General features: G+C 44.2%; 3 protein-coding genes across 5 annotated transcripts in view; all 3 read right to left on the reverse strand.

Annotated features, from left to right (window-relative positions):
• Positions 1 to 175, reverse strand: part of vwa3a (von Willebrand factor A domain containing 3A) — a gene marked incomplete at its 5' end in the record, with an annotated part of 59730 nt that extends 59555 nt beyond the window's left edge. Inside the window, one exon of the mRNA XM_084329135.1 lies at positions 150 to 175. Coding sequence (XP_084185261.1) covers positions 150 to 175 — 26 coding nt within the window. The remainder of the gene's footprint in view (positions 1 to 149) is intronic.
• A 19921-nt stretch (positions 176 to 20096) lies between these two features.
• mosmoa (modulator of smoothened a) lies at positions 20097 to 49888 on the reverse strand. Of its 3 annotated transcripts, none has more exons than XM_084328857.1 (4): positions 48950 to 49058; positions 45579 to 45664; positions 32406 to 32618; positions 20097 to 21149 (listed from the first exon to the last, which is right to left on the reverse strand). In XM_084328857.1, the coding sequence occupies exons 2-4, from the start codon at positions 45589 to 45591 to the stop codon at positions 20965 to 20967; spliced, it is 411 nt and encodes a 136-aa protein (XP_084184983.1). In that variant the 5' UTR covers positions 45592 to 45664; positions 48950 to 49058; the 3' UTR covers positions 20097 to 20964. The 3 variants fall into 3 exon arrangements, with proteins under 3 accessions (XP_084184983.1, XP_084184982.1, XP_084184981.1); XM_084328856.1 differs by having other exon boundaries at positions 45579 to 45723; positions 48950 to 49041; XM_084328855.1 differs by lacking the exon at positions 45579 to 45664 and having other exon boundaries at positions 48950 to 49888.
• Positions 49889 to 57622: 7734 nt separating this feature from the next.
• On the reverse strand, positions 57623 to 82027 carry uqcrc2a (ubiquinol-cytochrome c reductase core protein 2a). The gene is made up of 14 exons (XM_084328179.1): positions 81940 to 82027; positions 80380 to 80493; positions 78908 to 79057; positions 77202 to 77266; positions 76980 to 77036; positions 71053 to 71177; positions 68326 to 68423; positions 67994 to 68051; positions 67044 to 67139; positions 63561 to 63760; positions 62732 to 62812; positions 60463 to 60539; positions 58132 to 58285; positions 57623 to 57987 (listed from the first exon to the last, which is right to left on the reverse strand). Exons 1-14 carry the CDS (start codon positions 81970 to 81972, stop codon positions 57904 to 57906), a joined length of 1392 nt encoding a protein of 463 aa, XP_084184305.1. The 5' UTR covers positions 81973 to 82027; the 3' UTR covers positions 57623 to 57903.
• Positions 82028 to 107051: the final 25024 nt, after the last annotated feature.

Consider the following 107051-nt stretch of genomic DNA (forward strand, 5'->3'; position numbering starts at 1 on the left):
TCACTATGTGACAAATGGTCCCGACTGGAAGGATGAGACATTTCTTAAGTTGTGCTTCAGAAGGAAACTGTCCTCCTCTGGAAGATAATTGGGTGTTGTACAGAGGGCTAATATTTTCAACAAAGGCACATATTGATTAAATAGCTTACTTAGGGGTGGGAATCACCAGTTTCATTTCAAAACAATCTATTGTTTTTAATACAAATATACCTCCTGTTCACTTTCGTGCTGTCAGGCGATTAAAAAAATGTATCTAATTAATTACAGGATTTGTAATTAATTAATCTAATTAATCGCATTTTATCGCATAACCATTTTATGCCTGATATTCTATATTCTATAATCATATTTCAAATTGCATGTGTCCAGATGGCAGAATTCAGTACTGTATCTACAAAACCTTCTGTTTAATCATCTTCCATCTATTAATTTGCTTAGATTTTTCAGGTCTGGTCAATTTGAGCATGGTGTTATTCACAGTCAAAGATAAAAAAAAAATGTATTGATATTCTCATTTGGTTCATTACAATTGACTCAAAATAAGATTTTCATTCAATCAATCACAGCGCAGGATTGATTGATTGAATGAAAATGTTATTAACAGATTGCAGAATGGGTACAATACAGTACGGCTCAATACACACAATTGTTAAGGGCATGCAGACCAGAGAAAGACTTTCGTCTTGTTTACATCAGGGTCCCCCATTTTAAATTCATAATGAATTGTAAGTAAGGGTGCAACTTGCACCGTGCAATCCATTCTTTGTGGATCTAGCCCACAGTATTTCTGACACTGGGAATACATTCCTGAGATTCATAGATGTCCCTAGAATCAAGGGCGGTTACGTGGCATAGTGGGCAAGGCGCTCGCCACGAATGCGGAGACGCTGGGCTCGCCTGTTCGAGCCCAGCGCTCCACATTGCTTTCAGTTTAGCTGGTCGTTCATACTAATACACATTGGCCGTATTAGGGGGTGGGAAACTGATGGGTGGGGATCGGGCGTTGTGGACAGCGACTCCTACAGGTCGGTTGGTGCGCCTGCCCAGTAGAATCAGGAAGTGTCGGGGGCAGCGTGAGCCTCCCACGCGTTACTCCTCGCCACTGAGAGATCGAGCTGCGCAGGTGAAAAGATGCGACTGCTGTTACCTCAAGTACCGGAGGGGACTTGTGCTATGTATGACTTAGTCCACATTGCAGCCGGCTTGTGGGAGGCAAGAAACAGCGTTTGTGACAGGGGAGGGTTGAATTGGATGATACGAAATTGGGATGGGAGAAAATATAGAAAAATGGGAGAAAAGTGGATAAAAAAAAAGATGTCCCTAGAATCAGATACCAAGAACATGCAAATGTACCATATTAAAAAAAAGTCTGTAAATGTGTATTCTACATTCTCATGGAATGAATGATACAAAAAAAATTATTAAAAACAAATAAAAAATAAAGACATAAAAAATAAAATTTATAAATTTTGAGTTAATTTTCATAACACGATAATTTGCTGTGTAATTAATTAATATAATTAACGCGATAAACTGACAGCCCTTTATATATTGAGCTTTAAACTTTAAGTCAAATGTTTTGGAACTCACAACACGCAAGCTAAAACCCCTTCCTCTCCCAAACTTCCTACAATTGTTTTATGTTGCATGATGATCATGAATACATTTATTGTGTATTCATGTTTAAATATCAACATTATCTGTCCATCCTCAGTAACACACACACACACACACACACACACAGAATGCCCCTCCCCAGTCCCCCACAGAAAGGTAGACTGCCCCCGCCCCTCCTCCTTCCCCTCTCCTCTCTCCTGTTCTCTCACGGTTAGCTGCTTAGCTTAGTTAGCTTAAGCAGCCAACGTGACATTCATTTAGATATTTAACGCGACGTGGGCATAAAGGAATGGCGACGAACCGACGATGCAAAGCATGTTAGATGCATTTGACCCGTTGCGGGGAAAAACTGCACAGACTTATATCGGGTCGCAAAATAGACGCTCTGTAGCCCTGTTCTGCTGTAATGTCTACATGGAGTTTCACAAGACTGGGCGCCGGCGGATATGACTTGCAGGATTTTCAAAATAAGAGTATCGCAATATGAATCGATATTTTTACGTTGCATCGATCCTATTTGATTATTGATAATAGAGCTGTTCTGTGCACAGGCGAGGAAACTTTTCTGCGCATGCGCGCGTGCGGGAGTGCGCGTGCATGTGACGTCATTAAAACACAGTGCAACCTCTTATGAAATCACCACTGCACCACTGGTTACAAGCACTCTCTAATCTGTAACGTTACACCACTTTTAATATCATGGTTATCCGCAACTCAAAACCTGTTCCGTTTGAGTTAACATCGATTTCTAATGCCTCACCAGATCTTGTTTTGGATGAATGATGTCAGTGACCAGACCGCCATCTGTTTGTGAAGAAGCATCAAGGTCTTCCCTCCTCATTCTCTCATTCTGCTTGGAGCTGGCTGGCTCCATCTAGTCCAACCTGCTAACCAATCAGCACCAAAAGCACAGGTTTAGCAGTAATAATGTCTAAAGGGGCAGGTTTATTTTATAATAACAATATTGTGTACATTGGTTGACAGTGTTAGCACTCCTCTGTGTGAAACAAGCAATACTAGTCCAGTGAGACCAAGGGGAGCAAGAGGGTAAAGCATTCCCTTATTCACTGTGATTACAGGGTGGTTATAAATGATGATGGGGGTTAAACAAAGATTCCTGAAACTTTAACCGGATATTGGGTTTATTTTTTCCCATTTTCTTGGACAAAATGGACAAAAACAGCTGTCATAAACTGTAACATCTTTATCAAACTACGGCAGAAAATATAATACTACCAATACTGGATTTCATAACAAGGATGTTAGATATACTTTAAATATATCACAACAAATCAAGTGACGTTAACCCTTTCACTGCCTGCCAGACTACAGAAGGTTAACCCTTTACTATCACACTACCAACGGTTACGGTCCGTCGGTAAGGGTTAAGTTGAGGTTAACCTTCTGTAGTGTGGCAGTGGAAGGGTTAACCTTCTGTGTATTGTCGCAGTGAAGATGGTTAACCCTTAACCGTTTGGTAGTGTGGCAGTGAAAGGGTTAATGGGTTTAGAAATGAGTCAAATGACCTGCAAATTTACGCGAGGTCTCCTTAGATTGTCAGATGGTCGCGCAGTCGCGCTAATTATGCTAATCAGGATAACTATCTGGATAATTCCCCCCATTAATTAGTCACTTACCTTACCTGACTACTACTAGTTAGTACTACTAAGTACTAACAGAGACGTAGCCCAGAGTTTTGATACAGCTTCTTCTTCTGTAGAATGTGATCGGTCGGTGTACAAGCGAGGCTGAAATAAACTCAATAGTATGCAGCTGCAGAGCCGCAGAGCCAGCGGCGCTCTCAGGGCCGCGCTCTGACAGCCGCGCTGTGAATGAATGAATGAATGAATGAATGAATGAATGAATGAATGAATGAATGAATGAATGAATGAATGAATGAAGGAAAACTTTATTTAACAGATTGCAGAATGGGTACAATACAGTACGGCTCAATACACACAATTGTTAAGGGGATGCAGACCAGAGAAAGACGTTTGTCTTGTTTACATCGGGGTCCCCCATTTTCATTTCATATTGACATTTAAGACATACACAACATACATGACATTTATGGCATAGGGACATATAGGTATTTAGTACTGATACATTTGTACGGTATTCAAATATACAGTACTGTTACTCATAGATCCTGACAGAGTATATATGATGGGGGGGGGGGGGCTGTACATTAGGAGGGGGTGGGGGTGGGGGGTTTGGACATTTACGGTGGCCAGTTTCGAATTGCAGCCTCCCGTAGGTGCTCTTTAAGAGCGGTTTTGAATGTGGGTAGGGATTCACAATCACATTCCTTTACAGCTTTGGGTAGGGGCCGGGCGTTCCACATTGATGTGGCATAATTGCGAAATGTGTTTAGTCCCTTGTATGAGCCGAATCTGGGTTTAACATGATTTGTTGAGCTTCCTCTGGTGTTGTGGTCGTGGTATTCACTGACCTTTGGGAAGTATTTTGACATGTACATCTGTGAGGGCCGCTCAGCAGCGCCACCCACCCAATGGCTGAATTGCCAATGGCTGAATTGGAGTATTGCACTGTGCGGGCACAGCTGTGAGATCCGCGCGAGGCCAATATCTTGAATGAATGCGTTTATTTATTTCGAACATAAATTGAAAATAAATAATAATAAAAAACTAGACAATTCAGCGCGGGGAAAGTGTGGGTGATGCCTGTGCACCGCCGGCCAACGGGAGAGGGTCTGTATTGCAGGGGCACTCGCCATACCTTGGCAAATTAAAATAGTAAAAAAAAAATAAAAAAAATGGATAATTACAATTTTTTTATTTTTTTTCCAGATTTTTCTGATTTTCTCGTCGTTGTGCCAATTCCCCCCCCCCCCTCCCCTACCTGGCTGCTGTATGCATGTTCTCATACGAGTCGGTACAAGGGCGTCCCGAGTCAATCACACGCTTCCTCCGAGACGTGAGCCGACAGCCAGTGACGTCTTTTCACTTGGCAGCGAGGGCTCTCATTGGTGAAGTGTAAAGCGTGGGAGGGCACGCTATCTCCATCAAGTCCTGCCCCGCTGAGCATGCGCCGAGACCTGACCTGTAGGCGTCGCTGTCCACAACGCCAGATTCCCACCCCCTAATACTGCCAATTGTCTCCTGCATTGGTGACAAGCTCAATCTCCGCTACGCCACCTGACTGCCCTATAATAAAAAAAAATTTATGTTGATTTAGAATTCGAATGTCAACATTATGAACGAAGCTTCGAACTATTCGGTACAGCCCTAGCATGTTTTGATATTGTCAATTATCTCTTTACTAGGTGACTTTTACTGTGACTAACTGAAATATGCCCCAAAAAAAGGAAAATGGACATACAGAAGTTTTTTAATCAAAGGGCAGCAGAGACAAGTGATACAGGGACACAGGTAAGGTCTTACAATGGCTTAGTGATTATAACAGTGCAGTTCAGCATTCAGTAACCCATACATTTTGTGAACGTGTTTTTGTTACTGCATTCTGTTGAACACACACCTCAGAACCGTACCTAATGAAAATTGGCTCAATTGCAAGAAAAATAATAGACAGTTATGATATTACATTCTGCATAATTTGTATGCAAAATATTGTGGTTCCCTGCTTTAGTCTGTTGACACATTTCTATACTAAAAATGCTTGTGTAGTCCTGTGTCATACCTAAATGTCATATAAGTGAATTGTATAGAAACAACTCACCAAAAGTGACTATTGCACAACTGAGTTGACAAAAAAAATCCATGAGGGGGGGAAGCCCCCCCTATCCCCTCCCTCCTCGCCATATCATGGCTTTTACTGAAATGACACCACTGCTGTATTGTCTCTGTATTGTCTCTTTCCACAGCAAAACGGTAGGCAAGGCACCTTGGTTGAGAAATGCAGGCTTAAATCTATGTTGTTTAGTCTATCTGTTCAGTACTGTTCAGTACTGTTTCAAGATGCACAATGAGATCTTCTGAGAGAATTGTTGAATAAGATACATAAATGTTCTAGAATGTTTGATTATGACATCATACTGTGACATCACAAATGTTCTAGAATGTTCTATTATGACAAGTAAATAAGTCATAAGAACAGGCTGTTCATTCAACAATGTATGTATATTTCAGTTTGTGGAGTGAATATGAGTTGCATAAGATAATAGAGTGTGAAGGTATACTGAATACTGTCTATCTGTATGTCATGTATGTCATTATATGTTATGATGAATTTAAAATGGGGGACCTGATGTACAGTAAACAAGACAAAAGTCTTTCTCTGGTCTGCATCTGCATCCCCTTAACAATTGTGTGTATTGAGCCGTACTGTATATTGTACCCATTCTGCAATCTGTTAATAAAGTTTTCAATCAATCAATCAATCAATCAAGGGGGTAGAATACATACGTTTACACTTTATCTCAAAACAAACTAGTCAGACTACTGCTTGACCTGACTCCTAGAACCCACCTCACCCCTGCACACTTTGCCAACCTAGGATGGCTTAGAGTAGACAACAGAGTACAGCAACTTGCAATGGGCCTGGTCTACAAGATAAACTACACGACCAAGGTACCCATGTACATGTCAAAATACTTCCCAAAGGTCAGTGAATACCACGATCACAACACCAGAGGGAGCTCCACAAATCATGTAAAACCCAGATTCGGCTCAAACAAGGGACTAAACACGTTTCGCAATTATGCCACAACAATGTGGAACGCCCTACCCAAAGCTGTAAAGGAATGTAAATCACTACCCACCTTCAAAAACACTCTCAAAGAACACCTACGGGAGACTGCAATTCAAAACTGGCCCCTACAAATGTCCTAACCCAGTTGTACAATAAAGACCAAGCATGGCTTTGTCAGTATTCCAATGTACAGCCCCACCCAACCCCACCCCACCTACCCAACCTCCTCCAATGTACAGTTTCTATGTCAAATGTATGTCAGTATTCCAATGTACAGTGTCCCCCCCCCCCCACCCTACCCAACCCCCCCCACCTCCAATGTACAGCCCCACCCCACCTACCCAACCTCCCCCAATGCACAGTTTCTATGTCAAATGTATATACTCTTCTTCTGGATTTTTTTTAGTATCACAAACAGTACTGTATTTGAAAATCTGGTATGTCATAAATGTATAGATGTAGCAGTACTGTCTATCTGTATGTCATGTGTGTCATATGATGAATTGAAAATGGGGGACCCTGATGGAAACAAGACGAAAGTCTTTCTCAGGTCTGCATCCTCTTAACAATTGTATGTATTGAGCTGTACTGTACTGTACCCATTCTGCAATCTGTTAATAAACTTTTCAATCAATCAATCAATCAATCAATCCTCCTACTCCTGCAGCGCTTGTTTGTTTTTTAATCTGTTTATTACTTGTTTTTTATTATTATTTATTTTCAATTTATGTTCGAAATAAATAAAGCATTCATTCAAGATATTGTGTGAGCAAAAGTATAGTTAACTTAATTTACTCATACTTCATACAGTATGTAGGCCTATGTACATCCTCTGGCCTCGCGCGGATTTCACAGCTGTGTCCGCACAGTGCAATACTCTAATTCAGCCATTGGCAATTCAGCCATTGGGTGGGTGGCGCTGCTGAGCGGCCCTCACAGCGCGGCCGTCAGAGCGCGGCCCTGAGAGCGCCGCTGGCTCTGCGGCTCTGCAGCTGCATGCTTCTCAATAAACTCGCTGCCTCCCTTCTTCAATGTTGCTCTGCCATCTCCAGGGAGACGGAGCCATGCTGAAGACAGACGCACGAGGGCGCACGTTTTTGGCAGCCAGGTGAATGAATGAATGAATGAATGAAAACTTTATTTAACAGATTGCAGAATGGGTACAATACAGTACGGCTCAATACATACAATTGTTAAGGGGATGCAGACCTGAGAAAGACGTTTGTCTTGTTTCCATCAGGGTCCCCCATTTTCAATTCATATAGACATATATGACATACATGACATACAGATAGTCAGTACTGCTACATCTATACATTTATGACATACCAGATTTGCAAATACAGTACTGTTTGTGATACAGAAGGAGTCAAGAAAAGGGAGTATATACATTTGACGTAGAAACTGTACATTGGAGGTTGGGTGGGGGGGGTTGGGTACATTGGGATATTGACAACCATACTGGGTAATTTACATTGGAGGTGGTTGGGGGGGGGGGGGGGGGCGGGGGGCACACTGTATAAACAAGTAACACTGTACATTGAGGGGGGGGGGGGGGAGGAGACACTGTACAAACAAACACAATTGTACATTGAACTATTGACAAAACCATACTAGGTAAATGACTGTACATTGGAGGGGGTTGGGTTAGGATATTTACAAAAAAGCCCTGCCTTGCTCAGGTAAGTCCAGTGTGTGTGTGTGTGTGTGCGTGTGTGTGCGTGTGCGTATGTGTGTGTGTGTGTGTGTGTGTGTGTGTGTGTGTGTGCGTGTGTGTGTGTGTGTGTGTGCGTGCGTGTGTGTGCCAAAAACTGTGCCATACATTTATCACGAAAACGCATATTGATACATTGAAACGACATAGCAACATAAAACTAACAAGCAATACATACAAATAAACAAATAGATAAATATATATATGTTATATATGTTAGTTCTTATTTGTGTACATTTTATATTTTTAAGTCATGGCTCAAGAAATGTGTGCCAAATAGGGCTACCATATATTGTTGCCTGACATTGCTGTTTAGAGCACAGTATTGATCCTAAACCCTCTCAGTCCCCAGGCCTCTCCTCTCCAGGTGGACTTCGGAGAGAGTTGGAACAGCTTCAGATGGGCAGATGGCAGTCATATTTCAATGTAAGTGTATTTGGCAGTGCACTGACACAATAGTCTATCTTAGCAGTGGGCAGGACACCACATTCACTGTAACACATAAAAACAACATTTATGGAAGGAACACTGTGCACACATTTGAAAATGGTGCGTATAAAGATTAAATATATCCTGCAATATATCCGGTGAGAATGATCTCATGCTTTCTCCTCCCACTCAACTTCAGTCACATTCAGTCAGTCTCTGCAACCATCAACACCGGATTCTGCACAGTTTCACAAAGGCTGTCAAATAAGAATGATTATTCAAAGAATCACACTTGAAAAGTCTAGTATCATTAGAATGAAAATAATTAGACAAGTAAATGTTTGCATCCAGTTCTAATGCCAGTGTCTGTCCATCAGGTGCACCTTGTCCATCAGTCTTCTAGGTATTAATTCTATTGAAGGATCTCAGTAGAAGCAGATATGCAGACAGGCAGAAACCTATAGATATACAGACAGGTAGAAACCTATAGATATTCAGACAGGCAGAAACCTATAGATATACAGACAGGCAGAAACCTATAGATATACAGACAGGTAGAAACCTATAGATATACAGACAGGTAGAAACCTATAGATATGCAGACAGGTAGAAACCTATAGATATACAGACAGGCAGAAACCTATAGATATACAGACAGGTAGAAACCTATAGATATACAGACAGCTAAAAGCCTATAGATATTCAGACAGCTAAAAGCCTATAGATATTCAGACAGCTAAAAGCCTATAGATATTCAGACAGCTAAAAGCCTATAGATATTCAGACAGCTAAAAGCCTATAGATATACAGGTAAAAGCCTATAGATATTCAGACAGGCAGAAGCCTATAGATATTCAGACAGGCAGAAGCCTATAGATATACAGACAGGCAGAAACCTATAGATATTCAGACAGGCAGAAACCTATAGATATTCAGACAGGCAGAAGCCTATAGATATACAGACAGGCAGAAACCTATAGATATTCAGACAGGCAGAAGCCTATAGATATACAGACAGCTAAAAACCTATAGATATACAGACAGGCAGAAACCTATAGATATTCAGACAGGCAGAAGCCTATAGATATTCAGACAGGCAGAAGCCTATAGATATTCAGACAGGCAGAAGCCTATAGATATACAGACAGCTAAAAACCTATAGATATACAGACAGGCAGAAACCTATAGATATTCAGACAGGCAGAAACCTATAGATATTCAGACAGGCAGAAGCCTATAGATACAGCTAATTAAAACATGGGAGTTGATAGTGTCCTGTCCGACCTTCATTAGGTGATGTATCTCTAGGTAAAATTAGCTTACTAACATAAGTAGCTGTTTAATCACAACTCAAAAGACACATTCAAAATTCATAAATAGAGCCTGTGATACAATCCCCAGACTATCACAAAACTATACTAATAACTTAGACCTCCTGGACAGAAATGCCAAATAATGTGCAAAATTAACACTGTTCTGTGAAGCCAGTCCCCCTTAAGTAAGAATTTTGTCATAAAGGAAGGCTTTCTCATGAATGCATGTTGATCCTGTAAAACAAAATGATGCAAACAAGTTCAAGGAGTAATTTTCTAATACTGTACATGGAGATAGTTGTGCATGGGTTACAAAACCATGTGAACTGTGAAACATACGTTAAAACAGTCCAACTGTTAGCTGTCTAGCTTTTGTTCATTAGACATCTGTACAAGGACAGAGATCCATCACTTGATTATGAGTTCCTTTTAACTAACGCTGTGCTTTTGGAAGCATTTGTAGTATTATCAGAAGAATAATCAACCAATCACGGTACACCAATCCATCATAACACACTGGAACGCCACAGGCCTGTTCTGATTGCTGCCTTTCAGAGTGATTTTATTCAAACTCATCGCTCCATTAATTAAACCTAATTGAGCTCTGAATGACGCCTGAGTGATCAATCCAGCACTAGCTCTTTGTCCATTTTATCAGCACACAGTGATGCATTGCCACTCAGACTTCCAACCATTCATTTAAATTCCTAATTAACTCACACCAAAAACCTAATTGAGAGCAATGTGTGTCCCAAGAGTTACTCAACAATGAAATCGCTTTATGCTCTAGCCGGGGCTTAAAAAAAAAAAAAAATGGTAATAATAGCTTGTACATTGTGTGGACTGTTCTTTCTCCTTAGTGGGTCACATGTTGGCAGCATTGTGTAGAGAGGTGTTAAACGGGCCGGTTGGTTTAGTCATGGTCAAGCTGTTGGGACCAGAGACTATAGTTTCTCCTCCATCTGAGCTGAGCGAAGTGCTCTGGGACCTGTCAGTGTTGATCAGTCCTCCGCTAACTCTCTGTTAAGCCTCCACCTGCCCTCAAGGAGGCCTGAATTAAGTCTAGGACACTCATCTGTGAATCTTCCCAGCTGAAGGATGTCGAGGTTTTTTCAATGTATATAATGTATATATTGGGGGAGATGACAGCATCTAAAGGGGCCAGGTCAGAGAGGTAGATCTGCATGGTGGTGGAGGCGGTCGGAGAGAGAGGCAATGTATTTAGCAGCAGACTAAGATAGAGCTCAGGGCATGCCGAGGTCGCCATCAGCACATAACAACTGATAAGAACAGCAGCAGGCAGAATGGTCAGAGAGAAAGTTTGACATCAATGAAACAGAAGTTTTTAATGTGTGTGAAGAGGTGAACAGCAGTTGCCATGACAGCGCATCACATGGCCACAAGAAGAGGGGCGGGGCATGTCATTGCTATGCCGAGATGATAATGATGAATATTGTAAATGTGAGTTTCCTTCCGGGTGTAAGTTAGATCTAGACACGAAGCTGACGCGAGCGGATGTGGATCAGAGACTTTTCATCCCTCCTGTTGGAGCCAGATTCAGTCCTTAATATTTATTTATTTATTTATTTAGTTAAAAATATGAAGCAATATTGTTTGGAAAACGATTTGAAATGAACTTGATTGATAACATCTTTTATTTGTTATGACTTGGATGTGTGTTGCTTCAACAACGTGGAGGCGTGTCTGGTCCAGCCCATTTTGAACCGGTGATTACAGCACCTTAGTGTGTGAACTCACTTTATCAATGGACTGGTGCGCTAGTAAAAAACATGACACTGGAATGTAAGGCATGCAGCCCAGACGGTTTTTGACCGTAGCAAGCGCTATGGATTTGGAACTTTAGAAATTGGAAACAGGACACCATGCAACGGGAATAAGCCAGCACACCTCCACGTCATCCGGTAGGAACCCATTCACGCTAAACAAAGCTTCAAGTAAATGACAATAAATACTCTTTTCTATAAACCAAACAATTCATCTCATCTGTTTTCTTACGGAAAAGCGCATGCGCGCGTCAACCAAGGCTGTGGATCTCACACCTCCCTCACCCTCGCCGGTGGGGGAGGGGAGATGACACATCATCATTAGCTTCGGCCACTGCCACTAAGCCTCTTCAACTCATTCAGAACGCAGCGGCCCGCCTGATCTCAAACCTACCGAAGTCGGCCCATGTCACCCCACTTCTTAGGGACCTGCACTGGCTCCCCATTGCTGCACGAATCCGCTTCAAGGCCCTCGACCTAGCATACCGGCGTGCGGCAAAGGGAACCGCTCCCGCCTACCTCCGGTCAATGGTCTCTAACTACACACCCTCAAGACCCCTACGCTCTGCATCTTCTGGCCGCCTCAGACCTACTCCTATCCAAGCTCCGGGAGGGTCATCAAAGAGAAGTCGCCTATTCTCAGTCCTTGCCCCACAATGGTGGAATGAACTACCCACCCCAGTTAGGACAGCCGAATCACGTCCAATCTTTCGCCGTCGACTAAAGACGCACTTCTTCAACCATTATCTGAATAAAAAAATAAAAAAAATATCGAACCCTAACTAACCGTACTGTCATGCACTTGTCCTAATAAACTAACCTACACTGTAGCACTCAACACTTTGATGAACATTGTTGCTCAGCTGATAGAGTTGTGCCCTTCCTGATGGCTTGTCGTACAGAACTTGTAAGTCGATTTGGATAAAAGCGTCAGCTAAATGACAAAATGTAAATGTAAATGTAACAGGAGAAGGGTTTTGGCTAACGACAAGGCCTCAGCCACCATTGGACTAAACAGCAGAAGAGACGATAGAATAATGAATTTAGTGTTCCATCAAAGACTTTTCAAGGACAATACGAAATGGGTAACATCTGAGGCTCTATTTGAACGACCACATCAAACAAGAGGTGGACGCGGGCAAATACTGCGGCATGGTCATGCTGGACCTACAAAAGGCCTTCGACACTGTCAATCACTCCATTCTGATTGACAAGCTAAAAGCAATTGGTTTTGATAGTTTATCAGTGAGCTGGATGCAATCCTACCTTGAGGGGAGAGAACAGATGGTGGAGGTAAATGGTACTCTATCCCCCCCTCTCACAGTGAGCTGTGGTGTTCCACAAGGAAGCATACTAGGACCGCTACTGTTCCTAATTTATGCAAATGACATGTCGTCAGCTTGTGACTGCAACTTGTTCTTGTTTGCGGACGACTCAGCCCTGCTGGTCTCTGACAAGAACAAGTTACAGGTTGAAAAAACCCTCAGCTCTGAACTCGGCAGAATCTGCACCTGGCTCGCTGATAACAAACTATCATTACACAGGGCGGCTACGTGGCGTAGTGGGCAAGGCGCTCGCCACGAAATCTGGAGACGCTGGGCTTGCCTGTTCGAGCCCAGCGCTCCACATTTGCTTTCAGTTTAGCTGGTCGTCCGTACTAATACACATTGGCCGTATTAGGGGGTGGGAAACTGATGGGTGGGGATCGGGCGTTGTGGACAGCGACTCCTACAGGTCGGTTGGTGCGCCTGCGCAGTAGAATCAGGAAGTGTCAGGGGCAGCGTGAGCCTCCCACGCGTTACTCCTCGCCACTGAGAGATCGAGCTGCGCAGGTGAAAAGATGCGACTGCTGTTACCTCAAGTACCGGAGGGGACTTGTGCTATGTATGACTTAGTCCACATTGCAGCTGGCTTGTGGGAGGCAAGAAACAGCGTTCGTGACAGGGGAGGGTTGAATTGGATGATACGAAATTGGGATGGGAGAAAAATATAGAGAAATGGGAGAAAAAGTGGATAAAAAAAAAAATCTTTACACCTGGGTAAAACAGAGTCCATTCTCTTCGGATCAAATAACAAACTTAGCAAGACCGACGGCTTCTCAGTTACAGTGGGTGACAATATTGTCACAAGGAAAGATGAAATTACATACCTAGGTTCCATCCTAGAGGCAAATCTTTCCTGTGACAAAATGGCATCCAAGGTAATAAAAAAAAGTCAACCAACGAACTAGATTCTTGTACCGGATCTCCTCTCTGGTAAACAAGAATACCCTGAAGACTCTGGCAGGAGCACTCATTCAAGGGTACTACGACTATGCTTGCACCTCATGGTACCAAAGCACCTCAAAGGCGCTAAAAACAAGATTACAAACATCACAAAACAAACTGGTCAGACTACTACTTGACCTTACTCCTAGAACCCACCTCACCCCTGCCCACTTTGACTACCTAGGATGGCTTAGAGTAGATGACAGAGTACAGCAACTTGCAATGGGCCTGGTCTACAAGATACACTATACGACTAAGGTACCCATGTACATGTCAAAATACTTCCCAAAGGTCAGTGAATACCACGACCACAACACCAGAGGAAGCTCGCGGCACGGTGGTGTAGTGGTTAAACACTCGCCTCACAGGTCCAGGGTTCGATTCCCGCTTGGGGACCAGGTTTCCATGATGCCAGTTACCCAGGTGGGGTATCTCCCAGGCCTTTCTGTGTGGAGTTTGCATGTTCTCCCCGTGCTCGCAAGGGTTCCCCCCCCCCCCCCCCCCGATAAGATAAACCCAATGGAAAAACATGCACAACAACAAGATCGCTAACGCTGTGGCGTCCTTGACGAAGACGGACAGGAGCACTTGGATTGGTCCCCTGGCGCGGCTCACGTTGCGCCTGTCTGCTCCCGGCTGCCCTTGGGGGGGGGGGGACGAGATGGGTTAATCGCAGAGACGAATCGCATGCATGCCGATTAATGACCTCTGAGCAGGTCCTAAATTATTATTATTATTATTAGCTCAACAAATCATGTTAAACCCAGATTCGGCTCAAACAAGGGACTAAACACGTTTCGCAATTATGCCACATCAATGTGGAACGCCCTACCCAAAGCTGTAAAGGAATGTGAATCCCTACCCACATTAAAAACCGCTCTAAAAGAGCACCTACGGGAGGCTGCAATTCGAAACTGGCCACCGTAAATGTCCAAACCCCCCACCCCCTCCTAATAGACAGTCTCCTCCCCACCGTATGTATATATTCTCTCCCCACCGTATGTATATTTCTCTCCCACCCCCTCCTAATGTACAGTCTCCTCCCCACTGTATGTATATATTCTCTCCCCACCGTATGTATATTTCTCTCCCACCCACCCCCTCCTAATGTACAGTCTCCTCCCCATCATATGTATATACTCTGTCAGGATCTATGGGTAACAGTACTGTATATTTGCATATCATATATGTCACAAATGTAACAGTACTATATACCTGTATGTCATGTATGTCCCTATGCCATAAATGTCATGATGTCATGTATGTTGTGTATGTCATAAATGTCACTATGAATTGAAAATGGGGGACCCTGATGTAAACAAGACAAAAGTCTTTCTCTGGTCTGCATCCCCTTAACAATTGTGTATTGAGCCGTACTGTACTGTACCCATTCTGCAATCTGTTAAATTAAGTTTTCATTCATTCATTCATTTGGTCGTCATACTATCTCAATTGGCAGAAGTAGCGGGTGGAAGTCGATGGGTGGGGAAATTGGACGTTGTGGACAGCGACTCCTACAGGTCGGTTGGGTGACACCTGCACAGCAGAGACACGAAGTATCAGGGGCAGCGTGATAGTGTTACTCCTCGCCACTGAGAGTCCGCGCTGTCTGGTGAAAAGATGCGACAGGCTGCCTCCTCGTGTACGGGAGGGGACGCGTGTAGTCTTTTACCAACGGAGTTGCAGTTTTCCACGATCTGATTGGCCACTGACGTTTCTCTCAGCGCCAATCGCGTGACGCCTAGTTCTATCACTGGTTAAGCTTGGCGACTCTTTCGAAGTTGGTTAAGGTTAGAGTTTGTCTTAGAGCAGGGCGATAGACCACCAGCCCTGATTCCAAACTCTAACCTTAACCAACTTCGAAAGAGTCGCCAAGCTTAACCAGTGATAGAACTAGGCGTTAGCTAGCTAGCAGGCTGTTAGAGGCAGAAATAGGCGTAACGCGATTGGCGCAGAGAGAAACGTCAGTGGCCAATCAGATCGTGGAACCCGAACGCGGAACTGCAACTCCGTTGGTAAAAGACTACACGCGGAGGGGACGCATGTAGCCTTTTTACAACGCATCCGCGTTTCCGGCGCTCTGATTGGCCAGGTCATGTGACATGTGCGCCCAATAGCATGTTTGCCCATTTCCGCGTCGAACAGCCTGCAAACTACCTGGCGTTCTATCGCGATGCTCTAACAAACTCTAACCTTAACCAACTTCGAAAGAGTGCCTAAGCTTAACCGGCGAAAGAACTTGCCGTCACGCTCTAAGACAAACTCTAACCTTAACCAACTTCGAAAGAGTGCCTAAGCTTAACCGGCGAAAGAACTTGCCGTCACGCTCTAAGACAAACTCTAACCTTAACCAACTTCGAAGAGTGCCTAAGCTTAACCAGTGTAGAAACTTGCCGTCCCACGATTGCTGCTCATGTCACATGACCTGGCCAATCAGAGTGCAAAATGGGAACCCGGAAACGCGGATGCATTGTAAAAAGGCTTCAAGTGGAGGGGACACGTGATGCAAGGCTTCTATCCTCACTACAACCGACCAGTGGGGGGCATAGTCTAGCAACGTTCAAGACAGGGGAGGGGAGAATTGGCAATACGAAATTGGGATGGGAGAAAAATAGAAAAATAAGGAGAAAAAGTGGATAAAAAAAAATAAAAAGGGTATGTCCCAGGTAGATGTAACAGGTAACACTTTACACAGACTATTGGTTATATATAAAGAAACCTAATTTGAACTTGGAATAATCTCAATGGTATAGAAGAGTTCCCACTTGGGGCCTATTTCATATTGAATGTATTGTCTGAACAGAAGGATTCATTTGTTTTCTCAAGTTTATATAATACATCTTTCTTTTCTGGTTTGTTCCAACGGTTGTCATCTAGGCTCAAATAGTCCCGTCTATAAAACGACCGTTCCGGAATGCTTCATACATACCTTTATTGACCGCATTCATACGGCGGCCATTTTGTTCTTATGTCATACTCAGGTTGTGATTCCTTCCCAGAGGGTTGAAAGGAATCCCAACCTGAGCATGACATACTGTAAAAATGTCAGGTGTGTGAATATGGTCAACAGAAGCAGAACAATAAACCATACAGATTCATGGTCAAACTCACACACGTCCATCTTTTCCTCTTTTATTCAGTGATAAATAATTTGCTATGATCATAGGCTTTATGTGTAGACATCTGATCAAGGCAAGAGACAAATTAGAGGGCACACAATTGCCACCATTAGAAAATAATAGCAGAAACAAAACAAAACAATGAGGTAAGAAGTTTTTTTTTTTTTTTCTTTATACATTTGTGGTGGTGCCTCTGCTTCCGTCAGCTATATTGTTGAATGCACAGTGCTTCCTAATACAGAAATCCTGCCTTTTGTGTCTATACATTATCAAACAAAACAAAACAGATCATGGCACAATACTGAATCAAACCAAGACAGGGCACTGCAGATATTATTCATAGTTAGCAGTATACATCAGAGAGAGTAACTCAAAATACAAAGAATGCTCTAAGACTTTGCAACAGGGCCCGTGACCTGCCTCAGCACACATCTGTAAAGGGGAAGATCTGAATCCCATTAGGTTTTATGCTCTATAACTGTTTGTGTGTGTGTGTGTATGCAAGTATGTATGTATATGCATGTGTGTGTGTGTGTACGACTACAAAGTACAAGCTTATTAATGGATTATGTGTATGTTGAGCTATACAGTACAGGTCATGAATATATGTTTGTATGTGTATGAGTGTGTTCCATACATATTCATGAGCCTGTGAAGCAGCACACTGAGGCACAGCCCCATGCACAGATCTGACCTGCAGTCCTGGCGCCTTTACCGTTTTACAAAACAAGACAGAAATGCTCTTGGTTCCCTTATTTACCCTCCTGTAGGAACATCTTTAAAAACAGGGAAATACCACTGAATTTCAGCATTCAAACATGTTATTCCTATTACTCAGGACAATTCAGTCTGCATTTTAATACTTCACCACCGTCCCACAAAGCCAGAAATGAGAGAAGAGTTTATCCCACCCTGTAAAGTTAAACTGTGGATTCAAACTGACATACAGCCCTATAGAGAATTAATTTGAAAAAGATTGATAGACAAGACGGCGACAGGATTCTGAAAGATTTCCAGGGGCTATTTAAGTAAGTTGTACTTTATTATCCCGGTGGGGAAATGTCTCCTCTGCACTTGACCCATCCTAACTACAGCGCCCAGGGACCAACCCGTTGTAATGCCAGCACCTTGGTCAAGGCCAGTGGCAGGAGTGTACCTAGCATGCATGTCTTTCTTCTGTGTTATATTGTGGGATTTCTTTTATTATAGTTACATTTTCGTAAAATATTTTATATTGAGTTGTGATACACAAGTTTGTGTTATTGACTGAAAAGTAAAATATTAAGTCACATTTCTCAGTTATTTATGAAATATATGTTAATCATTTTTGATACTGTATCACACTTCTCATAACCATGTAGTCCAATATGATGAGCATCACTTGGCTTATGGTCTGGAACATGTGATTATCCATACCTAAGGAGATATTGTGATATGTATTGTTTTCATAAAAAAAAGTCCTTCTAAATATTGTGATTATTATATATTTTCATATCACCCAGCCCTAGTTATGGGTACATTTTCTGGCTCAAACCTAATAGTTCTATAATTTCAGATAAACATTCTATAAGTCTTCTAATTATGGGCAATGAAGCTGCTCAGCGCTTTACATGAGCATGAATCACAGATCGCAGGTGCTTTATTTTTTAACATTGCAAGACAGTTCATGTTCACAAATACTTCTTGGTAAAAATGGACAATGAAATCATGCTTTGTCAGCATTTTTCTTTTTGACAAGTGATTTTTTTCCAGAGTACAAGTATGCCTGTGTGCAGCCGGATCGCTATGATGCAACAAGTGCAATGAAGATTTGCTGCTCCACAAGCTGATACATACGACTATTGTGGCACAGGCTATAACCAGAGCATAGAGCCCAAGGAACTATGAAATGACACAGGCTATAACCAGAGCATAGAGCCCAAGGAACGATGAAATGACACAGGCTATAACCAGAGCATAGAGCCCAAGGAACGATGAAATGACACAGGCTATAACCAGAGCATAGAGCCCAAGGAACGATGAAATGACACAGGCTATAACCAGAGCATAGAGTAAAGAGGCAATTGACCATATTCACACGGTGGCCATTTTGCCCTTATGTCATGCTCCGGTTGGGATTCCTGGGAAAGGGTCCGCAGTGGGAACATGGTCAATGGCCAAAGCACTCCTGGACAGCACTGTGCACATTACAGGTTTTGTTGTGTCTATCACAGAGATGTATTAAACAGCGACTTGTGTGTGAGCCTTGTGCACCGGGAGGCATACGTGAATCATTACATTTAACGTTAAATCTGGATTATGGTCCGTTATTAGCAGATCCGGGAAGGCAAAAGCTTGAACATAATCAAAGCCTTAATGTTGTTAATATATATATAGCGAAAGCTAACTATGCAGCCCAATGCAGTGGCAGGTAGTTGTAATTTAAGTGCACAATGTTGAACCACAACGTTAATAATTCCTTTCATAGTCACTTCAGCAACAAGGTCATTTCCAAACAGACACAAAGCAGAATTGTAAAATAATTATTATTTTGACCTACACTGCCCATAATAATGAATGGGGGTGTACTTCAGTAGAAAATTGTTCCTACATGAAATTGCTCATAAGCTCTGTGGATTATTTTGAGTAACAGGGTCATGATTTTTTTCAAATGTACTGTATTTTTTTTGGTGCTTTGAGCGTCACAAGCCATTCAGTTCCATTGTACTGGAGTGACGGCAGACATCTCTACAGCAGATATATCCAAAACTAAGCGAATCGCACTGCAACAATCTAGATGGATATATATTACTCCAGGTAAGGGGGAAATGTGTGGTGTTTTTTTTTTTTTCATTTTTGTGGGGTGAAATGTTTGAAAATGCCCAACCCTAGTCCTAGGTCATAGGAAAAACATGTAAAATCTTAAACTAAGTGGTATAGTCCTTTAAGGTGGCTAACTCTCCGTTCTGCTTGGGGTCAAGAGTGCAACCACACTCCAGGGGCGGGTCCTTAGTCTCTGCCCTCCTTGCTTTCACCTCTGTTACCTGCTCCCGAGTCTGGCCTGGTTGGGAGACGAGAGAGGCGCACCTCTCTCTCTCTCTCTCTCCCTCCCTCCCTCCCTCCCTCCCTCCCACAGCAGCCTGCTTGCCGGCCCAGACAGCTGAGATCCCAGCTGCCCGCCCCGACCAGACATCTGGGGCTCCCTACGCGACGGCAGGACGACACCTTATTCCAAAGCCATTCCGGCAGAGACCCCGCCCCTCCGTGTCCTCCCCATAAAGGTTCCATGAACCTCAATTACACTCAAGACTCCCTTTAGTGACATAAGTTGTTAGGAGGAGGGGGGGGGGGGACACACACAATGTACAACAACATAAAGAAAAACACACACACACCACAACTGAAGAGAAGCCAGAAATAGAAACAGGAGCGGTGGTGACAGCATCATTTTCTCACTGGGGGGGGGGGGGCATGTGTGTTTGTTGAGGGCGAAGTGGGTGGGTTAGAGGTCAGGAGTGGGGGTGGGGAGCAGTTTGTGGTGTGTGTGTGCGCACGCATGCCCGTGCGGCTGTGGCTACGGTTGCCACGGCGACGGCACAATGAGCCGCAGTGGTCGCTCCGTGTCACCGTGATGCACCACCATCACCACCTCTTGCACCGTTCTTACTCCCCCCGTTTGCTCCTCCTGCGTGCCCCCCCCCCCTCCCTGACCCAAAATCACACTCCCAAAGTGCAACGACGACAGAAGACGAGTGTGTTTTAAATAAAGAGTGGCAGGGTGCTTCCTCAGCCGCCTCCCCTCACACCTCCCTGCCGACACGCGTCCAGAGTCAGACCTCCTCCTCCTCAGTGTTTTCTTCATTTGTTCATCGTTTTTAATAGTAAAGTTCGTTAACTCTACTGTGCCGTCCCTCGTCGCACACAAACAGACAGGTCAAGAGAGACTTCTCATCAGTCTGCCAGAGTCTTGTTTTATTTAGTCATTGTGTGTGTGTGGTCGTTGTTGTTTTGTTTTAGTTTTTTTATTCTGTAAAACTTTCCTCAAAGCCCCCTGGTCAAGGTCAGTGGTCTTCAGCCCGGTAGGCAGACCTTCCCTGCAAACAGTAGTCCTACTATAGTGAAGAAGATGGAGAGGACGAAGAGCACATAGGAGGAGCCCACCACCGTGTTGTTGGGGAGCTTGTAGGGCTGGCCCCCCACCTCATTGATATAGAAGCCTATGGGGAAGATGAGAGCCGCCATGCAGAACAGGATCACTGTGGAGAGAGAGAGAGAGAGAGAGAGAGTGTTCACCGTCTTATAGTACTGGTATATCAAACAATACAATTAGGACTCTATAATCATTATACATTTGCTTAAATCATACATACAAAACAATATCAATATTAGAAATATATATTAAAAAAAAGAATTTTGATCACACATTTTATTTTTGGGAAATATATTGATTGGTTGCCAGATCAAAATGTAATCCCCGATAAGTGCATGGTGGAGATCACAACACAAGCTCCAGAATGTCAGCGCTGGTCATTTGTCTCAATACTTGTGACGACTTGAAATTAGGGGACATGACACATAAAACGGCATTGTTTTCATATGGTTAAAAATATGTTAAAATAAATAAATAAATAAGCCTCATGACAGCAGACATTCTGAACGTTTACCTCATAGTCATAATAAAATGTATGTAGACTTGACGAGCAGTCATAAAAGGCATCTCAATTATCCTTGCTCTGGCCCCTCCTCGGCCTAGTAAGAAGAATCCCCAACAGTTTCAATGCTGACTAAAGCAAATACATTTCAACTGCAATACAGTGCAGCATTAAATTAACGGTGTGCCAGTGTTCCCCACATGCAGACGTAAGCAGTTAGCTAGTTGGTCTGTACAGTGGTATGGTGGCAAGCCATGTAAACCAACAAGTGGAAATTGATTGTTTGTATTTATCCCCGCTTAGTATAGGATATAAAAATAATATATTAAATCAGGTTCACCCATTTAAAGAGGGCTAACAAGAGACTGTAGGAGATAAAGAGCAATAAAGCCAGTTATCCAACAGCCAACAGTTATCTATTCTACATAGATAAGTCAATCCCCGTCCAGGAGGCAATTTCATAAACCACTCAACCGGGGAGCAACACTTCAGAGACCACACTTCAAAATGGAATACAATCTCCAGATTTTGATTAAACCACCTATGTACAAAGTGGGTATTGTAAGTTAGGGGTCGGCGGTATGGCCTAAAATCTATATCATGGTATATTTAGAAATGTGTAAAATAATCATGTTTTCTTCTTATAATAATAAAAAATGCTTTAGGAGCAGTACAAGACTGACTCTGAGATGGTAACAATTTATTCTGCACACACGCACACGATGTGGGAAGAACAGTGGGGTTTGTGGCTTGCTACCACCGTAGATCAAAGCCCATCAATAAAGGCCTTGTGAAAAGGCACTCAAGGTGTATAAATAACCAGTATAATTACTTAAAAAGCTAATCCAATTTAGCCCAAACTAAATCAATTCACATACATAAATTCAGAGAACTTCTCAAGACATGTGAATGGTGACCATTAAGCTAGTTAAAGTCTCTGAATTAATGCTGCTCTAGACAAAATATTATCGATTTGTAAATAGTCAGGAAAACGGAACTCTTTTCTCTCTCTCTCTCTCTCTCTTTGGAAGAGTCATCAGGCGACATTCTAAGCACCGCTTACATCAGGGGTTCTCAAACTTTTTTTATATCACAACCCCATTTTATTTAGAATTTTCTTTGGTGACCCCACACTTAATGTATCGCGTAATTTCAACGTGGAATTAAGGAATATCAAAATAAAAGCACACGTTGTTGAACTTGATCATGCATTTTCCAAGCACATGTAACAATCAAAATAGGCCTTGTTCTGGAGAAACTGGGCCGGTAAACTACAGTAGCTCCCTTCCTCCTCAATACTTACATACATATAGTCCGCCAACACGTCTCTTGAAAACTGAAAACGGAGGACTGGTCCATTGTGTACACTAATTTACCCGAAGAATTGGCCTATGTATGCCATGTTACACGCAACTATGTTACCTTTAGTTTGCCGATTGCTGTATCAAGCAAATTTGTGACACTGTCGGGTATGACCATCATAGCATGCAAAATTATAGCTTGCAAAATGTTGTGGAAATCAAAATCTTGGCTTTCATTCTCCGTCTTGTCAAGCTGCTCTTTGTCTGTAGCTGAATCTCAGTGGACTCCAGGCTTTGACCTTGCTGATTTGGTTGAACAGAAATTACTTTCATCAAAAGTAAGCCATGTCCGCCAAGGCACCAGATTCAGACACAGATTTAGTCTTTCAGTGCAAATAGGTCAACACTCCGCTCATCTATCCAATTGTGAAGTGGGAGAGAGAGGAAAATAGCCGTTCCTATCTCTCATAAATACAGTATGTATTTTATTTAATGTTGAAATGTAATCGAAGGGGCTGTAGACATCATTGCAGAGGGCAGCTGCTGAATGTGTGCTACAGAGATGCAGCTAAAGAAGCTCATAATTTTGATACTTGTTGTGCTGGCTCTTGACTAAAATGTCTCTAGTCTCCACTGCCAGTACCAGCCAGTGAAGTGAGTTCTGTCTGGCTAACCTGCCGCGCTGGGCAGACACAGCTAATATTGAAGTCTGTCCCCCTCCCTGCTCAACGCTCAGGCCATGTGTTTATCTACAGTGGGCCAGAACCACAGTGGCCGACAGCCATGACAGCAGAAGGATGCAGGAAAAATTCAGCTACAGAGGAGCCAGAAATACCTGGCTTAGTGTTTCCCTAGCTACCGTAGCAGTCAATGAGTTGCCTGAAGAACCTTGCTCAGTCACCTCAGCAAATAAGTATTTTATGAGCTTCAGCTGAATGGACTAATGTCTCTACATACTGTACATACTGCATAATATGATTGATTGATATTTTTTATTTTTGTGTCTTACATACAGATGTATGCCCAGCCCATATGGGCTTACAAGACACAAACAATAAGTATATATAGTATACTTGACAATAAGTATATAGACCAAGATGGTCACAAAAAAGAAAACAAAATAAAACATAATATAACAAGCTGTAAACAATGTATGTAAACAAAGAAACAAGATTAATTCATATACAATTATATAGGATATAATGTGTTTGGTCTCAAGTGCCATGCTTTCTCCAAAGATCCTGCAAAGCTGAAAATCTCCTCCACAAAAAACCAACTCAACATAACTCTCAGACTGCCTAAACAAATCCGGATTTACAAATAGAATTTTCTCAAATAAAGCCCTCCTCAAATCGGTGTACAAGGGGAGGCTGTATAACTGTCTTTTTACTATTATGTACCCTACAACTATGCTACTATACTAATACTACTACTTATCATGCTAATATGTATTACTATGCAATCAGAGTGTAACAGTCAAGCTCAATACTATTTGCTTACTATTTAACCCTTAGCTGCGAGAGCGGTACCTCTCTCGCTGAATTTGTAAGTCACGTTGGATAAAAGCTAAATGACTAAATGTAAATGTATAACAGGGGTGAGTAACCTTTTTGGCAATGAAACCTACTTTGCCCTTTTCCAAGGCTGGAGAGATCTACAATCACCACCCAAGGAGACAGTGAAAATCACCATACATTTTAAGTATTATCATTAGGCTGTCTAATTAGAATAATGCAAACAAAGAATAGGTCCATATTTCAATATTAATAATAAAAAGTTAATTCTGACTATCTAGGAAGAAAGGAATATGCACATTGATATTATGAAGCAATAAAGAAATGAGGCTTTCTCCAGCACTTGCTCCAGTTTGCTTATTAGGCCCCAGTGTATTAGCCCTATTACAAAGTATTCTACAAATGCAATTGTGGCTACTTAATTTCAAAATTCAAGTTTATTAAGCAATACAAATTAATTATGTGATCATCAAATAATCAAAGTTTATTTGACATTCAAGAAGTCATGCATGGTACAACACAAACTAATTGATATATTCTCGTATTCCAGAAGCAAATGAGTCCAAGCATTTTCATCTAGTCAAAAATGCCCCTCTGCTCTGCCAGTGGACGTCTGAACAATAATAGCTAAATAAAAGCCACAGCCAGAGGGCACACCTGACACACACACCTTCCAAACATCAAATAAAAACATTTGACAGACTACATCTGACTAGTCTCATGACATGTCAGACCCAGGCGATGTAAAATAGGAGAATGAGGGGTGGGGGGGTAACTGTACATTGGATTATTATTGACGAAACCTTACTTGGTCCCAAGAAGAGGGTCTCGTGTATTATTGGGTTAGGACATTTACTGTACATTGGAGGGGGTTGGGTTAGGACATTTACAGGGGCCAGTTTTGAATTGCAGTCTCCCGTAGGTGCTCCTTGAGTGGTTTTAAAAGTGGGTTGTGATTCACATTCCTTTGCAGCTGTGGGTAGGGCGTTCCACATTGATGTGGCATAATTGCGAAACGTGTTTAGTCCCTTGTTTGAGCCGAATCTGGGTTTAACATGAAGCTGAGAAGCTGAGCCCTTTCTCTCCTTCTCCTCCAAATCAACAAATAACCAAAAGCGAAACACTATTCAGAACTTCAGTTAAGTCAGTAACTTAAATACTTGCTAACTAGCTATAGTTTAAACACGGCTCAGAATGTCAGTAACTTAACACTATGATCGCCGTGGACGAGTTTACACGTCATTCCTAGCCATGCTCATTCTGCCGAAGATGCCGTAACTCGTCTTTGATGTCAATATTTCAAAAATCTGTCACCGAAATCATATTTCCTTTCCGGAGCCCTGAGACACACTGCAAAGCTCCACTCAACTCTCTAGCGGTTCAAGAGCGCCATCTGGTGGCCGATCGCCAGCCGGAAATTAACCTTTGAACCGGTAGTGCTCATCCATATGTGGTCCGGGCACTCGCTATCGTTAGAGAGACTCCACTCCGTATTGACACAGTGAACATCGATCGGTGCAAATAACTCGAAAAAACAACATGATTTGGACGTATATACTATTATACAACCTGGAAATGGATCGGGCATTTCTCCATCCCATAATAGAAAAAATTCTGTTCCACGCTCATCTGCCAGCGGCGCGAGGAAGCCACGGTAAGATTCAGCGTTATATTCTAACGTCTTCTATACTAACTGATCTGATGAACATATGACCCACACTAGATGAATCATCTAACGCTGCCCACGGAATTATAAACGATCCCCCGCCCATCCAGTCATCATCAGATGATGCGTAGAAACTTCTAGAACCACGTCCAGTTGAAATTTTTTATCTCGCACAGATTCCTACCAAACTGTATTTGATCATCAATATAATGCATTTAGGGCTATAAATCACGTTCTGAAGAAAGCTGCAGAAAACGATAAAAACATACTTATACTTTAGACCATATTTTAGTATGAATATGTGAATGAAAAAGTTTAACATTGCTACACCCTGAACAATACATATAGGACATTGAATGGGCCATAATAATGGCAATTTAGCAATAGAATTTAAAAAGTTATAGCCCTGCAAAGAAGGGGAACTTCTCCATAGACAAATAGAGCTGGCGAGGGATGGTAAATTATGAATTTAACCCATGGCGATTAAAGTGTTAAATACTTGCTAACTAGCTATATAGTATATAGTATAAACACAGCTCAGAATGTCAGTATCTTAACTTAAATACTTAGCTAACTAACTATAGTATAAACACGGCTCAGAATGTCAGTAACTTAAATACTTGCTAACTAGCTATAGTATAAACACGGCTCAGAATGTCAGTAACATAAATACTTAGTGGCATAAACCCTGGTTTTGGATACATGGGCAAGCATGCTGCCCTATAAACACCAAGAATGTCAGTAAAATGTTATGGTGTTCAACCTAATGTAATGTTTTCCTACCAGGAACGTTCATAACCTGGTACCGTGTCGACATTGTGTGGAAGTGTGATTGACGCTGATGTCAACCTAATGCTTGTGGGACACCACTAGGGGGCAGAGCGGCTAAATGTGAGTGACTGTAAGTAAGTTATTCGCTCTCAAGTAACACAGAACAAATTTGTGACGTTTGGTGTTGTTGACTCAACATTTAGCTTATTATACAGGACGGGTGGTAAACATTCTCTCTAATAGACCTGTTCGCTGTTTACAAACATACCGTGTTCGAACCAATCAGCAATACCAACTGAGTCACGTGACTAATAGGGATGGGTACCGAATTCGGTACTTTTGAGGTACCGAACCGAAACACGTCGGTACTACCGAGTATCGAATCAAGTGAGAAACCGAGAAAAAAAATAGAAAAAAAAAAGTATTAATTTTTTTTTTTTTTTACTTTTTTTTTTTCATGTCAACGTTCACACGCACAATATATGCTTACCTAGGATTTGACTTGATTCAACAACAAAGCAGTCGGAGCAATGACAAGCCGAAAACTGTCGAAATTGTAGTTATTTGAAGTTTGGATTTCTTTTTTTACGACTGAGGTAGGTAAATTAAATTTCTTGAGACTAAAGTACCGAAAAAAGGTACCGTTGGGTACCGGTATCGATTCACAGGTACCGGTACCGGTATCGGTTCAAATGTGAAAGGTACCCATCCCTAGTGACTAAGTTACCCGGGACCTGCGCGAGCTGCTGCGCCAAAAGAAGTACAACAAGGGCTCTATGGAGAAACCATGGCACTCCCCTGACTAAAGGTTTTTTCAAACGAAAACAGCTGGATGTCATTTTGCCAAATCAGCATGGCTGTGAGCGTGAGTCTTTCACCTTTTACATATCTAGCTTTGGCATGGATTGATTGTTTAGATCGCTAGCATGGCTAACGAATGCAAATATATTGTAGTCTGCCCCGTTCTTCTGACCAGGATTACGTTCCTTTCTGCCCCGGTGATGCGCACGCACACAGAGTCTGACGTATACAGCGAACAGGTCTATAGCACACGAACACCCTCCTCTCTAGGCTTTGTGGAATGTCAATCACCTTCATGTTTAATATGACAAAAAAGGATCCTCTTCTCATTCTGTGTAGAATGGTAGGTCACAGTCTCTTGGTGTCTCTTCCTATAGCCTACCCATCCTTAATTATGCTGGTTTAACCATGTGATCATTTGTGGCTGTAAAAGGGCAGCCTACACACCTGGATGTTACCTGTATGGTTGTAAGAGGGCAGCCTACACACCTGGATGTTACCTGTATGGTTGTAAGAGGGCAGCCTACACACCTGGATGTTACCTGTATGGTTGTAAGAGGGCAGCCTACACACCTGGATGTTACCTGTATGGTTGTAAGAGGGCAGCCTACACACCTGGATGTTACCTGTATGGTTGTAAGAGGGCAGCCTACATACCTGGATGTTACCTGTATGGTTGTAAGAGGGCAGCCTACACACCTGGATGTTACCTGTATGGTTGTAAGAGGGCAGCCTACACACCTGGATGTTACCTGTATGGTTGTAAGAGGGCAGCCTACACACCTGGATGTTACCTGTATGGTTGTAAGAGGGCAGCCTACACACCTGGATGTTACCTGTATGGTTGTAAGAGGGCAGCCTACACACCTGGATGTTACCTGTATGGTTGTAAGAGGGCAGCCTACACACCTGGATGTTACCTGTATGGTTGTAAGAGGGCAGCCTACACACCTGGATGTTACCTGTATGGTTGTAAGAGGGCAGCCTACACACCTGGATGTTACCTGTATGGTTGTAAGAGGGCAGCCTACACACCTGGATGTTACCTGTATGGTTGTAAGAGGGCAGCCTACACACCTGGATGTTACCTGTATGGTTGTAAGAGGGCAGCCTACACACCTGGATGTTACCTGTATGGTTGTAAGAGGGCAGCCTACACACCTGGATGTTACCTGTATGGTTGTAAGAGGGCAGCCTACACACCTGGATGTTACCTGTATGGTTGTAAGAGGGCAGCCTACACACCTGGATGTTACCTGTATGGTTGTAAGAGGGCAGCCTACACACCTGGATGTTACCTGTATGGTTGTTAAACGGGCAGCCTACACACCTGGATGTTACCTGTATGGTTGTAAGAGGGCAGCCTACACACCTGGCTGATACCTGCATACTAGTCCCAAAAGAAAAGGCTGGCCAAAGAGCCACCTGGGGCAGGGATTCACTGAGATTAAAATTTAAACCAGCAAGGCTTGGTGTGACTGGATGACTGACGAAATGATGGATGTCTTTATCACAGTTGTCCAAGTCGTCCAGCGATCGACTCAGACCTTGTGATCGACTCAGAGGCCCCTTGTGATCGACTCATAGATTTAAAAGACACAGGAGGTCGTCTTCCTGCTGAAACTACTGTAGCTCAGCTGCAGTCATAATCTGGCTCGGCTGTGTGCATGTCGATGATCACAAGTAGGCGGTGTAACGTGTAGGGGCCCGGGGAGTGTAGCGTCTTGTGTACAAGGGACTGACGAGGGACTGGGTTGGTGTGTAGTGTACAGGGGACAGAGCAGGGCCTGTGCTAGTGATACAAAGCTACCCATTCAGGTGGCAGTGGCTCTGGGCCAGTTACGCCTACTGGTGCAGCCTACACACCTTCCCCCCAGCCGTCATCACCTGTTAGCCCTGACTGAACACACCCACTCTCACTGCTACCATCATCCTTCTCTCTCATCATATCTCCACCCATCTCCCCTCATACAAACACACTTTCAGCTCTATATTCAGTCTATTTACCTCTACGTACATCATTATCCATTCACCTCTCCTTGCTCTACCCCCTCGCCCCCCCCTCTCTCTCTTTGTCCCACCCCCACTATCGTTTCCTCACTCAACCTCTTGCCCCTCCCCCATCCAGCCCACAGCTCCTATTATAAGCCGCAGCCCATCAGGATGTTCAGCATCGCAGCTAGAGTTCAGCAACGTCAGGGAAAAAGCCCTGCCCTCTCCCTCCCCCCCTCTCTCTACTCCCCCTCTCCTCTACCAGAGGCAGGCTCTCGGGTTACAAGTGATACTTTCCTCCCGCTTTCATACCTCTCCCACCTTTCTCTCTCAAAACTAACAAATACACCTTATACACTACAACTACAAGTAGAAATGTCTCCAGCCTCAATCCTTCTCTCTGCCATCATCTCAATGGTCTGAGAGAAAGAGAGGGAGAGAGAGAGAATCACTACGGAGATGCTGAAATGACCAATAGAATCACAACGATTACTCCCCGTTGTCATGGCAACCTCCTCACTTGCCTGTGTACCTGATTGTGAAAGAGTGACTCAACGCCCTCCAATTTAAGCTTGTGACAAATTTGTATTAAACACAATTTTTTTTAGAGACGTTTAGAATTCTGTAGTATTACATATAATTAGCGCTGCACCCCCGCCCCCCCCACACACAAACATACACACACACAATAGTTGTATGCCTCTCATAAACATACACACCTTTCAGCCCAGCCAGTCCCACACACCCACACTTTGTATACCTGAATCAGCGGCGCCACTGAAATGGTGGGCATAAGTGCTGGGCTAAAACCGATATTTTCACATCCCTCCCTCCCTCCCTCCCTCCCTCCCTCCCTCCCTCCCTCCCTCCCTCCCTCCCTCCCTCCCTCCCTCCCTTCCTTCCTTCCTTCCGCCCACCCACCCTCCCTCCCTCCCTCCCTCCCGATGTAGAGAGGACTGGATACAACTGCTCACAAAGGGATGCACTGCCGTGGTTGCCAGATGATAAAAAAAATTATCATAATATTTAAAAAAATATATATATATATATTTTTACACAGTCAGGCCAGGCCAGTGTTTCTAGTTGCAGCGGCGCAATAGTTAGATAACCTAGGTGGGTAACAACCAGGAGATCACTGCAACTTGGAGAACAAGTTGGAGAACTATCTCTCTATCTCTCTCTCTCTCTCTCTCTCTCTCACACACACACACACAAAGGGAGCCGCATGTGATTGGTGGAGGCGGGACCCTTACAAAAAACTAAAAATCCATAAAAATCAGTGTTGTTGCTAATCATTGACACATGCTAGCCTGTAATAATCCCCCCCAGAAAAATCTACTTTGCATTTGATATATTGCAAATATATGTCATCACACATTAGGGTTAGAATTATAAAATTAATATGTGGTGTTATGATCAGGGCTGAAGTTGAATAAAAGATTTATGAAAGAAAAAGTGGTAAATTATTTCAACATAGTAATATTTTTATGGCGTTTTTGAAGAGGACAATTTTGTCCTTATTTTCAATCTGACATTACAAAAAAACAGAAAATCCATCAAAATCAGTGTTGTTATCATACATATGCTAGCCTGTTTTTTAACAATAATTTGTGATGCCATCACAAACACTGGCATTTAAAGGGTAAACATTTAAAAATTCCTGCACCAGAATGCAGGAAATGAAGTCTTTGTAACAAAAAATTTCCTGGTGGGGGACCCCAGACCCCCCGCTTAAAAAGTGGCCTGACTGGGGCTATATTTTGCACTAAATTTCCTGGCCTGAATGATTTCCCCAGTCCGGCCCTGGTTAAAGGATAACTCCACTTTTTTTTTAAATTAGCTTATTTAACATCTTCCCTGGAGTTAGACAAGAAGATGCATACCTTTTTTGTCTCTGTGCGTGCATTTTAGCTTTGGGAATAGACGCTCCGTTAGCATAGCTTAGCTTCATCACTGGAAGTGGGGGAGGACAGTAGCCTTACAGTGCCTTACAGTGTATTGCAAGGTCTGACATTGACCAAACTTGATATGCATGACCTTGGTGGGCTCTAGGTCAACTCCTGAAAAGGGGGTCAATGTCAGACCTTGCAATCAAAAGTTAGGGGTGCACTGAAATTATGGCAAGGGTTATTAGCCCCCTAACTTTTGATTGCAAAGTCTGACATTGACCCCCTTTTCAGGAGTTGACCTAGAGCCCACCAAGGTCATGCATATCAAGTTTGGTCAATGTCAGACCTTGCAATACACTGTAAGGCACTGTAAGGCTACTGTCCTCCCCCACTTCCAGTGATGAAGCTAAGCTATGCTAACGGAGCGTCTATTCCCAAAGCTAAAATGCACGCACAGAGACAAAAAAGGTATGCATCTTCTTGTCTAACTCCAGGGAAGATGTTAAATAAGCTAATTTAAAAAAAAAGTGGAGTTATCCTTTAAAAGCCTCCAATGCTTATTAGTGTGTGTGCGTTTGAACGTTTGCATGTTTCACCATACATTTCCATTTATAATAAAAAATAAAAATAAAAAAAGATTTATACTTTTTTTTCTTTTTCGTTATTTTTTTTACCTCCTATAATAGTAGTCGCGGCTCTCTGACACCGTTATTCTGGGGGTCGCGGCCTGAAAACTTTGGGAACCCCTGATCTAGACCAATGATCTGTTGACCCCATATGCCTTCCTGGGAAATGCCTCTCAATTTAGCAATGCACAGTTTTGCATGGCCTTGGACAATCCAATCAGTGTTATTATAAACACGAGCCACTCCCAAAACAGGAAGGTAAAGAACCACTAGTTGATAAGCATGGGACTGCCCACTTACTGCCTGTGAAGGCGATCCAGCGGGCGTATTTGGTGGCCTCGCGGCGCCAGTGTGATGCCACTAGCAGACCACAGGTGACGGTGAGAGAGATGATGCCCATGATGATGAAGAAGAGGGTGGTGACCCACTCTGGAGGAAGCCGTGGTGGGATGCAGGTACGGTCCCGGCCGTGGATGGTCTGGCACTGCCGGACGAGACCTACAGTCAGGGCACCTGAAGAGAGAGAGGGAGAGAGAGAGAGACAGAGATATAAGAAAGCTCATCAATTCACATACATTAGCACACCTTTGTGTGTGTGTGTGTGTGTGTGTGTGTGTGTGTGTGTGTGTGTGTGTGTGTGTGTGTGTGTGTGTGTGTGTGTGTGTGTGTGTGTGTGTGGTTCAGTGTCAGTGCTGGAGGACACTTGGGACAGAGATGGACACACCCTGGCTGTTGCAGAGATCTAACCTATGACCTTCTGGTGGTCTCTCTGACCATCAGGCCAACCGGCCGTGCCCCAAAAGACAATGGCTACCACCGTAGTATTATGTAGTATATTTGTGGAAAGGAAGAGTTGATGTACAAGACATAACAACGAAATCATTAGCAATGGCTTACATGCCTTCTGCTTTACACAATGCTCTCCAGAGAGCTGGAAAACACACAAGACGAGCTCAGAGCGTCGGTTCTAAACTAGCCTCCAGCTTCAGTCACATGTAGCGGCTCCAGCAGAACAGTCTGGCGATGCGGCTACAACATACAAAGTCTTCTGTAGCCTCAGAGAGAGAGAAAATAAAAGGCAACTGAAGAGCTCCTGAATCTGGAGTAAAGCTTCTAACACAGGGCCCACGTGTGACACAGACAAGCACTTGATCCCACATAGACGGGATCGGCAGGCTTCAACACAGACTGCAGCTTTGAAAAGAACAGCGTGGTTTTGCCTATGGGTTGGAAGAATACAAGTATGAGGGAAAAATGATGTGAAAAAAAGAGGAACAGTGGGAAGACACATGACCGAAGACAAAGAGTGGAGTGGGATTTACATTTACAGGGTACTACTTGGTAGCAAAGTGCATGACACTACATTATATTTATCTATTATTAAAAGAGATTTGCACTACATTCATACCTCATTTGCACCTTACCTCAAAGTTTTGTACCTCATTTTCTGCATTGTACCTCACGGTTTACTCATTTTTACTCACAGTACTTAAGACTGTACCTAGGTTGTACTTTATATTGTACTGTATATTCCTCTTTACTTACTTTCTTACTTTTTTTTACTGTATGAAGCACACTCTCAGGGGCTCATACAGAACCAAGCATTTCACCATAAAGTATGTGTATTTTATTGTGATAATTAATAAACAAACTTGAACTTGATAGTAAAAGAGTTTGTGCCTCCATCACAGAAGAGGCCTCTGGAGGAGAGGACTGAAGCACGGTGCCTCCACTGACACTGAAGAGAAACAAATAGAGGGATGGATGGATGAATGGCTATAAAAATAGGCTCCTTTAATCTGTCAGAGTCAGTGCCTGCATGGAGAGCAGGAGCTCTTTTCTCCGTCCTAGTGGGCCCAATTATGTTAAGAGCGGTGGTGGAGTGGTGATTTGATATCTGGTTGCACTATGTTTTAATGACGTCACGTGCAGGCGTGGGCTCCCGCGCATGCGCATAAATGTTACCTCGCGAATACAGACGATGCCTAATTGCCTCTCGGAATGGAATGTAACACATTTCATTCACAGGTTGTGTGAATGGTCCAACTGTAGTATTTGAACACACCTGACGACTAGGGCTGTCTTAAATACTTCGAAGCTTCGTTCGATGGCACAAGCTTCGAACATTAAAAAAAAAAAAAAAAAAAATTTACTTCGGTGTATGTGTGTGTGTGCATGGGGCCATTGGGTGGGGCCGGGGGACAAATACACTGGAGGAAAGTAACCCAGCTCAGCACTGCCCAAATTATATCATCACTATTGCCTGTTTGAAGGATATCATCCTCAAACACATATACACCACCTACACGCCTATTCTCAGTCCTTGCCCCACAATGGTGGAATGAACTACCCACCCCAGTTAGGACAGCCGAATCCCATCCAATCTTTCGCCGTCGACTAAAGACGCACTTCTTCAACCATTATCTGAAATAAAATTAAAAAATTAAATAAAAAAAATCTAACCCTAACTAACCTTACTGTCATGCACTTGTCCTAATAAACTAACCTACACTGTAACACGCAACACTTTGATGAATATTGTTACTCAGCTGATAGAGTTGTATCCTTCCTGATGACCCGTCGTACAGAACTTGTAAGTCGCTTTGGATAAAAGCGTCAGCTAAATGACTAAATGTAAATGTGAATGTAAATGTCTTGTAGAATTCCACACATAAGAAAGAAAGATACTGGGATGAATAAACAAAATAGGAAATAAAATGTAGAAATGCATGCAATACATAAATAAATATGAATCTCCATATATGAAATAGAACATTTAGATAAGGTGCTACTGAGATGTTTTGGTGAGTTCTTTGTTTTTTTGTGGAAGTAGCCCTTCTTAAAAATGTATGAACATTCACTGATAATTGGTCTGTAGTGGAGTCTACAAGGTCTACATTGCCGGACCTTGTAGACTGACATAATTCTGTGCATAGTTTAGTCTACACAGGCCATATTTCAAATAATCAAAATCTTACTTCATTCATCTTAAACATTCTTGATTTGGGGGATTGGTAGTTCCCATGAAATCTGAAGTTGTTCAAACGACAACAGCGATCCACCTTGAATTAAATCACACAGCCGTGTTGGCTGTGTCACAGTCACGAAAGGGGCTACTTAATTCATTAATCCAATCCACTTTATTTATAGAGCACATTTAAAAACAACAAAGTTTACCAAAGTGCTGTACAAGTCCCACAACATAAGATACAAAAAAAAAAAAAAAAAATTATATATAAAAAAAAATTAAAACCGAAGCTCGGCCCCGAAGCTTCGATTGCCAAACAAAAATTCGAAGGTCAGCCCTACTGACGACCTGAGCTATTGTTATGCAAAGTAGCCAGGTGGGTACTTGCCGCAGAGTCGAGTGGAACGCATTCTTGTGTGCACGAGCGTGCTTACGTGCACATCCGTGCTCCTGCTCAAAGACCTGCTGCATCACTGGTTAAGAGGCTGATGCTCCCGCTCTCTCTCTCTCCGTCACAGAGTACAGACCTGAGCCAAGGCCAGACAACCTCCTCCCCACTTTCCAGTTACTTTCACGCACAATATTTGATATTGTGATATTGCCAACAGACCAGGCTATAGAAAAGCTCACAGGGTCACCAAAAGTTTTTTCTCTAGGGCTCATCAATGTTCACAGCATATTTTGTAACGCATCAGGAGATGCTCTAATTTGAAATGTCTATGTTTGGCCTGATGGTGGTAATAGAGGATAGGTCACAAGGTCACCCAAATCTATAGGAGTCTTCCTCTAGGGGTCATGAATATTCACAGACAATCATGTGACTGTACAACAAACGGGTCAGGAGATACATTAATTCGAAAAAGTAAAAGTATACATTTGTGGCACCCAAGGCCCTGCTCCGGAAGGTTGGGGATCTCACCCTCAACATAGACGGCTGCTCCATTTGCCCATCCCCAAAGGTCCACAACCTGGGCGTTATCCTGGACTCCACCCTTTCCTACCAAGCCTGTGTCAGTTCCGTCACTAAATCCGCCTTCTTCCACCTCAGAAACATATCCAGACTCCGACCATCACTTTCCGACTCCACAGCTGAGACCCTCATCCATGCCTTTGTAACCTCCCGCCTGGACTACTGCAACGGGGTCCTGTCCGGGGTCCCAAGCGAAACCCTGGACAGGCTCCAGTATGTTCAAAATTCAGCTGCCAGGGTTCTAACCCGCACCAAACCCTGGCAGCACATCACCCCCACCCTCATCCACCTCAACTGGCTCCCCATCAAATCCCGCATCACCTACAAAACCCACCTGCTCACCTACAAATCCCTTCACGCTCTGGCACCTCAGTACCTCACTGACCTCCTCCACCCCCACCCTCATCCACCTCCACTGGCTCCCCATCAAATCCCGCATCACCTACAAAACCCTCCTGCTCACTTACAAATCCCTCCATGCTCTGGCACCTCAGTACCTGACTGACCTCCTCCACCCCTACACTCAGTCAGGGTCCCTGCGATCCACGGACACTGGTCAGCTCTCCATCCCCTGAACCAAACTGCGGACCTTCGGGACAGAGCTTTCAGTGTGGCAGCTCCCACCCTCTGGAACTCCCTCCCCGCAGAACTCTGCACCGCCCCAACTCTGGACTCATTAAAAAAACTGCTCAAAACCCACCTCTTCAACTTGGCCTTTAACCCCTAATCTCCCACTTTATATGTATATGATGTTGTGTCTGTCCACTATCTGTTACTTTGTTATCCCCCCCCCATGTAAAGCGACCTTGGGTCTCTTGAAAGGCGCTATATAAAATGAAGTTATTATTATTATTATTTATTCTTGGGAGTCTCATGAACTCAGACTAGCGGGGTAGGCAGGAAGGGCACCAGGTAAGGGAACACCCTAACACACACCATTAGAAAAATACAGAGGCCCATGATCATATCATGTCTCTATTTTTTTTATTATGGAGAGTAGTATCATAAAAGTATCGATAAGTATCTGCATCGATTAGCAGTCGGTCTCGATATCAGTATCGATAAAATCCTAACGATATCCATCCCTCCCTAGTCACAAAAAGATAAAGAAAGCCACAGATGGCACGAGCATATGAAGTGTATATCTGGATATTTGTCACCTAGGCAACAGTGGATCAAGAGGTAGAGCGGTCGTCTGGTAATAGGAAGTCCTGCTACTGTACAGCTCTGTATCTCAGTCCTGCTACTACTACAGCTCTGTATCTCTCAGCCCCACTGACAAAACTTCAACTAAATTAGGAAATTCTCCTTCTTCCGTCTCCCATTTGAGTTGTGGCAGGTGTGACTCGGCTTGGATCTCAGACTCTTGAAAGTGCCCACGACATCTACTAGCTTGAAACATGGCCAGGGTGGGCTACAGATTCATTCTACTGTAACGGTCCATCACTGAAAAAGACAGAGAGGAATGGATTTGTGCCACAGAGTGAGTCACGAGCAGACTGGAGTTGAAGCAAAAGGCATACTTTGAGGGCCAGGCACTCAGGATGGAAACACGCTCTGGTGGGGAGCCATTCAATTAGCCTGGGTTCTTTCATACGGGGGATTTATACATGAGTAAGCAGATTGGTGTCGCATCACTCAGGCCTTGCTGATCACAGGTCTAGGGCGATGGAAGATGGACTCAGCGGAATACAGAGACCGTGGGGGGGTTGGGTCTTACTCTATAAATTGGTTGGGGCATCAATGTAGGGTGTTTCAGTAATGAGTATTTGGATGATGAATGTGTTTTTCTCACTAAGTGACAGTTACCCAGCCACCAGCATTGCCTCTCTCCAAAGCAATCCATTACTCCTGTTGTAGACAAAACGGCAAGCACCCACCAGACATGGTGAGAATCACCAGAGGCCCCATGATACAATATTATCACAATATTGAGTCACAATACTATAATATTACAATATTGCAGTTTAATACTTTGTTTCAACTGCAAATTATGTCCACAAGGGAAAACGTTGTTTGCAATAAAAATATATACACATCATCTGTTTTATCTAATAAGATCATTTTCTGTCTCTTCACTACACTCTCACTGTTCATTTTTATTGCAGCAAAATGGAATGTCAAGCAAAATAAAATAAAATGTATATTTGGCGTCAGTGTATCAATATAATATTTAGCATGCAAAATATCATGATACTATGCTGTATTGATTTTTCCACCACCCAGACTAAAAACAGACCTCCAGGACAACAAGTTGTACTACTTGTTTTGTTCCAGTCTACTCTCTACAGCGTATTTCTCTAAACCTCAGCATGTCAGCAGCTAGGACTGCTAGACATGTCAAAAAACTAAACGGAAAACCACAATACTGCCACCTACAGGTCTTCAGAAAACTCCACAATTCTCCACTTGCACAACCTGAAAGTAGGCACTTCCGGCTGACTTCCGGTTGCCAATGGTACTTCCTGTCCCATCCAAATACATTGGTTTTAGCTACTTTTCTCCCCTTATTTAAACAACTTTGTCGTCACAGAGAGGCAATGAAACGTTTGTATTATTATAGTATAGAATGTATTTAATAAGCAAACGTTTGTCAGCAGGGTTTTTGGGCTGTATTTCATGTAAAAACGTTTACTGTTAGTTTCCTTGCTCAGCCAGCATTAGCCTTCATTAGCTAACAGAAGCTAGTGGTTAAACAGGCCGGATTAGCTTTGAGCTAACTATCTTTCCCGACCCATGTATTCATTCCATTCTAAACATAACGTTAGTTTACAAAACATGACCTGTCTATATAACGTTGAGGAACAAATTATAAGTGTGTGGGTGTGTGTTTTGGTGAACATTGGACTGCAACAGAAAATGCATCACAGTTACAGACAGTAGCTACTGTTAGCTGCACTCAGGCTGGCTGCACTCAGGCGGCGCGATCAGCCTGTTGGACAGGGAATGAAGATCTCCAGCGAACACTTCATTGCCTCGGATTATGTTGTTGGGGGTGGAAGGTTTGTCCAGAAGACCACTAATCAGCTGAAGCCTGATGCGGTTCCCTCGGTCTTCGACAGACAGACCGGCGCAGGCTTCCGGGAGCGATGGCTAGCTAGTTAGCACCAGCCGAGGACCGGCGTTAGCTGCCGGGAGCAATGGCTAGCCAGTTAGCACCAGCCGGGGACCTGGAGCGATGGCTAGCTAGTTAGCACCAGTCGGGGACCGGCGTTAGCTGCCGGGAGCGATGGCTAGCTAGTTAGCACCAGTCGGGGACCGGGAGCGATGGCTAGCTAGTTAGCACCAGTCGGGGACCGGCGTCAGCTGCCGGGAGCGATGGCTAGCTAGTTAGCACCAGTCGGGGACCGGCGTTAGCTGCCGGGAGCGATGGCTAGCTAGTTAGCACCAGCCGGGGACCGGGAGCGATGGCTAGCTAGTTAGCACCAGTCGGGGACCGGCGTTAGCTGCCGGGAGCGATGGCGAGCTAGTTAGCACCAGCCGGGGACTGGCGTCAGCTCCCAGGAGCGATGGCTAGCTAGTTAGCACCAGCCGGGGACCGGGAGCGATGGCTAGCTAGTTAGCACCAGTCGGGGACCGGCGTCAGCTGCCGGGAGCGATGGCTAGCTAGTTAGCACCAGCTAGTTAACTAACGCCGGTCCCCGACTGGTGCTAACTAGCTAGCCATCGCTCCAGGTCCCCGGCTGGTGCTAACTGGCTAGCCATCGCTCCCGGCAGCTAACGCCGGTCCTCGGCTGGTGCTAACTAGCTAGCCATCGCTCCCGGAAGCCTGCGCCGGTCTGTCTGTCGAAGACCGAGGGAACCGCATCAGGCTTCAGCTGATTAGTGGTCTTCTGGACAAACCTTCCACCCCCAACAACATAATCCGAGGCAATGAAGTGTTCGCTGGAGATCTTCATTCCCTGTCCAACAGGCTGATCGCGCCGCCTGAGTGCAGCCAGCCTGAGTGCAGCTAACAGTAGCTACTGTCTGTAACTGTGATGCATTTTCTGTTGCAGTCCAATGTTCACCAAAACACACACCCACACACTTATAATTTGTTCCTCAACGTTATATAGACAGGTCATGTTTTGTAAACTAACGTTATGTTTAGAATGGAATGAATACATGGGTCGGGAAAGATAGTTAGCTCAAAGCTAATCCGGCCTGTTTAACCACTAGCTTCTGTTAGCTAATGAAGGCTAATGCTGGCTGAGCAAGGAAACTAATAGTAAACGTTTTTACATGAAATACAGCCCAAAAACCCTGCTGACAAACGTTTGCTTATTAAATACATTCTATACTATAATAATACAAACGTTTCATTGCCTCTCTGTGACGACAAAGTTGTTTAAATAAGGGGAGAAAAGTAGCTAAAACCAATGTATTTGGATGGGACAGGAAGTACCATTGGCAACCGGAAGTCAGCCGGAAGTGCCTACTTTCAGGTTGTGCAAGTGGAGAATACTGCCACCTACATGTCTTCAGAAAACTCCACAATACTGCCACCTACAGGTCTTCAGAAAACTCCACAATACTGCCACCTACATGTCTTCAGAAAACCCCACAATACTGCCACCAATAGGTCTTCAGAAAACTCCACAATACTGCCACCTACAGGTCTTCAGAAAACTCCATAATACTGCCACCTACAGGTCTTCAGAAAACCCCAGAATACTGCCACCTACAGGTCTTCAGAAAACTCCACAATACTGCCACCTACAGGTCTTCAGAAAACCCCACAATACTACCACCTATAGGTCTTCAGAAAACTCCACAATACTGCCACCTACAGGTCTTCAGAAAACCCCACAATACTGCCACCTACAGGTATTCAGAATAGCCCACAATACTGCCACCTACAGGTCCATACGGCCACCTAAAATCCATTTTTCCTCAAGGGTTGAACCATGGATTTGAATGAGCATAATTGTATAGAGGCCTTGCACAGAATGTGTGTGTAGTTCCATTTTTTCCAGTATGGCTACTTGTAACAGTTGGTAACCACATTCAAAAGAAAATGCCTAATTTCTGTGCAGTGGTAGAGTAGGTAAAAAAGTGGAAAAGCACAGTATTACTGTTCCAACTATGACTCGTTATCAAAATCAAGTAATAAGACACCAAATTATTATGTTTCCGTTTATATATTTCTCATATATAAACGCTTTGAGAAGCTAGTGAAGGGCTACATTTGCTCCTCCCTCCCCATCAACCTGGACCCCCTGCAATTTGCATACCGCCCCAACAGGTCCACGGAGGACGCCATAGCCCATGTGCTGCATACAGCAGCATCACACCTGGACAAGAGGCAGGGGAACTATGTGAGAATGCTATTCATCGACTACAGCTCAGCATTCAATACCATAGTCTCCTCCAAACTCATAGCCAAGCTCAGGGACCTGGGCTTGAACTATGACCTCTGCCAGTGGGTCTTGGACTTCCTGACGGGCAGACCCCAGGTGGTGAGAGCAGGCAACTGCACCTCCTCATCCATCACCCTCAACATAGGGGCCCCACAGGGCTGTGTTCTGAGTCCCCTCCTCTACTCCCTGTACACACATGACTGTGTGGCTCAGCGCAGCAACAACACAATCATCAAATTTGCTGACGACACAGTAGTGGTGGGCCTGATCTCTGCAAACGACGAGAGGGCCTACCTGGAAGAGGTCAAGGTCCTGGCGGGATGGTGCCAGGAGAACAGACTCTCCCTGAACGTCAGCAAAACAAAGGAGATGATTGTGGACTTTAGGAGGTCGGGGGTCAGGGACTACAGCCCCCTCAGCATCGACGGGGCACCGGTTGAGAGAGTGAACAGTTTTAAGTACCTCGGAGCCCACATATCCGAGGACTTGACATAGACCACACACATTGACAGTATTGTGAAGAAGGCACGACAACACCTCTACTTCCTCAGGCGCCTAAAGAAGTTCCAAGTGACCAGTCAGAATATCCTTAAGAACTTCTACTCATGTACAATAGAGAGCATCCTGACTGGCAACATCACCTCCTGGTTTGGGAATAGCACTGCACAAGACCGAAGCAGACTACAAAGAGTGACACGTTCAGCGGAACGCACAATTGGAGGGGGGCTTCCCACCCTCCAGAACATTTACAACAAGCGGTGCAGGGGTAAGGCTAAGAGAATTATCAAAGACTCCAGCCACCCGAACAACTGCCTCTTTGAACTGCTGCGGTCAGGCAAGCGATACCGGAGTCTCAAGGCGAGCACAGAAAGACTCAGAAGAAGCTTCTATCCCCAGGCCATCAGGCTGCTCAACGAACAATAAACACTATGCAACAACCATCAAATGCACACAGCACACACACACACTCACTTTAAACAAACAACACACTGCAGCACCCACTCTCCACACTTTAGATCACCTAAACACACTTTATATTTATTGGTAAAGGATTTGCACTACAACTCGTACACCTTACTGTAAATTGTACCTAAATTGTACCTCATCCCATTTCTGCTTTGCACTATATAGTATTGTATATTAGTACATTGCATAGTATATTGTATATTGTATGGTAACTCAGTTACTTCTATTCTGCATCGAACATTGTACATATGTCTACACTGAACACTGTGACCTCTATTTTTACTTCTTTTTACATGCTACTTTATTTTATTTCATACTTATCTTGTCTAGCACAGTCTCTGGAGCGTAACCGTAAGAAGCATTTTGTATAAAAGTATTCTGTACTTCTGTATGACAACTATTAAAGAAACTTGAATATATCAACACATAGCAACCGTTGTCTCTTTCATTGCCATGCACACAACGATGGTTGCCATGTTAAAGGTAGCCATGTTAGAAGACTAACTACACATACATTCTGTGCAAGGACTCTATTGATTACACAAGAGACCATTAATTGACACATCAAGCACACGTGGGCGACTGGGCGCCCCACTGGGCGGTGACACAGAAGTCCAGGGCCCTCATTTATCAACATTGCGTAGAAAGTTTTCTCCCCTACGTACAGAATTTAGAATGCATCCAGTTATAATTGCGCTCCTGTTGGGTCGTTGAGTTGGTCAGAGGAGTCATTAGCCGTGGCTTCAGTGGATAACCCCGATCACCTGCATTTAAGTGATATATAATTTTTTTTTATTAAAAATACCCCAGTAATAACATTACAATTTGATTTAATAAAATTAGGCCTAAATGGGTAACACTCACCAATAAGCAATGAGTCTTCAACAGCCCCTCCCTGGAGACGAAGGGCTTCTGCACAATAATTGTGTGTTCCTCCTGGCCACCGGGCAACGACATTTATCAGCCACATTACAGATTATCTGTACATTGACTAGCGACTAGTCAGATTTTATTAAAACAGAACAAAAAAACAGAACAATTTGATCATGGGTGAACAAAACATTCAATGCGATGTTGTTTGTTAAAAAATTGCTGTTTTCAAGGAATTCCAGGCCTTGACTTGACCTTGTGCGAACCCTGTGGTTGACATTAGCAGGTAACGTTAGTTTAGGTCATCGAACTGTCCGCTTCATATAATATTTTTTCAGATTCGCACACATCTATTTTAGTCGCAGAAATGGAGAGAAACACTCACACTGTCAAGTCCGAAGTTTTTAGCGGCTGGGTATCACGATACCTTTCTAGTATCGGTGTATCGCACAACCCTAGTTGTTGTTGGTGTGAGAATCTCCTGACCTGGGGCCAGGGTGGGCCTCCGCTCTCCTGTCCAGAGGAAATCCTGTCCCCTTTATAACACCCAGTGAAAACACAGCCTTTACAATAACAACCAAACAGACTCGACCCTTCCCAAACCACACGCACAAACATTGCCAGTGGCTCAATAGAAATGCCTCAGCAGTCTAGAAAAGTTAAGATAACAAACTTCTAAAAGCCGCAAAATGGAAGGCTTTGTATTCGTAATCCTGTGTGGGCTACCTACATAAAGGGTTACCTTCTGAACCGACACTCAAGAATGCCGCCCTTGGTGCCTGTGCAGCTTTTATTATAGGAAACGTGAAACTGAAAAGACGCTCCGTATCTTTATTGCCTCATCTCGTCTCATTTCTATGGCAGCTCAATTCTCTTTGCCTCTCCGTAATGCCTCTCCTTATCCAATAACGACTCGATTCACGGTAAAGAAAAAATGAAGGTCACGGCTCAACGGACTAAAAAGGCACCTGAATGTCCCACTAGAGCCTCCTCAAAAGCCTATTTCTGAAGTGGGCCACATATTCCCCAGTAACCTTGAACACTCTTTGAGGACTGGAGGTGAGGAAGGCAGCGTATGCAGGGCCGGTGACAGAAGCAGGAGAGCATAGGCTGGGTTTTGATAGCAGCAGTAATGGCACTGTTTTATGAGCGTTTCCCCCGGATCCTCCAGACTCCTGCTGCTTCACTGGCTTTCAGCAGAATGCCTGCCATACAACAGACAGGCACGCCATGGTACACAGGCTGGACAGGACACACACACACACACTCATATTCATTGATCTGATACGACAAAATGCACAAAAATATGCAGCGTTTACCGTTTAGTCATGTACACACCACCAACATAGGAGATGCACACAAGAGATGAATCAACAAAGTGAACGTTCCATCTCGTTATCTCGCAGGCGTAGACTCAGAGACATTTGGGCTCTAGAAGACATCTGGATAAATAAACGTTGAGTAGAAAATGAAATGTATGAGCAATGGTGCAACGCCTCATTTCCCCCCCGATGTAGGCCAGTGGCGGGGTGGCATAGCAGGACCTGTTGTTGTGTTGTGGATGGGATGGGGTGGGGTTGGTTTTGAGATGTTGAAGCTGGATAACGCCTAACAGAAAGAGTGACCATCTCACTCACTTGCTTTTGATTTTACAGCAATGTACTGTCAGTCCCCAGCTGCCTCACACACACTGATGCACACAAATAAGCCCATTCCTCATGCGGTATCGATATTCCCTTCATGTTTCATGTCCCATTCCCCATTGTCCCTCTCTGTACTCATCACATCCCCCCATGTTGACTGCACTGCTCTTCTTCCAGGCATCGCAGTTGTTGTCCTCCTCCTTCCTTGCGCCCGTCTCTCTCCCTCTCTCTCCACAGTTTCTCACCATGTCACAGTCTAAAATGAGAGGAAACGACAAGCCCGGTGTCCACTCATCTTCAGAGTGGCGATGCCATCATTAGTGGGCGGTGAACAGGCTAGTGGTGGTGAACAGGCTAGATATAAGGTTTCAAAGGGTGCTTGATACTGCCACCTGGCAGGATGTGGCCGGTATTGCACTTTGGCAATATCAGGATGATTCCCCATGTTAACCCTGAGGTCCGTGTGCCTGAAATGAATAGAAATATCGAATAAAAGAAATCATGATGAAAACCCGACTATACTCGGGTCTGGCGCTGAACGGTTGGCGAGATAACCCGACTATCCTCGGGTCTGGCACTGATTGAGTTAAGAGTGTTGGGGCCTGGAATGGATTATTCTTCCACTTTTTGTATGAAACATACATGTCATCATACTGTTCCAAGATCAATTGACTTCACTGGTCTAAGGTTGAATTGTCACAAATTAAACCTCACCTAGACCCGACATGTGGGAGGAAGAGAGGCAGACCGAAAACCACCTGGAACAGGAGATGAAGAAACAAGAGCTGTCCTGGCAAGATCTGCAGCGGAGGGCACAAGACCGGAGAGGAAGGAGGAGCTTCGTCAGCGGCCGATGTTCCTTTGGGAATTTAAAGGCCTAAGTAAGTAAGACCCGACAACATGTGACCCTTGCAAACAGGCTCCTGCTACACACTTCTGAGACTGCTCCAAACTTTACTGCAATACTTTTCAAGGTCACTTGTAGTCCGTAGGAGCCTGACCCCTTTCCTGCACAATTTGGAATAAACACAAATTCTTAGGCCATGATATTGTCTCCCTTTTTCTACCTTAGCTGTTAGTGTGATACTTATGAAGTGGAGGGGTGCTGTTTTTGAGGTTGGAAAAAAGATTTGACAAGCAGTAATGGGTATAACCGAAAACTTTGCCTTAACCTAGTGACAATTCAAATCTTACATGAAACTGATGAGTTCATTCCAGACCAGCACTGCTTTGTTAAATTAAACAGCTTGTCTAGGATAAGAAACACGGATTGTGGCAATTATTAAATGAATAATAGGCTTTCTTGCCTATTAAACATCATGGGACAAGCCTACCTTCGGGTCAAAGTCGATATTCTTGTTAGTGCTGTAAAGCCCCTTCTTTAGCAGTCATCAGCAACCAGCTCTCATACCACACTTCCTCTGTATTCAGGTTTTCATTCAACATGAACACGACAGGTATAAACTGCACTAGACACCAAATGAATGATAAACAAACGTGGACGTCAAACATCTGTCTACGGGAGAAGTGTTCATCTTGTAGCATGGCAGCCAGCCCCCCTTTCTACCTTTTCTTCTTCTCTACTTTTCCCTCAGCTAAGCGCCCGGAAACACATCAGGTTAGGGAGGAAAACACAATGATAGGCCCGCCCACAATTACCTGTTTTTTCTATTGGCTGGTCTGTAACATCAGTCATATTTCTAATCATCTGAACAACTGGGCCTGTTGTTTTGCTTCATACTTGTTCCACTATACTATACTATGTCTTTTCTCTGTTGTGTTCGTTACCCTCTGCCTCGACTTGGGGGTGGGGTTGTTCACACTGGGATACATTTAGTCTCACTTACTTACCTGAACTAATCTAAGTGCCTAACCTAACTAATCTCAGCCAATAAGGATCATTGGTCTCTGGCAATGATGCAACTCTTTCTTATGAGTGGTTATGCTGGTAGAATGCTGCTACCTACTACCCTGGCCTAGAATGCTGCTACCTACTACCCTGGCCTAGAATGCTGCTACCTACTACTCTGGCCTAGAATGCTGCTACCTACTACCCTAGCCTAGAAGTTATAATCCTAGTAATCCTACTGTTATTATGTTACACAAATTCCCAATGTGAGGGTAGAGGGAGGTGTAAAAGGGGGGGGGGGTGCTGAAAATGTGAATGGTCTTCTATCACCTTCAAGTCTCATAAACTTGCCCAACAAAAGACCCATACAACCATCAAAGAGAGCAGTGGCGGCTCCAAGAGGAGAAGCAAGAGGAAAGAGATGGAAGCTGCTCGTTTTATAGCACCTCTCTCAAAAGAGGAAAAAAAATACTTCTGCCTGAAATATATAGAAAATGTTTTTTAAATAATAGTCTTGCCTTTCAAAAACAAATAATACAATTGGCAGAATTAAAAAGTATTGTGTATCTGGAGATCTGGGGTTGAGTGGGATGCAACCCTGTAGTACTTTGTGTTTTGGTTGTGGTGGGACGATTTAAGGTGTGAATCAACAAGGTGGGTGGTGGTGAAGGCCGAAGGGGAGGAGGGTCTCAAACAACAGTAGTCAGGTTAGCACAATTACTTTCTGGATGTGTCCAAAATAACACAAAACAAACGGTATACAATGGGATAAAAACAGAAATATTTTCTCCCATGGGAGGAGGGGCCTGAGAATTCAGATCCTTGTTTAGTGTACATAGAGATTCCAAACACAATGAAGTGGAACGTAGAGTGGCACGTATCAGATTTCATATATACAATCATTACATTTGTCCAGACCCATGGATTATTCTGTGGAGCTAATACAGTCTGGCTGTGGATGTACTGGTGGGCGAACCCTCCATGACCCGCTCACTAAGCCGTCACCATCATCATGCAGGGGGGAACAATGAGGAGCAGCTGTCCATCAGTGGCACGGATTGATGCAAAATAAATGCCACTGGGTAGCACGCTTGTGCAAACCAGCAGGGAGGCCAGATACAACACCTGCTCCAGTTATTAGTTTCTAAACCAGCAGGGGGGCAGATACAAGACCTGCTCCAGTTATTAGTTTATAAACCGGCAGGAGGGGCAGATACAAGACCTGCTCCAGTTATTAGTTTATAAACCAGCAGGGGGCAGATACAACACCTGCTCCAGTTACTAGTTTATAAACCAGCAGGGGGCAGATACAACACCTGCTCCAGTTACTAGTTTATAAACCAGCAGGGAGGCAGATACAACACCTGCTCCAGTTACTAGTTTATAAACCAGCAGGGGGGCAGATACAACACCTGCTCCAGTTATTAGTTTATAAACCAGCAGGGAGGCAGATACAACACCTGCTCCAGTTATTAGTTTATAAACCAGCAGGGGGCAGATACAACACCTGCTCCAGTTATTAGTTTATAAACCAGCAGGGAGGCAGATACAACACCTGCTCCAGTTATTAGTTTATAAACCAGCAGGGAGGCAGATACAACACCTGCTCCAGTTACTAGTTTATAAACCAGCAGGGAGGCAGATACAACACCTGCTCCAGTTATTAGTTTATAAACCAGCAGGGGGGGCAGATACAACACCTGCTCCAGTTATTAGTTTATAAACCAGCAGGGAGGCAGATACAACACCTGCTCCAGTTATTAGTTTATAAACCAGCAAGGGGGGCAGATACAAGACCTGCTCCAGTAAGTTATTAGTTTATAAACCAGCAGGGAGGCCAGATAAATACAACACCTGCTCCAGTCCAGGTCATGGGACATCGGATCATGTGGGGACCAGACAGTACAAGTTTTATTTTAAAATGTTCCCCATTAATAACAGATCTGCAAAAATCACCACATAGAATAGAGCATTAAGTAGGAGGACCAATATGAAGGATCCAGCTATTTTAAAACAAGGAGGAAATTAAAACCACTGCCTCATTTGCTAATTTAATCAGACAAAGCAGTAGTGGACACTTCTTGCTGCAGATAAAACCATGTAAACAAAAGGAAACATCTTTGTCATGTGGATTCTCTGAAAGGCAATGACAGTATTCCATCTGAGATGCAAAACAAATGTGAGAAATGCTGCAAATCAAAACAGTTAAGATATTCATCCACAAGATGATAATTACCTCCCGATTCACCAGTGTTGATCCAATCTGGGTTTGCAATACTGGCTATCGCAAAGATATCCGCTGCCAGAAAGAGGCATCCTGATATGATCGTCAGTTTATCCATATCGCCAGCTGGAGTCTAGGTGCTTCGCGGTGGATAGTGTGAAAAGAGTGGCGTTAAGGGTCCAACGGGACCATAAAAGGTGGGAACAGAAGCTCAAACCCGGGGTGCGACTTCAAATATCCGCTGATTGTTATCGGTCTACCTCGCCCCCTTCAAAAGGAGACCGCTGTTGTGGTTCTGTCGTGCATTATGTTGTCTACACATTGCAGCAATAGAGCTTTAAAGTCGAAAAGCATCACATTTCAAATGGCATTTCCCCCCACAGAATCTTCCTCCGGTAGAGCAGGAGGTCTCGCAGCGCCAGGGCCCAGGACTCGAGCCGCTTGTGTTCTCGTGTGGATCCGCTCGGCAGCAGCAGCAGCGGCAGCAGCATCGGGAGCAGCAGCGGCTAGCAGGGGGCTAGCAGGGGGCTAGCGGCTCAGCCTAGTTCCCGAACCCGGACTCGGTGTTATGCCGAGCCGCGGCCCAGCGGCCGCTTGACGTCCGAGAGCCCATTTGTGTTGTCGTCAAGAGCAATGTCCTCACACACAACGAAGGCGCAGAGGAACCCCCAATGACCGCCCGTTTCACTTCACCGGAGCCTTGTTTTTTACCCGTCTGGAAAACGAGAACCCCATCCTCCCTCTTGCTTATTCATGCCTCCCCTCTCCGCTGGAATAGCATCTGTATCGAGTCCGCTTAGCCGACGAGCTCTTCTGAAAGAGGCCGAGCAGACCGTATGAAATCTGTCCTTTTCCAATCAGAGAACGATATTATACAAGTAATTCCCAACACAGTAGAGGACGCGTTATTGTTATGCTTCTCCCGTTTGCCCACCGGTAGCGTTAGCTCAGCCCCTCTTTCTTTACAAATTACATCAAGCGAACACCCCCACGCAGTGCTTTGCGTTGCGCGCGCACACACACACACACACACACGCACACAACAGTGCTGGTCTTGTGTTCGCGTTCAAGGCGGCATTCGTTCTCGTCTCGCGATAACATCAGCATGTCAAGGGGGGTTCGAGAGGAGAATAGCTTTTATTAGCCTACCGATAGTTGATATTTATAACTTATATTAAATTATAAGCGTCTATCATTAGTTGTATTTGTATCCACGATCATTTACGATATGGTTGGAAAACAGAATGCTTTAAATCTGATAAAGTGACCGATGTGATGGTTTTATTTAAAACCCATCTCGAGTCCTTCCAAAAAAAAAAAAAAACGAAAGACTTATTTTATTGAGAGCTCAGCTTGCCAGACAGTACCTGCTGGTCAGCTCTTTTCTCTGTTTTCATTAAAACAGCAAGTAATCAGCAGAAAGTAACCACCCACCACCACCCTACACAGCATGCAGAAAGAGCTGAGGTGCCTTTTGTGTTGGGGGACCCAGAGAGAGGTGCAGTCTTTTTGGAACCTTCACCATATTATGTCTTAATGAATGAATGAATGAAAACTTTATTTAACAGATTGCAGAATGGGTACAATACAGTACGGCTCAATACTTACTGGTCCTATGTTCCCCGGGTTCTATGTTCCCCGCTTTGATTGATTAATAGATTGAACATTTTATTAATTTTTATTATTTTATTAATTATTAATGTCCGCCTTGTTTCGAACGGTTAAGCTTAGGCCCTCTTTCGAACTGGTTAAGGTTAGAGTTTGGAATCAGGGCTGGTGGTCTAAAATTGTCAATCAATCAATCAATCAATCAAAGCGGGGAACATAGAACCCAGGGAACATAGGACCCGGGGAACATACTGTTTATCAGTAGAGTCCTTTCTCAGCACAATCCATGCTGTTCCTCAGATGGTTAGCCACAAACAAATACAAGCTGACTGTGAGGCTCAGTGAAATTTACAGACAGGAGCTTGACACCATTGACTTTGCATTTGTTTGTGACTAACTATCTGGAGGTAGTAAGAGGGAACCTCATGGATTGGTGATTGATTGATTGATTGATTGATTGATTGATTGAAAACTCTATTAACAGATTGCAGAATGGGTACAATACAGTACAGCTCAATACACACAATTGTGAAGAGGATGCAGACCAGAGAAAGACTTTCGTCTTGTTTACATCAGGGTCCCCAATTTTCAATTCATCATAACATACATGACATACAGATAGACAGTACTGCTACATCTATACATTTATGACATACCAGATTTACAAATACAGTACGGTTTGTGATACAAAAAGAGTCTAAAAAAGAGAGTACATTTGACGTAGAAACTACATTGGAGGAGGTTGGGGGGGGGAGTGTACATTGATTGATTGATTGAAAAGTTTATTAACAGATTGCAGAATGGGTACAGTTAAGTACAGCTCAATACATACAATTGTTAAGGGGATGCAGACCAGAGAAAGACTTTCGTCTTGTTTACATCAGGGTCCCCCATTTTCAATTCATCATATGACACACACGACATACAGATAGACAGTACTGCTACATCTATACATTTATGACATACCAGATTTACAAATACAGTACGGTTTGTGATACAAGAAGAATCTAAAAAAGAGAGTATATACATTTGACAAAGAAACTGTACATTGGAGGAGGTTGGTAGGTAGTAGATTGGTAGGTGGGGTGGAGGGGGGTGGTATTTCGTATAACACACTCCACGTGACCCCAGAACCTCAATGTAAATAAACCATAATCACCCTACAAAAACAGTACTGTATTTGTAAATCTGTTATGTATGTCTGTAAACTTGTGCATAACCGAGTGTGGCTCTATAGCAGAGTCATTTTATATGAAGTTTGTAATTAGATCGATGGCATGCTTTGTAGCAACCTCCCTCTGCAAAAGGACACTGTCGCATGAAGCGATTTCACTGGATGTCCCGGACACAATGGAAGTATGGATATATTCATAATGAATAATTTAAAAAAGATAGTTAACTGGAATATGTTAGTTTACACAATGTTGGATTATGTAATTGGTTTGTCATGACCCATTGTCAAAACAATAATACATTGCAGGATTTATATGAAGTTTGTTGTTAGATGGCATGCTTTGAAGCAACCTCCATCTGCTTCTAGACACAGAGGCAACTTCTTTTTTTCTTTACCTACTTTTTCTGCGGATGGTTTTGTGAATAAATCTCCATTATGCTTCAATTACTGTGTGTTTATTCTATAGCAATAAGGTTGGGTGAATTCGGCCATTGTATAAAAGACATTACATCACTTGAAGTTGTGTGTTATACGAATTAGATCATGCCTAGGGGGGTCTAACGACCCTCCGCTGCACGTCGGGTCTAACAACGACCCCTAGGCATGATCTAATTCGTATAACACACTCCGTCGCGTGATGTAATGCTTAAATATAACACAGCTTTGCAGCAAATTGTGTATACTCTACCGATGAGTCATGTAAATTAACATAGTTTTCCAATACAGGGCAGTGGAAATATTCCATGTAAATCCCCATTATAAAATATGCAGAATATTTTAATAGATGCATGTGTTCTGAAATTAGGACGCTCACCACTACATGATGTTCTACAAGAAAACCTCCTAATTTCAGTACTGTCTCCCCCTGCTGGGGACGACTGAAACACCATGACATTTATTGGAATATAAAACCCTAATAGTCAAGCAGATAATGTGAAATATAGTGCATTTTACGATAAAAGCATTTGGCACACTGTTAGAATATGCCCTAAGAAAGATTTTTGGCTATAGGGCCATTGCAGATCTGTCCTCTGGTAACCATGGCAACTATTTTTTTTAAATCACTGCCACCTGTGATTTTACCAGTAACTCAGGTTTTAGACCACCTAAGATCTTGATTCTGGTGGCTAATCCTATATTTACAATGATGAGGAATCCAGTGGTATGATTTACAACCTGCTAGCAACTACCTAACTACATATATATGGCATTGAGGGAACTAAATAATACTAAAACCATCAACTACCATATTTAATATTGGCAGTATGCATGTTTTCAAACTGTGACATGGCAGAGTACAATGTAGAACTTTACAGAAATGTTTATTTTATTAGTGGTAGTATTATAAATCTTCACTTAAATGTAATGCGTTATATCAATCACCGGAGTGGAACTAGTAAGGCAGTACACTGGCAGGGAACTTTTTAGTATAACGATATATATAATGAAAATTATCAGGGGAATAAACAAACAGGAAACAAATAAATAAAACAGGAGGAAATGTGGGGAGTGCTTGTGGGATGTCTATCTATACTATGTGTAAAGATTGGCAGGTAGTGTGTCTTGACTATGTGCATCTATACCAGGGGTCAGCAACCTTTTTGACATGGAGTGCCTGTTTGAAATATAGTTGTAACTAGTGTGCCTCAACAATATTCCATGCATCGTAATTTTTTTCTTCTCATAATCAGGTATTTTTACATTTTTACAGAAAATGTTTACATTATTACATCATTATTGTTATTGTTATTATTAACAATATTATTATGATGGTTGAATCAACCCTAAATCTGAGTTGGGGGGGGGGGGGGAATGCAATGCAGACTCACATTTGCCCATTCATTTTTGGACACATCACACACCATCGGTACTGTACGTGTGCGGTCATAGCTCCACCTACAGGCCTAATGGAGAACACCAGGATGTGAATGGAGGGTGAATGTGAGGTATATCGTGTAAATAAGTTTTGATTGATCGCAAGACTACACTATAAAAAAAATTATAATAAGTTACCAGAACTTAAAAATATTGAGTTCAGTTACTGTGCATTAAGGTTTTCAGTTTTCAATCCATAATAAGTTAACAGAAAAATAAGTACACAACCACATTATTTCAACCTAATAAAACTATGTTTATTGTCATTGTTTTAAGAACACAAGTTGACTTGGTAAGTCACATTTTGAGTAAAAAATTTGCTTTTAACACTTTGGTCGCCAGGCTTATATTCTTAATATACCATCCTCCGCCAGCTCTATTTGTCTATGGAGAAGTTCCCCTTCTTTGCAGGGCTATAACTTTTTAAATTGTATTGCTAAATTGACATTACTATGGCCCATTCAACATCAAGTATCTATTGTTCAGGGTGTAGCAACGTTATACTTTTTCATTCACATATTCATACTAAAATACGGTCTAAAGTATACGTATGTTTTTATCGTTTTCTGCAGCTTTCTCCAGAACGTGATTTATAGACCAGAAATGCATTATATTGATGATCAAATACAGTTTGATAGCAATCTGCGCGAGATAAAAAAATTCAAATGGACGTGCTTCTAGAAGTTACTACTGATCATCTGATGTTGACCGGATGGGGGGGGGGTCGTTTATAATTCCGTGGCCAACGTTAGATGATTCATCTAGTGTGGGTGATATGATCATCAGAGCAGTTTATATCGAACACGCTAAAAAATAACGCGGAATCTTACCGTAGCTTCCTCATAGCGTTGGGCGATGAGCGTGGAGCAGAAATATTCCTATTATGGGATGTAGAAATATGCGATCCATTTCCAGGTTGTATAATAGTATATACGTCCAAATCATGTTGTTTATCGAGTTATTGGTAACGGATTGCTAGCTCGAGTCCTGGGACTATTAGTGAGTGATCGGACCGAATTGGAATGAGCACCAGCTTCCATTTCCTGTTTCCGCTCTGGGCGATCCGCCGATCGGCCACCAGATGGCGCTCTTGAACCGTTGGAGAGTTGAGAGGGGATCAACAGTAGATCTCAAGTCTCCGGGGGAGAAATATTGATATCAAAGACGTGGTACGGCGTCTTTGGCAGAATGAGCATGGCGAGGAATGACGTGGTAACCATAGTGTTAACATGTGCAATGTTCAATGAAATAGAAAAATAAATAATAAAATGTGTTGATTAATCCCACTGGTCACAATGGTGACCGTAATAATGTTTTTGTTATAAGGCTCTGCAAATGTTACTGAATGTGAATGAATGAATGAATGAAAACTTTATTAACAGATTGCAGAATGGGTACAGTACAGTACAGCTCAATACATACAATTGTTAAGGGGATGCAGACCAGAGAAAGACTTTCGTCTTGTTTACATCAGGGTCCCCCATTTTCAATTCATCGTAACATAATATGACATACATGACATACAGATAGACAGTACTGCTACATATATACATTTATGACATACCAGATTTGCAATTACAGTACTGTTTGTGATACAAAAAGAGTCCAGAAAGAAAAGAGTATATACATTAGGCGTAGAAACTGTACATTGGATTGGGTAGGTGGGGGTGGGGGGGGACTGTACATTGGAGGTGGTTGGGTGGGGGGGGGGGGGGGGGGGGGGGGGGTTGGGTAGGAGTGGGGGGGGGGGGGGTTGGGTAGGAGGGGTGGGTGGGGGACACTGTACAACTGTACAAACAACACTGTACATTGGATTATTGACAAGACCATACTTGGTAATTTACTGTACATTGGAGGGGGTTGTGTTCGGACATTTACAGGGGCCAGTTTCGAGTTGCAGTCTCCCTTAGGTGTTTTTTGAGAGTGTTTTTGAAAGTGGGTAGTGATTCACATTCCTTTACAGCTTTGGGTAGGGCGTTCCACATTGATGTGGCATAATTGCGAAACGTGTTTAGTCCCTTGTTTGAGCCGAATCTGGGTTTAACATGATTTGTGGAGCTCCCTCTGGTGTTGTGATCGTGGTATTCACTGACCTTTGGGAAGTATTTTGTCATGTACATGGGTACCTTGGTCGTGTAGTGCATCTTGTAGACCAAGCCCATTGCAAGTTGCTGTACTCTGTCGTCTACTCTAAGCCATCCTAGGTTGTCAAAGTGGGCAGGGGTGAGGTGGGTTCTAGGAGTAAGGTCAAGCAGTAGTCTGACCAGTTTGTTTTGAGATGTTTGTAATTTTGTTTTTAGCGCCTTTGAGGTGCTTTGGTACCATGAGGTGCAAGCATAGTCGTAGTACCCTTGAATGAGTGCTCCTGCTAGAGTCTTCAGGGTATTCTTGTTTACCAGTGAGGAGATCCGGTACAAGAATCGTGTTCGTTGGTTGACTTTTTTTATTACATTGGATGCCATTTTGTCACAGGAAAGATTTGCCTCTAGGATGGAACCCAGGTAGGTAATATCTTCTTTCCTTGTGACAATATTGTCACCCACTGTAACTGAGAAGCCGTCGGTCTTGCTGAGTTTGTTATTTGAACCGAAGAGAATGGACTCCGTTTTGCCCATGTGTAATGATAGTTTGTTATCAGCGAGCCATATGCAGATTTTGCCTAGTTCTGAGCTGAGGGTTTTTTCAACCTGTAACTTGTTCTTGTCAGAGACCAGCAGGGCTGATACAGGGCTGTAGCAATGTATTTCCAGCTAAATTGAAATAATAAACAAATAAAGGGTCAATTAAATATGTGGTAGTAAAAAGAACCTGTGGGAGGATTTCAACAAGATAAATGCGACAACAGTGCAAAATATTTCACTATATATATATATTTTTTAAATGCTACCCCCTGTGCCTATGAAAATGCCCCCACGTGCCTATGCAGGCACGCGTGCCTAGGGTTGCCTACCCCTGATCTATACCATGTGTAATGACTGGCAGGTAGTGTGTCCTGACTATGGGTTTGTGTTAAAGATGCTGTGAAGTGGTATTTTCTTTGCTAAAATAAGTGCTCTACAAATACTAGGTCTACATTCCAACACTGAGTGTTTTGTCATGAGTCTGTCATGACAAAACACGACATTGTCATGAGTCTCCCAGTCGCTCCACTCTGCAGTAAACAGAAAATAAATGTGCTGGTATCCTGTCTCACTTCATCCAACCAGGAGAGAACTCCACATTACAAAAATAAGAAATAAAAACAAATGTTAATATGTAAATATTGAAACATGTAAATTAATCTGCCAGTAAATATGGCTTGGCAAGATTTCTTGAAATAAGTAAAAATATCTAGAACTCTCTCTCCGGATTGGATAAAGTGAAAGGGATACCAGAAAAGCTAGCTAGCCAACAAGGTAATTTCACATACTTAAAAAAAAAAAAATCCTATTGTATAACTTACCCATTAACAGTCTAGTGATCTCAACTGAGTTAACGTGGATGTGGTAGATTGTGCACTATGCACTGTGCAGCAGCAGTCAACGTGTCTATGGCTTATGATCACTATTTTCTATTATCAACTATTATGAACAATACATACGTTAGATTTAAACAAATATTACCTAAGGTAAAATATTAAACATTATGCATAGTGCATACTAATTACCTACAATTGTACTAATATTTAGTTCTCTGAATGCCAGATATATGTAGTTAGGTAGTTGCCAGCATGTTGTAAATTCCAGAATAGCCACCAGAATAAAGATCCTAGGTGGTCTAGAACCTGAGTTACTGGTGAAATAACAGTAGGAGGCGGCGATTTTGGAAACTGATAACCATAGTTACCAGGGGACAAATCTGCGATGGTCCTATAGCCAAAAATGTTTCTTAGAGCATATTCTAAGAGTGTGCCAAATTTCATGCTTTTATCGTAAAGTGCACAATTCCCCAAAATATTGCACCCATCTACTGGGCTATAATGCCTTCCTGTATCTTTTCCAAGCTAGCCAGGTATAAATGCGAAGATACAAATTGAGAGGACAGCTGGGTGTCAATACTGTAGATAGACAATTTAATGAATTTACATCAAATATACAGTGAAAGAAAATACAAATACAGAAGAACACATCATTATTCTTCCAGTGGCTCCTTGTCTTTAATGTACAACTATTGCAGGACACACCTTAAATGATTGGTGACAACAAAAAGGATTATCCCTTGCTGTACGAGTCCATAAGCTTACAGTCTCATTTTCTCTTTTTCTTCTATAAGCAGCCGACCATAACCAAAGTTAAATAACAGTTTTATTTGTGGTTCCTTTATTGTGTTTTCATATTTCATCAACAAACGGTGTGTTGATTAGGTGTCCGCTAGCTGCCATGGATTTCTTGCCATCCACAAATTTCTTCGCAGCCTGGAAAAAGGGGAGAGGGAGAAAAGACCTTAAATATTAACACAGTGCCTAATTTCTGAAGTCTGGATTTAATTTGACGGATACTTCCAAGTTCATCTCGAAGGCTGTCGCTAGGAGACGGCGGTGACCGGAGAAGGTACTCACACTGATGACATCCTCGTGGGTAACAGAGTCTAGTCCTTGGACAATGGTCTCTGGTGCCTGGTAGGAGGCGGTGGCTAGGGCTTGGGCACCAATCTCCTCCAGCACTCCTTCAGAGCTCTCCATTGACATCAGGTACTCTGTCTTCACCTGGTTCCTACACACACACACACACAGTCAGTCAGGGTCCAGGTGTAGGGGGCGGTCACATAGAATAGATATCTCTCTCTCTGGTCTTCATACACTGTTGAGCTATCTCAAACTCCTCCCTCTTTTCTTGATCCTCCAAATCACAACCGTCGTTCACGATTGGAGGATAAAGAAAAGAGGGCGGGGTTTGAGATGAGTCAATTCAAAATCCGTTGCACGCCATGGCGCTTCAGTGTCTAGAACACCCATCTACGACCAGAACAGGGCCCTGTTTCTTGTACCTGGATAACTGAGTTAGCCGGATAACTTTAACTGGATAACTGGGTTAGCCGGACTTTCCGGTTTCATGTACGTGGATTTTCCAAATCACCATGACAACATATCCAAAAGTTTGAGCCTGGTCGAAAGCAGAGTTCAAGTTCAACTTAGCCTGAACCATCGCCACGCCCCCGCAAAGAAGTGACGGCCCGTTTCCTGAAACTATTCCCACAGTCTACGATCTGCATTATACCATTCTGAATTACGTTCTTGTGCTCCATTCTTCCAGAGGGGGCTTTTGAAATGTAAAATAGACCCAAAATGCTGATACTAAATTCACTTTGTCCTAAATAATGCACGTTATATATACCGTGGCGACGGTGGCGCTCGCTCGTGCGATGTACACATTATGTGGTTATTTTAATTGTAACTGGGATTAAGATGTCTGATGAGATGCGCTGTTTGACGGATTTGAGAAATTGAATGAGCCGTTGACGTCACATTAATGAATGAGGATAAAGAGATAAACTTCATTCATAACAAAGGATATTCTAAACACGGGTCTCTCGTTCATTAATGTATAAACAATGAATTTATCCCATCTGGCACAGTGGTCCAGCGGTAGTGCTCAAGCCTGCCAACCCAGCGACCGGGGTTCAAAACCCGGTCTTTCCAATATGATTTTTTTGAATATAATATTAATGATTATACGCCAAAGTAGCCTGGTTTTAAGTTAAAATATTATAAATCTACATGCATTGAGGATGTCATTCTTTATATAGCTCTCAACGTGCACCAAATTGAATTATTCCTATATTGCAAAAAGAAGGAGACGACTAGGGTCTTGAACCCCGGTCGTCTGTGTGAAAGTCAAAAGAACAACCCGTTAGACCACATTGGAGATAAGTTAAAGATTGACTATACATCAATCAATGGGTAAGAGAGCCGTATCGTAATTCTGTATAACAGTTAACTAATTATTTTCGCTAGCAAGATCTCATTTGATTATTCAATCCAGCAGGCAAGTTTAAAGAAATATAATCTGATTGATTGAGGTAATGAGGGACTTAAAATTAGCCTATAGATAACGCATTTAACTTGTCGGCGAGGCGATTGAGCCGTACTGCAATATGTTAATAAAGTTTTAAATCAATTAATCAATCAATGCCGCTAGAGAATCAGGATTTCTGCGATCGACACCTGCTGTCTTCTCAGCTGAGGCTGGCGCGCGCACTGATCCTGAGAATCAAGTCTGGCTTGAGTTAACGAGACTGAATCCACCTTCTTGGAACAGGAAAATCCCGGCTTCAAACATCGGGTTAACTGAAGCTGGATAATGACATCTTGATCGACTTAGTTGAACCACGTACAAGAAACAGGGCCCAGATCTGTGACGAGAGCACAGGCCACCCATTCCAAAGCAAGACGTAAGGAGAACCAATTAGGGATGTCCGATATTATCGGCCGACCGATATTATCGGCCGATATCGGCAGTAAAATGTGATATCGGAAAATATCGGTATCGGTAAAAAAAATAAAAAAAAAACAATTTTTTTTTTTTTTTTTTTTAACCTTTATTTACCCAGGCAAGCAAGTAAGAACCAATTCTTATTTTATTTATTGTCAAAAGTATGCATGTTGGTTTAATTCAACAACTTGTATGTTAATTTTAACTTTTTTAATGATCATATTTTGCACAGATAATGCTTACATTGAATGCATCCAGTGAAATTATTAGTTACCTGAAATTATTCCGTTTTTTTGGGGGGAAACCCTGCATATATCGGTATCGTATCGGTATCGGAAATTAAGAGTTGGACAATATCGGAATATCGGTATCGGTAAAAAAGCCAATATCGAGCATCCCTAGAACCAATAGAACCACTTTGAACACATTTATTAAACCACCAATTGTTTAACACTCACCTTGCTCTCGAGATGTCGGCTTCAGACACGTTCCCCTCGGCCACAGCCGTAATCTGGGCCATGGCGGCTCTGATCACCTGCACAAATGAGTACAGTAAGCACCAGTGGTGGAAGAGGAACACCACAATAGCACTCTGTTAAACGTAAATCTCCTCTACTCCAAATTGTCACGGTCAAGTTTATTAGTATGTCCCAAACTGGGCAATTCATGTTACAGCAGATAAATAGGAGCTCCAAAAAAACACAGCAAACATACATAACAAGAAGAACACAGACAGACATGTACAGTACATGGTCACAGGATCAGATCATGACAACAGTCAAACAAGCAACCACAACCATCCAACCCACCCACCCCACCTCAAAGCCACCCTCTCCTACCTCCTCCATTGATGGCACGAATGGAGGTAGGTATAAATGAGAATTTGTATCTATTTTTTTCAAGTATGTAAGTGTATGGGGGGACGGAGGCTCTCATCATGAGATTGACATGGCCCATGCAGAGCAGATGGAGGCAAAGATGGAAGTTCGACTGAAAAGGGCTGAAAGGAACATGAAGGTCCAAAGACAAACAGCTGAGAGGTGAGATCGTCAATGATCTGTATTGTACTGTGAGCAGGCAGACCCTCATGTCAATTACTTTTTTAGACACAACATGCTTCATTCAAAACGATTAAAGGCAGAGTGTGGAATCCTTCATATAGTAGTGAATGATAAAGAAGAGCCCAGGGGGGGGGGGGTTCAGCTGGGTAGTGTACTGCAGAGACCCGGGTTCAATTCCCAGCAGCGGCACTTCCAGCTTGGTCAGATGATCCAAGAACACAATTGGCAGTGTTCACAGGTAGGAAGCCGGTGGGGTATGAGTCGTGGTCATTGCAATAGTGACTCCTACTGGTCGGTTGGGGCTCTGGTGGAGATAGCATGAATCTCTGCATGCGTTATGCTCTCCCAGTGAAACTCCTAGCAATCAGTGAAAAGAAGCAGCTGGCGACTCCACATGTATCGGATGCATGTGGTAGTCTACACCCTCCCCAGGCCGACAGTAGGGTAGCACAATGATCAGGGGGGGAATTGGCATAACAACTAAATTGGGGAGATGGTAGAAAAAGGTAAAAAGGAAGTATTTTATATGGCATGTAGTTAATGTGGTAATTGATTGATTGAAAACTTTAATTAACAGATTGCAGAATGGGTACAATATACAAGGGCTGTCCCCGACTAAGGATTTAGATAGTCGACTTTGATTGGCCGAAATTAGCCGATAGTCGACTATTAGTAGACTATGAAAAAAAAGAAGTATAATTATAATTTTCTTTTTTTTATCATTCCATTTGGTGCTTAATGTCTGAAGGAGTCGACAGAAGGCTTCTTGTCCTCTGCAAAAGCATGCAATTGGTCCACTGATGGATACATCTTGATATTTGTCTAGTCTAGTGTGTTCATTAGATGGGTGAAATCCTCTTTCAGTGCCTCTGTGCCTGTTTTCTTAGGCAGTTAGCCTCTGGTATGCGTGCCATTAGCGTTAGCCACACTTATAGGCCTCTTTTCTTTTGGAAAGAATGATACAAACTTTTTTTAAATAAATAAAAAGATTTTCAATTATTTTTGCATTCGACTAAGAGGTTGGCAGTCGACTACGGCTCCTTTCGATCAATTAGTCGACTAATAGGGGTCAGCCCTAGTATATAGAGTACAGCTCAATACACACAATTGTTAAGGGAATGCAGACCAGAGAAAGACTTTCATCTTGTTTACATCAGGGTCCAATTCATAATGAAATGTAATCATTTTAATATACTTAAATATCTCAAGTTAAATTGCACATTATGTGATGTTGTATTTCAGTGCTTGGGAACGTTACATTTTGAATGCATTAAACTCTAAGGCAATGTTGAATTAGCTGTCAGCCCATTCAAGCTCGCTTTTATAACTTCCTCCTGATGCTGGCAGACTTAAAGATCTGAACTGCATCTTTTTCAATCAACTTACCATATTTCTCAGGCAAAGGATTTGTCTCCACAGTAACTAGTAACTGCAGAGTTCAGATATAGGTAGTGGAGTAAAAGTATCATAATGTACAGTAGTAAACTAGAAGTACTTAATGAAAACATTCAAGGTAAAAGTATCTAAAAATTGTACTTAAGGAGGGTGGGAAAGAACTTTGTTATTTCCACACCTGGTTAGCAGCACTACTACAACCGATTCTCCAGTAACTTTGGGATACATCATCTTGAGTAGTTTCATCTGGACTTTAAAACGTAGTGCTCACCTCCCCGGCGGCGTGTGCTTGTGCGATGGTGTAGACTCCAAACAGGCCAGAGTCAGAGTATGTGGTGTTGAAGGCTGTGGCCTGAAGGAACGGGTGGAGAAACGCATTAGTGTGGTTTTTGATAAATAATTTAAACACTCAGTCACTTCATTTACCAAACGCCCTGACGAAGACCAAATAGAATAATCCACAGCAACACATTTCAACCTGACTATTTCTTTCCTTTAAAATGATGTATAAATATTTACCATCATCACACGCCCTGAACCAACATTAAGGTCAAATAGTGTTTTTCTTTGTACCAAACTTCTAGTCAATAATTTAATAATTTTTATATAATAATTATTATTTTATAATTTAATAATTTAATTGTCTGCATTCCTCATCCCATCCAGCCATTCCATCAATCATACATCCACAATATATAATTCTAGGATTCAGAAGAATTGCAGGGAGAAGATTTATGTTGACATTAAGACTGCCACCCTTTAAAATGATTACTGGACTACCGGTAATCCACCGTTAAGGGATATTTCAGATTTTTGGAACAGTCAAAAAAGTCAGAATTATCCTTAGGTCTTAGTCAATAGATTAAAAGAATTCATGAAAACCACAAACGCATCTCTGGCATGACAAATGTTCACCAATATGCATTTGTTTTTAAGAAAGTCTAGGTTTAAAGAGGTCCTCCTGCATGACTGCACTGATCTGCAGAAGACTAATCAACAAAATCCTATGACTAATTAGTTGACAGCCTGCATTGCCATTTCCTTGTGCAGATGGATTGACAGAAAAACCACAGCTGTATTACGACAAAGGAGGAACTTACATCGAAGGGCTGCGCGGTGGCTTTGGCGATGCCCTGGCTCAGTTTGCTGGTGATGTTGGAGCCTCTCTTGACGTGAGGCCCGGCTCCCAGCACCCTCTGTAGCACCGCGAAGGCGTTGGCCTCCGCTGAACCAGTCACACCGCCCTCACTGGCGATCAGCGCGTGGACCAGACTGTCGTTATTCTGAATCCGCAGCTCACCTACACACATGAACAGGCACATCAACCACCACGGGACTACAGTAGAGCAGTGGTCTCCAACCAGTAGCTCACAAGCTGCCAGTAGCTGCTGCTTCTGAGCAGCTCACCAAGCACTCTCTGAAACCTTCCATCACAAGTGGGAAGGAAATCCAGCAGTTTTATAGGGGTGGGGGTGGGGGGATCAATAAATATATCGATATTTGCAATATATCGCAATACTTTATTTTGCGTGCCAATATTACATTGATGCCAAGAATCAATATTTATTAAATAATTGACAATCGCCTTTTTTGTACTGCAATACAAATTATTTATATAATATTCAGTGAACAGACTGAATATTATCTTATTAGATAAAACAGTATATATATTTTTTATTGCAGATTCTAAAAAGATTTTCCACTAGGGACATAATTTGCAGTTGAAAACAGGTAACAAATCACAACATCGTGACATTACAATATTGTGAGACTATAGCATCGTGATAATATTGTAACGTGGGGCCTCTGGTGATTCCCACCCCTACTAGCCAATCAGGAGTGCTTATTAGTTGGTATTCATCTCATTCCACAATTGGTTCATACAACCATATCAGCAGAGAGCACATTCAAACTAGTGGTGGCAACATTTGTATGAATAAGTCATACTACAGTCCGCTGGAATCTAAAAATGTTTGAATCATACATTAATTATGTAGTGTGAAAGTAATCAATATGTGTAATATTGTTTGGTAGAATCAATACAATGCGTTCTTTTAAAGTCGCTCTCGTTAACAAGACCCCGGCTCTAGAGCTGTAGTTCTAGACGAGTATGTCGAAGCCCACTGGTTTGTCATGAGCTTCCAAGTATACCTTGAGAATTGACTCAAATGTAAAATAATCAATGTCAAATACTTAAAATATTACATGTTACATGCCGTGTATTTGACCATCTCCAAATACATGTGTAATGCCCTGAGCTTTGTCTTCTTTTAGTGCTGGCAAAATGCAGGAAAGATGATTAGTCCAATATTTTACTGACTCCTAGTGTACGACCATACCAGGATGTCTGAGTGACCAAGCAAGTAATTGGATGTCCCTTCGAACTTTGTGTCTCACACAAGTGTGTCAAGGGATCAAAATGGGTGAGAACCACTGATCCATTAATCACCGTCCTATTAAAAGGGGAACAGTATTTATGAATATTATTTAGTAGGTACTACATCATGTTAGAAAAGAGCCTACACTGTACCTGTGCCTCACAGAGAACACACTTCAAAACCTTGTTGGGAGAGTGTCGTCACCAAAATCTCACCAGGCAGCTCAACAAGGAAATTAATGAAGCATGGAATAACAGAACATTAAAAAAATGTAAATACCATTTTGATGGAAGAGGAAACACTTGTAAGCTAGGAGAGGTATAACTCCTGTAGCCATTGATTTCTTGAGCTTACTCTCTGGAAAGCATGAACGGTGCAGGCAGAGGGCTGTGTGGTTAGAGTAAACAGGCTACATTAGACAAGCGGTGCTCGTCAATTTGTTTTTTGTTTAAAAGTCGGATTCAGAAGTCATGCTTACTAGTGTTGTGTAGGGTTGAGAGAGTAGCAATGGTGATATTGGTCACAATCCTGTCATTTTGAGTCAGGAACTGCAAAATGTATCAAGCTGTGACCGTGCAGTAAAAGCAGCCCTGCCTGCACTGATGCCTCGACTTCCCTTTGGTGGTAAACTCACAAAATCAATGGACACTGGAAAACTAACAGACAGAAATGTAAGATATACCTTCCCTAGGTTAGATGCTTTTCATCTTCCAGAAAATGGTACTCTGTCTATTATTGAATATATATTTTAACTTAAGATTTAATTTCACACTCCATTCATTCAGTCATTGAGCTGCCTGGCAAGATGACTGACAACACTCCCCCCAAAAGGTTTTGAAGCACGTTTTCGTTAGTGCACTGCAACCTTGCCCAAGCCCGACGGGGCCCTACCCGACCCGACGGGTTCGGGCTGGGTAGGGCTTTGTTTTTAAATAAATAATTCGGGCTCGGCCGGGCCGGGCAGTGCCCTCTTTAAAAAAAACATTTTTTATTGAGTCTTTTTTTTTTTTTTTGCGCGCTCGCTATACTCATAACTAGGGTTATAGGATAACCTTAAGTTTCTGTTTCATTTTCACGTAACGTAGAGCTGTCATCAGAGAGTGAAAGCCTCGTGTCTGAGGAGTCAAGATGTATTAGTTAACAGATAACATTGGATGTAATTACCGCAGCCTGGAGGGAGAACTCGAGTGGAGCGCTGCAGGTGGACGATGAACAAATGAACCAGACCGAAGTGGCATAGGTTGAAGTTGGAATATAGCCAGTTGGCGAACGTTTTAATTTGTTCTTGGATGTATGTAGCCGGTTGGCGAAGTTTTGTTAACGCTGTTCAACGCGTTGCTGACATCAACACAGCGAAGTGGTGAGTGACGAGTCTGATTATTATTATTTGCTGGTGTGTGGGGTCGCTCTGCTGCCCTGTTCTGTTGCGCTTTCATTATATAATAAATGTTGCTGTGCTCGAAATCTGATTTCTGTTTTCTGTTTGTTTGTATAGTGACTGAGTAGGCTATTGTGTCGTGTGTGTGTGTGTGTGTGTGTGTGTGTGTCAAAGAAGATTCAAATACGTTTTACGAGTCTGTGTGAGTCAACGCGAGCGCTGGGAAATAGAATTTGCGAAAAAGGCTATAAAATGGTTGTTAGTTTTCAGCATGATATGTGTTATTTAGTTAGACCTATTGGACATTTTCGTTTTTTGTTTAATATTAAACAGTATTAATAAACTAAAATAAAAATGTAGTTAATATATAAACAGTGTTTAGAATATTTAAAACAAAAAAATAATTAAGTTTTTGGCTATATAATTAATGTTTCTTTAGTTTTCACTATCTGTTATTTAGGTAGACCTATTGAACATTTTCGTTTTTGTTTATTTATTAAGTTCATATAAAACCGTGTTTCGCATATTTAAAACAAATACAAAAAATTAAAAATTGAATAATAATAATAATAAATGTTTTTTCCGGGATTTCACGCAGGCTAGGGCTTAAAATATTATTTACAGTCAGGCTTATTTTCGGGCAGGGCCTGAAGTTCACGGGCTCGGGCTGGGCACGGGCTTCATTTCAAGGCCCTTGCAGACCACTAGTTTTCGTTGAGTACAGTGTGGGCTATTTTCTAATATGTTGTATTACCACCTAAACTACATACATTTTCATAAATATTACTTAGTTTTAAAGTAATATTATTCTAGTGGGTGGGACTTACCTCCGCGGTATACAGCCTTGGCCCCGGGTGTTCCCATCCCACTGCGAGCACTCAAGAGCCCCTCACCGACCTGCCGCAGTATAGAGTGCTTCACACCTAGACACACCAATCAGAAAACATTCATATAAATCTCTCCAGCCTAGAGGGCACTGGGATGTTATGTGCTTTGATTAGAAACTCTGCCTCACACACTCTCTCTGGCCTTCATTCAGTCTCACCTCATGCATATGTGTTGTTCAGTCACCCAGGTCACATACACACTACCAGCAGTAGCACTTCTAACCTCTTCCCCACATACTAGCATCTACAGCCTAGATCTTTGGACAGAGGCCAAGTGACGACAGACACAGACAGACACACAGACACTAGGGGTGGGAATCGACAGAGACCTCACGATACGATACTATCGCAATACTTGCGTCACGATATGATAGTATCGCGATACTAAATATATCGCGATACGCTGAGTATTGCGAGAATTTCTTAATTTTTTTGGATCAAATTAAATGTATTACCTTTTTTCAAACTTTGTCAACATGTTTTATCTAATAAAATAAAGTTCAGTCTGTTCATCTCACTTCAATAATTTGTATTGCAGAACATGGTATTTTCTCAAGCAGACAGATGTAAACACTGTAATCTGTGTTGCATGTACCTGACAAACTGAACTGTTTGTATTACAGTCATATTCCAACTTAACTGAATGCACATGTGTGTGTGTGTGGACTACTGTACTATTACAGGTATTGAAATGAACAATGCAAATACCTTATACAATTTTTGTTTGTTTGTTTATGAATAATTAAATATTGATACTTGGCGTCCCTGTATCGCCACGCAAAGTATCTAGATACTACTACGTATCGATTTCCCCCCCACCCCTAACAGACACACAGACACACACGTAATGGACCTTGGGAAACCAACAGCACTAGCAGACAGACACTCACCTAGTCCTACAACAGCCATTCTGGCAGTGGTGAAATGGTTCTCAACAAAAAACTGCAGCTACAGGAGGGGGGGGGGGGTAAGAAAGAGGAAACGTGTGTTAAAAACGATGCGGTCTCAAACACAGCATCACGGCTCGGAAACACACCAGACTGGCTTAGCATCATCACAAATCACTTCATGTGAAGAATATTCAAACATCACACCCATTTCAATCCGTATGCCATAAGCATACAGTGATATAGACAGCTGAGCTCACTTACTCCTCCACTGCCATAATGTTGTCTTAACTTCCTACGAGGAGGTACCGAGCCATGGTACATGGAGCCCTTACCTGATCAGAGGATACACGACCGACCATGTAGTCAGGACAGTATAGAGAGTTGGATAGGGCATTCTTATACGCCGCTTCATGCAGTTTTTCAATCACACCTGCGGGGAGATAGAACATCAACCCATGTTACAGCCAGAAGTCAGTTCATTAACTTAAGGTGCACTTAGTCAAAAAAACAATGCTGCTTTATTTTACATTATAATCTCACACATCCAAAAAGTCTAAACAGTTTTGCACACATTCATTTAGTTTTACAGTTATTGAGAGTAAATTAGTTTTAATATGGCCACCAGTGATGTCATCAGTGTAGGGCTGCAACTAACAATCTTGACATGTTGCGCATGTTATGACTTTGAACGTCTGCCATTTCCACTGCAAAGCCCGGCACATAAGTAACAATACGATGCATCGGTCATGAATATGCAAATCGACAAAATGTCATGGTCAACGTCATCGATGACGTCGACTCATCGTTGCAGCCCTACATCGGGGATATTCAAGCCTTGTGTTGTGTTAATTACAGCTCCATGAAATGTAAAATAGCAATACCTTGTGTTAGAGGGACTGCTACCTGATCATTTCATTGAGCTGTAATTAACACAACAGAAGGGTTCAATGTCCCAGATGACATCACTGGTGGCCATATTCAAACTAATTTACTCTCGATAACGGTCAAACTAAATTAACACTATGCCGTCCGTCCACGAGTATATACGTGTTTCGGTGCCATGCGTTGTGGACCAGAGCCACGTATATAGCCGTGGCAAGTTGTTATTGTTTTATTCCATATTTATAACGCTATTAACGCCCGCGATCGAGATCCATGACCTACCCACATATTTGATTTTCTAAACATGCAATACCGGCCAGATCCGCTTAGGGGCGCCATTGCTCCACTGCAGTATCATTGAGGGAATTTAAAAAAAAAATCTTTTACAGTCTGTGGGCGGATCATATGAGCCTCGATTCCAAACGAAGACCCTCCATCTTTGATCACGTTACCGAACGCATATTTCAGCCTGGAATAATGGGATTTATGATTAGCCAATGGACATATCAATCTACCAGAATCCGATGACTAATGAAGAAATGCTGCCGGCGATCACATGGCCTGACGGTAGGATACTATTCCCCCAAATTACAGCTGGATTGGACATTGTTTTAAAACCTAACGTGATAGATCACTGACATTGGCTACCTGAACGCACACTCTATTGCAAATCAATAATACTAATCGGCGTTCCCCGCCGCCCCCATTTCATCCATAGATGCTCTGTAATAGTCCGGATGCTACGCAGTTTGTTTTATTTCATTCGTATATATACAGCAGAAATGGCGTTTGATATAACGGCGCCAACGTTTAGCCTATTATCTAGCTTCCTGAAAAAAAGAAGAGACGAAAAGCACGATAAACCTTATATTCACGTCGCTATAAAATGACAACCAACAGATGGATTTTTATTTTCTTTAAGCCATTATGAAGGCACGGTTTATGCACTCTGAGGCATAAATCGCTGCAAGAGTGCGGTCGCTGATGTATGTGTAGCTGAAAATGAAAATGTTTAACTTAACTTGACTACCGTAAATCCTCTAATAGTGGAGGGTACTCGAATAAAGGACGGGCCTCTTATAATGGCAGAGGGTTTGATGCATGCAGACAAATAAAGGCCGGTCTGCAATATAAGGTCGCAAAAAAAAGTATTTTTTGAATTTTTCGTGCCGTGATATAGAATGAGATAAACTCTTGCCAATGCAAATCAAGTGCTGCCTCCCGCTACACTGACTACCGTACATTAACGTTTCCCTCTGGTTGGCGTTAGCTTTAGCGCTAGCTAACGTCATAATATCTAGATCTGTGGTGTCAGCTGGATGACGTTGACTTCTTTTGCAAACGTTAACGTTCGCTATCTATATGGCGTTGGCAGGCGAGGCTGGCGTTGTCCAGTTGACACATTACAGATCATGATGCTATGATAGCGTTAGCTAAAGCTATTGCCTGCATGTCATCAACTCGATTCGACTGAGAAAGTCGAGAAGGTAGGTACCACACGCTAAATTGTCCCCGGACCCCGCAACCTATAGACAGTTCCAACTTCAGTGTGTGAATTACGTTAATCCCACAATTACTCAACTGCACTCAATATTTAAATACCAATGCTAGTCTAAATAAATGTAGACAGACAATGTACGTATTAAAAAAAATATATATAATAATAATAATAATAATAATAATAATAATAATAATAATAATAATAATAATAATAATAATAATAATAATAATAATAATAATAATAATAATAATGCAATAAAAGTCTGAAAATTAAGGGATTATGTCCATGAGTGTCATTTTTAGAAATTAAGGCCTGCCTCTTATATAAGCCTCTCTCTAATAAAGGCCTGGTGCTCTTTGCAGCTGAGGTAAATAGAAGACCCGTCCTATATTTGAGGATTTACAGTATGTGAAAAATCCAAAGGCTTTGTAACTCATAAGTACGGTAGTAAGTTGGTGTTGACATTTGAAAGAACAACAGAATGATGAACAAAGTATGGAATCCAATACTGAGGAGGTATTGCAGAACAGTGCAATATTAATCATATCGTGGCTCAAATACCATGATAATATCCTCCTAATCTGTGGAGTTCTCTGGCGATTACAGCTCCATTATTAAATACATGAGCAACATTTTAAAAGCTGGAAACGTTGGTAGAAGCTGTGCTGGTACTCACCTATCTGCGGGCACTGCTGTGCCAGAGCCTTGTCGATCTTCACCCTGGGGGTCAAGTCCTGGACCTCCCACGGTCGGAACTCCTGAGCTGTGGTCACGTCCACCAGGTACTCAAAAACGGTGTCTCTGGACACACACACACACACACGCAGGAGTCAACATATATCAGGGTAAGACCAGATGAGCCAACACTGTGCTACTAAATCCTGGCAGACATCAAACAATTGACCATTTCCAAAAGAATGACTGCCATCGCCAGGGGTGTGTTGCTGATTTCAAAGCTGGTTGCACTGTGTTTTAATAACAGCGCGTGCACGCACGCTCCCCGGCTTTACCCGATCGCATTGAATAGTTTTCGGGATCCCCGATTCATTATGCTGTGGTGGGTTATGTCGTGGCCCAAATGGACATACAATCTACCAGATGGCAATCAAATAATTGGAATATTCTTTTTGGAATCTCACCGGCCACAGGTAAGAGCAATTTAACGTCAATTTCAGCTTGATTGTGCCTTGTTTTTCATAGCCATCACCCTGATCAGCCTATGCTGTTGTACTAACGAATGCCATTATTGACAATCAATTAATCAGAAACGACCCCCCCCCCCCTTCATGCATTCATGATGAAACATAATATACAGATCATATGCATTTGAATTTTTAATTGTAGCATGTATAGGGACGAAATGCCAATGGATTAAGTATAATATGCGTCGCGGCCTATTACTAGCCACCCAGAAATTACCCTAAACCGCTCTAAAACCATACTTATATATATTTTTTTGTATCTCTCTTTCTCCAAAAACCATACTTATATTCACCACGGTATAAAACGGGAATGTATGGATGGAAAAATTATTTCTTTTTCACATCTTGAACGATAGATACTCGATGTCAAATGGGCCATAGTATTGCATCCATAGCAGCGTTTCCGTTAGCCGGTAATTACCGGTATTTGACCGGCAAAATCTGTTGAAGTCCGACATATTTAATCTCTCCGGTCATAATGTCCGGTGAAAATAATTCCCTCTAAGCACAATTTGATTATTTGAATTGTATTCAAATAGGCTAAAATTAAATAGCCTATGCGATGAACGAAACAATCATTACATTTGTTATCGTTGCTTCACCAAGCAGCCGGTCTAATAATGACGACGCTGTGTCAGCGAGAGCTTGCTGCTAGATTTGCGAAAAGCATGCAGCTGCAGACCCACAGAACCCACCAGCTTTGCTGGCACAGTGCGGTCCCCAGACCTGGAAAGCTGCTCTGCGGGTCTGCAGCTGGATGCTTCTTGCAAACTAACTGCAGCCAGCTCGCGCTGACAACAGCTTTCTATTAGACCGGCTGCTTGGTGAAGCAACGATGAAACGAATGTAATGAATCGTTCATCGCATAGGCTATTTAATTTTAGCCTATTTTAATACAATTCAAATAATCAAATTGTGCTTAGAGGGAATTATTTTCACCGGACATTATGACCAGCACCAAGTCGTTGGGAGGTGGAGATATACATCACGCAAACCCACGATAATGTTGCCGTCTCTCTCTGCCAAATTTCTCAGTTCTTCGCTTGATATAATTAATACAAATGTCCAATATAACGGAATTCGTTAGCTCATAAAAATGTGATTATAACAGACTGCTGTTTAGTGTCGGACCGACTGCCCACATACGCGGTCTATTTTATTTCAAGTCAGCAGCAGCACGGAGTATCGAGGGACTTATTTTATTTGGAATATATTAATGACTGTATACGCAAAAGTAGCCTAGTTTTAAGTAATAATATTATAAATATACATGCCTTGAGGATGACATTCTTTATATAGCCTGCCTATCAATTGTTTTAAAGCTCAATAAACTATGACCGGAATTAATCTCATTTGTCCGGTAGATTGAAATCTTGCAGGTCACGGAGACCGGCAACAATTTTTTCTAACGGAAACCCTGATCCATAGCTATAATATATATATAGTTATACAATGGCATGCAAATATCTTGATTGTGATTGGCTGAAACAGTCAAGTTAGCCGTTGTTATTTCGTATAACACACTCCACGTGACCCCAGATCACTCCCACAACCGAATAACTTTTTCTGAATGAGTCCGCCATAGATAGACAAATGGAAGTATGAATAGCCTTTGAACTAATGCTCCAAAAAAGATAGTCAACTGGAATATGTTTGTTCGTTACACATATGTTGGATTATGTAATTGGTTTGTCATGATCCATTGTGAAACAAAATAAAAATCCCGGACTTAAAAAAAATTTTAAAGAAAAGGGCCCGTCGATTTTGTGTGTGTGTCAGACTTGGATCTTGCGTTTCCCAAACTTAAGGTTGCGGACCCGTTTTTATTGGGTCGCCAATTGGCAGAGTAAAATGCATAACAATCAGGCACGTTGGAAGGGGGGGTGTAGCAGCTTCAGTTACTGCACAAAAGTAAAACGCTATTTTTATATACTGTAACATATATATAATATAAGTTATAAGTTTATCCTGCTCAAAGCACTTGACTTCACCATTACACTGACACACTTGTAAATACGTTAATTCTTGTTGGATTGCACGACTGTATTATTTTCCTCGCCGTGTGAAAAACTACAGAACTTTGCGTCTGAGGGGAGTGGCCACTGGCTGAGTGCTCTCCGTCTCTGCTTCAAAAGGACACTGGAAGTATGGATATATTCGTAACGAATAATTTAAAAAAAGATACAGTCAACTGGAATATGTTAGTTTACACATTATGTTGGATTATGTAATTGGTCATGACCCATTGTCAAAACAATAATAAATCACGGGATTTATATGAAGTTTGTTGTTAGATGGCATGCTTTGTAGCACCTCCCTCTGCACCTCCCTCTGCTTCTAGACACAGAGGCAATTCTTTTTTTTTGGACCTACTTTTTCTGTGGATGGTTTTGTGAATAAATCTCCATTATGCTTCAATTACTGTGTGTTTATCGTATAGCAATAAGGTTGGGTGAATTCGGCCATTGTATAAACACATTACATCACTTGAAGTCATGTGTTATAGTAATTAGATCACGCCTAGGGGGGTCTAACGACCCTCGGCTGCGCCTCGGGCCTAACAACCAGCCCTAGGCGTGATCTAATTGGACGTACTTCTAGAATTTACTACACGTCATCTGATGTTGACCGGATGGGCGAGGGGGCGTTTATAATTCCGTGGGCAACGTTATACCATTCATCTAATGTGGGTCATATGTTCATCATAGCATAGCATAGCATCATAGCATCATAGTTAGTATCGAACACGGTAATACTACACGCTAAAACTCACCCCAGTCTCCTCGGGCCGTTGGGCGATCAGCGTGGAGTAGACAGTTTTCAATTATGAGATGTTGAAATGCCGGATCTATTTCCAGGTTGTATAATAGTATATACGTCCAAATCATGTTGTTTTTTCGAGTTATTTCCACCGATCGATGTTCACTGTGTGAAGACGGAGTCTCTCTAATATTAGCGAGTGCCCGGACCCCATATGGAGTGAGTCCTGCCGGGTTAAAGGTTGACATCCGGTTTCGATCTGCCGATCGGCCACCAGATGGCGCTCTTGAACCGCTAGAGGGTTGAGAGGAGATCAGCACTGTGTGTCAAGGCTGCGGAGGGGAAATATGATTTCGATCACAGATTTTTGAAATATTGATATCAAAGACGAGTTACGGCGTCCTAGGCAACTTGAGCATGGCTAGGAAAGACGCCTAAACACGTTTCCGGCAGTTAAAGTGTTAACACATTCCCTGCCACACACTTTCAGCATCTTATACCATTCTCTGCCAGTACTGTAAGTCTATGGAGATGTTCACCTTCTTTGCAGGGCTATAACTTTTTAAATTGTATTGCTAAATTGACATTACTATGGCCCATTCAACATCGATTATCTATCGTTCAGGATGTAGGAACGTTTTACTTTTTCATTCACACGAAAATACAGTCTAGAATATAAATATGTTTTTATCGTTTTCTGCAGTAATTCCTAGAACGTGAGATATAGGCATAAATGCATATATAGATTATCAAATGCCGTTTGTTACCAATCCACGCTATATTAAAAATTTCAACTATACATGGTCCTAAACGTTATGACTGATCATGCGCGGGTGAACGGGGGGGGGGGGTCATTTATAATTCCGTGATCGTCGTTAAATGCTTTATGTAGTATGGGTGATATATAGATCAGAGCCGTTTGTATGGATAATAATAAACAAACGGGCTGAAAGTAACGTCAGCCTCCTCTTACCGTTGGGCGATGAGACTGGAGCAAAAAGATCCCAGTTATTTGATGGGGATCGAGTCGATCCATTTCCGGTTTGTATAATACTAATACACGCCCAAATCATGTCGATTATTGAGTTATGGCAGCGATCCATATCCACGGTGTGTGGCTAGAGTCCCGCGACGATATGCGAGTGGCCGGACGGATTTAGGAGACGCACCGATATCCAACCGGCCATTTCCGGTTTGGCAACTCGCCGATCATCCACCAGGGGGCAGTATTGAAGCGTTGCAGAGTTGTGCCGGCTCACACAGCATCAGACCAGGCTCCGTGAGGGAAATATGAATACCATGGCAAAAATATGAAATATGATCTCAATAACGTCGTATGCCGTGGATTGGCAGAATTCGCATGAACTTGAAACACGTCGTACAACGTGATTGGCGGGGAAAGTGTTAACACTTTGGCGACCAGAGTCCCGCGGCGATTTATAGTCCAGACGACCAGGGTTCGTCAACAAACCGATGTACTTTCTAACAGCTATATATATACTTTATAGTATTGCTATCTGTCCATTCTCATTGTCACTTAATACGCATAAACCGTGCCTTCATAATGGCTTAAAGAAAATAAAAATCCATCGGTTGGTTGTCATTTTATAGCGCCGTGAATATAAGGTTTATCGCAGTTTTCACCTCGTCTTTTTTCTGGGGAGCTAAATATGAGGCTAAAGGCTAGTCACGTTATATCAAACGCCATTTCTGTTGTATATATACGAATGAAATAAAACAAACTGCGTAGCATCCGGACTATTACAGAGCATCTATGGATGAAATGGGGGCGGCGGGGGACGCCGATCAGTATTATTGATTAGCAATACAGTGTGCGTTCAAGTAGCAATCAATCGCTTGCGTGTTACAACAATGTCCAATCCAGCTGTAATTTGGGGGAATAGTATCCTACCGTCAGCCCATGTGATCGCCGGCAGCATTTCGTCATTAGTCATCGGAATCATCGGAATAAATCCCATTATTCCAGGCTGAAATCTGCGTTCGGTAACGTGATCAAAGATGGAGTATGTTCGGCTGGGATCGAGGCTCATATAAAAAACGCCCCAGACAGTAAAAAAAAATATTTTCCCATTCGGCCTCAATGATACTGCAGTGGAGCGATGGCGCCCCTAAGAGGATCTGGCCGGTATTGCATGTCGCCGATTTAAATCTGGCGGGTAAATCTGCAGAGCCGATCGGGGACCTTGATCCGTTTATTAATATGGAATAAAACAATAACAACTTGCCACGAGTTAACTCGTGGCTCTGGTCCTCAACGGGTGGAATCGAAACACAAGTTAAGTGTTAAGGTGCTATAGATAACATTTTTATTTTTTTAATACATCCACAGAGGCTTTAGAACGGTGCAGAATAAAAGTATTGCTTTCTCCCCCCAAAAGATTGATTAATGAATTTATCATTTAAATAAATTTTTTAATATTGTATATTTATATAGTGTTTAATATTTAATATTATTATAATAAATAATTAAGTATTTGATCCGTGTATCCAAGTGTTTTCTTCTTCTGTGTCTTAACCTTGTTCTTTTATATACAAAGCCCTTTACTACTTTGGAAAGGTGCTATACAAATAAAGTTCATCATCATTACCATGTGACTGACAGAAGAAGGGCGGGACTTACAGGTGGTCTCTCAGGCACTCCACTGAGTAGGTGATGGTTTCCCTCGATGACGTCACACTGCACGGAAACACAGGCAGACACAGTTGGGGGTGGGGGGGGGGGGGGGGGGTCAGCCAATGGGAACATCACATGTGGACAACTTATTTATAGCAGGTTAAACAGGGACGTGAGTGTATGTACGTGTGTAAAGGGGGGAGACAAGACTATATTATACTCACTAACCTCAAGCTGCCCCCCACTGCTTCAACACCACGACAGATCCTAAAGGCAGATGCACCTTTAGTAGTCTACAGAAAATACATTTAATTAATTAATTAAAACACCCAAGATCCTACAGACTGGTGGAAATAAAATAAAAAATAAGGTCCAAGGCAACTCTTCTGTTAATTATATGGCTAGTTCATTATGAACATTAAAAGTACCAACATGTTTCAGCCTATTCAGGCCTTCATTAGGGTGTGTGTGAGCAATTGACAGGTGCCATCTTTATTAACAATGGGTGACAACTGGCATTGGAATACATGGGTCAATTATCAATCACCTATAGGGGTCAGTACATAGTACACCAACATCACAAGGCTACCTAATACATTAACACTTTCACTGCCACGCCGCGTTTTCCTTTTTACCCCCTTGCATGCCACCATCCACTCCAATGTTAACGTTAATATCGCCTAATCTATGTTTTAAATTATGGCTATGTGTCTAATCTGCCCGTCGCTTATCAAAGAATCATTTTCCAGTCAACATTGTCAAGGCAGATTGTTTTTTTATCGCTTCATTTCCGTTTGATAGCATTTTGAAAATCACCCGTTTTCGCGGAAAAAACAACCCATGCCTATGATAATCGCCTTTTACTGGAATATTCCAGAACGTTGTCATTTGTCGGCCTATTTATGAATCGTTTTCAAATAAACGCTAGATGATCGATAGTATAATGTGTGCGCACGCACGCCCGTGCCGCGCGCTGATAATCGCTGCTCTTATTTCCTCATGGCTTTTACAGCCATATCACATAAACGCTTATATATCCGTGAAAACGAGTCTGATTATCCTAACACTGATAACATAGATTCCTTACCTGAGGTCAAATGGTATCCAAATGGTTTATTCCAATTTCCTATCGCCATTCGAAAAAAATCGATAATTGTATTGATCCATCGTGTGTACAGTATAACCCATATTCGCCGTGGCTTAGAGGCTCCAGAATGAACTCTGGTAGACCCCGGCTGCATCAGTGAGAAGTAAAATGTGGAGTCAGAAATCCGTTCTCCCATTCACTTTCATTGAGTCCATTCCAAAAGGGTGATTTACCATCTGGGAGACGATAGGGGGCGCTTTTTTCACATCTGAGCGCCGGCGGTCCCTGGATCTCCAACGGTAGGCTCGCATGATGCAATATGATTTCAGATTGCTAATAAAAAAATTAATTAAAAAAAAACGAGAATACCCGTGACGTGGCATTCAACCCGGGGGGTAATAACCCGAGAAAAGCTGTGAGTGGCACTCAAAGTGTTAAAAGGGTCTATAAATAGCTATTGAATCATAACTCACAGTAGAAAGCATATTTTCCTTAAAACTTCAGATATAATACATATCAAAATTCAAATGGAATACAAAAATCACAAGAGGAATGAGAGAAACCAAACGCTGCAGTTGTAGGCTACCTACAGTGTGGCACTGTGTAAGATGTAGGATGTGTGTGTAGAGGAAACCTGGGGGTGGAAATTGGTCAAACTCTGTAATGTATCAAGTATCTTCCGGGAGTTTGTCCATCATAACACACAAACACAAGATAGTTTGTTTTAGTTTGCCTGCAATGGTGGCAGACAACTCCGCTGCCATGTGCCACACTAAAAGGAACTATCTGGGCTAAGTACAAATACTCATTGCACAAAGCTCACATAGAAATCCACAGAACATCTTACCAGGTTGGCTGCCAAACGCAGCAAGTGAGAGACACCCTGATTCTCCACGGTCTCATAGCGGCTGCCAGCTTTCACCAACACACTGACACTGGTCAAGGGTGAGTAGTTCTCCAGTGATGCTATCACTAGACCGTTTGGAAGCTTGGACACCTGGAGAGGCATGAAGGAAAAGTGTGTTAGAAAAATACAGATAATATACAATACAACTTTTAAATGATTCAGCCTTTGAAAGACTGCTGGAGAAAATGAACATTGACACTCTGGAGATAGATAATTGTCTATCCAAAATAAATCATGATGGGTTTTGGAGGCGAGGCAAGTTTATTAATATAGCACATTTCATACACAGAGGCAATTCCAATTCAAAGTGCTTTACATAAGATATATAAAAAAGAAAGAGCATAAAAGATTTTAAAGAGCTTAAAAAATAAAAGTCATAGTGCATTTTAGAGTCAGAGTGCAGCGATTCTATTTCAATTAAAGACAAAGGTGAACATAAAAGTTTAGTCTATTTTTGGCGGCTAGGTGGTGTAGTGGGCAAGGCACTCGCCACCAGTGTGGAGACGCTAGGATTCGCGTGTTCGAATCCAGCTCTCCACATTGTTTTCAGTTTAGCTGGTCGTCCGCAGTAATACACATTGGCCGTATTACGGGGAGGGAAACTGAAGGGTGGGGATCGGGCGTTGTGAACAAGCGACTCCTACAAGTCGGTTGGTGCGCCTGCGCAGTAGAATCAGAAGTGTCGGGGGCAGCGTGAGCCTCCCACGCGTTACTCCTCGACACTGAGAGATCGAGCTGCGCAGGTGAAAAGATGCGACTGCTGTTACCTCAAGTACCGGAGGGGACTTGTGCTATGTATGACTTAGTCCACATTGCAGCCGGCTTGTGGGAGGCAAGAAACAGCGTTCGTGACAGGGGAGGGTTGAATTGGATGATACGAAATTGGGATGGGAGAAAATATAGAAAAATGGGAGAAAAAGTGGATAAAAAAAAAAAAGTTTAGTCTATTTTTTTTAAGCCAGAGTAGCCAAAGTTTGGGCAGATCTTCCACAAGTTTCCTCCAACTATGTGCAGTGTAAGAACAATGATGCTTCACCGTGTTTTGTTTTAATCCTAGGAACAGTTGGCAGACTGGTCCCTAAGAGGGTTCATATCAGAGATGTGTTTTGGCCCTAAACCATTAAGTGATTTATAGACAGGTGACAGTATTTAAGTAAATTCTAGTAGCCAATGCAGATACCTGAAAACTGGTGTAATATGTTCAGCTTTTTAGTCTTTGAGGCAAAAAATGTCCTATTCATAGTATTCTCATGCTGTTTATTGCCATACAATACGGCACAGTGCCACAACTCATTGGCCACAGTTGTCATTTAACGTTCACCTGCTATATTCGATTAAAACCACCCGTTGTTGGCAACTAAAATATCTGCAATCGAATACTGTCGGTGTGTGTAGCCAGAGGCAGAACCTACCTGTACATTCTGGGGAGGAAGCAGGGCAGCAGGGGCAGCCTTGCGGCTGGGCTTGGGGAGTACATATGCCTCAGTTAGAGGCTCCCTCCTCTGGGGAGCAGCATAGCATCGTCTCTGTGGAAAACAACAGACCCCAAATAAAGCAAACACTGGGGTTGTTTTTATTGTCCTTGTTAGGGCACCGCCTTATTTGAGGATAATGGGTAAAAGAATGGCAACAAGTAGAAAAGTACCTTAAAAAAAAGAATACATATACATTTGTATTGTATAGTTTCTATAGATATAATATACGTTGTGTATTATGTTTACAAATCTACTACAGTTGAGGAGCAGGGGGAATCTCACGTTTTTCTGAATGTATGGACATTTAAAAAAGAAAAAGCTGTGACAACAAAACAATCTGAATCTGAAGTGCTAAACTAGTTAGCACTGTTTGACAGACTGTCCTTAATTGACCCCCAAGTAGTGAGTTATTTCCCGACTGGCATCTAGTGGGAGGTAAAGCACTAGTATGCCAATAGGGAGGCAATGTCTTTATCCTGCAGTATAATGACCCAATATAAGTCATTTTAAGAAAGGTCTCGTCAATATCCTCTATTCGATCCAAGCTATACTACTATCCAAATGATGCAAAGATTAAAGAGCTAGTGAAATGAGTTTAGTGACCTGAACATGAGTTTAGTGACCTGGAATGAGATTCACAACCAAGTCTATGGCTACAGTTACACAAACTCAGATTAACCACGAGCACCGAGTGTAAAGACAACCACAGGAACTGTGGTTCAGCTCCTCCATCATCTATCAGTTGTTGTCAAGCACCACTAGCTAGCTAGACTGTCAGTATCATCCCATCTGTCATGACAAACAAAACAGCACAATTATTGCTACATTAATTATATTGTTCCATGCCAATAGCCTGCTCTCAATTCCTGTAAAGTAATGTAGTTAGTTAAATTTTGCTACTTTTGTTTTGGCTTGGCATTTGATTGAGGCAGCAGTCTATCGATATTATATTAGTGGTGACACTGACATGGTGGTATGGACCAGACAACACCCAACAAGGATGATGTCAGTCTGGTCCATAGCACTCAAGGTTGTAACATTAGTTGGGACTTGGGATTAAACTTCATCTGAAACTATCTGTGATCTGATATGACCTTCATAGGTTGCGCACTAGTTGCGCAGCCAGGAGCCATCTAGCTAACGTAGCTAATGTTATCAATGCTTACTCAAGCTAGAGAGGGGTAGTTGGCTAACTAAATTGCCCTTTAGATGAGCATGAAGCATACTGATGTTTCAGATGGAAGTTATTAGTTGCCGGAAAATTGGATAGCAGGTTAAATAACAACAACGAAGTTGCCTAGCTCTTCAAGTTAAATGCCGCACAGTGCCTTGGTTAGTTTAGCTAATAGCAACTGCAGCCAACCTGGCTAAGGTTAGCTATGGTTATAGATATGACTTCAACTTCAAGTGAAAGCGGTGACCACACGTCACAAAGGTTACATCCAAAAGGTTATTATTGCAACGGCTCACATTAAACCGTGAAAAGAAAGAACTCACGGAGAGATGATTGAGAGATCGGATTCCTCTCATGACTCCAGTCTATCCTTCAGCCAGATATGGCGGATGTATCTGACGCACTACCCACAAACCACCGCGCGTTTGGAGGCAATCAAAGATATTTTATGTTCAAGATTTCTGCTGGTTGGTCCAATTTGCTTACCTTTGTCAGACATACATACATATTTTAGTCAGACATACTACACTATCTAGGCCTTATATGTCTCTGTGACAGGCAAGATATTGATTGTTTGATTGATTGATTTATTGTTTGATTGATTGATAACTGACAAAATTATGGAAACACATTAGTTACAAATGGATCTGGTGACACACAGGCCTACTGCTCAACCAGCAAAAAAGAATTTCATCAATGACAAAACTGAGGAAAACAAAAACAAACCACGTGAACTTTGGAAATTACTCAATAATCAACTAGGATGCAGTAAAAAACTTAAAACCAGATTCTCAAACATAAACATAAAAACTGACAACACGCTCATCACAGACAAGCTGGATGTAGCCAATTACTTAAACATTTTCTTCACAAACATAGCCACAACACTGGTAAACAAACTACCCTCCCACTCAGGGCTTTATGGGGTAGAACACATAGTAGCTTTCTACAAAAACCTAGGGGTCCGCAAGGACGACTTCAAGCTGGAAACGGTAACAACAGATGAGGTACTCAATAAACTGAGCGCCCTCCAACCTAACAAGGCCACTGGCCATGACAACATCCCCTCCAAATTCCTCAGAGACTCAGCAGCCGCCATCACACCAATCATCACACACATAATAAACCTCTCCATAAAACAGGGACACGTCCCCAAGGACTTCAAAATTGCGAGGGTGACCCCTCTGCACAAAAAGGGCAGCAAATTAGACCCAGGCAACTACCGCCCTGTTTCTATTCTCACCTCCATCTCGAAAGTCATGGAAAAAATAGTCTACGAACAGGTCGAAAAGTACCTAGCGGAAAAAAATCTAATCTACGAATTCCAATCTGGCTTCAGAACATCCCACTCCACTGACACATGCCTTCTCTATTTGAATGACCACATCAAACAAGAGGTGGACGCAGGCAAATACTGCGGCATGGTCATGCTGGACCTACAAAAGGCCTTTGACACGGTCAATCACTCCATTCTGATTGACAAGCTAAAAGCAATTGGTTTTGATAGTCTATCAGTGAGCTGGATGCAATCCTACCTTGAGGGGAGGGAACAGATGGTGGAGGTAAACGGTACCCTATCCCCCCCCCTCACAGTGAGCTGTGGTGTTCCACAAGGAAGCATACTAGGACCGCTACTGTTCCTAATTTATGCAAATGACATGTCGTCAGCTTGTGACTGCAACTTGTTCCTGTTTGCGGACGACTCAGCCCTGCTGGTCTCTGACAAGAACAAGTTACAGGTTGAAAAAACCCTCAGCTCGGAACTAGGCAGAATCTGCATATGGCTCGCTGATAACAAACTATCATTACACATGGGCAAAACAGAGTCCATTCTCTTCGGTTCAAATAACAAACTCAGCAAGACCGACGGCTTCTCAGTTACAGTGGGTGACAATATTGTCACAAGGAAAGATGAAATTACCTACCTGGGGTCCATCCTAGAGGCTAATCTCTCCTGTGACAAAATGGCATCCAATGTAATAAAAAAAGTCAACCAACGAACTCGATTCTTGTACCGGATCTCCTCTCTGGTAAACAAGAACACCCTGAAGACTCTGGCAGGAGCACTCATTCAGGGGTACTACGACTATGCTTGCACCTCATGGTACCAAAGCACCTCAAAGGCGCTAAAAACAAAATTACAAACATCTCAAAACAAACTGGTCAGACTACTGCTTGACCTTACTCCTAGAACCCACCTCACCCCTGCCCACTTCGACAACCTAGGATGGCTTAGAGTAGACGACAGAGTACAACAACTTGCAATGGGCCTGGTCTACAAGATACACTACACGACCAAGGTACCCATGTACATGTCAAAATACTTCCCAAAGGTCAGTGAATACCACGATCACAACACCAGAGGGAGCTCCACAAATCATGTCAAACCCAGATTCGGCTCAAATAAGGGACTAAACACGTTTCGCAATTATGCCACATCAATGTGGAACGCCCTACCCAAAGCTGTAAAGGAATGTGGATCACTACCCACTTTCAAAACCTCTCTCAAGGGACACCTACGGGAGACTGCAATTCAACACTGGCCCCTGTAAATATCCTAACCCAATCATTCCAACCCCCTCCAATGTACAGTCATTTACCTAGTATGGTTTTGTCAATAGTTCAATGTACAATTGTGTTTGTTTGGACAGTGTCTCCTCCCCCCCCCCCCTCAATGTACAGTGTTACTTGTTTATACAGTATGCCCCCCGCCCCCCCCCAACCACCTCCAATGTAAATTACCCAGTATGGTTGTCAATATCCCAATGTACCCAACCCCCCCCACCCAACCTCCAATGTACAGTTTCTACGTCAAATGTATATACTCCCTTTTCTTGACTCCTTCTGTATCACAAACAGTACTGTATTTGCAAATCTGGTATGTCATAAATGTATAGATGTAGCAGTACTGACTATCTGTATGTCATGTATGTCATATATGTCTATATGAATTGAAAATGGGGGACCCTGATGGAAACAAGACAAACGTCTTTCTCAGGTCTGCATCCCCTTAACAATTGTATGTATTGAGCCGTACTGTATTGTACCCATTCTGCAATCTGTTAAATAAAGTTTTCATTCATTCATTCATTCAGCCAACCTGAGAAGGGGCCATGCACACTGTCTGCACAGCCTGCACAAGCTGATGAGCACTTAACAACCCGACACATGTTGTAAGGCATCCAGGGCATTACAGATTATAAACCACCAACAACTTTCCACCAACCATGACCCCTCCCTCCCTATTGAGCTCAATAACTTTATGCCTGCTTTGACAGGGACAACCAGGAGGCGGCCATCAAGGCTGCTCTCCCTGTTTGATTGATTGAAAACTTTATTAACAGATTGCAGAATGGGTACAATACAGTACATATCAATACACACAATGTTAAGGGGATGCAGACCAGAGAAAGACTTTCGTCTTGTTTACATCAGGGTCCCCCATTTTCAATTCATCAGGACATATATGACATACATGACATACAGATAGACACTGCTACATCTATACATTATGACATACCAGATTTGCAAACAGTACTGTTTGTGATACAAAAAGAGTCCAGAAAAGAGAGTATATACATTTGACGTAAAAACTGTACATTGGAGGAGGTTGGGTGGGTGGGGGGAGGGGGGGGGGGCACTGTACAACTGTACAAGCAAAACTGTACATTGGAATATTGACAAAGCCATACTAGGTAATTTACTGTACATTGGAGGGGGTTGGGTTAGGACATTTACAGGGGCCAGTTTCGAATTTCAGTCTCCCGTAGGTGTTCTTTGAGAGTGGTTTTGAAAGTGGGTAGTGATTCACATTCCTTTACAGCTTTGGGTAGGGCATTCCACATTGATGTGGAACCAAATTTTTACTCTGGTTTCTCTTCAATGCGTATAAGCCTTTCGCCTTTTACTAAAGACTAAACCAAATTTTCAACAATACTAAACGACATGGCCCCCCTAAGAACCACCAGGGTAAAAAATCGCGCTGAGCCGTGGATGCACTCCGAAATACTGGCCGCTATGAAAACCAGGGACAAAAAATGCTCTGAGTTTCGTAAAAGTCAGTCAAAGCTTACTGTAACTGAGGGGTACAATTCCCTGACTGTATTACTAGATATGATACTTACTACCACTACCTTTGTACTTAATATTCGGCCACCCAGTACACGGCATAAATATATTATCATAAACACTCTCACGTAGATGAAACGGATCCAACACAAATGTACGAAGTCGAAGTATGCGTTTATTACTACACAGCAATGGTGTGTAGAGCAAGCACGTAATCACTTAATTACATTTATGAATTGAAATAGTATGCACTTTTATGGCAAAGAGTATTCGTCGGTATATCAATAGAGAATGTCCAATCTCTGATGGCGCAGGTGGTAAATATACGACCTGGAATAGTTAAGGAATAACAGCAATGATACTTTAATGATTATATACTAGATACACTAAGGGGGGGTTAATCCGGTCGCTTGTAAGCCGACAGGAGTAGGAGGGGGGGGGGGGGGGTAGAATCCGGCTGCCTCGTCCGGCCAAGGGTATCCCAGGTGAACCCACTGTAGTGCCGTTCAATGCGCCGGCGATCCTTGGACCACAGATGAAAGCAGGTGGACTCTTTGTGGGCCGGCTCTCTCCGGTCCACGGGGGAGAGACGTGAAGCGACCTCGTCTTGCAGAGCGTCTCCTCACCTTGCGTCCTCTCCAGGGGGGGGGGTTCCAACACACGGCAGTGTCGGGGGTCTTTATCCATGGAATAATCAAAGTATACAAAGCATAATCCGTGCCTGGGAAGGCGGGCTGTCGTCGGTAGAATAATCCGGTATACAGGTCCACTCGCTCGTCGGCTCTGGGGCTCCTCGGGTGCAGCTTCACATGGGTCAACCACCCTGGGTAAGCAGCCAGTTCTCTGCCCGAAACGATGGGGTACTGACTACGGTAGTATTCTCACCGCACGAAGCACTATATATTAACAGACTATTATTAGCTTAATAGACTACGTCCAACTCGACGATATAGTGCCAAATATGACTATTCAAATATTAATATACACGATGTCTCAATACCGATGGTAGGCGAACTTGGCCTTACTCCCACACGTGGCGTCGCGGGGAGGCTTTACGTCTGTGACTCTATTGGAGGGTAAGAAACTGGACTGAAAAGAAAGTCCTACTTTAGTAGCGCAGTATATATACGCACTATGAACAAATAGTCCCATTAGTGGTGCGGTAGCCAGATTCCTACGCGGAACTAGGACTTGTTCGTACATGTGGAGCGGTACGTTTGAACTGGGTCTGAGGGGTATGGCAGCCTGGCACCAAGGTCTCGACCAATAGTAGAATGGAGACTATTATGGGATGTTCAGTAGGCTAGAATGGATATTCAATGCATATTGTACAAGGAATATACAAGGGATATCAGGGAATATTAGAGAATATACAAATACAATTAAATATATATATATAAATAAATATATATATTCGGTTTAATCTGGCCCTTCACAACAGCCACCCCCTGATTGGTCCCAGACCTAATCAGTTAAACAGAGACAGATTAATCGCGTTGTCTATTTACACATAAGGGTTTGCTGTAGGGGTCAGTCAACTTCACAAAGTCATAGGGTTGTAGGGTCATGGTCATCATCGATTGTGTCTGGGAGTCGAGGCAGTTCTATGAGCCTCGCCACGGGACGGGTGTAAGTGCGACCCTGGACGAGCACTTCAGCTGCTCGGACCTTGCCGTCGGCACCGGTGATCACTTTGCTTACGCGGCCGGCCGGCCACATAGCTCTGGGCAGTGATTGATCAATAATCATGACGACTGTTCCTTCTGTCAAATTGTCTCTCTCCTTTACCCACTTCTGGCGGGTCTGTAGAGACGGTAGGTAGTGCAGTAGGAAACTGTTCCAAAACTTGTCGGCTAATACTTGGCTGTACCTCCACATTCGTCGGCCGTTCGCTTCTTCAGGCCGGTACATTGTCTGTGGTAATGCAGGATCTAGCCGCCCCATCAGGAGTGTGTTGGGGGTAACTGGGTCGATATCCGCCACATCACTGGAGACATATCCGAGGGGCTTCGAGTTAAGTACTCCCTCAATCTCCGTGAGGACTGTCATTAGGACTTCTTCCGCCACAGTCTGGGCAGTCTCGCCTTTGAAGTTTGTCCCATGATCGGACAATAGGGTAGACGGTCTTCCTTTCCGTGATGTGAATCTACGGAAGGCCATAAGGAATGAGTCTGTGCTCATGGTCGGGAGAAGCTCGATGTGTATCGCTCTGGTGGTCATGCATTTGAATACAATACCCCACCGCTTCTCGGTTCCTCTTCCTTTCTTTATGTGCAGCGGGCCAAAGCAGTCCATACCCGTTGAGTGGAATGGCTTGTCACCGATTCGGAGGCGACATGGAGGAAGGTCAGCCATCCTTGGTATGCTGGGCTGCGCGCGCCACTTGCGGCAGTCTAGACATGTTCGCTGGAAGCGTCGTACCGCCTCTCTTCCTTGTAGGATCCAGTAACAACGTCTGATTTCCGCGAAGACTCTTTCTGCTCCTGCGTGATGTACATCCTCATCGTATTTCTTTATAATCAGCTCTGTGACCTTGTGTCGGCTGTTCAATACGATCGGGTATTTAATGTCATCCGGTAGATTGGGGGCTCTGCGTAGGCGACCACCCACTCTGATGAGGGTATGAGCGTCGCTCTCGGGGGCCAGATGAATTAATCTGCTGTCGGATGGGACGGGCTTTCCTCCCTGTAGACAGGCCAATTCATCGGGGAACGAGTCTCTCTGGGCTCGCTGCAGTAGAAGCAATTCTGCTTCCTCGTAGTTAGCTGCTGACATATCAGCGGGGGACTTGCACTCCGGGTGGTACCGCAGGAATGTTCTTTGTTGTGCACTCTCTATGGACGTGCAATCGTCTATGTTAGGGTCGGTGGAGGCTACGGTGCTCAATCCACAGAACACAGACTTCTTATTTTCCACCTCCTCTGGACTTGCTTCCCTCGGGATAGGCATGGGCCACTGTCCTTCCGGGAGTCTTAGGAATGCGGGGCCGTCACTGTAGACATTGCGACGGGTGAGGTCATCCAGGGGCATCCCCCGGGTGATGACGTCAGCTGGGTTCTGTTTTGTATCAACGTAGCGCCACTCTGTTTCTCCGGTTAACTCTTCGGTTAAGTCTTGAATCTCGGTGACTCTGACTCCCACGAAGACTTTGTACTTGCATGAGTCCGATTTGATCCAGGCGAGTACCGTCGTGGAATCTGACCACAGGATTGTTCTAGACACCGGTATGGTGAGCTCACGTTGGATGAGCGTGGCTAGGTGCGCTCTGGCTAGGGCTGCGCAGAGCTCTAGACGTGGGATAGATTGTTGCTTGCGTGGGGCTATTCTCGAGCGGGCGAGGACAAATGCTGTGTAGATCTCTCCCCCCTGGTCTTGGGCCCGCAAGTAGGCTACTGATCCGTATGCGACCTCTGAGGCGTCACTGAAGACGTGTAAGTCCATTTTTACATGTCTCTGGCCTCACCGTGGGTGGGAAGTAGCTTCGGCGCATATTAACGCCTGGGAGTGAGTGGAGCTCCATCTCCCACTCTCTCCAGGTGGATGCAAGGTGTGCGGGAATGGGGTCGTCCCAGCCCTGGTCCTTGTCCCACAATGCTCGTACAATCATTTTTGCCCTGGTGGTGTACGGTAGAATACATCCTAGCGGGTCATATTGTCGGGCGAGTGTTGTGTACACACTCCGTCTGGTGGTCGGCGCCGCCGCCGGCCTTCCCTGCTCCGTAGTCAGGGGCTTGTGTCTGTAGTGCAGCGAATCTGTTTTGAATCGCCACACCAATCCCAGGGTCATCTCCTGGGCTTCTCCCGGGATTGTAGCCATCCAGGTCTCGCTGCTGGCTGCCTTGTCCTCGGAGGAGAGGCTGCGCAGTACTTGCGGATCGCTGCTGGCCCACTGCCTGAGATCAAAGCCGCCTTTGATCAATGAGGCGCGGAGTTTAATCAGGAGAGCCTCGGCTTCTTCTTGGGTTGAAAGGCTTTGTAGACAGTTGTCTACGTAGAAGCTGTTCTTTACGCTGTGTCGGACCTCTTCGTCTGCTGCTGGGTCCTCTGCTACATGTTTCTGTAGTGCAAATGTAGCACAGCAGGGGCTGCACGTCGTTCCGAAGGGGAGGACTTCCCATTGGTAGATGGCTGGGTGCTCATCTCCTGGCTTCTCTCTCCATAGGAACCGTAACAGGGGCTTGTCCGCCTCTACTAATCTCACCTGCAGGAACATTCCTTTAATGTCCCCGCTGATGGCCACCTTTTCCTGGCGGAAGCGGAGTAGAACGCCGAGTAGGGAGGGGCCGAGTGTGGGACCGGGCAGTAACTCTTTATTCAGATTTTGGGATCCGATCTGGTAGCTGCAGTTAAATACTATGCGGTCTTTACCGTTGTGATGGACCTTGTGGTGGGGCACGTACCACGATTCAGTGGTCTGGTCAGCCTCTTTAATGTCCATCTTTGTGACGTGTCCCGCTGTGATGAGCTTCTCAATCTCAGCGCGGTATACACTCTCTTGGGCGGGGTTCTTGGCTAAGCGCCGCTCCGTGTTCAGCAGGTACCGTTCTGTGGCGTCTGTCTTGGCGTGGAAAGTAGGCATTCCTTCTCGCCGCAGGAGTGGCGTGGCGTATCTCAACACGCCGTTGACCGGGACTCTCTTGGTCCCTGTCTCGAGGAGGTGAATGGCGTAAATGTCATCTTTAGAGCGAATGTCTTTCTTTCCGTCCTTAAAGGGCATTTGTTCCAAGGTCCATAGCCGCTCTACGTGTTGCAGGAGTGCGGTTTCTCCCTCTTTGACTCGGGAGTGGAGACATCTAGTGGCTGTACTTCGGTTGAGAGATTTGGCGAGCGGGCCTTGGAGAGTCCATCCCAAACGGGTCTCGACTGCTGCAGGACAGCCTCGGGGTCCGGTATGAACCCGGTCTATCGGGACAATGAGGTCTGCATGGTCGGAGCCTATCAACAGGGTCGGCATAGCATTGTCTATGAGCGGGATCGGTAACTTGCGCAGATGTGCATATTTCTCCATCAGCTTGGCGACGGGGTATGTGTACCGCGACAGTCCTATTTCTTGGCTGGTGAAAGCGTCTGCAATCTGGTACCGTCGCTCAGGCTGGCCGCTTGCTGCGATAGAGAATGAGACATTCTCGCCCTTTATCGTCTTCAAATCTCGTCTTATTGTCCGAATTGTCATTTGGGTTTCGCTTCCCCGCAGCCCTAGCTGGGCCGCAGCGGAGGCGAGCAGCAGGGTCTTCTCTGACCCGTCATCGAGGACGGCGTAAGTGTCCAGGACTTTATTCTGGTAGCTTAGTGTCACACGCACTACTTTTAGGAGTACTCGGGCTCCACTGCTGCTGGCGGGATCGATGTACATGACGCTCGCTTTGCGGCTGGATGGTGCAGGTGAAGGGCGCCGTCTGTTACTGTCGTGAGGTATGTCCAGATGGGCTCCATCGCACTTGGTGCACCTTTTCTTTAAGCGGCATTCGGCTGCCATGTGTGAGCGCGCACAGCGAAAACAGCGCTTGTTGGACTTTATCCATTGACCTGCTTCCTCCGCGTTCAGCTTGGGGAAGGAGTCACATTGCGCTAGCCAGTGTTCTTTCTCACAGTAGGGGCACACTATCTTCCACTTCTCCGTTCTGGAGGGGGTACTGTGGCTCCTGCTGCTCGGTACTGACTCCGATTGGTGCATCACAGTCACCGATCTTCTTCCATCATTTAGTCGTCTGGTTCCTTCTCTGGAGCCAGGGGTGCTCCGTCCGAATGTATCTAGCCGTAGGCTGCTGACTTCTCTCGCCAGGAAGTCTGCTAGATCGAGGAGGTTCGGTTCGGGGCCATTCGGGTCTCTGTGGTCCCTCTGCCGCCTAAAGCGCTCCTGACGAGCGGGCGGCAGCTTCTCCAGAATCCTTTCCACATTTGAGTTGGCGTAAAGTTCATGCCTCCCCTTCTCTCTTTGCGCTCCCAACATCCCTACCAGGGACTGCACTCTGATGGACAGGTCGTCCAGTGCTCGATTGTCTATTGCTGGGGGTAAGCGGTCGATGTGTCGGATCTCCTGGATCACGTAATCCCATATGCGCCCATACCTCTGGTCCAGTGCTACCAGCGCTGCTGTGTATGGGGTGGTGGAAGTCGCGTAGGCGAGCGCTATATTATGTGCGCGGGGTACCTTTAAGTGCTTCAGTAGGATGGCGTATTTGTGGCGTTCATCCAATACATCCACCAACATGGTCTCCAGACACATGCGGAGTTCTGTATACTGGGCCCGGTTCTCTTGGGTGAAGTCGGGTACCATAGGCGTGCCAATGTATGACGCTGACTGTGGATACATCGGCGAGCGTTGGGGGAGAGGCCTCCTAGGCGAGTCTCCTCCCGCTCCTTGGTATGGGCTGGTACCGGCAGTGTACCATGGCCCGCTTGTCCAGGTGCTGTTCCTCGGTGCGGGTCGTGCGTCGTGCTCACCCGTGTATAGAGTCGGGGGTCTGTAGCGCAGCTCCGCGGGAGTATAGCCTGGGCTGTACCGGACCTCCTGGTCCGGTAGAGTACTGTGCTGTCTTCGGGCGTGGTTCTCCTCCTCTTCCTCTTCGTCTTCAGTTAGGTCATCCAGTGCTTGTAATCTCTGGTTTAGCCTCTCCACAGGATATGCTGCTCCTTCCCGGTTGCTAGGTCTCGCTTGGACCGGTGGGGGGAGGTGGTCTGTGGGGGGTATAGACCTCGTCTGTTGGTCAAGTTCAGGGTTGTTTACTCGGCTAGGGGATGCCGCCCTGGAGGTGTGTCTAGACGAGTTCCTGGAGCCTCTGGCGGAGGGAGAGGGTGTTGTCCGTCTGATCAGCTGTTCTATTAGTTGCGACTGCTGTCTGTCGCGCGCTGCGTCCCGTTGAGCACCGGCTCGTTCTCGGGCCACATTCTCTTCCATCTGAATGCGTCTTATTTCTAGACGTATCTGCTCGTGTTCGCTTCGCTGCTGGATCTGCAGTCGGTCGCGTTCAGCAGCGGCGTTCAGGCTGATGAGGAAGGCCTGCTGTAGGGTCCTCTCTGCCTCGCTGGGAGAAGGCGGTTGTATAGGGGAGCCTTCCCTCGGGGTACTCCTTGCGGAGCCTTGGAGCTCTATCTCCACGGTGCTCTCCCCGTCTTCTTCCGTGCCGAGTTCTCTCTCGGTAGCGTTGTATTCCTCCCGGGACTCATCGGGGACTACTTCTTCAGTACTGGCGGGGTGTGAAGTCATGTCTGGTTCCCACTGGTCCCCACCGTGAACTTGGTCAGTTACGTTAGAGCCCGTAGGGGCCTCTATGGTCGGGGTAGTCTGGGCGTTGGGGTTAGACATACTTTTACTTTCTAGTTTTACCGCGTTTACTGTTAGTAGAAGACTAGGTTGTTGACTGACAGCGTAAGCCTCTAAGTACTGAGGGAGCCGTCGTTCGCGCTGCGGGCGTTGGTTAGGAGGATCGTTTCGTGGAGTGTTCATCATAGGCCATTTCAATATTAATAACACTATATTAATATTACACTAATTACCCTCCGGCTCGAAGGACCAATTGTAACTGAGGGGTACAATTCCCTGACTGTATTACTAGATATGATACTTACTACCACTACCTTTGTACTTAATATTCGGCCACCCAGTACACGGCATAAATATATTATCATAAACACTCTCACGTAGATGAAACGGATCCAACACAAATGTACGAAGTCGAAGTATGCGTTTATTACTACACAGCAATGGTGTGTAGAGCAAGCACGTAATCACTTAATTACATTTATGAATTGAAATAGTATGCACTTTTATGGCAAAGAGTATTCGTCGGTATATCAATAGAGAATGTCCAATCTCTGATGGCGCAGGTGGTAAATATACGACCTGGAATAGTTAAGGAATAACAGCAATGATACTTTAATGATTATATACTAGATACACTAAGGGGGGGTTAATCCGGTCGCTTGTAAGCCGACAGGAGTAGGAGGGGGGGGGGGGGTAGAATCCGGCTGCCTCGTCCGGCCAAGGGTATCCCAGGTGAACCCACTGTAGTGCCGTTCAATGCGCCGGCGATCCTTGGACCACAGATGAAAGCAGGTGGACTCTTTGTGGGCCGGCTCTCTCCGGTCCACGGGGGAGAGACGTGAAGCGACCTCGTCTTGCAGAGCGTCTCCTCACCTTGCGTCCTCTCCAGGGGGGGGGGTTCCAACACACGGCAGTGTCGGGGGTCTTTATCCATGGAATAATCGAAGTATACAAAGCATAATCCGTGCCTGGGAAGGCGGGCTGTCGTCGGTAGAATAATCCGGTATACAGGTCCACTCGCTCGTCGGCTCTGGGGCTCCTCGGGTGCAGCTTCACATGGGTCAACCACCCTGGGTAAGCAGCCAGTTCTCTGCCCGAAACGATGGGGTACTGACTACGGTAGTATTCTCACCGCACGAAGCACTATATATTAACAGACTATTATTAGCTTAATAGACTACGTCCAACTCGACGATATAGTGCCAAATATGACTATTCAAATATTAATATACACGATGTCTCAATACCGATGGTAGGCGAACTTGGCCTTACTCCCACACGTGGCGTCGCGGGGAGGCTTTACGTCTGTGACTCTATTGGAGGGTAAGAAACTGGACTGAAAAGAAAGTCCTACTTTAGTAGCGCAGTATATATACGCACTATGAACAAATAGTCCCATTAGTGGTGCGGTAGCCAGATTCCTACGCGGAACTAGGACTTGTTCGTACATGTGGAGCGGTACGTTTGAACTGGGTCTGAGGGGTATGGCAGCCTGGCACCAAGGTCTCGACCAATAGTAGAATGGAGACTATTATGGGATGTTCAGTAGGCTAGAATGGATATTCAATGCATATTGTACAAGGAATATACAAGGGATATCAGGGAATATTAGAGAATATACAAATACAATTAAATATATATATATAAATAAATATATATATTCGGTTTAATCTGGCCCTTCACAACACTTACCAAAAGCACGAGCAGTGAACTCCAAGCCCACGTGACTGAACTCAAACTGGAAAAAAACAGACTAAGAAACGACGTAAACTCCATGATCAAAATTGCAAAAAAGAATTTCATCAATGACAAAACCGAGGAAAACAAAAACAAACCATGTGAACTTTGGAAATTACTCAATAATCAACTAGGCTGCAGTAAAAAACTTAAAAGCAGATTCTCAAACATAAACATAAAAACGGACAACACGCTCATCACAGACAAGCTGGATGTAGCCAATTACTTAAACATTTTCTTCACAAACATAGCCACAACACTGGTAAACAAACTACCCTCCCACTCAGGGCTTTATGGGGTAGAACACATAGCTTACTACAAAAACCTAGGGGTCCGCAAGGACGACTTCAAGCTGGAAATGGTAACAACAGATGAGGTACTCAAAAAACTGAGCGCCCTACCCAAAGCTGTAAAGGAATGTGAATCCCTGCCCACATTCAAAACCGCTCTTAAAGAGCACCTACGGGAGGCTGCAATTCAAAACTGGCCACCGTAAATGCCCAAAACCCCCACCACCTCCTAATAGACAGTCTCCTCCCCGCCGTATGTATATTTCCCTCCCACCCACCCACCCCCTCCTAATGTACAGTCCCCCCTCCCCATCATATGTATATACTCTGTCAGGATCTAGGGGTAACAGTACTGTATATTTGAATACCGCTTATGTCACAAATGTATCAGTACTAAATACCTATATGTCCCTATGCCATAAATGTCATGTATGTTGTGTATGTCATAAATGTCTATATGAATTGAAAATGGGGGACCCTGATGGAAACAAGACAAACATCTTTCTCAGGTCTGCATCCCCTTAACAATTGTATGTATTGAGCCGTACTGTATTGTACCCATTCTGCAATCTGTTAAATAAAGTTTTCATTCATTCAACCTAACAAGGCCACTGGCCATGACAACATCCCCTCCAAATTCCTCAGAGACTCAGCAGCCGCCATCACCCCAGTCATCACACATATAATAAACCTCTCCATAAAACAGGGACACGTCCCCAAGGACTTCACAATTGCGAGGGTGACCCCTCTGCACAAAAAGGGCAGCAAATTAGACCCAGGCAACTACCGCCCTGTTTCTATTCTCACCTCCATCTCGAAAGTCATGGAAAAAATAGTTTACGAACAGGTCGAAAAGTACCTAGCGGAAAAAAATCTAATCTACGAATCCCACTCCACTGACACATGCCTTCTCTATTTGAACGACCACATCAAAAAAGAGGTGGACGCGGGACCTACAAAAGGCCTTCGACACTGTCAATCACTCCATTCTGATTGACAAGCTAAAAGCAATTGGTTTTGATAGTCTATCAGTGAGCTGGATGCAATCCTACCTTGAGGGGAGGGAACAGATGGTGGAGGTAAACGGTACCCTATCCCCCCCCCCCCCCCTCACAGTGAGCTGTGGTGTTCCACAAGGAAGCATACTAGGACCGCTACTGTTCCTAATTTATGCAAATGACATGTCGTCATCTTGTGACTGCAACTTGTTCCTGTTTGCGGACGACTCAGCCCTGCTGGTCTCTGACAAGAACAAGTTACAGGTTGAAAAAACCCTCAGCTCGGAACTAGGCAGAATCTGCATATGGCTCGCTGATAACAAACTATCATTACACATGAGCAAAACAGAGTCAATTCTCTTCGGTTCAAATAACAAACTCAGCAAGACCGACGGCTTCTCAGTTACAGTGGGTGACAATATTGTCACAAGGAAAGATGAAATTACCTACCTGGGTTCCATCCTAGAGGCTAATCTCTCCTGTGACAAAATGGCATCCAATGTAATAAAAAAAAGTCAATCAACGAACTCGATTCTTGTACCGGATCTCCTCTCTGGTAAACAGGAATACCCTGAAGACTCTGGCAGGAGCACTCATTCAAGGGTACTACGACTATGCTTGCACCTCATGGTACCAAAGCACCTCAAAGGCGCTAAAAACTAAATTACAAACATCTCAAAACAAACTGGTCAGACTACTGCTTGACCTTACTCCTAGAACCCACCTCACCCCTGCCCACTTTGACAACCTAGGATGGCTTAGAGTAGACGACAGAGTACAGCAACTTGCAATGGGCCTGGTATACAAGATACACTACACGACCAAGGTACCCATGTACATGTCAAAATACTTCCCAAAGGTCAGTGAATACCACGATTATAACACCAGAGGGAGCTCCACAAATCATGTTAAACCCAGATTCGGCTCAAACAAGGGACTAAACACGTTTTGCAATTATGCCACATCAATGTGGAACGCCCTACCCAAAGCTGTAAAGGAATGTGAATCACTACCCACTTTCAAAACCACTCTCAAGGAACTGCAATTCAAAACTGGCCCCTGTAAATGTCCTAACCCAACCCCCTCCAATGTACAGTAATTTACCTAGTATGGTTGTCAATATTCCAATGTAGTTTTGCTTGTTCGTACAGAGTCCCCCCCCCCACAATGTAAATTACCTAGTATGGTTGTCAATATCCCAATGTACAGTTTTGCTTGTACAGTTGTAGTGTTCCCCCCCAACCCCGCCCTACCCAACCCCCCCCCCCCCCCCCCCCCCACCCAACCTCCTCCAATGTACAGTTTCTACGTCAAATGTACTCCCTTTTCTGGACTCTTTTTGTATCACAAACAGTACTGTATTTGCAAATCTGGTATGTCATAAATGTATAGATGTAGCAGTACTGTCTATCTGTATGTCATATATGTCCTGATGAATTGAAAATGGGGGACCCCGATGTAAACAAGACGAAAGTCTTTCTCTGGTCTGCATCCCCTTAACAATTGTGTGTATTGAGCTGTACTGTATTGTACCCATTCTGCAATCTGTTAATAACGTTTTCAATCAATCAATCAATCAATGTGGCATAATTGCGAAACGTGTTTAGTACCTTGTTTGAGCCGAATCTGGGTTTAACATGATTTGTGGAGCTCCCTCTGGTGTTGTGATCGTGGTATTCACTGACCTTTGGGAAGTATTTTGACATGTACATGGGTACCTTGGTCGTGTAGTGTATCTTGTAGACCAGGCCCATTGCAAGTTGCTGTACTCTGTCTAAGCCATCCTAGGTTGTCAAAGTGGGCAGGGGTGAGGTGGGTTCTAGGAGTAAGGTCAAGCAGTAGTCTGACCAGTTTGTTTTGAGATGTTTGTAATTTTGTTTTTAGCGCCTTTGAGGTGCTTTGGTACCATGAGGTGCAAGCATAGTCGTAGTACCCTTGAATGAGTGCTCCTGCCAGTCTTCAGGGTATTCCTGTTTACCAGAGGAGATCCGGTACAAGAATCAAGTTCGTTGATTGACTTTTTTTATTACATTGGATGCCATTTTGTCACAGGAGAGATTAGCCTCTAGGATGGAACCCAGGTAGGTAATTTCATCTTTCCTTGTGACAATATTGTCACCCACTGTAACTGAGAAGCCGTCGGTCTTGCTGAGTTTGTTATTTGAACCGAAGAGAATGGACTCTGTTTTGCCCATGTGTAATGATAGTTTGTTATCAGCGAGCCATATGCAGATTCTGCCTAGTTCCGAGCTGAGGGTTTTTTCAACCTGTAACTTGTTCTTGTCAGAGACCAGCAGGGCTGAGTCGTCCGCAAACAGGAACAAGTTGCAGTCACAAGATGACGACATGTCATTTGCATAAATTAGGAACAGTAGCGGTCCTAGTATGCTTCCTTGTGGAACACCACAGCTCACTGGGACACACCAGGGACTGTAGAAGACGCCACAAGGACACATGTCTTCAACCGCCATGTGTTTGGTTACTTAGTTAGGTTCTTTTGTTATTTTTAGTGCTGTCAATCGATTAAAATATTTAATCTGATTAATCGCATGATTGTCCATAGTTAACTCGCGATTAATCGCCTTTTTTCCCCTTTTCTAAATCCATCATGTATCAAGTAGTGCACAGGACCAAGCACCAGCTAAACGAGCTTGCCCCTATCTAATCTAAACAGAAAACAGCATTTCATATAAAAGTATTCTGTATTTTAGGCGGCTACGCGCTCGCCACAAAATCTGGAGACGCTGGGCTTGCCTGTTCGAGCCCAGCGCTCCACATTTGCTTTCAGTTTAGCTGGTCGTCCGTACTAATACACATTGGCCGTATTAGGGGGTGGGAAACTGATGGGTGGGTATCGGGCGTTGTGGACAGCGACTCCTACAGGTCGGTTGGTGCGCCTGCGCAGTAGAATCAGGAAGTGTCGGGGGCAGCGTGAGCCTCCCACGCGTTACTCCTCGCCACTGAGAGATCGAGCTGCGCAGGTGAAAAGATGCGACTGCTGTTACCTCAAGTACCGGAGGGGACTTGTGCTATGTATGACTTAGTCCACATTGCAGCCGGCTTGTGGGAGGCAAGAAACAGCGTTCGTGACAGGGGAGGGTTGAATTGGATGATACGAAATTGGGATGGGAGAAAATATAGAAAATGGGAGAAAAAGTAGATAAAAAAAAAAAAGTATTCTGTATTTTTGTATGACAACTAATAAAGAAACTTGAAACTCTCCAACCCCTTTTCCTCCTCTCTACCTCCTTTGATGGGAGACGTAGGCTACGCAACCTACACCTCAATTGGGAGACATAGGATACATACATAGTGTTGTGAAGGATCAGATTAAACCGAATATATATATTTATTTATGGATATATATTTAATAGTATTTGTATATCGTTTGATATCCCCTGTATATTCCTTGTACAATATGCACTGAATATCCCTTTAGTCTACTAACAGCCCATAATAGTTTCATTCTACCATTGGACGAGAACCTGGCGCCAGCAGCCATGCCCCTTGGTTCAAGTTCAATCGTGCCGACAAACATGTCGTTACAAGCCCGGTTCCGCGTAGGAATACGTCTGGCGAAATACGAATGGTACTATTTGTTCACAGCGCATATATATATGGCGCAAGTAAAGTAGAACTTTCTTTTAGTCCATTAGTCCTTTACCCTCCAACCTAGTAACAGACGCGAAGCCTCACCCACGACGCACGTGTGGTGCAGTAAGGCCTACTTGGCCTCAGAATAGGCATTGAGACATCGTGTGGATTAATAGTTGAATTGTCATAGTTTGGCACTATACCGTCGAGTGGGACGTATTTCTATTAAGTTAATAATAGTCTATTATGTATGGTGCATCGTTCGGTTAGAGTTATAAAGTGAGCAGTACCCCCATCGTTCCTGACGTTATCTGGAGTCTTAACCAGGCTGGGCAGACCACGTGTGGTGCTTGCATCCGAGGAGCTCCGGGCCAGGACGAGTGGACCTGTACATTGGATTACTTTACCCGGACGACGGCGAGCCTTCCACGGCTTGGATTATCTACATGCTTTGGGTGCTTTGATTATTCCATGGATAACGGCCAACACTGCTGAGTGTTGGAACTACCCCCCGGAGAGGAGTCCAGGTGAGACGGCGCTCTACCCCGAGTGAGGTCGCCTCACGTCTCTTCGTTGTGGACCGGCAGCTACCGTCCACCAGAGGGTCCAGCTGTATTCATCTGCGGACCGAGGTTCTGTGGGCACCGTGTTCAGCACTCTGAATTCTCCCAAGAAATCGTCGGCCAGATGGGATACCGCCAGCGGCTCTCCTAACCCCCCCTACTGTCTTACAACCAGCGGGACCCCCCCCCCCCCCCTTTAGTGTATCCAGCTATAATCATTTAAGTACCATCGCTATAGTTCCCTAAAGAACCAGGTTGTATACTTGCTCCCTGCGTAACCAGAGATTGGACATTCAATGTTGATTTACCTACGAATACTCATTTGCCTTACAAGTGCATTTCAAATCATAAATGTCATTAAGTGAACGTTGTATATACCCTTTGCTATATAAAATATTCGATTTATACATTTGTGTGGACTTCGTTTCATCAGGTGGGAAAGTGTTCATCATATCTATATCATGTACTGGATGGCCAGAAGTTAAAGTACAAGCGGTAGTGGTTTAATAATACCATACTTATCAATACAGTCAGGGAATTGTACCCCTCAGTTACAATTGGTCCTTCGAGCCGGAGGGTAACTAGTGTAATATTAATATAGTGTTATTAATATTAAAATGGCCTATGATGAACACTCCACGAAACGGTCCTCCTAACGTAGAACGCCCGCAGCGCAGACGACAGCCACCTCAGTACTTAGAGGATTACGCTGTCAGTCAACTACCTAGCCTTCGACAAACGGTAAACGCGGTAAAAGTAGAAAGTAAAATTATGTCTGACCTTAACGACCAGGTTTCCCCGACCACAGAGGCCCTAGTGGGTTCTAATGTAACTGACCAAGCTCACGGTGGGGACCAGGAGGGAGCTGACATGCCTTTACCCCCCGCCAATACTGAAGAAGTAGTCCCCGACCAGCCCCGGGAGGAAGACAACCCTACAGAGAGAGAACTCTGCACGGAAGAAGAGGAGGAGAGCGCCGAGGAAATAGAGCTCCAGGACTCCCCAACGAGCGGCTCACCCAGGAGCGGCTCACCTCTACAACCGTCTTCCCCCAGCGAAGCGGAGAGGATGCTACAACAGGCGTTCCTCGTCAGCCTGACAGCCTCTACCGAACGCGATCGACTTCAGGGTGAACGCGATCGACTTCAGGGCGAACGCGATCGACTCCAAGCACAGATGCTTATCGAGCGCGAACAACTCCAAGCGCAGCAACGGAGCGAAGAAGAGCGCATACGCCTGGAGATGAGACGCCTTCAGACGGAAGAGAATATGGCAAGAGACCGGGCCAACGCCCAGCGCGCCGCTGCCGGTGCCCAAAGAGAAGCAGATCTCACCAAGCGCGAAGCCGAGCGCGACAAGTTACAAGCGCAGCTAATGGAGCAGCTGATCCTCAAGGCAACACCCTCTCCCTCCGCCAGGGGTTCAAGGAACTCGTCGAGACAACAGTCAAGGGCAGCGTCTCCTAACCGAGCAAGCGACCCTGAACTTGACCAACAGACCAAGCCTATACCCCCCGCAGACCCCCTTCCCAGACCGGTCCAAGCGAGACCCAGCTACAAGGAAGGAGCGGCATACACTGCGGAGAAGCTAAATAAACGACTACAGGATCTAGAGGACCTGATAGAAGAAGAAGAGGGAGAGGAGGAGAACCAAGCCCGACGACAGCACAGTACTCCACCGGACCAGGAGGTCCAGTACAGCCCAGGCTATACCCCCGCGGCGCTGCGCTACAGACCCCCGACTCTATTCACGGGTGAGCATGACGCACGACCAGCCCCGAGGAATAGCACCTGGACCAGCGGGCCATGGTACCCTGCCGGTACCAGCCCACAGAGAGGCGCAAGAGGAGACTCGCCTAGGAGGTCTCTCCCCCAACGCTCGCCGATGTATCAGCCATCCACGGCGTCATACATTGCCACGCCGACGTTTCCAGACTTCACCTATGAGAATCGAGCACAGTACACGGAGCTCCGGATGTGCTTAGAGACAATGATGGTGGATGTCGCTGATGAACGCCACAAGTATGCAATATTACTGAAGCACCTGAAAGTACCGCGAGCGCACAATATAGCGCTAGCCTATGCCACCTCTACGACCCCATACACCGCGGCTCTAGCAGCGCTGGACCAGAGATATGGACGTATATGGGATTACGTAATCCAAGAGATAAGGCATATTGATCGCCTACCCCCAGCAACAGACAATCGCTCATTAGACGACCTGTCAATCAAAGTGCAGTCCCTGGTAGGGATGCTGGGAGCGCAACGGGAAAAGGGCATGCACAAGCTATACGCCAACTCTAACGTCGAGAGGATTTTAGAGAAGCTGCCACCCGCAAGACAAGAGCGTTTTAGGCGGCAGAGAGACCACCGTGATCCTAACGGTCCCGAACCATCCCTCCTTGATCTAGCCGACTTCCTGGCGAGAGAAGTCAGCAGCTTACGACTGGATACGTTCGTGCGGAGCACGCCAAGCTCCAGAGAGGGACCCAGGAGAATAAACGATGGAAGAAGATCGGTGACTGTCATGCACCAATCAGAGTCAGTACCGAGCAGTAAGAGCCACAGTACCCCCTCGAGAAAAGAGAAGTGGAAGATGGTGTGCCCCTACTGTGAGAAAGAACACTGGCTGTCACAATGTGACCTGTTCACAAAGATGAATGCAGAAGAAGTGAGTCAATGGATAAAGTCCAACAGGCGCTGTTACCGATGTGCGCGCAGTCACATGGCAGCCGAATGCCGCCTAAAGAAAAGGTGCAGTCGGTGCGACGGAGCCCATCTAGATGTATTACACGACAGTAACAGAAGAAGGCCTGCACCTGCACCATCGAGCGGCACCAAGGCAAGTGTCATGTACATTGACCCCGCCAGCAGCAGCGGCGCCCAAGTGCTCTTAAAGGTAGTCCGTGTGACATTGAGCTACCAAGATAAAGTCATGGACACTTACGCCGTCCTTGATGACGGGTCAGAGAAGACCCTTCTGCTCGCGTCCGCTGCGGCCCAGCTGGGACTGCGGGGGAGCGAGAACCAAATGACGATTCGGACAATAAGAAGAGATTTAAAGACGATAAAGGGCGAGAATGTCTCCTTCACTATCGCAGCAAGCGGGCAGCCAGAGCGACGGTATAGGATTACAAATGCTTTCACCAGCCAAGAAATAGGACTATCGCAGTACACCTACCCCATCGCCAAGCTGATGGATAAATATGTGCACCTGCGTCAACTACCTATCCCGCTCATAGACGGCGCCACCCCGACCCTGCTGATAGGCTCCGACCATGCAGACCTCATCGTCCCGATTGACCGGGTCCATACAGGACCCCGAGGCTGTCCTGCAGCAGTCGAGACCCGCCTAGGGTGGACACTACAAGGCCCCCTCGCTAAATCTCTCAACCGAACAGCAGCCACTAGCTGCCTCCACTCCAGAACGACAGAAGAAGACACCACTCTCCTGCAGCATGTCGAGAGGCTATGGACACTAGAGACAATGCCCTTTAAGAACGAAAAGAAAGACATTCGTTCTAAAGAAGACATTTACGCCATCAACCTACTCGAGCAAGGGACAAAGAGAGTCACAGTCGGCGGAGTGCTGAGATACGCAACTCCACTCCTGAGGCGAGAGGGAATGCCCACCTTTCACGCAAAGAAAGACGCCACGGAGCGGTATCTATTGAACACAGAGCGGCGCCTAGCCAAAGACCCCGCTCAAGAGAGTGTGTACCGCGCTGAGATTGAGAAGCTAATCACAGCGGGACACGTGACAAAGATTGACATTAAAGAGGCCGATCAGACGACCGAATCATGGTACGTGCCGCACCACAAGGTCCACCACAACGGCAAGGATCGCATTGTGTTTAACTGCAGCTACCAGATCGGATCCCAAAATCTGAATAAAGAGCTCTTGCCCGGCCCCACACTCGGCCCCTCTCTACTAGGCGTGCTACTACGCTTCCGCCAGGACAAGGTGGCTATCAGCGGGGATATCAAAGGGATGTTCCTGCAGGTGAGACTAGTGGAGGAGGACAAGCCCCTGCTGCGGTTCCTATGGAGAGAGAGGATCGGAGATGAGAACCCAGCCATCTACCAGTGGGAAGTACTCCCCTTCGGAACCACATGCAGCCCGTGCTGTGCTACATTTGCACTACAGAAACACGTCGCAGAGGACCCAGCAGCAGATGAAGAGGTCCGACACAGTGTGAAGAACAGTTTCTACGTGGACAACTGTTTACAAAGCGTTTCGACTCAAGAAGAAGCCGAGGCTCTCCTAATCAAGCTACGCGCCTCCCTGATCAAAGGCGGCTTTGATCTCAGGCAGTGGGCCAGCAGTGACCCGCACGTATTGCGCAGTCTCTCCCCCGCGGACAAGGCTGCCAGCAGCGAGACCTGGATGGCGACAATCCCAGGAGAAGCCCAAGAAATGACACTAGGACTAGTCTGGCACTTCAAAACAGACTCGCTCCACTATAGACACAAACCCCTGACCACGGAGCAGGGAAGGTCGACGGCGATACCGACCACAAGACGGAGTGTGTACAGAACACTCGCCAGACAATATGACCCGTTGGGATGTATTCTACCTTACACCACCAGGGCAAAGATGATTGTACGAGCACTATGGGACAAGGACCAGGGCTGGGACGACCCCATACCCGCACACCTTGCCTCCACATGGAGAGAGTGGGAGACGGAACTCCGCTCACTCCCAGGCGTCAATATACGCCGCAGCTACTTCCCACCCACAGTGAGGCCGGAGACATGCAAGATGGATCTACACGTCTTCAGTGACGCCTCCGAAGTAGCCTATGGATCGGTGGCCTACTTGCGTGCCCAAGAGAAGGGAGGAGAGATACACACTGCTTTCATCCTGGCTCGCTCAAGAATAGCCCCACGAAAGCAACAATCTATCCCGCGTCTAGAGCTCTGCGCAGCCCTAGCAGGAGCGCATCTAGCCACGTTAATCCAACGTGAACTCACCATTCCGGTGCACAGAACAATCTTGTGGTCAGATTCCACGACAGTACTCACATGGATCAAGTCTGATTCATGCAGATACAAGGTCTTCGTGGGAGTCAGAGTCACCGAGATTCAAGAGTTAACAGAAGCAGCGAGCTGGCGGTATGTGGACACCAAACACAACCCAGCTGACGTCATCACCCGGGGAATGTCCCTGGATGACCTCACCCGTCGCAACATCTACAGTGACGGACCAGAATTCCTCAAGCTCCCGGAAGAAGAGTGGCCTACGCCCACCCCACGGGAAGCAAGTAAAGAGGAGGCTGAGAACAAGAAACCTATGTTCTGTGGACTGAGCACAGTCGCCTCCACAGACCCCAACATAGATGACTGCATTACCCTACAGAGTGCACAGCTAAAGACATTCCTGTGGCACCACCCAGAGATTCAGTCCACCACTGACATTTCAGCAGCTGACTACGAAGAAGCAGAACTTCTTCTACTACAACGAGCCCAGAGAGACTTGTTCCCTGATGAGCTAGACTGTCTACAGGGAGGAAAGCCCGTCCCATCAGACAGCAGACTGCTCCACCTGGCACCCGAGAGTGACGCCCATAATCTCATCAGAGTGGGTGGTCGTCTGCGGAGAGCCCCCGATCTACCGGATGACGTTAAGTACCCGATAGTCTTGAACAGCCGACACAAGGTCACAGAGCTGATCATAAAGAAATACGACGAGGATGTACACCACGCAGGAGCAGAGAGAGTCTTCGCGGAGATCAGACGTCGCTATTGGATACTTCAAGGAAGAGAAGCGGTGCGACGCTTCCAGCGAACCTGTCTAGACTGCCGAAAGTGGCGCGCGCAGCCCAGCATACCCCGGATGGCTGACATACCCCCCTGTCGCCTCCGACTCGGCGACAAGCCATTCCACTCCACAGGCATGGACTGTTTTGGCCCGTTGTATATAAAGAGAGGAAGAGGAACCGAGAAGCGGTGGGGTATTGTATTCAAATGCATGACCACCAGAGCGATACATATCGAACTCCTTCCGACCATGAGCACAGACTCATTCCTTATGGCCTTCCGAAGATTCACATCACGGAAAGGAAAACCGTCTACATTGTTGTCTGATCACGGGACAAACTTCAAAGGCGGAGAAAGAGAGCTGAGAGAGAGCTTCCAAGCTATGGGCCCAGAACTTAAGACCCACCTCGCTCCATCCCAGATTGACTTCCAGTTTAATCCCCCGAACGCACCCCACTTCGGTGGAACCTGGGAATGAGAAGTACGTTCTATAAAGACAGCCCTGTACGCCGTGCTTGGGGCCCAGACTGTGGCGGAAGAAGTCCTAATGACAGTCCTCACGGAGATCGAGGGAGTATTGAACTCCAAGCCCCTCGGCTACGTCTCCAGTGATGTAGCAGATGTCGACCCAGTCACCCCCAACATACTCTTGATGGGGCGGCTAGACCCCGCGCTACCCCAGACAATGTACAGGCCTGAAGAAGCGAACGGCCGAAGAATGTGGAGGTACAGTCAAGTACTAGCTGACAAGTTTTGGAACAGCTTCCTACTCCACTACCTACCGTCTCTACAGACCCGCCAGAAGTGGGTAAAAGAGAGAGACAATTTGACAGAAGGAACAGTCGTCATGATTATCGACCAGTCACTACCCAGAGCTATGTGGCCGGCTGGCCGCGTAAGCAAAGTGATCACCGGTGCCGATGGCAAGGTCCGAGCAGCTGAAGTGCTCGTCCAAGGGCGAACTTACACACGACCCGTGGCGAGGCTAATACAACTGCCCAGACTCCCAGACACTATCGATGATGACCATGACCCCATGACTTTGTGAGTTGACTGACCCTTACAGCGGACCTTGAGTGGTAGACAGTGCGGTTAATCTGTCTCTGCTTAGCTAATTAGGTGGGACTAATTAGGGGGCGGCTGTTGTGAAAGATCAGATTAA

Source organism: Notolepis coatsorum (assembly GCF_963971535.1).
Source record: "Notolepis coatsorum genome assembly, chromosome: 14".
Taxonomy (NCBI): Eukaryota; Metazoa; Chordata; class Actinopteri; order Aulopiformes; family Paralepididae; genus Notolepis; species Notolepis coatsorum.

Excerpts from the sequence above, each read along its gene's own strand:
- uqcrc2a (XM_084328179.1), bottom strand. The coding sequence starts at position 81,972 with ATGAGAGGAATCCGATCTCTCAATCATCTCTCC. Across the intron at positions 79,058-80,379 it reads TTCCTCCCCAGAATGTACAG|GTGTCCAAGCTTCCAAACGG; the intron begins GTAGGTTCTGCC and ends ATGCCTCTCCAG. Across the intron at positions 62,813-63,560 it reads CCACCGCGCAGCCCTTCGAT|GCCACAGCCTTCAACACCAC; the intron begins GTAAGTTCCTCC and ends CCGTTCCTTCAG.
- mosmoa (XM_084328855.1), bottom strand. The coding sequence starts at position 49,055 with ATGGATAAACTGACGATCATATCAGGATGCCTCTTTCTGGCAGCGGAT. Across the intron at positions 32,619-48,949 it reads CAACACTGGTGAATCGGGAG|GTGCCCTGACTGTAGGTCTC; the intron begins GTAATTATCATC and ends CTCTCTCTTCAG. Across the intron at positions 21,150-32,405 it reads CTGGATCGCCTTCACAGGCA|TGATCCTGTTCTGCATGGCG; the intron begins GTAAGTGGGCAG and ends CTCTCTCCACAG.